This window comes from Magnolia sinica, chromosome 12, assembly GCF_029962835.1.
Source record: "Magnolia sinica isolate HGM2019 chromosome 12, MsV1, whole genome shotgun sequence".
NCBI lineage: Eukaryota > Viridiplantae > Streptophyta > Magnoliopsida > Magnoliales > Magnoliaceae > Magnolia > Magnolia sinica.
In genome coordinates this window covers 36,043,492-36,187,670 of record NC_080584.1, presented here as the reverse complement: position 1 = coordinate 36,187,670, position 144,179 = coordinate 36,043,492, and the positions used below count along the sequence as shown (strand labels likewise).

The 144,179-nt window shown below is 40.8% G+C and overlaps 1 protein-coding gene and 1 non-coding gene across 2 annotated transcripts; both read left to right on the top strand.

The window, feature by feature from the left end:
• The first annotated feature begins 33,948 nt into the window (after positions 1-33,948).
• LOC131222237 (small nucleolar RNA R71) lies at positions 33,949-34,055 on the top strand. Its single transcript, XR_009159944.1, has one exon. It is a non-coding gene; the product is annotated as a small nucleolar RNA R71 (small nucleolar RNA).
• A 22,916-nt stretch (positions 34,056-56,971) lies between these two features.
• LOC131220019 (2-alkenal reductase (NADP(+)-dependent)-like) lies at positions 56,972-120,283 on the top strand. The gene is made up of 5 exons (XM_058214994.1): positions 56,972-57,104; positions 85,204-85,541; positions 107,508-107,688; positions 108,820-108,986; positions 119,969-120,283. The coding sequence occupies exons 1-5, from the start codon at positions 56,972-56,974 to the stop codon at positions 120,053-120,055; spliced, it is 906 nt and encodes a 301-aa protein (XP_058070977.1). The 3' UTR covers positions 120,056-120,283.
• Positions 120,284-144,179: the final 23,896 nt, after the last annotated feature.

Sequence of the window (144,179 nt, the reverse complement as noted above, 5' to 3'; positions counted from 1 at the left end):
TGTATTGGGTTAGTGGGCCAAATTACACAAGTAGATGGGCCCTTGGTTGCCCACCAAATCAACTTTAATACTTAAGCCGGGTTGTAGGCCCAACTTACTTGACTAAGAACATGACATTTGCCCATGTGGTTTGAGCAATGGGCTGCCCACTAGGCTACCACAATATATGGGATTAGTGGCCTTTATGATGGGCCCTAACCTTTCCCCTATGGGCCCATAGTGGTATATATGGGTTGGGCTATGTGTGTTTCCCTTGGACCCATGTTTTGGATAGGCCTTGGGCCGCCTTTCTGAAGCCCAACATGAGTGTTTGTAGTATGATTATGGCTGCTCGTTTCTTATTTCTGATGTTGCATGGGCCTTGGGCCTTGATCCATGATTAATTATAGATGGGCTACTTCTTGGGGACCAATTGTGGTTGGATGTCCTCATTGGTGGCCCTAAGGTAGGCCCATGGGCTTCTATGGGTGGTTAAAGGCCTACCTTAGACCCTTGCTAGGCCCGTTTTATCTATTTAGGCCCATACCATTGTTCTCCTTAGTCTCATGGGCTACCCCAGGTATATGGGCCTCCACTAGAGGTTGTATTCCTTATGAGGAATTGGTTAAGTACCTAGACCCTTCATGGTTAGGTAGAGAGTTCATCTTCACCTCATTAGCTCTCCTATTCATCTTCATAGCCCACTTCCACACGCATCACATGCATGCTTGGTTGAGGTATGACTGGCCATGGTTGTGCCATTGCGTAGGACATGTTGGTATCTCCCTGAAAGATGGATGCTTGGGATTGATGCATGGGTGATTGTGTGATTCATGCATCTGACATTACATAGCTTGTGGACATCCACCCTTACTTCATCAGGGCCTTGCATCCACAGGGATATTCGTGGATGGTCGTATGTGTGGACACCGAAAATATTAGTTGAGCATACCGGGTGTATAGGATGCCCATGGGTGAAATTTTCAAAACTTTCATGGTACCAAGAATCTGCTCCAACGCTGTGACCGGGTGAAATACATGAGCGCACGAGGGCCTTATACCGTTAGGCTGCGACTCCCACTGTTGTCTAGTCGGTTGGATAGGGGTGTGGCCTTACCTGCCTAGTGTGAGGAGGCATTGCTAGGCTGAGTCTGACCAGCTCGTAAATGGATCTGCTACCTTCAGGCCTTGTTGGTGATTGGTTGTCCACAGGCGGGTAGTGAGGTCTCTTATGCTCATTTGACTGTGCGGGGTCTGTACAGCGGCAGTCATTCAGCAGTGTAATGGACCTTGATGATTTTCTTATGATTGAAAATGTACTTGACCTATGGTTTGGATATGAGCACTGACATTACTTGCACCGCATTAGCATTGGCTGTACAAGCCCCTTCATGCATTGCCTTGGTATGACACCCATTACTCATTACATCACATTCATGGTAAGCCTTAGTAAGGCTAGTGATATGCTCATTGATTATGCTTCTCTCTTTATACCTCCTACTATTCTTCTGTGCACCATTGACGCATACTTTCACCACCCTCTAAGCTTCTATAAGCTTATACACGATTGATGCGTGCAGGAGAAACTAGGTAGGCGCCGTAGTAGCAGAGTGTGGAGCAGAGTTGAGCAGTGGGGACTACAGTGTTGCTGATTTCTCTCTCTTTTCCTTTTATTCTCATGTATGTCCTTTTGGACCTTATGGATGATTGTAAAAGTTCAAATTTAAAGTGGATTTTACGATGTGTGCCTTTGTTATTCTCAGATGTACTTGTTGTGATCTTGGGTATGCTCGTATTGGAAATGATTATACTATTATGAAAATCCTCCTTGTAGGATCCCGGATCAGAACCTGCCTCAGGAGCCGAGAACGGGGTACTATGGAAGCTGTTACGGCTAGAACCGGCTATCGGGTTCCTTGTGGTTCCGGTTACCGAGTCTGGGGCATGACAGGAGTTAGTATCAGAGCCTAACAAGTAATTTTGGGATGACTCAGGAGAACATCGTAGGTCTGCCAAGAACATGGGACAAGTAGTCTCCCGAGATCCTTCCTTTCACTTTGTATTGAGCCAGTAATTATCTTGATTCCTTGCATCGTCATTATTTTGTAGACGATGCCATGTGGACGTAGCACCCGTGGTCGTGGCACCATTGGTAGTGGCACCCGTGGTTGTGGTGCCCTTGGACGAGGTGCCCGAGTTACCCCTTTTACTCGAGCACATCCTACTCCTGTTGTTGAGGATCTGATTCCTGAGGTCCTGATTTGGCATGCTCGCCCAGTTGAGCCCGTAGCTCCCGTACCTTCAGTTGCTCCAGTTCCCCTACCTATCCCCCCTCCTCAGCATGATGTTCCAATTTTAAAGGCTTCTGCTCCGCCGGCTGCACCCGTGCCTCCGCCTGAGGCGAGTGCCGCCCCGCCGAGCATTTTCAGCAGTTGAGCAGCTTGTTGCCACTGCATTGCAGACCTGTTAGCCTGCTACCGCTGAGGTTTCTGGGCAGTCTGACTTACCGCATGCTAGTGCGATAGCCTGAGAGTTCCGACAGCATGATCCCCTGAGGTTTAGTGGTGATCCTAACCCTTCTGCAGTTGAGGATTGGTGCATTGAGGTTGTGAGGATTTTTAACACTATACAGTATCCTGCGGGTCAGAGAGTATCTCTTGCGACCTATCTCCTTCAGGGTGAGGCCCTCTATTGGTGGTCATCTGTATCTAGGATGGTCAGACCTCCATTTGTTTGGACATGGGATGAGTTCGTGGTCCGTTTCGACTAGAAGTTCTTCCTTGAGCACGTTCAGATCCAGTGGGCGATCGAGTTTGAGACCCTAGTGCAGGGTGATATGACCGTATCTCAGTATGAGGCCCGTTTCTTGGCCTTGTCTAGATTTGCTCCTCATCTCACCAGCGATGAGAAGATGAGGGCTCGTCGTTTTGTGACTGGTTTGCATCCTGCCCTTCGCAGTCATGAGGTAGGGCATTGTTTAGAGATGTTTGACTAGGTCGTTCATCGGGCACTGGTTTATGAGGAAGACTAGGCTATGGCCCAGAGGTCGAGAGAGCAGAGTTCCGGTGGAGACCGGAAGAGGAGGGCACCAGCAGGCAGTTTCAAACAGCACCGTCAGCAGAGATGGAGGGGCAGATTAGGATTTCAGTAGCTTCATCATCATCGTCAGCACATCTTCCGGCCCCTTTTCTGGTGTATGCTTCAGCTATGGACAGGCCGGGCATCGGAGGCATGAGTGCCCTCTCCCCATTCAGCAGCAGAGGCCACCGTAATTGCCTCCTCCTCGTCCTCCTCAGCAGCAGCAGAGAGCTCAGCTTCCACCCACTGCTCCTAGGGCTCCTCCTCAGCAGCGACAGCAGCAACAGAGACAGCAGCAGCCGTAGCACTAGCAGAGGGGATATCCGTATGTCCGGTCCTTGGTCCAGTATGTATCGTAGCCTAGCAGGCACAGACTCAGGACCCTCAGTCTTCAGGGTTGCTTCCCCTACCAGCTCAAGGCCGCTTTTATTCTGCGCAGCAGGCGCCGGGCCAAGACCCGCAGTCGAGGGTATTCTTCTTATTTCTTCATGCATTGCTCATGTTTTATTTGATTCTGGTGCCTCCCATTCTTTTGTGGCCGAGCAGTTTTGCCGATCGACTGGTATTCCGTCGGAGGCCGTGTCCGAGGCCTTGGCCGTTTCGACTCCCATGGGAAAGTCTATTATGTTGACCCGTTGCTGTCCTTCTTGCCCGGTGTTAGTGAGCGAGATCTTCCTTCCTGCCAATCTGTTTGTGATGCTGATGTTAGGTTTTGATGTGATTCTGGGTATGGACTGGCTTGCGGAGTATGGTGTCGTCTTAACTGTGCCGCGAGGACGGTTACGTTTCACATTCTAGGCTTGCCAGTGTTCCAGTTCATTGCTGAGCCTAGAGAAGAGCCATTATCTAGTTTCTTAGCTTCAGTCGTTAAAGATTCTATGGCAGAGAGTATTGAGCAGCTACCAGTTGTTTATGAGTACCCGGATGTGTTGCAGGAGATCCCGGGTTTGCCTCCACATCGGCAGGTGGAGTTCCAGCTTGATTTGGTACCCAGTACTGCGCCCATCTCGAAGGTCCCCTGCCGGATGGCACCGTTAGAGTTGAGAGAACTGCAGGAGCAGTTTGATGAGCTTTGAGAGTTAGGTTTCATTCGTCCCAGTAGTTCACCTTAGGGAGCCCCGATATTGTTTATGATGAAGAAGGATGGTTCATTGCGACTCTGTGTAGATTATCGTGAGCTCAACAGAGTCACCATCAAGAACCGATACCTGCTTCCCCGTATTGATGACTTGTTCGATCAGTTGCAGGGTGCACAGTATTTTTCTAAGATAGACTTGCGTTCTAGTTACCATCAGATTCGGGTCCGAGAGGAGGACATTCCAAAGACGGCTTTCTGGACATGCTATGGTCACTTTGAGTTCTTGGTCATGTCATTTGGATTGACCAACGCGCCTGCTATATTCATGCAGCTGATGAACAAGGTTTTTCAGCCGTTCCTCGATCAGTTCATAGTGGTATTCATTGATGATATTCTTGTATATTCGAGGACCCGAGAGGACCATGTTGAGCACCTGTGGATTGTGCTTGAGACCCTCCGTGCCCACCAGCTGTATGCGAAGCTGGAGAAGTGTGACTTTTGGCAGGAGGAGATGAAGTTCCTCGGTCAAATGGTGACGAGGGAGGGTGCCGCTGTGGACCCCTCAAAGGTTGATGCAGTGCGTCGGTGGGGCCAGCCCATGAACGCGTCCAAGATTCACAACTTCCTTGGTCTAATGGGATATTATCGACGGTTTATCGAGGATTTCTCCCGTATTGTAGCACCGCTAACCCAGTTGACGCGGAAGGGCGTCGAGTTCGTCTGGAGTGACGCTTGCGAGAAGGTATTTACGGAGTTGAAGGACCGCCTCACGTCCGCTCCTGTTCTCACTCTTCCTGATGGGAGTGAGGGTTTTGTTGTTTTTACTGATGCCTCCAGAGTTGGCTTGGGTGCTGTACTGATGCAGCATGGGAAGCCAATGGCATATGCCTCGCGCTAGCTCAAGGTCTATGAGCTGAACTACCCCACTCATGATTTGGAGCTTGCAGCAGTCGTCTTCGCATTGAAGGTGTGGAGGCATTATCTATATGGGTCAGGTTCGAGCTCTTCTCGGATCATAAGAGCTTGAAGTATCTATTTTCACAGTCTGAGTTAAACCTGCGACAGAGGCAATGGATGGAGTTGCTAAAAGATTATGATTTCAACATTTTGTACCACCCAGGTAAGGTAAACATGGTGGTAAACGCGCTCAGCCACCAGCCACGAGGCCTGGTGACACAGATGATGGTGCATGAGTGGCAGATGCTCGAGGATGTATCAGAGTTTGACTTTGAGTTCGCTCTTCAGTCTTCCATTGTTCAGCTTTCGAGCTTGTTGATTCAACCCTCCTTAGTGGCCAGGGTGATCGAGGCTCAATAGACAGATGAGTCACTTCAGGAGTACCGAGCAGAGGCCGCATCCGTGGAGCAGTCAAACTGGCAGATTAGTTCCAATGGTGGATTATGCTTCTAAGGCCAATTGTGTGTCCCGGACGTTCCAGAGTTGCGTCGGGATTTGATGACCGAGGCACACTGATCGAGACTTACTATCCACCCAGACTCCATGAAGATGTATCGTAATATGAGGAGGCAGTACTTCTGGCAGGGGATGAAGCGCCAGATTACGAGTTTTGTGGCCGAGGGTGACACATGCCAACGTGTCAAGGCCGATCATCAAAGACCCCCTGGTCCCTTGCAGCCATTGAGCGTTCCAGAGTGGAAGTGGGAGCATGTATCGATGGACTTCATTGCAAGTTTACCGAGGACTTAGTGCGGTCATGATACCATCTAGGTTATCGTCGATCGTTTGACGGAGTCGGCTCATTTCATTCCAGTACGTGCTTCCCGGTCTATGGACCGGTTAGCGAGGATATTCATTAAGGAGATAGTGAGACTGCACGGCATCCCAATTTCAATCGTTGTAGACCGAAACTCTAGATTTATGTCTCAATTTTAGAAGAGTTTTCAACAGGCATTGGGGGTCACTTTGCATCTCAGCACCGATTATCATCCGCAGACAGATGGGCAGACCGAAAGGGTTAACCAGATCCTTGAGGATATGCTCAGGGCTTATGTGGTCAACTTTGCGGGGAGTTGAGGTGAGCATATGTGCCTCGCCGAGTTCGCGTACAACAATAGCTATCAGGCGACTATCGGCATGACTCCTTTTGAGGCACTTTATGGCAAACCATGCAGATCTCCTAATTGTTGGACCGAGGTTGGAGAGCATCGTCTCTTAGGTCCCTAACTTGTGCAGCAGATGTCAGAGGTTATTGATGTTATCAGGCAGAGGATACGCATAGCTTAGAGCCGGCAAAAGAGTTTTGCTGATCGTCGGCGTCGACCCCTCGAGTTCGCAGTCAGGGACAATGTATCTCAAGGTCTCGCCTATGAAAGGCATGGTTCTCTTTGGTGTGAAGGGCAAGCTCACCCCGAGATTCATTGGACCTTTTGAGATTACCGAACGTATAGGCGCTATGGCCTATAAGATTACCTTACCTCCTGAGTTGTCCGCGATCCATGACGTGTTCCATGTTTTTATGTTACGGGAGTGTGGGTCAGACACTATTCCCGTGATTGATTAGCAGCCACTTGAGGTCCGTGAGGATGCTTCTTATATTGAGCAGCTGATTCGTATTCTTGATTGAAAAGAGCAAGTCCTCAGGACCAAGGTCATTCCCTTAGTGAAGGTGCAATGGGGTCATCATTCGGAGGCCGAGGCATCTTGGGAACGCGAGGCCGAGATTAGAGATCATTATCCCCATTTGTTTGATGACTAATTGCTTGTATGGCCTTCTCTTGAGATTGATGATTGATATATGTATGATGATGTTATGCATTTTTCTGTTCCAGTTTTATCAATTTCGAGGATGAAATTTCTTCATTGGTGGGGAGGGTTGTGGACCTGACCCGAGTTCGCTTGTGTGCATGTGGGTGTAAGTATGCATTCCATCCATCTTGATCTTGCGGTCCTACCGGTCGAATCCTAGTGACCCGTGACCCTTGGATACTGTTTGCGGTCATCCATGAGCCCAGTCGTGAAGACCCGACTTGGATCGAGTTGAGACCTATGCCATTATGACCGCATAATCGCCACGGTTCCAACGATGCATCTTGTGCATCCATCCGATGTGTGGATCATAAGTTGTGTGCGCCTCATTTGTAGCCTTTGAGCATGATCATGTGGCCCACCTAGTGTGGAGGGTATATTTTTCAAGGTGGCCACCCTCTTTTGTGCAAATTCCAACACACACCACCCATACACTACCTAAACCACTCATATCCTATACCACCCACCACCCACACACTACCCATCCCTACTCTAGCCTAGCAACATAGTTTATATCACCATAGGCTATGATGATTTTTTTCTTATCTAGGAGCGAGAGTGATGATTACTCTCCCTCTCTCTCTCTTTTCTAGCAAATTTCCATATTCTCCCTCTCATTTCTCTCTACTCTCTTCTCTCTTTCTTTCTCTCTTACAAAAAACATCCAACCCCATATTCCCTCTTCTCCAGCCCCTTCTCCCTCAAATCCCTTCCCATCTAACCTTCAACAAGCTATCTCACCCATTGAAACATGTCGCTTGGAGCATGAAGAGTAGATTGATGTAACTTTGGAGTGGGATCCATTAAGGTGGGTGATTATAACTTCTGATCTTCTTTCCTACCATTTGATCTTATTTTTCTTCCTAGATGGATCATATGGGACCCACCAATCCATGGTGGGGACCCCAATTAACCTCATGGATGTGGCCTTTTGGCCCATCCTACATGCATATCATGAAACATGATGGGGCCATTCTCCATGGACCCCATCATGATGTATTGTATCATCCATTTTATTTCAAGGGCATCTAGACCCTAGAAGTCATGTTGGGATGGCATCCCAACACCCATTCTAGTCATAGATCATGCATGCATTAGTATAATGTTACATGTTCAAGTAACATCGTTGTATGGTAAAGATTGACTCTTGGGAGAGCCCATTAGTGGCAGGGCCCTACCCCCATGGCCGGATTACTCTCTTTTCTCTGATGTGTGGATGATAATGTGTGTGTGGCCCATTTAGTGGGCCTAAGAGGTCTCAAAATAAATAAAAATAAAAATCCAGCAAGGTGGGATGCCCTTACCACCCAACTTTATGATCATTGGACACCTTAATCAATGCATACAAGTGTCCTAGTCTTAGTATGTGATCTGGACTTATGTGGGGCCCACTGAGGAAGGCCACACACCCTTTTTATGGCTGAGATTATTGAGATATAGGCTGATGTGTCCAGCCATGTATTGCTGTCCAAAAACCTGGAATGTTGCATGGACTGTCATGTTCAATCTTTGGCATGGATTTTTGGATCATGATTTTTATTATTTTCTTTATAATTATGAGGTGTAATGAGAATGTGTGGACCCCACCTTGAGGTGTGGTAGGTCATACCTCAGATGGCCCATGAAATGGTACCCAAAAAGGAGGCCCATAGGGGTGGGCGGTCCACCTTGTTGGGCTGTCCAGCCCACATGTATGGAGGAAAACATACACTTCAGCTTGGTTTCTCTGAGGGATGGGCCACTTTTATGGACCCCACCTTACTACATTTTATGAAGAAAATACTAAACCTCCATTTTTCCCCCTCCTGGATAAAGGTTGGGCCCACCTTATTGGGTAAATAACGCGTGGACAGCAACATCTCTTCCTGGACAGATTGAAATTCCTAATTTAATTAAAATATTTATGAGTATCCAAAAATCATAAAATTTTGTCGAGAGGTGGTCCACTCATGTTAGGACCCAGTTAAAAATTTTTAGGGCCAATGGACACCTGTACACACCATGGTGGTGGCTGGACTAGCCCATTACAATATGGTGTCCAGATCAGTCCGATTTTCTGGACAGTCTATTTCATTTAAAAAAATTAAAATATTTTTACTGTCCAAAAATTTTGAAATTTTGTGGAGGAGTGACCCACCTATGGAAGTATCACTCTGTGAAATTTTAAACCCAATGGACATTTGACCTGGCCGTGGTACAGTCGGGAGTAGCCGGCTAGGCAGGGACGCCCAGGCTGGGGCGTCCAGCCTGCTTCATGGGCCCACCTTAATGTGTTGTATATCCCAGCCATCCCATCCATGGGTGGCCCATGTAGGGAGCATCCACCATATGTGTACATCCCCTATGGGACCCACTTTAGTGTATGTGGAGCTCGCCTTGATGTATGTATAGCCAGGCCGTCCAGGCCTTGGACCACCCAGGCCCATATGGGACGCCCCATGTGGGCTACCTGCTGGACTTTGGTCTAACAGTGTGGCCCACCTAATCCCTTGTGTCGTATGATGTAACCCTATGTGGTGGGGCCCTCTGACTTGATAGCTGGATCACTTGGGCTGATGTCCTAATCAAATGAAATAATTACTAGACTCTAATAGGCCCATAAACCTGTTGAGTTAAAAATCCAGCAACTTGTTATAATTATACTTGGCCTTTGGGCTGAAATTTTGAGGAGTGGGGCCCACCACATTGTGAAGATCTTAGAGGAAATAATTTATACCTTTGGTTCCTTAAATGTTGGGCTTAATAAATGCACTTTTGAGGCCCACCACAGTTGAATTTAATTGGGTCCATGAATCTAGCTAGTTGTTGAACTCTTTAGGCCCAATTGGGCTGGAACTTTCCAGATAGGCCCATTGAACTCTTGGGACATTTTTACCATACTATTGTATTGGGTTAGTGGGCTGGATTACACAAGTAGATGGGCCCTTGGTTGCCCACAAATCAACTTTAATACTTAGGCCGGGTTGTAGGCCCAACTTACTTGACTAAGAGCATGACATTTGCCCATGTGGTTTGAGCAATGGGCTGCCCACTAGGCCAGCACAATATATGGGATTAGTGGCCTTTATGTTGGGCCCTACCTTTCCCCTATGGGCCCATAGTGGTATATATGAGTTGGGCTGTGTGTGTTTCCCTTGGACCCATGTTTTGGATAGAACTTGGGCCGCCTTTTTGAAGCCCAACATGAGTGTTTGTGGTATGATTATGGCAGCCCATTTCTTATTTCTGATGTTGCGTGGGCCTTGGGCCATGATCTATGATCAATTAGAGATGGGCTACCTCTTGGGGACCAATTGTGGTTGGATGTCCACATTGGTGGCCCTAAGGTAGGCCCATGGGCTTCTATAGGTGGTTAAAGGCCCACCTTAGACCCTTGCTAGGCCCTTTTCATCTATTTAGGCCCATACCATTGTTCTCCTTAGTCTCGTTGGCTACCCCAGGTATATGGGCCCCCACTAGAGGTTGTATTCCTTATGAGAAATTGGTTAAGTACCTAGACCCTTCATGGTTAGGTAGAGAGCTCATCTTCACCTCATTGGCACCATTATTCATCTTCATGGTCCACTCCCATACGCATCATATGCATACTTGGTTGAGGTATGATTGGCCATGGTTATGCCATTGCGTAAGACATGTTGATATCTCCCCGAGAGATGGATGCTTAGGATTGATGCATGGGTGATTGTGTGATTCATGCATCTGGCAATGCATAGCTTGTGGATATCGGCCCTTACTTCATCAGGGCCTTACCTCCACAGGGATATTCGTGGATGGTCGTATGTGTAGACACCAAAAATATTAGTTGAGCATACCGGGTGCATAGGATGCCCATGGGTGAAATTCTCAAAACTTCCATGATACCAAGGATCTGCTCCAACGCCATGACCGGGTGGAATACATGAGTGCACGAGGGCCTTATACCGTTAGGCCACGACTCCCACTATCATGTAGTCAGTTGGATAGGGGTGTGGCCTTACCTGCCTGGTGTGAGGAGGCATTGCTAGGCTGAGTCTGACCAGCTCGTAAATGGGTCCGCTACCTTCAGGCCTTGTTGGTGATTGGTTGTCCACAGGCGGGTAGTGAGGTCTCTTATGCTCGTTTGACTGTGCGGGGTCTTTAGAGCGGTAGTCATTCAGCAGTGTAATGGACCCCGGTGATTTCCTTATGATTGGAAATGTACTTGACTTATGGTTTGGATATGAGCACTGACATTACTTGCACTGCATTAGCATTGGCTGTATAAGCCCCTTCATGCATTGCCTCGGTATAGCACCCATTACTCATTGCATCACGTTCATAGTAAGCCTTGGTAAGGCTAGTGATATGCTCATTGAGCATACTTCTCTCCTTATACCTCCTACTATTCTTCTGTGCACCATTGACGCACACTTTCACCACCCTCTAAGCTTCTATAAGCTTATGCACGATTGATGCGTGCAGGAGACTCTAGGTAGGCGCCGTAGTAGTAGAGCGTGGAGTAGAGTTGAGCTGTGAGGACTCTAGTGTTGCTGATTTCTCTCTTTTCCTTTTATTCCTATGTATGTCCTTTTAGACCTTATGAATGATTGTAAAAGTTTAAATTTATAGTGGATTTTACGATGTGTGCCTTCGTTATTCTCAGATGTACTTGTTGTGATCTTGGGTATGCTCGTATTAGAAATGATTATACTGTTATGAAAATCCTCCTTGTAGGATCTCAGGATCGGAACCTGCCTCAGGAGCTGAGAACGGGGTACTATAGAGGCTGTTACGGCCAGAACCGGCCATCGGGTTCCTTGTGATTCCGGTTAGCGAGTCTGGGGCGTGACAACCTATTCTCAAATTCCAAAACCTATAACCTAAACCTTAACCTAAACATATAACCTATAACCTATAACCTGAACCTATCACCTAGTCTCATTAAACAAAACCTATAACTATAACCTAAACCTTAACCAAAAACCTATAAGCTAACCTAAACCTAAACCTATAACCTAAACCTAAACCTAAACCTATAACCTTAACCTTAACATATAACCTTAGTCTAAACCTAAACCTAAACCTATAACCTATAACCTAAACCTAAACCAAAAACCGAATGTATTCTCAAATCCCCAAACCTAAACCTACACCTAATCCTAATCTTAACTCCTTAACCTAAACCAAAACCTAAACTTGAAAACCCAAACCTAAACCGGATCCCGAACCCGAACCCGATTTCCTAAACCTAAACCATAACCTATTCTCAATTCCCTAAACCTATAGCTTAAAACCTAAACTGAAACCTAAACCTAAACCTATAACCTATAACCTAAACCTAAACCTAAAACCTAATGCATTCTCAAATCCCTAAACCTAAAACCTAATGCATTCTCAAATCCCTAAACCTGAACCTACACCTAATCCTAATCTCAACACCCTAACCGAAACCTAAACCTACACTAGAAAACCCAAACCTAAACCCGATCCCGAACCCGAACCAGATTTCCTAAACCTAAACCTTAACCAATTCTCAATTCCCTAAACCTATAGCTTATAACCAAAACCAAAACCTAAACCTATACCTTAACCTAAACCTATAACCTACAACCAAAACCTAAACCTAAAACCTAAATGTATTCTCAAATCCCTAAACCTAAACCTACACCTAATCCTAATCTCACCTCCCTAAACTAAACCTAAAACTAAACTTGAAAACCCAAACCTAAACCCGATCCCGAACACGAACCCGATTTCCTAAACCTAAACATTAACCTATTCTCAGTTCCCTAAACCTATAGCATATAACCTAAACCTTAACCAAAACCTAAACCTGAACCTATAACCTATAACCTAAACCTAAACCTAAAACCTAATGTATGCTCAAATCCCTAAACCTAAACCTAAACCTAATCCTAATCTCAACTCTCTAACCTACACCTAAATTAAAACTTGAAAACCCAAACCTAAAACCGACTCTGAACCCGAACCCGATTTCCTAAACCTAAACCTTAACCTATTCTCAATTCCCTAAACCTATAGCTTATAACCTAAACCTAACCCTAAACCTAAACCTATAACCTATAACCTATAACCTAAAACTAAAACCTAAATGCATTCTCAAATCCCTAAACCTAAACCTACACCAAATCCTAATCTCAACTCCCTAACCTAAACCTAAACTGAAACTTGAAATCCCAAACCTGATCCCGATCCCGAACCCGAACCCGATTTCCTAAACCTAAACCTTAACCTATTCTCAATTCCCTAAACCTATAGCTTGTAACCTAAACCTAAACCTTAACCTAAACCTAAACCTATAACCTATAACCTAAACATAAACCTAAAACCTAATGTATTCTTAACTCCCTAAACCTAAACCTACACCTAATCCAAATCTCAACTCCCTAACCTAAACCTAAACCTAAACTTGAAAACCCAAACCTAAACCCGAACCCGAACCCGATTTCCTAAACCTAAACATTATCCTATTCTCAATTCCCTAAACCTATAGCTTATAACCTAAACCTAAACCTAAACCTAAACCTTAACCTAAACCAAAAACTAAACCTAAACCTATAACCTATAACCTAAACTTAAACCTAAACCTAAAACATAAATTTATTCTCAAAGCCGTAAACCTAAACCTACAACTAATCCTAATCTCAACTCCCTAACCTAAACCTAAACCTAAACTTCAAAACCTAAACCTAAACCCTATGCCGAACCCGAACCCGATTTCCTAAACGTAAACCTTAACCTATTCTCAATTCCCTAAACCTTAACCTATAACCTGACATACACCTAAACCTGCAACCTGCACTTATAACCTAAACCTATAACCTAAACCTAAGCCTAAAACCTAAACCTAAACCTAAAACAGAAATGAATTCTCAAATCCTTAAACCTAAACCTACACCTAATCCTAATCTCAACTCCCGAAACCAAAACCCAATCTCGAACCTGAACCCGATTTCCTAAACCTAAACCTTAACCTATTCCCAATTCCCAAAACCTATAGCTTATAACCTAAACCTAAACCTAAACCTAAACCTATAACCAATAACCTATAACCTAAACCTAAACCGAAAACCTAATGTATTCTTAAATCCCGACACCTAAACCTACGCCGAATCATAATCTCAACTCCCTAACCTAAACTTAAACTTAAACTTGAAAACCCAAACCTAAACCCGATCCCGAACCTGAACCCGATTTCTGAAACTTAAACCTTAACCTATTCTCAATTCCCTAAACCTATAGCTTATAACCTAAACCTAAACCTAAACCTAAACCTATAACTTATAACCAATAACCTAAACCTAAAACCTAAATGTATTCTTAAATCTCTAAACCTAAACCTACACCTAATCCTAATCTCAACTCCTTAACCTAAACCTAAACCTAAACTTGAAAACCCAAACCCAAACCCAATCCCGAACCCGAACCCGATTTCCTAAACCTAAACCTTAACCTATTCTCAATTCCCTAAACCCATAGCTTGTAACCTAAACGTAAATCTTAACCTAAACCTAAACCTAAACCTAAAACCTAATGAATTCTGAAATCCCTAAACCAAAACCTACACCTAATCCTAATCTCAACTTCCTAACCTAAACCTAAACCTAAACTTGAAAACCCAAATCTAAACCCGATCCCGAACCCGAACCCGATTTCCTAAACGTAAACATTAACCTATTCTCAATTCCCTAAACCTATAGCTTATAACCTAAACCTAAACCTTAACCTAAAGCTATAACCTAAACCAAAACCTAAACCTAAAACCTAAATGTATTCTCAAAGCCGTAAACATAAACCTACACCTAATCCTCATCTCAACTCTCTAACATAAACCTAAACCTAAACTTGAAAACCCAAACCTAAACCCGATCCAGAACCCGAACCCGATTTCCTAAACCTAAACCTTAACCTATTCTCAATTCCCTAAACCTTAACCTATAACCTTACCTAAACCTAAACCTCTAACCTGCACTGATAACCTAAACCTATAACCTAAACCTAAGCCTAAAACCTAAACCTAAACCTAAAACCGAAATGTATTCTCAAATCGTTAAACCGAAACCTACCCCTAATCCTAATCTCAACTCTCTAAACCTAAACCCGATGTCGAACCCAAACACGATTTCCTTAACCTAAACCTTAACCTATTCTCAATTCCCTAGACCAATAGCTTATAACCGAAACCGAAACCAATAACCTATAATCTAAACCTAAACTTAAAACCTAATGTATTCTCAAATCCCTAAACCTAAACCTACAGCTAATCCTAATCTCAACTCCCTAACCTAAACCAAAACCTAAACTTGAAAACCCAAACCTAAACCCGATCCCGAACCCGAACCCGATTTCCTAAACCTAAACCTTAACCTATTCTAGATTGCCTAAACCTATAGCTTATAACCAAAACCGAAACCTAAACTTAAAGCCTAATGCATTCCCAAATGCCAAAACCTAAACCTACACCTAATCCTAATCTCAACTCCCTAACCTAAACCTAAACCTAAACTTGAAAATCCAAACCTAAACCCGATCCCGAACTCAAACCCAATTTCCTAAACCTAAACCTTAACAAATTCTCAATTCCCTAAACCTATAGCTTATAACCTAAACCGAAACCTAAACTTATACCTTAACCTAAACCTAAACCTAAACCTATAACCTAAAACCTAAACCGATAACCTACAACCCAATTGTATTCTCAAATCCCTAAACCTAATCCTACACCTAATCCTAATCTCAACTCCCTAAACTAAATGTAAACCTAAACTTGAAAACCCAAACCTAAACCCGATCCGGAACCTAAACCCGATTTCCTACACCTAAACCTTAACCTATTCTCAATTCCCTAAACCTATAGCTTATAACCTAAACCTTAACCTAAACCTAAACCTATAACCTATAACCTATACCTATACCTAAAACCTAATGTATTTTCAAATCCCTAAACCTAAACCGACACCTAATCCTAATCTCAACTCCCTAAACTAAACCTAAACTTAAACTTGAAAACCCAAACCTAAACCCGATCCCGTACCCGAACCAGATTTCCTAAACCTAAACCTTAACCTATCTCAATTCCCTAAACCTATAGTTTATAACTTAAACCTAACCCAAAACCTAAACCTAAACCTAAACCTAAACCAATAACCTATAATCTATAACCTAAACCTAAAACCTAAATGTATTCTTAAATCCCTAAACCTAAACGTACACCTAATCCTAATCTCAACTCCCTAACCTAAACCTAAACCTAAACTTGAAAACCCAAACCTAGACCCGACCCCGAACCTGAACCCGATTTCCTAAACCTAAACCTTAACGTATTCTCAATTTCCAAAACCTATAGTTTGTAAACTAAACCTAAACCGTAACCTAAACATACAACCTATAACTTAAACATAAACCTAAAACCTAAAACCTAATTTATTCTCAAATCCCTAAACCTAAACCTACACCTAATCTTAATCACAACTCCGTAACCTAAACCTAAACCTAAACTTGAAAACCCAAACCTAAACCCGATCCCGAACCCGAACCCGATTTCCTAAAGCTAAACCTTAACCTATTCTCAATTCCCTAAACCTATAGCTTGTAATCTAAACCTAAACCTAAACCTAAACCTACAACCTATAACTTAAACCTAAACCTAAAACCTAATGTATTCTCAAATCCCTAAACCTAAACCTACACCAAATCCTAATCTCAACTCTGTAACCTAAACCTAAACCAAAACTTGAAAACCCAAACTTAACCCGATCCCGAACCCGAACCCGATTTCCTAAACCTAAACATTAACCTATTCTCAATTCCCTAAACCTATAGCTTATAACCTAAACCTAAACCTAAACCTAAACCTTAACCTAAACCTAAACCTATAACCTATAACCTAAACCTCTACCTAAACCTAAAACCTAAATGTATTCTCAAAGCCGTAAACCTAAACCTACACATAATCCTAATCTCAACTCCCTAACATAAACCTAAACCTAAACTTGAAAACCCAAACTTAAACCCGATCCCGAACCTGAACCCGATTTCCTAATCCTAAACCTTAACCTATTCTCAATTCCCTAAACCTTAACCTATAACCAAACCTAAACCCAAACCTATAACCTACACTTATAACCTAAGCCTATAACCTAAACCTAAGCCTAAAACCTAAACCTAAACCTAAAACCGAAATGTATTCTCAAATCCTTAAACCTAAACCGACACCTAATCCTACTCTCAACTCCCTAACCTAAACTTAAACCTAAACTTGAAAACGCAAACCTAAACACGATCTCGAACACGAACCTGAATTCCTAAACCTAAACCTTAACCTATTCTCAATTACCTAAACCTATCGCTTATAAACTGAACATAAACCTAAACCTATAACTATACCCTATAACCTAAACCTAGACCTAAAACCTAATGTATTCTCAAATTCCTAAACCTAATCCTACAACTAATCCTAATCTCAACTTCATAACCAAAACCAAAACCTAATCTTGAAAACCCAAACCTAAACCCGATCGCGAACCCGAACCCAATTTCCAAAACCTAAACCTAAACCTTAACCTATTCTCAATTCCCTAAACCTAAAGCTTATAACCTAAACCTAAACCTATAACCAATAACCTATAACCTAAACCTAAACCTAAAACCTAAATGTATTCTCAAATCCCTAAACCTAAACCTACACCTAATCCTAATCTCAACTCCCTAACCTAAACCTAAACCTGAACTTGAAAACCTAAACCTAAACCCGATCCCGAACCCGAATCTGATTTCCTAAACATAAACATTAACCTATTCTCAATTCCCTAAACTAATAGCTTATAACCTAAGCCTAACCCTGAACCGAAACCTAAACCTAAACCTATAACCTATAACCTATACCTAAAACCTAAATGTATTCTTAAATCCCTAAACCTAAACCTACACCTAATCCTAATCCCAACTCCCTAACTTAAACCTAAACCTAAGCCCGAACCCGAACCCGATTTCCTAAACCTAAACCTTAACCTATTCTCAATTCCCTAAACCTATAGCTTGTAACCTAAACCTAAACCTAAACCTAAAACCTAAATGTATTCTCAAATCCCGAAACCTAAACCTACACGTAATCCTAATCTTAACTCCCTAACCTAAACCAAAACCTAAACTTGAAAACACAAACTTAAACCCGATCCCGAACCCGAACCCAATTTCCTAAACCTAAACCTTAACCTATTCTCAATTTCCTAAACTTATAGGTTATAACCTAAACCTAACCCTAAGCCTAAACTTAAACCTAAACCTATAACCTAAAGCCTATAACCTAAACCTAAAACCTAAATGTATTCTTAAATCCCTAAACCTAAACCTACACCAAATCCTAATCTCAACTCCCTAACCTAAACCTAAATGTAAACTTGAAAACCCAAACCTAAACCCAATCTCGAACCCGAACCCAATTTCCTAAACCTAAACCTTAACCTATTCTCAATTCCGTAAACCTATAGCTTGTAACCTAAACCTAAACCTTAACCTAAACCAAAACTTAAACCTATAGCCTATAACTTAAACCAAAAGCTAAAACCTAATGTATTCTTAAATCCGTAAACCTAAACCTATACCTAATCCTAATCTCAACTCCTTAACCTAAACCTAAACCTAAACTTGAAAACCCAAACCTAAACCCGATCTTGAACCCAAACCCGATTTCCAAAACCGGAACCATAAATTCTCAATTCCCTAAACCTATAGCTTATAACCTAAACCTAAACCTAAACCTAAACCTTAACCTAAACCTTTAACCATTAACCTAAATCTAAATCTAAAACCTAAATTGTATTCTCAAATCCATAAACCTAAACCTACACCTATTCCTAATCTCAACTCCCTAACCTAAACCTAAAATTGAAAAACCAAACCTAAACCCGATCTCGAACCTGAACCCAATTTCCTAAACCTAAACCTTATCCTATTCACAATTCCCTAAACCTATAGCTTATAACCTAAACCTAAATTTAAACCTAAACCTATAACCTATAACCTAAACCTAAACCAAAAACCTAATGTATTCTCAAATCCGTAAACCTAAACCTGCACTTAATCCTAATCTCAACTCCCTAACCTAAACCTCAACTTAAACTTGAAAACCCGAACCAAAACCCGATCCCGAACCCAAACCCGATTTCCTAAACCTAAACCTTAACCTATTCTCAATTCCCTAAACCTATAGCTTGTAACCTAAACTTAAACCTAAACCTAAACCTAAACCTAAACCTATAACCTAAACCTAAACCTAAACCTAAAACCTAAATGTATTCTCAAATCCCTAAACCTAAACCTACACCTAATCCTAATATCAACTCCCTATCCTAAACTTAAACCTAAACTTGAAAACCCAAACCTAAACCCGATCCCGAACTCGAACCCGATTTCCTAAACCTAAACATTAACCTATTCTCAATTCCCTAAACCTATAGCTTATAAGCTAAACCTAAACCTTAACCTAAACCCAAACCTAAACCTATAACCTATAACTTAAACCTAAACTTAAAACCAAAATGTATTCTCAAATCCCTAAACCTAAACCTACACCTAATCCTACTCTCAACTCCCTAACCTAAACATAAACCTAAACTTGAAAACTCAAACCTAAACCCAATCCCGAACTTGAACCCGATTTCCTAAACCTAAACCTTAACCTATTCTCAATGCCCTAAACCTTAACCTATAACCTTACCTAAACCTAAATCTCTAACATGCACTGATAACCTAAACCTATAACCTAAACCTAAGCCTAAAACCTAAACCTAAACCTAAAACTGAAATGTATTCTCAAATCCTTAAACCGAAACCTACACCTAATCCTAATCTCAACTCCCTAAGCATAAACCTGATCTCGAACACGAACATAATTTCCTAAACCTAAACCTTAACATATTCTCAATTCCCTAGACCAATAGCTTATAAACTAAACCTAAACCTATAACCTATAATCTAAGCCTAAACCTAAAAGCTAATGTATTCTCAAAATCCTGAAACATAAACCTATAGCTAATCCTAATCTCAACTCCCTAATCTAAACCAAAACCTAAACTTGAAAACCCAAACCTAAACCCGATCCCGAACCAGAACCCGATTTCCTAAACCTAAACCTTAACCTATTCTCTATTGCATAAACCTATGGCTTATAACCTAAACCGAAACCTAAACCTAAACCTATAAACTATAACCTAAACCTAAACCTAAAACCTAATGCCTTCCCAAATCCCAATACCTAAACCTACACCTAATCCTAATCTCAACTCCCTAACCTAAACCTAAACTTGACAACCCAAACCTAAACCCGATCCCGAACCCAAACCCGATTTCCTAAACCTAAACCTTAACCAATTCTCAATTCCCTAAACCTATAGCTTATAACCTAAACCTATACCTAAACCTAAACCTAAACCTAAACCTATAACCTAAAACCTAAACCTATAACCTATAACCTAAATGTATTCTAAAATCCCTAAACCTCAACCTACACCTAATCCTAATCTCAACTCCCTAAACTAAAACTAAACCTAAACTAGAAAACCCAAACCTAAAATCGATCCCAAACCCAAACCTAATTTCCTAAACCTAAACATTAACCTATTCTCAATTCCCTAAACCTATAGCTTATAACCTAAACCTTAACCTAAACCTAAACCTAAACTACAACTTATAACCTAAACCTAGACCTAAAACCTAATGTATTTTCAATTCCCTAAACCTAAACCGACACCTAATCCTAATCTCAACTCCCTAACCTAAACCTAAACTTAAAGTTGAAAACCCAAACCTAAACCCGATCCCGTACCCGAACCCGATTTCCTAAACCGAAACTTTAAACTATTCTCAATTCCCTAAACCTATAGCTTATAACTTAAACCTAACCCAAAACCTAAACCTATAACTTATAACCTATAACCTAAACCTAAAACCTAAATGTATTCTCAAATCCCAAATCCTAAACCTACATGTAATCCTAATCTCAACTCCCTAACCTAAACCAAAACCTAAACTTGAAAACCCAAACCTAAACCTGATCCCGAACCCAAACCCGATTTCCTAAACCTAAACCGTAACCAATTCTCAATTCCCTAAACCTATATCTTATAACCTAAACATATACCTTAACCTAAACCTAAACCTAAACCTATAACCTAAAACATAAACCTATAACCTATAACCTAAATGTATTCTCAAATCACTAAACCTAAACCTACACCTAATCCTAATCTCAACTCCCTAAACTAAAACTAAACCTAAACTAGAAAACCCAAACCTAAAATCGATCCCAAACCCAAACCCAATTTCCTAAACCTAAACATTAACCTATTCTCAATTCCCTAAACCTATAGCTTATAACCTAAACCTTAACCTAAACCTAAACCTAAACCTAAACCTACAACATATAACCTAAACCTATACCTAAAACCTAATGTATTTTCAAATCCCTAAACCTAAACTGACACCTAATCCTAATCTCAACTCCCTAACCTAAACCTAAAATTAAAGTTGAAAACCCAAACCTAAACCCGATCCCGTACCTGAACCCGATTTCCTAAACCGAAACTTTAACCTATTCTCAATTCCCTAAACCTATAGCTTATAACATAAACCTAACCCAAAACCTAAACCTAAACCTAAACCTATAACCTATAATCTATAACCTAAACCTAAAACCTAAATGTATTCTCAAATCCCTAAACCTAAACCTACATGTAATCCTAATCTCAACTCCCTAACCTAAACCAAAACCTAAACATGAAAAGCCAAACTTAAACCCGATCCCGAACCCGAACCCGATTTCCTAAACCTAAACCTTAACCAATTCTCAATTCCCTAAACCTATAGCTTATAACCTAAACCTAACCCTAAGCCTAAACCTAATCCTAAACCAATAACCTAAATCCTATAACCTAAACCTAAAATCTAAATGTATTCTTAAATCCCTAAACCTAAACCTAGACCTAATCCTAATCTCAACTCCCTAACCTAGACCTAAACGTAAACTTGAAAACCTAAACCTAAACCCGATCCCGAACCCGAACCCAATTTCCTAAACCTAAACCTTAACCTATTCTCAATTCCCTAAACCTATAGCTTGTAACCTAAACCTAAACCTTAACCTAAACCTAAACCTAAACTTATAACCTATAACTTAAACCTAAAGCTAAAACCTAATGTATTCTCAAATCCGTAAACCTAAACCTACACCTAATCCTAATTTCAACTCCCTAACTTAAACCTAAACCAAAACTTGAAAACCCAAACCTAAACCCGATCCTGAACCCAAACCCGATTACCAAAACCGAAACCTTAACCTATTCTCAATTCCCTAAACCTATAGCTTATAACCTAAACCTAAACCTAAACCTAAACCTTTTACCATTAACCTAAACCTAAATCTAAAAGCTAAATTGTATTCTCAAATCCATAAACCTAAACCTACACCTATTCCTAATCTTAACTCCCTAACTTAAACCTAAAATTGAAAAACCAAACCTAAACCCGATCTCGAACCCGAACCCGATTTCCTAAACCTAAACCTTATCCTATTCACAATTCCTAAACCTATAGCTTATAACCTAAATCTAAATTTAAATCTAAACCTATAACCTATAACCTAAACCTAAACCTAAAACCGAATGTATTCTCAATCCCCTAAACCTAAACCTACACTTAATCCTAATCTCAACTCCCTAATCTAAACCTAAACCTAAACCTAAACTTGAAAACCCAAACCTAAACCCGATCACGAACCCAAACCCGATTTCATAAACCTAAACCTTAACCTATTCTCAATTCCCTAAACCTATAGCTTATAACCTAAACCTAAACCTAAACCTAAACCTAAACCTTAACCTAAACCTAAACCTAAACCTATAACCTATAATCTAAACCTAAACCAAAAACCTAATGTATTCTCAAATCCCTAAACCTAAACCTACAGTTAATCATAATCTCAACTCCCTAACCTAAACCTCAACCTAAACTTGAAAACCCGAACCTAAACCTGATCCCGAACCCAAACCCGATTTCTTAAACCTAAACCTTAACCTATTCTAAATTCCCTAAACCTATAGCTTATAACCTAAACTTAAACCTAAACCTAAACCTAAACCTTAACCTAAACCTAAACCTAAACCTATAACCTAAACCTAAACCTAAACCTAAAACCTATAACCTAAATGTATTCTCAAATCCCTAAACCTAAACCTACATCTAATCCTAATCTCAACTCCCTATCCTAAACTCAAACCTAAACTTGAAAACCCAAACCTAAACCCGATCCCGAACTCGAACCCGATTTCCTAAACCTAAACATTAACCTATTTTCAATTCCCTAAACCTATAGCTTATAAGCTAAACCTAAACCTTAACTTAAACCTAAACCTAAACCTATAACCTATAACTTAAACCTAAATTTAAAACCAAAATGTATTCTCAAATCCCTAAACCTAAACCTACACCTAATCCTACTCTCAACTCCCTAACCTAAACCTAAACCTAAACTTGAAAACACAAACCTAAACCCGATCCCGAACCTGAACCCGATTTCCTAACCTAACCCTCAACCTATTCTCAACTCCCTAAACCTTAACCTATAACCTTACATAAACCTAAACCTCTAACCTGCACTGATAACCTAAACCTATAACCTAAACCTAAGCATAAAATCTAATCCTAAACCTAAAACTGAAATGTATTCTCAAATCCTTAAACCGAAACCTACACCTAATCCTAATCTCAACTCCCTAAGCATAAACCCGATCTCGAACCCGAACATGATTTACTAAACCTAAACCTTAACATATTCTCAATTCCCTAGACCAATAGCTTATCACCTCAACCTAAACCTAAAACCTATAATCTAAACCTAAACCTAAAACCTAATGTATTTTCAAATCCTTAAACATAAACCTATAGCTAATCCTAATCTAAACCAAAACCTAAACCTGAAAACCCAAACCTAAACCCGATCCCGAACCCGAACCCGATTTCCTAAACCTAAACCTTAACCTATTCTCTATTGCCTAAACCTATAGCTTATAACCTAAACCGAAACCTAAACCTAAACCTATAACCTATAACCTAAACCTAAACCTAAAACCTAATGCATTCCCAAATCCCGATACCTAAACCTACACCTAATCCTAATCTCAACTCCCTAACCTAAACCTAAACCTAAACTTGAAAACCCAAACCTAAACCCGATCCCGAACCCAAACCCGATTTTCTAAACCTAAACCTTAACCAATTCTCAATTCCCTAAACCTTTAGCTTATAACCTAAACTATACCTTAACCTAAACCTAAACCTAAACCTATAACCTAAAACCTAAACCTATAACCTATAACCTAAATGTATTCTGAAATCCCTAAACCTAAACCTACACCTAATCCTAATCTCAACTCCCTAAACTAAAACTAAACCTAAACTAGAAAACCCAAACCTAAAATCGATCGCGAACCCAAACCCGATTTCCTAAACCTAAACATTAACCTAATCTCAATTCCCTAAACCTATAGCTTATAACCTAAACCTTAACCTAAACCTAAACCTAAACCTACAACCTATAACCTAAACCTATACCTAAAACCTAATGTATTTTCAAATCCCTAAACCTAAACCGACACCTAATCCTAATCTCAATTCCCTAACCTAAACCTAGACTTAAAGTTGAAAACTCAAACCTAAACCCGATCCCGTACCCGAACCCGATTTTCTAAACTGAAACTTTAACCTATTCTCAATTCCCTAAACCTATAGCTTATAACTTAAACCTAACCCAAAAGCTAAACCTAAACCTAAACCTATAACCTATAATCTATAACCTAAACCTAAAACCTAAATGTATTCTCAAATCCCTAAACCTAAACCTACATGTAATCCTAATCTCAACTCCTTAACCTAAACCAAAACCTAAACTTGAAAACCCAAACCTAAACCCGATCCCTAACCCAAACCTGATTTCCTAAACCTAAACCTTAACCAATTCTCAATTCCCTAAACCTATAGCTTATAACCTAAACCGAAACCTAAACCTATACCTTAACCTAAACTTAAACCTAAACCAATAACCTAAAACATAAACCCATAACCTATAACCTAAATGTATTCTCAAATCCCTAAACCTAAACCTACACCTAATCCTAATCTCAACTCCCTAAACTAAAACTAAACCTAAACTAGAAAACCCAAACCTAAAATCGATCCCAAACCCAAACCCGATTTCCTAAACCTAAACATTAACCTATTCTCAATTCCCTAAACCTATAGCTTATAACCTAAACCTTAACCTAAACCTAAACCTAAACCTACAACCTATAACCTAAACCTATACCTAAAACCTAATGTATTTTCAAATTCCTAAACCTAAACTGACACCTAATCCTAATCTCAACTCCCTAACCAAAACCTAAAATTAAAGTTGAAAACCGAAACCTAAACCCAATCCCGTACCTAAACCCGATTTCGTAAACCGAAACTTTAACCTATTCTCAATTCCCTAAACCTATAGCTTATAACTTAAACCTAACCCAAAAGCTAAACCTAAACCTAAACCTAAACCTATAACCTATAATCTATAACCTAAACCTAAAACCTAAATGTATTCTCAAATCCCTAAACCTAAACCTACATGTAATCCTAATCTCAACTCCCTAACCTAAACCAAAACCTAAACTTGAAAACCCAAACTTAAACCCGATCCCGAACCCGAACCTGATTTCTTAAACCTAAACCATAACCTATTCTCAATTCCCTACTGTTCACTCCCCAAGTATAGGGTTGTATGTAGTAATAAACTCGGTAAGACCGAGGTCGAATCCACAGGGACTGAAACTTGTACGTTTTCTGAAACTAGGTAGAAATAGAACTAGACTAAGATGTGATCTAAACCAAATAGAATTTAGGAAATAATTATGGAATAATTATCTAAAACTTTAAGGAATTCAGAGGAAGGAAACTAGGGATTCAGAGGATCCACTTGTAGAGATCAGGGAGATCTTATGCCTGCATCAAGAATTATGGAATTTAAACTGAACTCACTTGATCTGGTTTTTAAGAGATGAAAAGTATATGAATTAGAATGGATTCCATCATCTAACCATGCCCAGGAGACAAAGCAAACAACAGGATTAAACTAATTACCAACTAATCAACAATGTATGAAGATCAGGAAGGATACTGTCATCCTACCATGCCCATGGGACAATGATGAATAACAGGGCTTCCTGACTTCATAAACAAAAAAAGGGAAGGAAATACTCAAAAGCCATTGCAAACCCCATTGTAATTTCAGTCACAACAGACCATAAAAGACTAAAAAATATTCCTTGAATAATCAAACCACAATCAAATTCAGTTTATGAATTAAAGGCACAAAGTAGAATCTCTCATCTTACTACAGGCTTCACCTCTTAGCCCTAGCTAAGAGGTTTAGCCACACATAGGCATGATGCGGCTGAATAAAAAGAAATATAAAGGAAAAGAAGAAAGGAAACCAAGATTAGCTCACGTGCCACCTGCCTCCACCTTCCTTCAATCGTACCAAAAAAACGAGCCTTGTCCAGCCTCTGCTTCCATTCCAGCCCAAACCCAAGCCAGCCGTACGTCCTTCTCTGTTTCTCTTTTTCTTCCCACGCTGCCAGCAGCCACGTCCAGCCAGCTGCCAATCCCCTGTTCTTTTCCAAACTCTTCCTTGAATCCTTGTTCAAACCTAAAGACGACCTCCCCTCTTCCTCCCTGTCTCCCACTGTCCCTGGCTCTCTCTCTTCTCTCCTTTTATCAGGACTTGGAGGGGTGGAGAGAGTCCTTTCGTATCTGGCTGGAGAAGAGTCAGTTTAGCGGACTGACTCTCTGTTACGTAGCAGAGCAAAAGACCTCCGTTTGAAACGGAATTTTCTGCAACAAAACTTGATCCAAGACGTTCAGTCGTCTTGGTTTTAATCAGACCCACCATGGACAGAATTTGGACGGTCCAGATAGAGAATTCGATCCTCCTCTTGATCACGGAACGGCCCGAAAATCCCGATTGCGCGCAACAGAGCTTGGCGCTTCTTGCGCTGGGACGTTGGTGGAGGCCATGATCGAAATCGGTTGAGAAATCCCCACCGTCCATTGAAATCCTTGTGAAAAACCAGTCGGGGAGGAGTAGTTTTCGTAGGTTCTTGTGCGGCCCATTGTACTCACTCAATTCACCGTTCATCCTATGTTGTGCATCGATCTTCGTGTTTGCATCTGCATGGGGGCCAAAAGGTCACCTAGATGAGGGTTATAGCTACCCTACTAGACGAATGAACGGTGTGGATCATCTAAATCCATGCTGATGGTGGCCCACTGCTGCTTCCCGGGGTCGGCTGCGCATGAAAGAAAAACAGAGAAGGTTTCCTTCTCTGTTTGTGAAACAGTTCGAGTCCAGGACGGTCAAACCGTCCTGGAGTTTCCGTGCACGCCTGGTGCACCCATGCTGTACAAGTGCGATGCACATGTAGGTCCCATGCTGATGTATATGAGAGATCAGCTCCGTCCATCCTGGTTGCCATATGATTTAAATGGTTGACACCAAAATTGAAGTATTTCAAGATATCAGGCGGGCCCCAGATTGATAAGTTGTGGGCTGATCTGTCCGTTGGCCACTTCCACAGTGATCCAGGAGCTAAAATTTTACGTGTACGGTTCATTTATGGTCCTCAGGCCACGTATGAAGTTTCGAACTGATCAGATGGTGAAAACCGTATGATCTTGTATTCTGGACACTTTTCAGGCCACTTGAGCTTCAATTCCTCGATTTTCTTGGGTCCCTGATGTGTAATTCTGTTGATCTTGGGTCTCTGGAGTCCGTCCCATGCTTTGGTGTCATTAGAGCGTTAAGTCCATGCTTTAAGCACCCTTTTCGGTCCAGGCTCGTACATACACTCTGCATTACAAACACGATTAATCAGGCCATTAAGCGGTATCATGCGTGTAAATCTATGCAACAACTGGGTCTGATATGCAATATTTGACCCTCAACACAACCCCCAACCAGCATTTTGCTAGTCCCGAGCAAAGTATGCGAAAAATAAGTTAAGAATTACAGAACAATTTATAAACTCGAGTGATTTTTGCAGAGTAATCCAGATATGAGAATTTTTAGATTCATGACTGTTGGATATTACTTTCTCCTAGACTCCAGCGCACAGTAAACTTCATAATCAAGTTCAAAGTATTATTCCATTAATTAGAAAAATTCTAACCATTGAGATCTATGAATGTATAGTCTAATCTCGACTTGTTAATATTAAGATTCACATCGATATTTAAGGATATCATTGGTAACAACTAAGAGAATTCATGATAACTCAACTTGGCTTACACATTATCTTTTTATTCTTTTAATTTTTTGATTTTTTCCTTAGAAGTAACGCCAAGAAGAGGGATCAGATCCTCACCTATAGGGAGCAAACCTAAGGTAAAGACTGTACACCCAACTTTTTCACATATCATTCATGGGGAATCGAATCCTCACCTATAGGGAGCAAACCTATGGTAAAGATTGTTCGCTCAATCTATTTGATTTCTCAAGTTGGTTCCTTTCATATTTAGTGATTACCAAGTTAATCCTTTAATATCGAACTGAAACCTTAATATGCAAGCGAGATGTGTCCTGCGAATTCATGACTCAATCAATGTTTACAAATTCTAATAATCGATTAACAATTCAACTTAATTGTGAAATTTGATAGATAACTGAATCCAAGAGTCATAAAGTACCTACATCACGCATCTTGTAGTTCTAAATCCAAAATGGCCGTCAAAATCGCTTCGAATTCATATGAAATTCTAGAAAAATTTAAAATTTTCACAATTTCTGCTCAAGACTAAGAAAATACTGATTAGGAAACCTAATCTCCCACCCCCAACCTAAAATCTACATTGTCCTCAATGTAAAAGAAATAAGCATGCGATGCACATGGGACAAAATAAGTAAATGAGAAGTGATGGAAAGATAATACCTGGATGAAATAATCAAGAGCATTTCCAAAGATATCTACATAAGAGCGGGTCAGCACAAGAGAGAAACGAACAGAAGAAAAATGAAATCCTACCTACACCACTTTCGTAGGTGCTCTCGATTGCATTTAGCATATGCAACAAGCCTTTAAACCCCTAGGTTACCCCTAGTGGACGAGTTGTAGTCTCGTGAGGGTTTGCAGTAATGTTACCCACAAACATTGAACTAACTAATGAGAAAAGTGAAATGGAATGAAAATTTGGGTTGCGTCCTAGGCCGGACAAATAAAGCAACTACTCTAGTCCTAAGAAAACAGGAAACCTACCTATACCTCCATCAGACTAGGAGATCAATCCTGGTAAACAGGATCAGTCAGAGGCATGGACATGTCCTCTGAATCAAATTTCTCGACAAATGGTTTCAATCGATGGTCATTGACTTTAAACTCCTTGCCATTGTCGGGATCTCTTATCTCAACGGCCCCATGAGGAAAAACAGTAACAACAATGTAAGGGCCGGTCCAACGAGATCGAAGCTTACCCGGAAAGAGATGTAATCGAGAATTGTACAAAAGGACCTTCTGACCAGGCATGAATGATTTTCGCAAAATGTGTTGGTCATGAAATGCTTTCATCTTGTCCTTGTAAATTCTCGCATTATCGTACGCATCATTCCGGATTTCCTCAAGTTCATTCAATTGAAGTTTGCGTAGCGAGCCAGCGTTGTCAAGATTGAAATTAAGATTTTTGATCGCCCAGTACGCTTTATGTTCCAGCTCCACAGGTAAGTGACAAGCTTTCCCATAGACAAGTCTAAAGGGAGACATTCCAATAGGGGTTTTAAAGGCAGTACGGTATGCCCATAAGGCATCGGTCAATCGGATTGACCAATCCTTACGATCTGGGTTAACCGTTTTCTCCAAAATGTGTTTGATCTCCCTATTGGAAATCTCAGCTTGTCCACTTGTCTGTGGATGGTATGGGGTATGGGGTGCTCACCTTATGAGAGATACCGTATTTCTTCATTAAGCTCTCAAATGGTTTATTACAAAAGTGTGAGCCCCCATCACTAATGATGGCTCGAGGCGTTCCGAATCGAGAAAGGATGTTTTCTTTTAAGAATTTAATGACCGTGCGATGGTCATTAGTTCGACATGGAATCGCTTCGACCCATTTAGTGACATAATCCACGGCGAGCAAAATATACAGATTTCCAAACGATTGGGGGAATGGTCCCATGAAATCGATGCCCCAGCAATCAAATGCTTCAATGATAAGGATGGGATTCAAAGGCATCATATTTCGACGGGACAATGCTCCCAATTTCTGACAACGCTCACAAGCTTTGCAAAACTCATGAGTGTCCCTGAACATAGTGGGCCAGTAAAAGCCACACTGCAGAATCTTGGCCGTGGTCTTTTTAGCAGAGAAGTGACCACCACGAGGCCGGTGAGTGACGAAGGAGAGGACGCTCGATGCTCATGCTGCAGTACACATCTCCTTAGAATTTGGTCTGGGCAATATTTAAATAAATAAGGATCATCCCAGAAAAAGTTGCGCACCTCGGTGAAGAATTTCTTCTTATCTTGCGCAGTCCACTATGTCGGTATGGCACCTGTAGCAAGATAATTAGCAATATCAGCGAACCAAGGTGAATGGGAGACTCGGAACAGTTGTTCATCAGGGAACATGTCGTTGATGTGAGTCGCCTCAAGGGAATCAGATGTATTAAGGCGAGAAAGGTGATCGGCCACTACGTTCTCTACTCCCTTTTTATCTTTAATTTTCAAATCAAATTCTTAGAGTAGAAGGATCCATCGTATCAAACGGGGCTTAGAATTATTCTTAGAAAGAAGATACTTAAGTGCCGCATGATCTGTGTAGATAATGATCTTGGATCCAATCAAGTAGGACCTAAATTTGTCCAAGGCGAACACTACAGCTAAGAGTTCCTTTTCCGTAGTCGAGTAGTTCACCTGGGCAGAATTTAAAGTTCTACTTGCGTAATGAATGACGTAGGGCCGCTTATCTTTTCTCTGGCCTAGGACCGCTCCAAGAGCATAATCAGAAGCGTCGCACATAAACTCAAAAGGAAGGCTCCAGTCGGGTGGCTGCATGATAGGTGCAGTGGTTAACGTGCCCTTAAGCTTGGTGAAAGCTTCCTGGCATTGTACGGAGCATCCTTTTGAAGAAGATTACATAAAGGACGAGAGAGAAGACTAAAGTCCTTTATGAATCGCCTGTAAAATCCTACGTGTCCTAAGAAGGATCGCACGTCTCTGATGTTCTTGGGTGGAAGTAGGTTGGAGATAAGATCGATTTTTGCCTTATCTACCTCGATTCCCTTGGACGAGATGATATGCCCAAGGACTATTCCTTTCTGAACCATGAAATGGCACTTCTCCCAATTAAGTACCAAGTTCTTTTCTTCACATCTTTTCAGCACACATTTAAGACTTTCCAAGCATTTGCTGAAAGATGGACTGTAAACAGAGAAGTCGTCCATGAAGACCTCTAGGTATTGCCCCACCATATCAGAAAAGATACTAAGCATACATCGCTGAAAGGTGGCAGGGGCATTATATAGTCTGAATGGCATCCTTCGGTAAGCAAAGGTGCCGTAGGGACATGTAAATGTGGTCTTTTCTTGGTCTTCAGGGGCTATCTCTATCTGGTTGTAGCCCAAATACCTGTCAAGAAAACTGTAATAGGAATGACCAGCTAACCTTTCCAGGATCTGATCAATGAATGGTAAAGGAAAGTGGTCTTTCCTCGTGACGGTATTCAACTTCCTGTAGTCAATGCACATTCTCCAACCAGTAGTGACTCTAGTTGGCACGAGTTCATTATTAGCATTGGCTACGATGGTGATTCCAGACTTCTTAGGAACCACTTGAGTTGGACTCACCCATTGACTATCAGATATAGGGTATATAATACCCACATCCAATAGTTTAAGAACCTCGGCCTTAACCACTTCCTTCATATTTGGATTTAGTCTACGTTATGGTTGCCGAGCAGTTTTTGCATTATCCTCAAGATATATGCGGTGAGTACAAATCAAGGGATCGATTCCCTTGAGGTCCGCTATCGTCCATCCCAGGGCTCCTTTATGCTCAATGAGAGTAGATATAAGCATACTCTCCTGTTCTTTCTCCAGGTGGGCAGAGATCACCACCGGGTATGTCTCATCTTGACCTAAATAGGCATATTTCAAATCAGAGGGCAAAGGTTTTAGGTCAAGCTTCGGAGGCTTGAGGTTAGACGGTAGAGGCACTACATCGGTTTGTGGCAATTCTTCAAATTGTGGCCTCCACCGGTTAACTTCAAGTACCGGTGTAGTATCAAGCAAGGCACACGTCTCCCTAATCATGTCATCATCAAAATCATGGGAGTGGGCCAGGCACGTCTCCAGGTTGTCGGAGGATAAAGTCAGCGGTGTCGTATCTTCCATGAAAGAGTCAATCATGTTAATGTCGTGGAAATCGTCATCATCCTCTGAGTTGCTGCCGTTATTGAAAAAAATGTTTGACTCCAATGTCAAATTTCTAAACGACATAGTCATGATACCATTCCTGCAATTGATAATTGCATTTGACGTGGCAAGGAATGGGCGACCAAGAATGACGGGAATCTGAGTGCTCATGTTATTGATGGGTTCTGTGTCCAGGATGATAAAATCTACAGGGTAGTAAAATCTATCGACCTGGACAAACACATCCTCAATTATCCCTCTTGGTACATGAACAGAGCGATCAGCAAGTTGTAGTGTGGTTAGGGTGGGTTTTAATTCACCCAAACCTAACTGTTTGTATACCGAGTAAGGAATCAAATTGACGCTCGCTCCTAAGTCAAGAAGTGCGTGATCAATTCGATGGTTCCCGATTACACATGATATGGTTGGGCTACCGGGATCCTTGAATTTCTGTGGCACGTCTTGCTTCAGGATAACACTCACTTTCTCAGTCAAGAAGATTTTCTTTTGAATAATTTTCCGTCTTTTGGTCGTGCATAAGTCTTTCAGGAATTTGGCATATGAAGGTATCTGTTTAACGACATCAAGTAGAGGAATGTTGACTTTCACCTATTTCAACACCTCTAGGATATCGTAAGAGTTAGAGAGAGGTTTTGGTGAAACCAACCGTTGGGGGAATGGAGCAACTGGCTTCTCTAGAAGTTCCGGTTCTACTTTTTGTGGGGCATCACTAGATCCATCATTGTTGTCCTCTTTTGGTTCTTGAGGCTTTTCGGGCCTAACCGGAAGAGTTTTATCAATGATCTTCCCACTCCTAAGAGTGGTGATGGATTTAGCATGCCCCATCTGATTTGAAGAGCTGGAATCATTATTCTCGTACTGCAGTTTAGGATTGGGGAGAGGTTGTGCAGGAAGCATCCCCTTTTCTATAACCGTCATACGAGAATCTATCTTTTGCATAAAATCTGTAATTCCCCGCATTGCCTTAGCCAGCTCTTGTATAGGATTTTGAACCAGTTCCTCTTGAGGTTTCACTTGATTTGGATTTTGATTGAAGAAACCTGGAGGGGTAGCCGTCTGTCCATTCCTCCAACTAAAGTTTGAATGATTTTTCCAGCCAGGGTTGTATGTATTGGAGTTAGGTCCAGTAAAAGGTCTTTGATAATTATTTACGGCATTGTCTTGTTCATTCAACACTCCTCAAAAGGCAGGTATTGTAGGACAGTTTTCAGTTGTGTGAATGTTGCAATCACAGATGCCGCAAACAATTTCATTGACCTTATCCTTCTTTCCTTCCATGGCCTCAACTTTCCTTATGAGCGTAGTCACTTTACACTTGAGATCATCCTCTTCTTTCAAGAGATATAATCCACCTTTCTCCTTTAATTGAGTCGGCCTAGACGTGGTGTTCGCCATTGGGTAATAGTCCCATGATTGTGTCTTTTCAGCGAGACTATCGAGGTAATCCCATACCTCGTCAACATCTTTGTTGATGAACTCTCCATTACACATTGTCTCGACCATTTGGCGCATGGAAGATGTCAATCCATCATAGAAAAAATTTGTAATGCGCCACGTTTCAAATCCGTGTTGTGGGCATGAACTGACCAAATCTTTGAACCTTTCCCAACATTGGAAGAATGTTTCATCTTCCTTTTGGGCAAAGTTCATGATTGCTTTTCTGAGGGTAATCGTTTTATGATGTGGGAAGAATTTTTTTATGAATTCCCTCTGCATGTCGTTCCATGTGCTAATGGATCTAGGACGCAGTGAATGTAACCACGTCTTAGCTTTCTCTTTTAAGGAAAAAGGAAAGAGTTTCAGCCTAATTGTATCCTCAGATACATTAGGAAAACATAATGTAGCTATAATCTCATCGAACTCTTTCAAATGTAAATATGGACTCTCTGATTCAAGTCCATGGAATTTGGGAAGGAGTTGGATAACTCCTGGCTTGATGTCCATTTGTCCTGTGTTTTTAGGAAAAATCATGCATGAGGGCATACTCACTCCCGCCGGTTGTAGATAATCTCGTAAAGTACGAGGCGGGGGTGCCTGTTGCACCTCGTTCTCATCTTGGGTATCCTCCACCCTGGGTGGAAGTAGAGGAGGTTGGTCTTCAGCCATAACTTCAGTTAACTCAGGGGATTTCGAGCGGTGTCTAGTCCTGCGATGGATAGTCAACCCCTCAACCAATCCTCCTTCAGTCAAGAGACGTCGAGTGTTGTCACGGGCCCACTTGGGCATGAAATACTCGCAGCCATCAATTAAATTCAAAGCCTAATCCTAGGAAAGGAAAAAGAAAATCTAAAAAGAAAGAGAGGGAGAGTTGGAAAGGAATTACCAAATTGAAGCTCCTAAGTTAAGGACCTGCAAAATAAAACACAAATAAGTTAGATTCTAAAAAGGAGAAAAACAATCCTTTAAAAGAAAGATAATAGTAAGCTGATTTCTAAAAGAAAGTGGAAACTACTAAAATAAATTAGGAAAGTCCTAAACTAGAAAGTAAATTACTAAAAGAGAACTGAAAAATAGGAACTAGAGAAGGAGCTTACCAAATTAGAAATTTCTATTTTAAAGGCCTACAAAATAAGAAGGTTAGTTTCTAAACAAGAATTCTAAAAATAAATGAGGAAACAAATTAGATTTAAAAAGAGTTAAAAATAGAAAGTGAAAAACAAAAGAGAAAAGTTTCTAAAATTAGAGGATTTTTCTAGAAAGGGAAATAACTAACCTAGTTTCTAAAAATAAACTGCTTCCTAAAAATAGAAAAAATACTAGAATTAAAATTTTCAAAATTTAAACCCTAATTCTAAAAGGTAGAAAAAGTAAAGAGATTAGGAAGGAATTACCAATTTATGGACTTATGTCAGGATCCTACAAAATATGGAAACAAGTTAGTTTCTAAGAATAAAATATAATAAAAACTTTTAGCCTAAAGTTAGTAAAATCCTAATCCTAACCTAATTCTAAAACTAATTAATTTCAGAGAATTGTAACCGTCAGTCCCCGGCAACGGCGCCAAAAACTTGTTCACTCCCCAAGTATAGGGTTGTGATGTAGTAATAAACTCGGTAAGACCGAGGTCGAATCCACAGGGACTGAAACTTGTACGTTTCCTGAAACTAGGTAGAAATAGAACTAGACTAAGATGTGATCTAAACCAAATAGAATTTAGGAAATAATTGTGAAATAATTATCTAAAACTTTAAGGAATTCAGAGGAAGGAAACTAGAGATTCAGAGGATCCACTTGTAGAGATCAGGGAGATCTTATGCCTGCATCAAGAATTATGGAATTTAAACTGAACTCACTTGATCTGGTTTTTAAGAGATGAAAAGTATATGAATTAGAATGGATTCCATCATCTAACCATGCCCAGGAGATAAAGCAAACAACAGGATTAAACTAATTACCAACTAATCAACAATGTATGAAGATCAGGAAGGATACTGTCATCCTACCATGCCCATGGGACAATGATGAATAACAGGGCTTCCTGACTTTATAAACAAAAAAAAGGAAAGGAAATACTCAAAAGCCATTGCAAACCCCATTGTAATTTCAATCACAACAGACCATAAAAGACTAAAAAATATTCCTTGAATAATCAAACCACAATCAAATTCAGTTTATGAATTAAAGGCACAAAGTAGAATCTCCCATCTTGCTACAGGCTTCACCTCTTAGCCCTAGCTAAGAGGTTTAGCCACACATAGGCATGATGCGGCTGAATAAAAAGAAATATAAAGGAAAAGAAGAAAGGAAACCAAGATTAGCTCACATGCCACCTGCCTCCACCTTCCTTCAATCGTACCAAAAAAATGAGCCTTGTCCAGCCTCTGCTTCCATTCCAGCCCAAACCCAAGCCAGCCGTACGTCCTTCTCTGTTTCTCTTTTTCTTCCCACGCTGCCAGCAGCCACGTCCAGCCAGCTGCCAATCCCCTGTTCTTTTCCAAACTCTTCCTTGAATCCTTGTTCAAACCCAAAGACGACCTCCCCTCTTCCTCCCTGTCTCAAACTGTCCCTGGCTCTCTCTCTTCTCTCCTTTTATCAGGACTTGGAGGGGTGGAGAGAGTCCTTCCGTATCTGGCTGGAGAAGAGTCAGTTTAGCAGACTGACTCTCTGTTACGCAGTAGAGCAAAAGACCTCCGTTTGAAACGGAATTTTCTGCAACAAAACTTGATCCAAGACGTTCAGTCGTCTTGGTTTAATCAGACCCACCATGGACAGAATTTGGACGGTCCAGATAGAGAATCCGATCCTCCTCTTGATCACGGAACGGCCCGAAAATCCCGGTTGCGCGCAACAGAGCTTGGTGCTTCTTGCGCTGGGACGTTGGTGGAGGCCATGATCGAAATCGGTTGAGAAATCCCCACCGTCCATTGAAATCCTTGTGAAAAACCAGTCGGGGAGGAGTAGTTTTCATAGGTTCTTGTGCGGCCCATTGTACTCACTCAATTCACCGTTCATCCTATGTTGTGCATCGATCTTCGTGTTTGTATCTGCATGGGGCCAAAAGGTCACCTAGATGAGGGTTATAGCTACCCTACTGGACGAATGAACGGTGTGGATCATCTAAATCCATGCTGATGGTGGCCCACTGCTGCTTCCCGCGGTCGGCTGCGCATGAAAGAAAAACAGAGAAGGTTTCCTTCTCTGTTTGTGAAACAGTTCGAGTCTAGGACGGTCAAACCGTCCTGGAGTTTCCGTGCACGCCTGGTGCACCCATTCTGTACAAGTGCGATGCACATGTAGGTCCCATGCTGATGTATATGAGAGATCAGCTCCGTCCATCCTGGTTGCCATATGATTTAAATGGTTGACACCAAAATTGAAGTATTTCAAGATATCAGGCGGGCCCCAGATTGATATGTTGTGGGCTGATCTATCCGTTGGGCCACTTCCACAGTGATCCAGGAGCTGAAATTTTACGGGTACGGTTCATTTATGGTCCTCAGGCCACGTATGAAGTTTCGAACTGATCAGATGGTGGAAACCGTATGATCTTACATTCTGGACACTTTTCAGGCCACTTGAGCTTCAATTCCTCGATTTTCTTGGGTCCCTGATGTGTAATTCTGTTGATCTTGGGTCTCTGGAGTCCGTCCCATGCTTTGGTGTCATTAGAGCGCTAAGTCCATGCTTTAAGCACCCTTTTCGGTCCAGGCTCGTACATACACTCTGCATTACAAACATGATTAATCAGGCCATTAAGCGGTATCATGCGTGTAAATCTATGCAACAACTGGGTCTGATATGCAATATTTGACCCTCAACACCTACACCTATAGCTTATAACCTAAACCTAAGCCTAAGCCTAAACCTAAACCTAAACCTATAACCTAAATCCTATAACCTAAACCTAAAACCTAAATGTATTCTTAAATCCCTAAACCTAAACCTACACCTAATCCTAATCTCAACTCCCTAACCTAGACCTAAACGTAAACTTGAAAACCCAAACCTAAACCCGATCCCGAACCCGAACCCAATTTCCTAAACCTAAACCTTGACCTATTCTCAATTCCCTAAACCTATAGCTTGTAACCTAAACCTAAACCTTAACCTAAACCTAAACCTAAACCTATAACCTATAACTTAAACCTAAAGCAAAAACCTAATGTATTCTCAAATCCGTAAACCTAAACCTACACCTAATCCTAATCTCAACTCCCTAACATAAACCTAAACCTAAACTTGAAAACCCAAACCTAAACCCGATCCCGAACCCAAACCCGATTTCCAAAACCGAAACCTTAACCTATTCTCAATTCCCTAAACCTATAGCTTATAACCTAAACCTAAACCTAAACCTTTTACCATTAACCTAAACCTAAATCTAAAACCTAAATTGTATTCTCAAATCCATAAACCTAAACCTACACCTATTCCTAATCTCAACTCCCTAACCTAAACCTAAAATTGAAACACCAAACCTAAACCTGATATCGAACCCGAACCCGATTTCCTAAACCTAAACCTTATCCTATTCACAATTCCCTAAACCTATAGCTTATAACCTAAATCTAAATTTAAACCTAAACCTATAACCTATAACCTAAACCTAAACCTAAAACCTAATGTATTCTCAAATCCCTAAACCTAAACCTACACTTAATCCTAATCTCAACTCCCTAAACTAAACCTAAACCAAAACTTGAAAACCCAAACCTAAACCCGATCCCGAACCCAAACCCGATTTCATAAACCTAAACCTTAACCTATTCTCAATTCTCTAAACCTGTACCTTATAACCTAAACCTAAACTTAATCCTAAACCTAAACCTTAACCTAAACCTAAACCTAAACCTAAACCTATCACCTAAACCTAAACCTAAAACCTAAATGTACTCTCAAATCCCTAAACCTAAACCTACACCTAATCCTAATCTCAACTCCCTATCCTAAACTTAAACCTAAACTTGAAAACCCAAACCTAAACCCGATCCCGAACTCGAACCCGATTTCCTAAACCTAAACATTAACCTATTCTCAATTCCCTAAACCTATAGCTTATAAGCTAAACCTAAACCTTAACCTAAACCTATAACCTATAACTTAAACCTAAACTTAAAGCCAAAATGTATTCTCAAATCCCTAAACCTAAACCTACACCTAATCCTACTCTCAACCCCCTAACCTAAACCTAAACCTAAATTTGAAAACCCAAACCTAAACCCGATCTCGAACCTGAACCCGATTTCCTAAACCTAAACCTTAACCTATTCACAATTCCCTAAACCTTAGCCTATAACCTTACCTAAACCTAAACCTCTAACCTGCACTGATAACCTAAACCTATAACCTAAACCTAAGCATAAAACCTAAACCTAAACCTAAAACCGAAATGTAAACTCAAATCCTTAAACCGAAACCTACACCTAATTCTAATCTCAACTCCCTAAACATAAACCCGATCTCGAACCCAAACACGATTTCCTAAACCTAAACCTTAACCTATTCTCAATTCCCTAGACCAATAACTTATAACCTAAACCTAAACCTATAACCTATAATCTAAACCTAAACCTAAAACCTAATGTATTCTCAAATCCCTAAATCTAAACCTACAGCTAATCCTAATCTCAATTCCCTAATCTAAACCAAAACCTAAACTTGAAAACCCAAACCTAAACCCGATCCCGAACCCGAACCCGATTTCCTACACCTAAACCTTAACCTATTCTCTATTGCCTAAACCTATAGCTTATAACCTAAACCTAAACCTAAACCTATAACCTATAACCTAAACCTAAACCTAAAACCTAATGCATTCCCAAATCCCTATACCTAAACCTACACCTAATCGTAATCTCAACTCCCTAACCTAAACCTAAACCTAAACTTGAAAACCCAAACATAAACCCGATCCCGAACTCAAACCTGATTTCTTAAACCTAAACCTTAAACAATTCTCAATTCCATAAACCTATAGCTTATAACCTAAACCTATACCTTAACCTAAACCTAAACCTAAACCTATAACCTAAAACCTAAACCTATAACCTATAACCTAAATGTATTCTGAAATCCCAAAACCTAAACCTACACCTAATCCTAATCTCAACTCCCTAAACTAAAACTAAACCTAAACTAGAAAACCCAAACCTAAAATCGATCCTGAACCCAAACCCAATTTCCTAAAGCTAAACATTAACCTATTCTCAACTCCCTAAACCTATAGCTTATAACCTAAACCTTAACCTAAACCTAAACCTAAACCTATAACCTATAACCTAAACCTATACCTAAAACCTAATGTATTTTCAAATCCCTAAACCTAAAGCGACACCTAATCCTAATCTCAACTCCCTAACCTAAACCTAATTGTAAACTTGAAAACCCAAACATAAACCTGATCCCGTACCCGAACCCGATTTGCTAAACCGAAACCTTAACCTATTCTCAATTCCCTAAACCTATAGCTTATAACTTAAACCTATCCCAAAACCTAAACCTAAACCTAAACCTATACCTTATAATCCATAATCTAAACCTAAAACCTAAATGTATTCTTAAATCCCTAAACCTAAACCTACACCTAATCCTAATCTCAACTCCCTAACCTAAACCTAAACCTAAACTTGAAAACCGAAACCTAAACCCGATCCCGAACCCGAACTCAATTTCCTAAACCTAAACCTTAACCTATTCTCAATTGCCTAAACCTATAGCTTGTAACCTAAACCTTAACCTTAACCTAAACCTAAGCCTAAACCTACAACCTATAACTTAAACCTAAACCTAAAACCTAATTATTCTCAAATCCCTAAACCTAAACCTACACCTAATCCTAATCTCAACTCCGTTACCTAAACCTAAACCTAAACTTGAAAACCCAAACCTAAACCCGAACCCGATTTCCTAAACCTAAACCTTAACCTATTCTCAATTTCCTAAACCTATAGCTTGTAACCTAAACCTAAACCTTAACCTAAACCTAAACCTAAACCTACAACCTATAACTTAAACCTAAACCTAAAACATAATGTATTCTCAAATCCCTAAACCTAAACCTACACCTAATCCTAATCTCAACTCCGTAACCTAAACATAAACCTAAACTTGAAAACCCAAACTTAACCCGATCCCGAACCCAAACCCAATTTCCTAAACCTAAACATTAACCTATTCTCAATTCCCTAAACATATAGCTTATAACCTAAACCTAATCCTAAACCTAAACCGAAACCTAAACCTAAACCTATAACCTATAACCTAAACCTTAAACCTAAATGTATTCCCAAAGTCGTAAACCTAAACCTACACCTAATCCTACTCTTAACTCCCTAACCTAAACCTAAAACTAAACTTAAAAAATCAAACTTAAACCCGATCCTGAACCTGAACCTGATTTCCTAAACCTAAACCTTAACCTATTCTCAATTCTCTAAACCTTAACCTATAACCAAACCTAAACCTAAACCTACAACCTACACTTATAACCTAAACCTATAACCTAAACCTAAGCATAAAATCTAAACCTAAACCTAAAACTGAAATGTATTCTCAAATCCTTATACTTAGACCTACACCTAATCCTACTCTCAACTCCCTAACCTAAACTTAAACCTAAACTTGAAAATGCAAACCTAAACCCGATCTCGAACCCGAACCTAAATTCCTAAACCTAAACCTTAACCTATTCTCAATTACCTGAACCTATCGCTTATAAACTAAACCTAAACCTAAACTTATAACTATACCCTATAACCTAAACCTAGACCTAAAACCTAATGTAATCTCAAATCCCTAAACCTAAACCTACAACTAATCCTAATCTCAACTGCCTAACCAAAACTAAAACCTAAAATTGAAAGCCCATACCTAAACCCGATCCCGAACCCGAACCCAATTTCCAAAACCTAAACCTAAACCTTAACCTATTCTCAATTCCCTAAACCTAAAGCTTATAACCTAAACCTAAACCTATAACCTATAACCTATAACCTAAACCTAAACCTAAAACCGAAATGCATTCACAAATCCCTAAACCTAAACCTACACCTAATCCTAATCTCAACTCCCTAACCTAAACCTAAACCTAAACTTGTAAACCTAAACCAAAACCCGATCCCGAACCCGAATCCGATTTCCTAAACCTAAACCTGAACCTATTCTCAATTCCCTAAACCTATAGCTTATAACCTAAGCCTAACCCTAAACCTAAACCTAAACTTAAACCTATAACCTATAACCTATACATAAAAACTAAATGTATTCTTAAATCCCTAAACCTAAACCTACACCTAATCCTAATCTCAACTCCCTAACCTAAACCTAAACCTAAACCCGATCCCGAACCCCAACCCGATTTTCTAAACCTAAACCTCAACTTATTCTCAATTCCCTAAACCTATAGCTTGTAACCTAAACTGAAACCTAAACCTAAACCTAAACCTAAAACCTAAATGTATTCTCAAATCCCTAAACCTAAACCTACACGTAATCCTAATCTCAACTCCCTAACCTAAACCAAAACCTAAACTTGAAAACCCAAACTAAAACCCGATCCCGAACCCGAACCCGATTTCCTAAACCTAAACCTTAACCTATTCTCAATTCCCTAAACCTATAGCTTATAACCTAAACCTAACCCTAAGCCTAAACCTAAACCTAAACCTATAACCTATAACCTAAACCTAAAACCTAAATGTATTCTTAAATCCTTAAACCTAAACCTACACCTAATCCTAATCTCAACTCCCTAACCTAAACCTAAACGTAAACTTGAAAACCCAAACCTAAACCCGATCCCGAACCCGAACCCAATTTCCTAAACCTAAACCTTAACCTATTCTGAATTCCCTAAACCTATAGCTTGTAACCTAAACCTAAACCTTAACCTAAACCTAAACCTATAACCTATAACCTATAACCTAAACCTAAAGCTAAAACCTAATGTATTCTCAAATCCGTAAACCTAAACCTTCACCTAATCCTAATCTCAACTCTCTAACCTAAACCTAAACCTAAACTTGAAAACCCAAACCTAAACCCGATCCCGAACCCAAACCCGATTTCCAAAACTGAAACCTTAACCTATTCTCAATCCCCTAAACCTATAGCTTATAACCTAAACCTAAACCTTAACCTAAACCTTAACCTAAACCTTTAACTATTAACCTAAACCTAAATCTAAAACCTAAATTATATTCTCAAATCAATAAACCTAAACCTACACCTATTCCTAATTTCAACTCCCTAACCAAAACCTAAAATTGAGAAACCAAACCTAAACCCGATCTCGAACCCGAACTCGATTTCCTAAACCTAAACCTTATCCTATTCACAATTCCCTAAACCTATAGCTTATAACCTAAACCTATAACCTATAACCTAAACCTAAACCTACACTTAATCCTAATCTCAACTCCCTAACTTAAACCTAAACTTAAACTTGAAAACCCAAACATAAACCCGATCCCGAACCCAAACCCGATTTCCTAAACCTAAACCTTAACCTATTCTCAATTCCCTAAACCTATAGCTTATAACCTAAACCTAAACCTGAACCTAAACCTAAACCTTAACCTAAACTTAAACCTAAACCTATAACCTAAACCTAAACCTAAAACCTAAATGTATTCTCAAATCCTTAAACCTAAACCTAAACCTATAACCTAAAACTTAAACCTAAACTTAAAACCAAAATGTAATCTCAAATCCCTAAACCTAAACCTACACCTAATCCTACTCTCAACTCCCTAATCTAAACCTAAACCTAAACTTGAAAACTCAAACCTAAACCCGATCCCGAACTTGAACCCGATTTCCTAAACCTAAACCTTAACTAATTCTCAATTCCCTAAACCTTAACCTATAACCTTACCTAAACCTAAACCTCTAACCTGCACTGATAACCTAAACCTATAACTTAAACCTAAGCCTAAAACCTAACCCTAAACCTAAAACTAAAATGTATTCTCAAATCCTTAAACTGAAACCTACACCTAATCCTAATATCAACTCCCTAAACATAAACCTGATCTCGAACCCGAACACGATTTCCTAAACCTGAACCTTAACCTATTCTCAATTCCCTTGACCAATAGCTTATAACCGAAACCTAAACCTATAACCTATAATCTAAACGTAAACCTAAAACCTAATGTATTCTTAAATCCCTAAACCTAAACCTACAGCTAATCCTAATCTCAACTCCCTAATCTAAACCAAAACCTAAAGTTGAAAACTCAAACCTAAACCTGATCCCGAACCCGAACCTGATTTCCTAAACCTAAATCTTAACCTATTCTCTATTGCCTAAACATATAGCTTATAACCTAAACCGAAACCTAAACCTAAACCTAAACCTATAACCTATAACCTAAACCTAAACCTAAAACCTAATGCATTCCCAAATCCCTATACATAAACCTACACCTAATCCTAATCTCAACTCCCTAACCTAAACCTAAACATAAACTTGAAAACCCAAACCTAAACCCAATCCCGAACCCAAACCCGATTTCCTAAACCTAAACCTTAACCAATTCTCAATTCCCTAAACCTATAGCTTATAACCTAAACCTAAACCTAAACCTATACCTTAACCTAAACCTAAACCTAAACCTATAACCTAAATGTATTCTCAAATCCCTAAACCTAAACCTACACCAAATCCTAATCTCAACTCCCTAAACTAAACCTAAACCTAAACTAGAAAACCCAAACCTAAAATCGATCCCGAACCCAAACCCAATTTCCTAAACCTAAACATTAACCTATTCTCAATTCCCTAAACCTATAGCTTATAACCTAAACCTTAACCTAAATCTAAACCTAAACCTATAACCTAAACCTATACCTAAAACCTAATGTATTTTCAAATCCCTAAACCTAAACCGACACCTAATCCTAATCTCAACTCCCTAACCTTAACCTAAACTTAAACTTGAAAACCCAAACCAAAACCCTATCCCGTACCCGAACACGATTTCCTAAACCGAAACCTTAACCTATTCTCAATTCCCTAAACCTATAGCTTATAACTTAGACCTAACCCAAAACCTAAACCTAAACTTAAACCTATAACCTATAATCTATAACCTAAACCTAAAACCTAAATGTATTTTTAAATCCATAAACCTAAACCTACACCTAATCTTAATCTCAACTCCCTAACCTAAACCTAAACCTAAACTTGAAAACCCAAACCTAAACCCGAAGCCGATTTCCTAAACCTAAACCTTAACCTATTCTCAATTCCCTAAACCTATAGCTTGTAACCTAAACCTAAACCTTAACCTAAACCTAAACCTAAACCAACAACCAATAACTTAAACCTAAACCTAAAACATAATGTATTCTCAAATCCCTAAACCTAAACCTACACCTAATCCTAATCTCAATTCCGTAACCTAAACATAAACCTAAACTTGAAAACCCAAACTTAACCCGATCCCGAACCCGAACCCGATTTCCTAAACCTAAACATTAACCTATTCTCAATTCCCTAAACCTATATCTTATAACCTAAACCTAAACCTAAACCTAAACCTAAACCTATAACCTAAACATAAACCTAAATCTAAAACCTAAATGTATTCTCAAAGCCGTAAACCTAAACCTACACCTAATCCTAATCTCAACTCCCTAACCTAAACCTAAAACTAAACTTGAAAACCCAAACTTAAACCTGATCCCGAACCTGAACCTGATTTCCTAAACCTAAACCCTAACCTATTCTCAATTCTCTAAACCTTAACCTATAACCAAACCTAAACCTAAACCTACAACCTGCACTTATAACCTAAACCTATAACCTAAACCTAAGCCTAAAACCTAAACCTAAACCTAAAACCGAAACGTATTCTCAAATCCTTAAACCTAAACCTACACCTAATCCTACTCTCAACTCCCTAACCTAAACTTAAACCTAAACTTGAAAACGCAAACCTAAACCCGATCTCGAACCCGAACCCGAATTCCTAAACCTAAACCTTAACCTATTCTCAATTACCTAAACCTATCGCTTATAAACTAAACCTAAACCTAAACCTATAACTATACCCTATAACCTAAACCTAGACCTAAAACCTAATGTATTCACAAATCCCTAAACCTAAACCTACACCTAATCCTAATCTCAACTCCCTAACCAAAACCTAATCCTAAACTTGAAAACCCAAACCTAAACCCGATCCCGAACCCGAACCCAATTTCCAAAACCTCAACCTAAACCTTAACCTATCCTCAATTCCCAAAACCTAAAGCTTATAACCTAAACCTAAACCTATAACCTATAACCTATAACCTAAAACCTAAATGTATTCTCAAATTCCTAAACCTATACCTACACCTAATCTTAATCTCAACTCCCTAACCTAAACCTAAACCTAAACTTGAAAACCCAAACCTAAACCCGATCCCAAACCCGAATTCAATTTCCTAAACCTAAACCTTAACCTATTCTCAATTCCCTAAACCTATAGCTTATAACCTAAACCTAACCATAAACCTAAACCTAAACCTAAACCTATAACCTATAACCTATTCTTAAAACCTAAATGTATTCTTAAATCCCTAAACCTAAACCTACACCTAATCCTAATCTCAACTCCCTAACCTAAACCTAAACCTAAACCCGATCCCGAACCCCAACCCGGTTTCCTAAACTTAAACCTTAACCTATTCTCAATTCCCTAAACATATAGCTTGTAACCTAAAACAAAACCTGAACCTAAACCTAAACCTAAAACCTAAATGTATTCTCAAATCCATAAACCTAAACCTACACGTAATCCTAATCTCAACTCCCTAACCTAAACCAAAACCTAAACTTGAAAACACAAACTTAAACCCGATCCCGAACCCGAACCCGATTTCCTAAACCTAAACTTAACCTATTCTCAATTCCCTAAACCTATAGCTTATAACCTAAACCTACCCCTAAGCCTAAACCTAAACCTAAACCTAAAACCTAAAACCTATAACCTAAACCTAAAACCTAAATGTATTATTAAATCCCTAAACTTAAACATATACCTAATCCTAATCTCAACTCCCTAACCTAAACCTAAACGTAAACTTGAAAACCCAAACCTAAACCTGATCCCAAACCCGAACCCAATTTCCTAAACCTAAACCTTAACCTATTCTCAATTCCCTAAACCTATAGCTTGTAACCTAAACCTAAACCTAAACCTATAACCTATAACCTAAACCTAAAGGTAAAACCTAATGTATTCTCAAATCCGTAAACCTAAACCTACACATAATCCTAATTTCAACTCCCTAACCTAGACCTAAACCTAAACTTGAAAACCCAAACCTAAACTCGATCCCGAACACAAACCCGATTTCCAAAACCTAAACCTTAACCAATTCTCAATTCCCTAAACCTATAGCTTATAACCTAAACCTATAACCTTTAACCTAAACCTAAATCTAAAACCTAAATTGTATTCTCAAATCCATAAACCTAAACCTACACCTATTCCTAATCTCAACTCCCTAACCTAAACCTAAAATTGAAAAACCAAACCTAAACCCGATCTCGAACCCAAACCCGATTTCCTAAACCTAAACCTTATCCTATTCACAATTCCCTAAACCTATAGCTTATAACCTAAACATAAATTTAAACCTAAACCTATAAATTATAACCTAAACCTAAACCTAAAACTTAATGTATTCTCAAATCCCTAAACCTAAACCTACACCTAATCCTAATCTTAACTCCCTAACCTAAACTTAAACCTAAACTTGAAAACCCAAACCTAAACCCGATCCTGAACCTGAACCCGATTTTCTAAACCTAAACCTTAACCTATTCTCAATTCCCTAAACCTTAACCTATAACTTAACCTAAACCTAAACCTATAACTTACACTTATAACCTAAACCTAAATCCTAAACGTAAGCCGAAAACCTAAACCTAAAACTGAAATGTATTCTCAAATCCCTAAACCTAAACCTACACCTAATCCTAATCTCAACTCCCTAACCTAAACTTAAACCTAAACTTGAAAACCCAAACCTAAACCCGATCCCGAACTCGGACCCAATTTCCTAAACCTAAACCTTAACCTTAACCTATTCTCAATTCCCTAAAGCTATAACCTATATACTATAACCTATAAATAAAACCTAAACCTTAACCTAAACCTATAACCGAAACCTAAACCTAAACTAAAGCCTATAACCTAAACCTTAACCTATAACCTATAACCTATAACCTAAACTTATAACCTATAACCTAAAACCTAAACCTAAACCTAAACCTATAACCTATAACCTATAACCTAAACCTAAACCTAAACCTAAAACCTAAATGTATTCTCAAATCCCTAAACCTAGACCTACACCTAATCCTAATCTCAACTCCCTAACCTAAACCTAAACCTAAACTTGAAAACCCAAACCTAACCCCGATCCCGAACCCGAACCTGATTGTTGTAATAATGTAGCCCAATCACATGGCAAGAAACAAGAACTTATCACTTTTAACACATGCCCCTTTTTACAAAGCTTTAATTTTTATTGTTGTTTCTATTAACTTGAATTGTAGCCCAATCACATGGCAACAAACAAGAATGTATCCCTTTTAACATACGCCCCTTTTTACAAAGCTTTAATTTTTGTTGTTGTTTCTATTAACTTGAATTGAAACACTTTTTTGCATTATTTGCTTGCATTAGTTTTATTTTAACGATCAGTTTTATTTTTAAAAAGTGCCTATTTTTTTGGAAGAAGTTTATGCAATTCTTCATGATTCTGAATTATAATGTTTTGTTGGTTTAATATTTTTTTTTAGATGAAAGACATAAAAAGAAAATTGTTGCTGATTTTTTTCCTTTTTTTTATTTATGATGTTAAACTTATATGTATTTATGCATGGATGAATGTAATGTGGATAAGATTGTTTGTGTTTGGATGGATGTAGTTTATATTTGGATGAATGTAGTTTATGTTGGATTTACATACTTTAGGTTTAGATGGATGTGAATGTGAATATGATGAAATATATTATATAACAGGTGTATATCAGGAAGAATACGATGAAATATAGTGTAACAGGTGTATATTGACCCTCTCAAATTTGAAAGTGTGCTTTGAAGGCTCATAAGGGACGGTCCATGACAGTCTTTTTAGGGACGATCTATGGCCATCCTTTGAAGGGTTATAAGAGACGGTCCATGAGTCCTTTTTAAGGACGGTCCATGACCGTCCTTTTAAAGGACAGTCCATGGCTGTCCTTTGAAGGTTCATCAGAGACGGTCCATGACAGTCCTTTTTAAGGACGGTCCATGACCGTCCTTTTACAGGACGGTCCATGGCCGTCCTTTGAAGGCTTATTAGAGACGATCTATGACAGTCCTTTTAAAGGACGGTCGATGGCCGTCCTTTGAAGGCTCATAAGATACGGTCCATGACCGTCCTTTTTTCATCAATAAGAATGACGGTTTTCAACCGTCCTTTAAGTAATACGACACGTCAAAATTTGACGACCCATGCGACGGTCCATGACCATCCTTTTTGGTCATTTGAGACAGTTTTGGACCGTCCTTTTTTCGCTGTTTTAGCGTAGTGAGGGTGAGTCCTCACCTTACGTGTCGAGTCGCACATTAGTGTCGCTAAGAAACGCAGGTGTCATTAGAACCAAATCCTACCATACATTGTAAAATCATTTGGTCAGATGCAAATTTTATACATTATTTAGGGTTAAGGTCTTAACCTAAGGTTTAGATTACCTAGGTTTAGGGTTTTATCCATTAATCAAATCTTAGACTTTGGTTTAGGGTTTGAAACCTAACTTATATAATTCAATTTATAACAATATTAGAATGAGATAACGATAATTAATAATTTTCTATTAACAACACTAATCTTATAAGCAATATCCTACTAATGACAAAATAAGAATAGCATTAATAATGATAATTGTTAATATCAAGTATCTCTACTACCTATTATTAGTAAAATTAACCTACTAATGGTTAACCATATTTAATAATTGTAATAATTATAGTGACACTAATGATGATGATAATCCATAATAGAATTATAATTGATGATAATAGCTACCATAACACTAATTAATACATCATAATATTAATTATAATTTCTAGTCAATAGCAAAAATAACATTAGTCGTTACAACAACTAGAAAATAATAACGATATTATTAATAATAAAGTAACAAATGACGAATTTGATTGGTGAAAGGAAATGAAGATTCTCACCTAGTCGACTTGGTTCGAGTCGAGTTGGCTCGACCCAAGCACATGCTCTCCTTTTTTCTCCCTTTCTTCTTCCCTCTTTCTTCTCTCTCAGCCCTTAGGACCCTCTAACAGTGTTGTCCAGCAAGCCTCTAACTCAGATGGACCGACTCGGCAGCAAGTCAGCTCACATTCCAACTCAAACTCTTCCCCTCTCTCTATCTCCAACCTATCTTCTCCTTTTCTTCCTCTTCCTTTTCTTCCTTTCTACTTTTTCTACTCAGTTAGAGAAGTCCAGCAGCATCTGGACTTAGAAGAAACTGGCCAGGCTCGAGTTTGCAACTCGACAGTGAGTCAGGTTTGGGTCGGTTCAAGCCGGCGCAACCTTGCACCTTCTTTGGCTCTAATCCTTCTTCCTCATTACTTTCTTTTCTACTCTCTTTCTTCCCATCTATTGGAACTCCAACAACACCCGAACCAGGCCCAAACCGCACCCATTGCTGGCCTGTCTCAGACTCAGTGAGTCAAGTTCAACTGGGCCAACAAAGCTCTAACTGGCAGTGAGTCGAGCCAAACTCGGCTCGATCTGAGTGGTTGCCGCACCGTGCAACCCCTCTCTCTCTCTCTCTCTCTGCCCTTTCTCTCCATCTTTCTCCTCTTCTTCTTCTTTCTCTCCTACCTGCTGGAAACACCTAGCAACGACCGACCATCCAGGCCTGACTCAGTGTGAGACCCGATCCGAGTTCGCATGTGTGCATGTGTGTGTGTGTGAGTATGCATTCCGTCCATCTTGATCTCGCGGTCCTACCGGTCGAATCCCGACGACCCGTGACCCTTGGATAGTGTTTGCGGTCATCCGTGAGCCCAGTCATGAAGACTCGACTCGGATCGAGTTGAGACCTATACCATTGTGACCGCATCATCGTTGCGATTCCAACGACGTGTCTTGTGCATTCATCCGACTTATAGATCAAAAGTTGTGAGCATTTCATCTTGTGGCCCACTTTTTGTACAAAAGCATATGGACCACTCTCAGGCACAAGTTCCCATGCACACCACCCACACACACTATAATTCTCATGGAATAAACACTACCCATCCTAAACACTACCCACACCTAACCTACCCTAGCAAGCATTGTTTATATCACCATAGGTTATGATTTCTTTCTCTAACCAAGGAGGGAGAGTAATGATGACTCCCCTACAACCTTCCCTTCCTCTCTCTCCTCCTTCATTCTCTCATTTTCCTCTTCCATGGAAGAATTTCCAGCCCTCCCTCTCCCAATTTCCAGCAACTTCCCCTTCCTTTCTTCCTCCATCTAGCCACCACAAATTCATCTTGACCATTGAACCTTTAAGCTTGGAGCTTGGAGTACTTAGTGTTGGTGGTAGCTTGAAGATTCAAGGTGGGTGATTATAATTGTTGATCTTATTTTCTACCCTTTGATCTTTTTTCTTTCTAGATGGATCATATGGGACCCACCAATCCATGGTGGGGATCCTATTTGATCCCATGGATGTGGCCCTTTGGCCCATCCTACATGCATGTCATGATCCATGATGGGGCCATTCTCCATGGACCCCATCATGATGTATTTTATAATCCACTCCATCTTAAGGTCATCTAGACCCTAAGGATCATGTTGGGATGGCATCCCAACCATCCATAACAATTATATATCATGCATGTAGTGATTTTATGTTGCATGTAAAATCAATGTAGTTGTATGGGTATGATTCACTCTTGGGAGGGCCCACTAGTGGCGGGGCCCTACCCCCATGGCCGAATTACTCTCTTTTCTTCTTTTATTTTCCTGATGTATGGATGATAGTGTGTGTGTGGCCCATTTATAGTGGGCCTTGGATGTCCCAAAATAAATAAAAATAAAAATCCAGCAAGGTGGGATGCTCTTATCACCTAACTCCATGATCATCGGACACCTTAATCAAATGCATACAAGTGTCCTAGTTCTAGTATGTGATCTGGACTTATGTGGGGCCCACTGAGGAAGGCCACACACCCTTTTTATGGCTGGAATTATTGAGATATAAGCTGATGTGTCTAGCCATGTATTGCTGTCCAAAAACTTGGACTGTTGCATGGATTGTCATGTTCAATCTTTGGCATGGATTTTTGGATCATGATTGTCATTATTTTCTTTATAAGTATGGAGTGTAATGAGAAGGTGTGGACCCCACCATGAGGTGTGATGGGTCATACCTCAGATGGTCCATGATATGGTACCCAAAAAGGAGGCCCATAGGGGTGGGCGGTCCACCTTGTTGGGCTGTCCAACCCACATGTATGGAGGGAAAACATACACTTCAGCTTGGTTTCTCTGAAGGATGGGCCACTTTTATGGACCCCACCTTACTTTATTTTATGTAGAAAATACTAAACCTCCATTTTTCCCCTCTTGGATGAAGGTTGGGCCCACCTTATTGGGTAAACAATGCATGGACAGCAACATCCCTTCCTGGATAGATTGAAATTCCTAATTTAATTAAAATATTTATGAGTATCCAAAAATCATAAAATTTTACAGAGAGGTGGTTCACTTATGGTAGGACCCACCTACAAAATTTTGGGGCCAATGGACACCTGTACACACCATGGTGGTGGCTGGACTAGCCCATTACAATACGGTGTCCAGATCAGTCCGATTTTTAGGACAGATTGATTTCTTTAAATAAATTAAAATATTTATATATGTCTAAAAAATCTGAAATTTAGTGGAGATATGTTTCACCCATTCTAGGACCCACTTACCAAATTTCAGGGCCAATGGACCTCTGTGTACACTGTGGCAAGGGCCGGACTAGCCCACCACGTTGGGACGTCCAGGTCAGTCCGATTTTCTGGACAGTTTATTTTATTTAAATAAATTAAAATATTTCTAAGTGTCCAAAAATCTTGAAATTTTGTGGGGGTGTAGGTCACCTATGTAAGTATCACTCTGTAAAATTTCAGATCCAAAATACATTTGAGTTGCCCGTGGTATGGCTGAAAGTGGTCTGCTAGGCAGGGACGCCCAGGCTGGGGCATCTAGCCTGCTTCGTGGGCCCACCTCGATGTGTTGAATGTCCCACCACCCATCCATGTAGGGTCCTTAGGGGATTGATCATACTTGCCCCCTTTTTATTCAATTAGAACACATTAGGTGGATTTTTGGGCCATATACCCCAGGCCCATAGGACTGCCAACACATGGGACATCCCTGCCTTAGGCTACTGCTGGGCTTGCATTCTAACAGTCTGGCCCATTTCATATATGTATTGTATATCCTATCTCATCTGGTGGGGCCCACAATGATGTGTGTGAGCCATCCAGAATTAATTATACTAAGAAATACTTCTAATGCTGAACTCCAACCAACCCAGAAATTTGGGTGGGCTGGAATTTGGCATTGAGCCGAATAACTGTTGCCTATAGATGTTCTTTGGGGCAATATGGCCCACTAGATTTGAGGAGGATTTATGTCAGTATCTTATCATCTTAATTTTTATTTTTTTGGGCTTAATTAGTGTATGATTAAAGGCCCATCCCAAATAGGATTCTTCTTGGGCTAGTCTCTTAGTTAAGTAAGGGCCTTATAGCCTTGGTTGGGCTGGAACTTTTGATAGGCCCATTGAACCCTTGGGTCCTATATTTACCATGTCATTGTGATGGGCCTTATGGGCTAAATACTCAAGTAGTTGAGCCCTTGTTTGCCCACTATAATAAATCCATACTTGGGCCGAGATGTGAGGCCCAACTTACATGTGTTAAAAATTTAAGAATTTCCCATATGTTGGGATAATGGGCTGCCCATTAGGCCTACCACAATGAATGAACCTATGACCCTTATGGTTGGGCCCTAACCTTGCTTAAGGGCCCACCAGGTTGCCTTTGTTTTTAGGCTTAGTGTATGGCCCACTAGGCCATGGGTTGATTGTGCCTTGGACCTTTCTTTGCATATATAGTAGGCTACCTTTTGGGACCCAGTTGAGGTTGGATGTCCTCCTTGGTGGCCCTAAGGTAGGCCCATAGAGGCCCTTATAGGTGGTTAAAGGCCCACCTTGGGCCTGGCTAGGACTGTTCCTCCTTAGAATTTTGACTCTCTTAGTTTGTGGGTCATCCCAAAGTACTGGGCTCCCACTAGAGGACTTCTCTTCTTCTGAGAATACCTGTCGATATGCCTAGGTCTTGACCCTCCTTGGGACAGACGATTTCATATTCCTCAGGTAGCACACTTACATCGTTGCAACCCATATGCATCATCTGTATGAATTGATTGCATTGTATAGTGGTCATTCAGGGATGGAGTTTCTTCCCTTTTGCACATTGAGTGCCTGAAACTTGTGCATGATTTGTGTGTGCGACTCATGCATTGGCATCGCATTTCATGAGGATACCGCCATTGCTTCATCAGGGCCTTGCCTTCACAGGGACATTTGTGGATGGCCGCATGTGTGGACACCGGAAATATTACTTGAGCATACTGGGTGCGTAGGATGCCCATGGGTGAGATTCCCAAAACTTCCATGGTACCAAGGATCTGCTCCAACGCCGTGATCGGGTGGAATACATGAGCGCACGAGGGCCTTATACCTTAGGCCGCGACTCCCACTGTCGTGTAGTCGGTTGGATAGGGGTGTGGCCTTACCTGCCTGGTGTGAGGAGGCATTGCTAGGCTGAGTCTGACCAGCTCATAAATGGGTTCGCTACCTTCAGGCCTTGTTGGTGATTGGTTGTCCACAGGCGGGTAGTGAGGTCTCTTACGCTCGTTTGACTGTGCGGGGTCTGCAGAGCGGCAGTCATTCAGCAGTGTAATGGACCCCGGTGATTTCCTTATGATTGAAAATGTACTTGACTTATGGTTTGGATATGAGCACTGACATTACTTACATCGCATTAGCTGTACAAGCCCCCCTTTCATACATTGCCTTGGTATGGCACTCATTACTTATTGCATCGCATTCATGGTAAGCCTTGGTAAGACTAGTGATATGTTCATTGATTATGCTTCTCTCCTTATACCTCCTACTATTCTTCTGTGCACCATTGTCACACACTTACACCACCCTCTAAGCTTCTATAAGCTTATGCACGATTGATACGTGCAGGAGACTCTAGGTAGGCGCCGTAGCAGCAGAGCGTGGAGTAGAGTTGAGCAGTGAGGACTCCAGTGCTGCTGATTTCTCTCTCTTTTCCTTTTATTCTCATGTATGTCCTTTTGGACCTTTTGGATGATTGTAAAAGTTTAAATTTTTAGTGGATTTTATGATGTGTGCCTTTGTTATTCTCAGATGTATTTGCTGTGATCTTGGGTATGCTCGCATTGGACGTGATTATACTGTTATGAAAATCCTCCGTGTAGGATCCCAGGATCGGAACCTACCTCGGGAGCCGAGAATGGGGTACTACAGAGGCTGTTGCGGCCAGAATCGGCCATCGGGTTCCTTGTGAGTCCGGTTACCGAGTCTGGGGCGTGACACGTGCTCTTCATGTTGTTATTCTGGAAAGACTAAAGATGACATCGCAGGTCTGCTAAGAACATGGGACAAGTAGTGTCCCGAGATCCTTCCTTTTGCTCCGTATTGAGCCTGTAATTGTCTTGATTCCTTGAGTCGTCATTATTTTGTAGACGATGCCGCGTGGACGTGGCTCCCGTGGTCGTGGCACCCGTGGTCGTGGTGCACGTGGACGAGGTGCCCGAGTTACCCCTTCTACTCGAGCACATCCGGCTCCGTTGTTGAGGATCCGATTCCCGAGGTCCCGATCTAGCCTGTTCCTCCAGTTGAGCCATAGCGCCCATACCTCCAATTGCTCCGGTTCCCCCACCTATTCCCCTTCCTCACCCTATTGTTCCAGTTACCTCCCGCTCCGTCAGCCGCATCGATGCCTCCGCTCGAGGCGAGTGCCGCCCGCCTTTCGACGACCTATAGGAGCGAGCATTTCCAGCTTGATGCGCTTGTTGCCACGCATTGCGGACCGTCACTGCTACGCCGAGGTTTTTGGGCGATCGACTTACCGCGTGCTAGTGCGATAGCTCGAGAGTTCCGACATGATCCCCGAGGTTTAGTGGTGACCCCGACCCTTCTGCCGCTGGGTGCACCGAGGTTGCGAGGATTTTTGACACTATTCGGTGTCCTGCGCAGAGAGTATTCCTTGCGACATATCTTCTTCAGGGTGAGGCCGTCACTGGTGGTCATCCGTATCTAGGATGGTCGGGCCTCGGTTGCTTGGACATGGGAGGAGTTCGTGGTCCGTTTCGACCAGAAGTTCTTCCCCGAGGTTCAGATCCAGCGGGCGATCGAATTTGAGACCCTAGTACAGGTGATATGACCGTATCTCAGTATGAGGCCCGTTTCTTAGCCTTATCTAGATTTGCTCCTCATCTCACCGATGAGAAGATGAGGGCTCGCTGTTTTGTGACCGGCTTGCGTCCCTGCCCTTCGCAGTCGTGTGGTAAGGCATTGTTTAGAGACGTTTGACCAGGTCGTTCATCGGCACTGGTTTATGAGGAGGATCGGGCTATGACCCAGAGGTCGAGAGCAGAGTTTCGGTGGAGACCGGAAGAGGAGGGCACCGGCCAGCAGTCAGGCAGCTCCGTCGGCAGAGGAGGAGGGGCAGATCAAGATTTCGGCAGCCTGCGGTTCAGTTAGTAGCTTCTTCATCATCATCAGAACCCAGCCGCTTCATCTTCCGGCCCCTTTTCTGATGTTGTGGACCGGTCGGGCATCGGAGGCGTGAGTGCCCTCTCCCCATTCGCAGCAGAGGCCACCGCAGCTTGCCTCCTCCTCGTCCTCCTCGGCAGCAGAGCGGCGCTTCCACCCGCCGCTCCTAGGGCTCCTCCTCGGCAGCAGAGGCAGCCAGGCAGACCTCCCCAGAAGGAGACAGCAGCCGCAGCACCAGCAGAGGGGATATCCGCATGTCCGGTCCCCGGGTCCGATGTATCGCGGCCAGGCAGCGAGACTCGAGACCCTCGCCTTCCGGGTTGCTTCCCCTACCAGCTCGTGGCCGCTTCTATGCGCAGCAGGCGCCAAGCCAGGACCCGCAGTCATCGACTGGTGGAGTCGTCGAGGTATTCTTCTTGTTTCTTCGCATTGCTCATGTTTTATTTGATTCTCGGTGCCTCCCATTCTTTTATGGATGAGCGGTTTTGTCGATTGACCGGTATTCCATCGGAGTCTCCGAGGCCTTGGCCGGTTCGACTCCCATGGGGAAGTCTATTATGTTGACTCGTAGCTGTCCTTCTTGCCCGGTGTTAGTAGGCGAGATATTCCTTCCTGCCGATCTATTCGTGATGCCGATGTCAGGTTTTGATGTGATTCTGGGTATGGACTGGCTTGCAGAGTATGGTGCCGTCTTAGACTGTGCCGCGAGGAAGGTTACGTTTCACATTCCAGGCTTGCCAGTGTTCATCGCCGAGCCCAGAGAAGAGCCATTATCTAGTTTCTTGGCCTCGGTCATTGAGGATTACGTGGCGAGAGTATTGAGCGTTGCGTTGTTTGTGAGTACCGGATGTGTTTCGGAGATACGGGTTTACCGGCGTCGCAGTGGAGTTCAGTTGATTTGGTACCCGATCGCGCCCATCTCGAAGGCCCCCTACCGGATGGCACCATTGAGTTGAGGGAACCGCAGGAGCAGTTGGATGAGCTCCGGAGTTAGGTTTCATTCGTCTCAGTAGTCACCTTGGGGAGCCCGGTATTGTTTGTGAAGAAGAAGGATGGTTCGTTGCGACTCGTGTAGATTATCGTGAGCTCAATAGAGTCACCATTAAGAACCGATACCCGCTTCCCGTATTGATGACTTGTTCGATCAGTTGCACACGTATTTTTCTAAAATAGACTTGCGTTCTGGTTCATCAGATTCGGTCCGAGAGGAGGACATTCAAGACGGCTTTCCGGACACGTTATGGTCACTTCGAGTTCTGGTCATGTCATTTGGATGACCAACGCGCCCGCTATCTTCATGCTGATGAATGAGGTTTTTCGACCGTTCCTTGATCAGTTTGTGGTGGTATTCATTGATGATATTCTTGTATATTCGAGGACTCGAGAGGACCATCCGAGCACCTGCGGATTGTGCTTGAGACCCTCCGTGCCCACCATGCGAGCCGGAGAAGTGTGAGTTTTGGCAGGAGGAGATGAAATTCCTCGGTCACGTGGTGACGAGGGAGGGTGTCGCTGTGGACCCCTCGAAGGTTAATGCAGTGCGTCTGTGGGGCCAGCCCACGAACGCATCCGAGATTCACAGCTTCCTTGGTCTAACGGGATATTACCGACGGTTTATCGAGAGTTTCTCCCGTATTGCAGCACCGCTAACCCGGTTGACGCAGAAGGGCGTCGAGTTCATCTGGAGTGACGCTTGCGAGAAGGCATTTAGAGAGTTGAAGGACCGCCTCACGTCCGCTCCTGTTCTCACTATTCCGGATGGGAGTGAGGGTTTTGTTGTTTTTACTGATGCCTCCAGAGTTGGCTTCGGTGCTGTACTGATGCAGCATGGGAAGCCAGTGGCGTATGCCTCGCGCCAGCTCAAGGTCCATGAGCTGAACTACCCCACTCATGATTTGGAGCTCGCAGCAGTCGTCTTCGCACTGAAGGTGTGGAGGCATTATCTATATGGGGCTAGGTTCGAGCTCTTCTCGGATCATAAGAGCTTGAAGTATCTATTTTCTCAGTCCGAGTTGAACCTGCGACAGAGGCGATGGATGGAGTTGCTGAAAGATTATGATTTTGACCTTCAGTACCACCCGGGCAAGGCAAATGTGGTGGCGGACGCGCTCAGCCGTCAGCCACGAGGCCTGGTGGCACAGATGATGGTGCGTGAGTGGCAGATGCTCGAGGATGTATCAGAGTTTGACTTTGAGTTCGGTTTGCAGTCTTCCATTGTTCAACTTTCGAGCTTGTCGATTCAACCCTCTTTGGTGGCTAGGGTGATCGAGGCTCAGCAGACAGACGAGTCACTTCAGGAGTATCGAGCAGAAGCCGCATCCGTGGAGCAGTCAGACTGGCAGATTGGTTCCGATGGTGGATTACGCTTCAGAGGCCGGTTGTGTGTCCCAGATGTGCCAGAGTTGCGTCATGATTTGATGACCGAGGCACACCGATCGAGACTTACTATCCACCCGGGCTCCACGAAGATGTATCGTGATATGAGGAGGCAGTACTTCTGGCAGGGGATGAAGCACCAGATTGCGAGTTTTGTGGCCGAGTGTGACACATGCCAACGTGTCAAGGCCGATCATCAGAGACCCCCTGGTCCCTTGCAGTCGTTGAGCGTTCCAGAGTGGAAGTAGGAGCATGTATCGATGGACTTCATCGCAGGTTTGCCGAGGACTCAGCGCGGTCACGATACCATCTGGGTTATCGTCGATCGTCTGACGAAGTCGGCTCATTTCATTCCAGTACGTGCTTCCTGGTCTATGGACCGATTGTCAAGGATATTTATTGAGGCTGTACGGCATCCCAGTTTTGATCGTTTTAGACTGAGACTCCAGATTTACGTCTTAGTTTTGGAGGAGTTTTCAACAGGCGTTGGGGGTCACTTTACATCTCAGCACTGCTTATCATCCGCAGACGGATGGGCAGACTGAAAGGGTCAACTAGATCCTTGAGGATATGCTCAGGGCTTGTGTGATCGACTTTGTGGGCAGTTGAGATGAGCATATACGCCTCGCCGAGTTCACACACAATAACAACTATCAGGCGACTATCTGCATGAGTCCTTTTGAGGCACTTTATGGTAAACCATGCAGATCTCCTAGTTGTTAGAACGAGATTAGAGAGAGTCGTCTCTTAGGTCCCGAGCTTGTGCAGTAGACGTCGGAGGCTATTGATGTTATCAGTTAGAGGAAGTGAACAGCTCAGAGTCGGCAGAAGAGTTTTGCTGATCGTCGGCGTCGACCCCTCGAGTTCGCAGTCGGGGACATGGTGTATCTCAAGGTCTCGCCTATGAAGGGCGTGGTTCACTTTGGTGTGAAGGGCAAGCTTGCCCCGAGATTCATCGGACCTTTTGAGATTACCGAGCGCGTGGGCGCTGTGGCCTATAGGCTTGCCTTACCTCCTGAGTTGTCTGCAATCCACGACGTGTTTCATGTTTCTATGTTGCGGAGATGTGGGTCGGACACTTTTCCTGTGATTGATTGGCAGCCACTTGAGGTCCGTGAGAATGCTTCTTATATTGAGCAGCCGATTCGTATCCTTGATCGGAAGGAGCAGGTCCTCAGGACCAAGGTCATTCCCTTAGTGAAGGTGCAATGGGGTCATCATTCAGAGGCCGAGGCGTCTTGGGAACGTGAGGCCGAGATTAGAGAGCGTTATCCCCATTTATTTGATGATTGATTGATATATGATTGTTTGTATTGCCTTCGTTATATGATGATTGCTATATGATGGTGGTGTTTTGTCTTCTATTTTGTCTAAGATTGTTTAATTTCGAGGATGAAATTTCTTTGTTGGTGGGGAGGGTTGTGAGACCCGACCCGAGTTCGCATGTGTGCATGTGTGTGTGTGTGTGAGTATGCATTCCGTCCATCTTGATCCCGCGGTCCTACCGGTCGAATCCCGGCGACCCGTGACCCTTGGATAGTGTTTGCGGTCATCCGTGAGCCCAGTCATGAAGACCCGACTCGGATCGAGTTGAGACCTATACCATTGTGACCGCATCGTCGTTGCGAGTCCAACGACGCGTCTTGTGCATTCATCCGACTTATAGATCAAAAGTTGTGAGCATTTCATCTTGTGGCCCACTTTTTGTACAAAAGCATATGGACCACTCTCAGGCACAAGTTCCCATGCACACCACCCACACACACTATAATTCCCATGGAATAAACACTACCCATCCTAAACACTACCCACACCTAACCTACCCTAGCAAGCATTGTTTGTATCACCATAGGTTATGATTTTTTTCTCTAACCAAGGAGGGAGAGTAATGATGACTCCCCTACAACCTTCCCTTCCTCTCTATCCTCCTTCATTCTCTCATTTTCCTCTTCCATGGAAGAATTTCCAACCCTCTCTCTCCCAATTTCCAGTAACTTCCCCTTCCTTTCTTCCTCCATCTAGCCACCACAAATTCATCTTGACCATTGAACCTTTAAGCTTGGAGCTTGGAGTACTTAGTGTTGGTGGTAGCTTGAAGATTCAAGGTGGGTGATTATAATTATTGATCTTATTTTCTACCCTTTGATCTTTTTTTCTTTCTAGATGGATCATATGGGACCCACCAATCCATGGTGGGGATCCCATTTGATCCCATGGATGTGGCCCTTTGGCCCATCCTACATGCATGTCATGATCCATGATGGGGCAATTCTCCATGGACCCCATCATGATGTATTTTATAATCCACTCCATCTTAAGGTCATCTAGACCCTAAGGATCATGTTGGGATGGCATCCCAACCATCCATAACAATTATATATCATGCATGTAGTGATTTTATGTTGCATGTAAAATCAATGTAGTTGTATGGGTATGATTCACTCTTGGGAGGGCCCACTAGTGGCGGGGCCCTACCCCCATGGCCGGATTACTCTCTTTCCTTCTTTTATTTCTCTGATGTATGGATGATAGTGTGTGTGTGGCCCATTTATAGTGGGTCTTGGATGTCCCAAAATAAATAAAAATAAAATCCAGCAAGGTGGGATGCTCTTATCACCTAACTCCATGATCATCGGACACCTTAATCAAATGCATACAAGTGTCCTAGTTCTAGTATGTGATCTGGACTTATGTGGGGCCCACTGAGGAAGGCCACACACCCTTTTTATGGCTGGGATTATTGAGATATAAGCTGATGTGTCTAGCCATGTATTGCTGTCCAAAAACTTGGACTGTTGTATGGATTGTCATGTTCAATCTTTGGCATTGATTTTTGGATCATGATTGTCATTATTTTCTTTATAAGTATGGAGTGTAATGAGAAGGTGTGGACCCCACCATGAGGTGTGATGGGTCATAGCTCAGATGGTCCATGATATGGTACCCAAAAAGGAGGCCCATAGGGGTGGGCGGTCCACCTTGTTGGGCTGTCCAACCCACATGTATGGAGGGAAAACATACACTTCAGCTTGGTTTCTCTGAAGGATGGGCCACTTTTATTGACCCCACCTTACTTTATTTTATGAAGAAAATACTAAACCTCCATTTTTCCCCTCTTGGATGAAGGTTGGGCCCACCTTATTGGGTAAACAATGCATGGACAGCAACATCCCTTCCTGGATAGATTGAAATTCCTAATTTAATTAAAATATTTATGAGTATCCAAAAATCATAAAATTTTACAGAGAGGTGTTTCACTTATGGTAGGACCCACCTACAAAATTTTGGGGCCAATGGACACCTGTACACACCATGGTGGTGGCTGGACTGGCCCATTACAATACGGTGTCCAAATCAGTCCGATTTTTAGGACAGATTGATTTCTTTAAATAAATTAAAATATTTATATATGTCTAAAAATTCTGAAATTTTGTGGAGATATGTTCCACCCATTCTAGGACCCACTTACCAAATTTCAAGGCCAATGGACCTCTGTGTACACCGTGGCAAGGGCCGGACTAGCCCACCACGTTGGGACGTCCAGGTCAGTCCGATTTTCTGGACAGCCTATTTTATTTAAATAAATTAAAATATTTCTAAGTGTCCAAAAATCTTAAAATTTTGTGGGGGTGTAGGTCACCTATGTAAGTATCACTCTGTAAAATTTCAGATCCAAAATACATTTGAGTTGCCCGTGGTATGGCTGAAAGTGGTCTGCTAGGCAGGGACGCCCAGGCTGGGGCATCTAGCCTGCTTCGTGGGCCCACCTCGATGTGTTGAATGTCCCACCACCCATCCATGTAGGGTCCTTAGGGGATTGATCATACTTGCCCCCTTTTTATTCAATTAGAACACATTAGGTGGATTTTTGGGCCATATACCCCAGGCCCATAGGACTGCCTACACATGGGACATCCCTACCTTAGGGTACTGCTGGGCTTGCATTCTAACAGTCTGGACCATTTCATATATGTATTGTATATCCTCTCTCATCTGGTGGGGCCCACAGTGATGTGTGTGAGCCATCCAGAATTAATTATACTAAGAAATACTTCTAATGCTGAACTCCAACCAACCCAGAAATTTGGGTGGGCTGGAATTTGGCATTGAGCCGAATAACTGTTGCCTATAGATGTTCTTTGGGGCAATATGGCCCACTAGATTTGAGGAGGATTTATGTCAGTATCTTATCATCTTAATTTTTATTTTTTTGGGCTTAATTAGTGTATGATTAAAGGCCCATCCCAAATAGGATTCTTCTTGGGCTAGTCTCTTAGTTAAGTAAGGGCCTTATAGCCTTGGTTGGGCTGGAACTTTTGATAGGCCCATTGAACCCTTGGGTCCTATATTTACCATGTCATTGTGATGGGCCTTATGGGCTAAATACTCAAGTAGTTAGGCCCTTGTTTGCCCACTATAATAAATCCATACTTGGGCCGAGATGTGAGGCCCAACTTACATGTGTTAAAAATTTAAGAATTTCCCATATGTTGGGATAATGGGCTGCCCATTAGGCCTACCACAATGAATGAACCTATGACCCTTATGGTTGGGCCCTAACCTTGCTTAAGGGCCCACCAGGTTGCCTTTGTTTTTGGGCTTAGTGTATGGCCCACTAGGCCATGGGTTGATTGTGCCTTAGACCTTTCTTTGCATATATAGTAGGCTACCTTTTGGGACCCAGTTGAGGTTGGATGTCCTCCTTGGTGGCCCTAAGGTAGGCCCATAGAGGCCCTTATAGGTGGTTAAAGGCCCACCTTGGGCCCAGCTAGGACTGTTCCTCCTTAGGATTTTGACTCTCTTAGTTTGTGGGTCATCCCAAAGTACTGGGCTCCCACTAGAGGACTTCTCTTCTTCTTAGAATACCTGTCGATGTGCCTAGGTCTTGACCCTCCTTGGGACAGACGATTTCATATTCCTCAGGTAGCACACTTACATCGTTGCAACCCATATGCATCATCTGTATGAATTGATTGCATTGTATAGTGGTCATTCAGGGATGGAGTTTCTTCCCTTTTGCACATTGAGTGCATGAAACTTGTGCATGATTTGTGTGTGCGACTCATGCATTGGCATCGCATTTCATGAGGATACCGCCCTTGCTTCATCGGGGCCTTCCTCCACAGGACATTTGTGGATGGCCGCATGTGTGGACACCGGAAATATTACTTGAGCATACGGGTGCGTAGGATGCCCATGGGTGAGATTCCCAAAACTTCCATGGTACCAAGGATCTGCTCCAACGCCGTGATCGGGTGGAATACATGAGCGCACGAGGGCCTTATACCGTTAGGCCGCGACTCCCACTCGTGTAGTCGGTTGGATAGGGGTGTGGCCTTACCGCCCTGGTGTGAGGAGGCATTGCTAGGCCGAGTCCGACCGGCTCGTAAATGGGTCCGCTACCTTCGGCCTTGTTGGTGATTGGTTGTCCACAGCGGGTAGTGAGGTCTCTTACGCTCGTTTGATGTGCGGGGTCTGTAAAGCGGATTCAGCAGTGTAATGGACACCGGTGATTTCCTTATGATTGAAAATGTACTTGACTTATGGTTTGGATATGAGCACTGACATTACTTACATCGCATTAGCATTGGCTGTACAAGCCCCCCTTTCATACATTGCCTTGGTATGGCACTCATTACTTATTGCATCGCATTCATGGTAAGCCTTGGTAAGACTAGTGATATGTTCATTGATTATGCTTCTCTCCTTATACCTCCTACTATTCTTCTGTGCACCATTGTCACACACTTACACCACCCTCTAAGCTTCTATAAGCTTATGCACGATTGATACGTGCAGGAGACTCTAGGTAGGCGCCGTAGCAGCAGAGCATGGAGTAGAGTTGAGCAGTGAGGACTCCAGTGTTGCTGATTTCTCTCTCTTTTCCTTTTTATTCTCATGTATGTCCTTTTGGACCTTTTGGATGATTGTAAAAGTTCAAATTTTTAGTGGATTTTGTGATGTGTGCCTTTGTTATTCTCAGATGTACTTGCTGTGATCTTGGGTATGCTCGCATTGGAAGTGATTATATTGTTATGAAAATCCTCCTTGTAGGATCCCAGGATCGGAACCTACCTCAGGAGCCGAGAATGGGGTACTACGGAGGCTGTTGCGGCCAGAACCGGCCATCGGGTTCCTTGTGAGTCCGGTTACCGAGTCTGGGGCGTGACACTCAGGCTCGGCCCAAGTGCAACGGTTGCACAATGCACTCCCTCATTCTCTTCCCTCTCTATGCTTTTCTTTCACTTTCTTTTTCCTTCTTTTTCTTCCAATGCCATCACTAGGTGGTGAGAGTCGGAAAACGGCATCCCAAATTGAATCTAACTCAGTTGGAATGGCGGAGAAGATGGCTGCCATTAATGGGATGGTTCCCTCCTCCAATCCGACAGCATGGGATGGTTCATATGGACTGTAGGAAGCTTATGGATAGGCTTTTTCAAAGCTCTAGGATCGTTTGGGTGGTGGGTTCTAAGGGAGAAGGGAAATGGCTAGTTAACGAGCTGCGGCAAGGGTGTGGGAGAGAGACCCATTGCAACTCCATATTCTCGACTTAAATCGAGCCCTAAGCTCTCTCAGGGCCGTTAGATGAGGACTAGATGGCCCGGATTAAATACTGCCATTCGGTTTCTTCAAAACCATGGGAAGGAATGAAAACTGGTCGTGGTTTCATTTAGAAAGCCCTAAGCGAATGGGACAGCCAAGATCTTCCTAAGATGGAGGGTTGAGATGGCGTAGGAGCAGCTCACACGGATCACTGAGCTGGCTAGGAGAGCAGTTTCCTCTTTTGGAAATGGTGTGTTTGCAGGACTGGATTACGGCTAGGATCGTGTGTCCGTACGTGCATGAAAATTAGTTTTGACTGTTGGGTTTTGGTCAAGGATGAAGGACGTACACGATGGAGGGCTTGGATTATCAAGATGGGTTGTCATGGTGGGCCACGGGCATCCCAAATGGACGCCCGTTCGTTAGCTACGAAACCGAAGAGAGGGAGACGTTCTCCCTTTTTAAGCAAGGCACGGGTCAGACCCGTCTGACCATCCTGGGACTTATGGTGCATGGTGGGTGTGCCCCAGTCGTGCACACGTATGCCGTTAAGTGGGGTCCACCATGATGTTTGTGGTAAATCCACACCATCCATTCTATTTTACGGGCCCTTTCATAGCCTTTTACCAAAGGTGGGGCAGATCCAAGGCCTAGGTGGGGCCCGCCACTTGATTTGGTTTCCATATGTGGATTCTTACCGATCTGACGGTTAGATTAATCCTAATCTGACCACCAACAGTCAAAAGGTCCTAATGGGTCGTCTACATCTTTAAGACTTGTTATTATCCATGTATTTATTCTATTTCATTTTATTTTATTATGTGTATACATATATTTATTATATTTTGTATTATTATTATTATTATTATTATTATTATTATTATTACATGCACACACATATATGTATATATAATTCATATTGTGGGTCCGGCTCTATAGGTTATTAGGACTACCTTTCGCCATGATTTTATGTTATTATTATTATTATCGTTGTTACTACTTATACATATGGTCGTTTATTTATCTTTTTTTTTTTTTAATTTCATTTTATGTATTTATTTATTTTTGTGGGACCTATCTTTAAATCAGAGTCATCAATGGCTTGACTCTATTAGTCCGATTTAGGTTAATATTATCAAATCGAGTTAGATTTTATATTAATCTAGGTCTTCATGATAACACCCGAGTACTGGAAAGTATTGGGTGTTACATAGATGCAGCCCCTTCCTCGTGTAACATAGTTTGTCCCTGACCATGCCGCCCACCTTGATGTATGTATTGTATATCCATGCCGTCCATTGGTTTTTTCATATTATTTTAGAACATTATTTCAAAAATCAAGCAATTATAAATCTCAAGTGGCCCACACCATAGGAAATAGTGGATATTGAACTCTTACCATTAAAACCTTCCTAGGGCCCACCGTAATTTTTTACTTACCACCCAACTTATTGATAAGGTCATTAAGACCTTGATCCAAAACTTTTGTAGCTCACAAAATGTTTTTAATGGCCAATCACCACTGTTTCTATGGTGCGCTCCACCTTTTTTTTTTTTTTGGGGGGGGGGGTCATGTGTACACACACTCCATGTTAACCACCCCCACTAGGGATTGATACCAAGACCTCAAGTGTTGAAAGGAGGTATCTCCACTCAGTCTGCTAGTTGAGCTATGGATTTGGGTGTGCTCCACCTAAGATATGCGTATACTTCGTTTTTCGAATCATATCGTATCATGATCTAAAAATGTAGATGTAGGGCATGGATATACAAAACCTTTATCAAGGTAGGCCCCAGGGTCAGGCATGCCTAGTACTGGGTTAGGACGGGCTGCATATAACTCCCACTTTTTTGGGTACATGCACGTTTTCTTTCGGAACGGAAGAAGTTGAACAGGATGAGAGAGCCGACCTTGATTTTTTATATGGTCCACCGTGTCATGTATGTAAGATCAATTCCAACCATCAGATGTGCAATCTCATTCTAGGTCTGGAACTTAAATATAAGTGTAACCTTTGATTCGGGTGAGTCAGTTACACCAATAGAACAGTTGTGGGAGAGATGTCCACCTTTGATTTTTACAGAATCTAATAATGAGTACATAAAATCCACTTCAACCATTAGATGCCACAACAAAGGCTAAGCGTGAGACCCAAAAAGCATATCCATACGTGATTCAAGTGGGACTCATCAAACAAATTATTTTGGAGGGTGAGCTTTTTCAGCACAATGTTTCCAATTGTGCGGTCCACTTGAACCACCAATGCATTGATTTTCAGCCCCAAAGTCTAACATGGGGTGACATGACAGTGATGGCCGGGGTGGATTTCACATTAACACTACAATAACATGGGCTGACACATGTGATGGTGAGGGTGGATCTCACGTTAACACCACAATAGGTCCCACCCAGGCTAATGATCATTTAAAAAGACGGCTTTGAAAGCTATCGTGCAACGGGCGCGGATTGGAAACTGACAAGTCAGTAACCAAATTGCTACTGAAGTGACGTCACCAAGCTCTGTGGACCCCACCATGATGCATGTGTTGTATCCATACCGTCCAACCATTTTTAGAGATAGTTTTATGGCATTAAAAAGAGAATGAGATAGATCTAAAGTTCAAGTAGACCCCACCATAAGAAATAGTGGGGACAGTGACATCCACCATTCAAAAATTCTTAGAGGCCACGGTAATTTCCGATGAAGCTAATATTTTTGTTTTCACATCATCTATCTCTATTTTAACTTATGAATAGGATGGATCTCAAAAATACGTCACTGTGGGCACAATAAATGTCTCATCGGTGGGTGTGACCGGCTCCCATGGTTTTCTGTAATGGGTCCACTTGAAATTTAGATCTATCTAATTCTCTTTCTAATGGCATAAAACGATCTCTACAAATGGTTGGACGGTATGGATACAACACATGCATCATGGTGGGGTCCACAGAGCTTGGTGACGTCACTTCAGTAGCCATTTTCTACTGACCTTGTCAGTATCAAATCCGAGAAGTCCTGTATCTCTCTCAACATTAATTAGTATTAATTAAGTCGAGTTAGTTGGACAGTCCAACTAGTTGTGTGTGACCATCAAACATCCTCACCAGCACACATATGCATCTTTGCACCTGTCTCGTGGGCGCAAAATCTGAACGGTCTATATAATGCGGTACCCCATGAACCCATTCGGAACAATTTTTCACCCTAATTCAAAACTCTGGTAGCCCATAGCAAAGAGAGATGTAAATTAAAGGAGGAAATTATTTTCTTTTTCCATGGCCCACTAAAGTTTTGGATAGGATTAAAGTTGAGCCCTAGGGTTTTCATGGGATACTGCATCACGTGGACCCTTCATATTTTAGACTCTCATCCCGTGTGATGAGTTCTCATTTTTCATCAGAACGGTGCGGCGTCAAGCATCGGGTTGTATATATCATTCATAGCGAAAGTAGCTTTCAGTGACGCTGTTTAATATTACAAGCAAGCAACCGTTTTAGGCTTTGCAGGTTAAGCTGAACCCGCAGAGGAGATTGCGCAGGTTAAAGTGAACCCGCAGAGGAGATTGCCATAGAGTAATTACTGACAAATCTACTTCATCCATCTGTTTTTCAAGACCACAAGACACAGTCTAAAAATCAGGCAGATGCAAAAATTCATGTGGGCTATACTACACACGAAACAGTGTGAATTGAACCTCTGGTGGTAATAGAAGTTTTGTATCAGGATTATATTTGTTCCTGCATTTTATCTGATTGGTAATATCCCTATCAATGGTTTGGATGGCATATAATCGTCATGGTCAGCTCCAAAATGGTTTCAGCAGTGGAAGTTTTTCATTCTCATCCCAAAAGTAGTGTAAGTTTTCCTTCTCGCTCTTTCTTCTGGTGCAACTAAAATGACTTTTGCATCTGCCTTGTATTTAGATTACCGTTCTATTATAGTCTTTCACAAACAGATGAAGGGAGCCAATTTGTCATGGACATACATTTCTATGGTCCCCACACAGCATCGATGGGGTCACACGCGGTCCGTTTCCATCTGAACCAGCTGCCAAGCAGATTAGGTGCCGCCTGCCCTCACCCAATATGTCCAGCCCTTACTGTGGGCCCTACCTTGATGCATGTATTTTATATATATTCACTCTATACATCCATTTTGCCATATAATTTTATGAAATGAGCACAAAAATGAAGCAAATCCCAGTTTTGGATCAAGCTGATATTTAGGATGAGAATATCAGAAAATAGCGGCGATTGACTATTAAAAACTTATTATGAGCCAAAAAAGTTTTGGATCAAGCTGATATTTGTCATACCCTTCATCCCAGTTTATGTAACCCAATCAATATATTAGATGAAAAATAAATATTATCAAAAGGTATGGAAAACATCGATATAGAATACACATGTCAAGGTGGGCCCCACGGTATGTGGGGTATCATCTTGGGTGATGCCTTGGGGCACATGTAATCCCCTTTCAAGTTTACCAAAATCTTGATTCCACAATGTACTGGAACAAGCACAAGGATTTGGAGCTCTTAAAAAAAATAATATTAATAATAATAATAAAATTTTAGGCTTTTTTCTCATAACATCAGTTGGGACCACTCTGAGTTTTGAATGAGCAGATATTTGTGCTTCCCTTCGTCCACGTATGCCTGACTTCTTCTTTTTTTTTTTTACACCACATGGGTAATTGAACCCATGACCTAAGTGGTGAAGTGCATTGTGTCTACCCTTATCAACATGTGATTAAAAGTAAACATTACAAGCTTTGAAAAGTTTCAATGGTGGGTGTTCAATCACCAATGTCTTCTAGTGGTGTGGTCCACTAAGATTTGGATTTGCCTCTCACTTTTTAGCGCATGCCTTTTAGGGCCCACTTGGATATCAGAAAATAAGTTACTTTTCTACTTACACTAGTAGATAAGTGACTTATTTCATATAAGTAAGTTGCTGAAGAGAGGCGCTCAAAAGTATGTTGTTTAGTAAACATATTTATCTTCTAAATAGGTTAAAATTAATATGAGCTACTTGTGGAATAAGTAGCTTATCTTAAACGGTCCTTGCTCTTACTCCGTTGGTAGACTCTTAGGAGTTTCAACACCGGGGTGAGAGTTCGAGTACTTATAGGTGGTGAAATCCCACATTGGTGTGAGTGTGTGTGCCGGTGTTTTAAAAAAAAAAAAAAAAAAAAAAAAAGTGAGAAGAAGCTTATCTTAGGCAAATTATGATCCAAACGCCCCCTTAATGATTTGAAAGCCCCACCGCATACATAGTGGGTCCATCCCTTTTAATGATTAGGTGGATAGAACATATACATCGTAATGAGGCCCAGGCAACACCCACCTCTAACTAAATTGTCTCCGTAGTGCCAACCAACTCCTATCAGCCTTCATGTGGATATCACATGGTCGTGTTGACTACTGAGTTATTTATGAAAGTCCACCTATCTTTTAATTTGTCTTAGAAAAATACACCTGCTGCGGTGAGGATTACATATGGTTTACAACAATAATTTTTAAAAGACAAAAATACACCACATTTCAAACTACTTAAAGCAGAGAACAGCTTTTGCAATTGGTGTTCTAAAGCTAGGTGAGCCCCACCATGATGTTTATGAGAAATCAATCCAGTCCATATGTTTTGCCTCCTCATTTTATGGTATGACCCAAAAAATGAGGTAGATCCAAAGCTCAAGTGGGCCACACAACAGAAAATAGTGCAAATTGTATGCCCACCATTGAAACATTCATGCAACCATAAAAGATTTGGATCGGGCTAATATTTTTTTTCTTTCAGTCATCATAGTGGCAATGACCTTTACGAACAGTTGGACCTGCTTTATGAACGGTTTAGATGGCATATAAACATCAATTGGAGCACAAAAAGGCTTGAAGAATAAGCCGTCCCTTTCCATTGTTTCCAATGGTGTGACCTGATTGAATTTCATATCTACCCTTTTCTTTCTCTCATGTCTTAAAAGTATTTGCCAAAACGGATGGGCAGACTGAATTTCTAACATCATAATGTGCCTCATGTGTCTTGGAGTATACGGATCATTAAAACTCCTGTCATCTCACATCAGCCAACCTATATAGGCTGGTCGGCAATGGAGATGGAGAGGGAACGGATTAGATGAGACATCAAAATCACCCAAGATGGTGTGGCCATTACTGTAAGGCCCACGTTGATGCATGTATTTTATATCCAGTCGTCCATTAGTTTTCTCGTATCATTCCAAGGCATTATCCAAAAACTGAAGTATGCCTAATTATAAGGTAGATCGTATGAAAAAAATATATATAGTGGTGATCATCAAGTGGACCGTACCATAAAATAAGTGATGATCGACCATTAATGGGCCACAAAAGTTTTAGATCAAAGTGATATTTGTTATTTTCCTTCATCTAGGCTTATGTCACCTTATCAATAGATTTGATGGCAAATAAACACTATGGAAACATTAATTAGATTCTTCCTACTTAGTTTTTAATGGCTGAAAGTTCAATCACCACTCTTTCCTATGGTATGGGCCACCTGATAATTGGATCTGCTTAAGTTTTGGAATCTTACCCTAAAATTAGCTGCTAAAATGGATGAACGGTGTGGATGGAAGTTACATACATCACAGTGGGTTCTCCAGTTAGGGATGCATATAAACATTAGGTAGAGCCCAAAAAGGTTCGAACGTTAACCAGCCCTTTTCCACTGTTTTCCATCATGTGCCCCACTTGGCATCATATCCCCCTTTTGGGGGTTTGAACGTTAACCAGCCCCTTTCCCTGGGTCCTCACTCTTGCTCCGGTGGTAGACTCTCGGAAGTTACGACACCTGGTCAAGGGTTCGAGTACCCATGGGGTGAAATCCCACTACTGCGTAAGTGTGTGGGGTGTGTGTGCGTGTGTAAAATAAAATAAAATATCCCCCTGCTTTTTCTGTCTCATGCCTTAAAATGACCTGCCAAATTAATCGAGGGAGTGGATTTCTCGCAACGTCATAATAGGCCCCACCTACAGTTGGGTACTCTACCGTGGGCCACTCAAGTAGTTTTAAGGCCCCCCATCAATCCCGTAATATAGGCTCCCATATCTATGGAAGTTGGTGGGATCCCTGAACATGGGCCCACCTTGATGTATTTGGCTTATATCCACACCGTCCATCTGTTTTGAAAACCCGTTCTAAGGCAAAGTCTGGAAAATGAAGTAGATTCAAATCTCAGGTGGACCATTATACATCAATTATAGTGGTAATAGGCCGTTAAAAACTTTTCATGGGCCACGAAAGTTTTAGATTAAGATGCTATTTGAGTGATCTAGGTCTTTGTGACCTTATCAATAGGTTGGATGGCAAATAAACATTCCGGTGGCCCTTGTGAAGTTTTTTTTACGGTGGGGATTCAATCACGACTACAACTCATGTCATAGCTTCATGTAAAAAATCAGCCATATTTGAGTCAGATGTGGCAAAATCAAATTCATACGATGAACACTATTGAAACCTTCCTGAGAGAGAGGTGATCAGTCCCAAGAACACTTTGTATGTTAAATGTGAGCCCCAATCTGCGGACCAAAGCAAGTATAAAAAATTGGGACCAATAGTTAATATGACTACCAAGAATGATAAAATGGTCTTTGAGACACCTTAATGACGCATTTCCATATGGAATCATTAGTCTAATAAACTGCTCTTTTCATCTTATTTTAAAATGAAAAACGTGTACTTGTAGGTATTTCTAAATAAGGGATATATTTTAAAATAAATAAAATTAGCAATTAACTCTCGACCTTTTCGGTAGCTCAGTTGTCATACTTGCCAGTACTATTGTACACGCACACACAAGTCCAAAGTGACGTAACTTCTGATGGGGATTTTCTCCTCATTGCTGGGTTCGAAGAAATCGAGCCAGTTTCGATATCATCGAAAATTGTCAGGATTTTTCACCGCTCGTTGCGGACGGTTTGGTCCTGTTTCGATATCATCGAAGGACTTTAGATGATATCGAAAGTTGTCGTCGAGAGACCTTCGATGACATCGATAATTGTAGGAATTTTTCACCCCTGCTCGCTGGACAGTTTTGGTCCTGTTTCGATATCATCGAAGGCTGTCATCGAGAGACCTTCGATATCATCGAAGAGTTACGCAGATGCAATTGCGGAAACGCAGATTCTGCGGAAATTATTTTCTATTTTGATTCTACCTCTTTCTATTCTTATATAAATGGGTATATACGGGATTGGGGTGTATTCTAGGGTATTCTAAGGTTTCCTAAAGGTTTTCTAGGAGGGCTTAGGGCTATCAAATGTGTGTGTGTGTGTGTGTGTGAGAGAGAAAGAAAGAGAGAGAGGAAGCTGGTGGAAGGGAGATTCTACTTGTAGAGGTGATTTACTTTGCAGTCCACGTCTCAGCACTTCTATGTCCTCGTAATCGGTGAGATCTCTCCGTTTTTCTTTTATTCTCTTCTTGTTCATATACTCCTGCGTGAGTGAAGAAGGTTTGATCCAAGCGGTGTGTGCTTGTGATCGATTGTAACATTCTACTTTATAGTGGATTGTTGATCTGGACGAGGTCTTGTGGTTTTTACCTCTTTGAAGGTTTTCTAAGTAAAATTCTCTGGTGTCATGTGGTTTATGCTTTGATTTATTTCATTGCTTTATTATCCCCAAAATTCTATTTTGTTTTGGGAGGCTCGATCCTAAGGTTTTGTGCAAGGCCTCCAACAAAGTGGTATCAGAGCTAAGTTCATTGAACGGGTAGGATCGGTTTGAATTATGGAAGGTGACTCATCAAGGATGATCAGCCTCAATGGTTCTAACTGGATCATATGGAAGGCTAAGATAAAGGACTTACTTTATTGCAAGGACCTATATTTTTCAATTGTAGGCATATCAGCAAAATCTAAGGATATGTCTGATGATGATTGGAAGAAAATGGACCGAAAAGCGGTGGGGTTTATTATACAATAGTTGGACGATTCCGTATTCCACCATGTGTCTACGAAAACTTCAGCCGCTAGCCTATGGTTGAAATTGGAAGGGTTGTATGAGAGGAAGACAGCCAGTAATAAAAATTTTCTGATAAGGCGACTTGTTAATCTCAAGTTCAAAGATGGTGGTTCTATGGCTAAGCACATGAATGAGCTTAGTAATATAGTAAACTAGCTCTCCGCTATGAAGATGGTCTTGGATGATGAATTGCAGGCTTTGCTATTGCTTAGTTCATTACTTGACAGTTGGGAGACATTGGTGGTGTCTCTCAGTAACTCCGCGCTAGACGGAAAGATATCCATGGAACAGGTAACCAGTTGTCTCTTCAATGAGGAAATAAGGAGAAATTTTCAGGGGTCTACTCAGCAAGAGGCCCTTGTGACACAGGAACGGATGAATGGAAAGAACAGGAAGGGCGGGAAGGCCCGAGATAAATCAAGAGGCAAATCAAGTACTAGGAAGGATGTTGAATGCTTGAATTGTGGCAAGAAAGACCACTATAAGCATGAATGTTGTAAGAATAAGAACGACAAGAAAGGAAAAAGAAAGGAGAAGGAAGATGAATCAAATTCCACTGTGGTCGCTTCATATGGCGACGTTATAGTTATTCTTTCAGCAGATCATGATGTATGTCTCATGGCTACGAGTCAGGACACCGACAGGGTGATTGACTCAGGAACCTCGTTTCATACGACTCCACGCAGGGACTTCTTCACAAGCTACAAGTCAGGTGACTTTGGGACCGTGAAGATGGAAAATTCTGGCGTATCGAAGATCGTAGGAGTCGGTGATATTTGTGTGAAGACCGATGTGGGCTGCACATTGGTTCTCAGGGATGTGAGGCATATCCCAGACATTCGCCTAAACTTGATGTCGACGAGAAGGTTAGATGATGATGGCTATGAAAGCAGGTTTGTTGGTGGGCGATGGAAGCTCATCAAGGGTTCGTTGATCACAGCCAAAGGAAAGAAGTGTTGCACCCTTTACAAGGCAAGTATCAATGTGTGCAAGGGTGAGCTGATCGCAGCGGAAGATTCAGTTATTAACATGTGGCACAGGCGTCTAGGCCACATGAGTGAAAAAAGGCTTCAGCTACTAGCGAGGAAGCAGATCTTTCCAGATGTGACAGGTACACTTCTCAAAACGTATATTGATTGTTTATAAGGGAAACAGTATAGAGTTTCATTTATTAAATCTGCTTCTCATGTTAATAAAGTACACTGACAATGGTGGTGAATATATTGGTGACTTTCATGAGTATTGTAAGTCCCTGGGTATACGATATGAACAAACAGCTCCCAAGACCCCCTAGCATAATGGTGTGGCTGAGCGAATGAATCGCACCATTGTAAAGAGAATTAGATGCATGTTATCCCATGCAAAATTGCCCAAGACGTTCTGAGGAGAAGCAATGCACACGACGGTGTATTTGATAAACAGGTCTCCATCAGCCCCATTGAATGGAGAAGTACCTGAGAAGGTGTGGATTGGACAGGATCCATCGTACAATCATCTCAGGGTGTTTACATGCAGGGCATCCGTTCACGTACCAAAGGACGAGAGGTCCAAGCTCGATATGAAGATCAATCAGTGTGTGTTCTTGTGGTACGATGATGGAAAAATCGGTTACAAATTGTAGGATCCGACCGAGAGGAAGCTCGTCAGGAGCGGAGATGTGGTTTTCTTTGAAGATCAGTGTATAGAAGACATTGGTAAGCAAGAGAAGCACCAGCCTAGTTCAGGTGAGCTAGAGGACATGGATCTGGTTATTCCTCCCGTGGTGTCTGATGACGGGGGAGTACAATAAGGTGCAGAGGACGAGGGAGTTCCTACAGAAGATGGAGCGGGAGAGCAACCCCCACTTGATCCACCTGCTGAGCCACAGGTGAGGAGGTCATCTAGGGACAGACAACTGTCGAAGAGGTACTCGCCGCATGAGTACATTATGCTCACTGATGGGGGAGAGCCAGAAAATTATTCCGAGGCCCTAGCCGACGAGCATAAGGAGGAGTGGCTGAAAGCTATGCAAGAGGAGATGGAATCCTTGTATAAGAACCATACCTATGATATGGTGAAATTGCCTAAGGGTAAGAAAGCTTTGAGTAACAAGAGGGTGTTCAGAAAGAAGGTTGAGCAGAAGAATTCACAGACGAGGTACAAGGCCAGACTTGTGGTGAAAGGGTTTGGTCAGAGGAAAGGCATATACTTCGAAGAAATATTCTCACCAGTGGTGAAGATGACATCCATACGAGTGTTGCTTGGGTTGGCAGCTAGCATGGATCTGGAGATAGAGAGCAGTTAGATGTTAAAACTGCCTTTTTCCATGGTAACTTGGAAGAAGAGATCTACATGCACCAATCAGAGGGGTTCGAAGTCAAGGGCAAAGAGCATATAATGTGTAGGCTGAGGAAGAGCTTGTATAGGCTGAAACAAGCTTCAGGGCAATGGTACAAGAAGTTTGACTCGTTTATGTTGAAGCATGGGTATGACATAATGGAGTCGGACAACTGTGTGTTCACGTGCAAGTTCTCAGATAATGATTTTTTAGTTTTGTTGTTATACGTTGATAACATGCTCATCATGGGAAAAGACATCAAGAAGATCGACAGGATGAAACAAGAGTTGGGCAAGTCGTTTATGATGAAAGACTTGACTAAACAGATCATAGGAATGGAGATAACCCGTGACAGAAGTAGTAGGAAGCTTTAGCTGTTACAAGAACAATATATTGAGAAAGTCCTAAAGCGGTTCAATATGAATGCAGTGAAGCCGGTCTGTACTCCATTGGATGGTCACTTCAGATTGAGCGATAAATAGTGTCCCAAGATGAAGGTAGAGGTGGAAGAGATAAAGAAGATACCTTATGCGTCAGCAGTAGGAAGTTTGATATATGCTAGGTGTGTACACGCAAAGACATAGCATATGCGATTGGTGTTGTCAGCCGGTATCTTGCCAATCCTGGAGAAGAGCATTGGGCAGCTTTGAAATGGATACTGCGATATCTAAGAGGCTCATTGTAACGCCCTAAAATTCGGGGGTCGAGCATAACTCAGCTCCCGAGTTTCAAAACATCACTTATGCAACATATTTAATGATGGATGTATGTTGACTGTATTAGTGCATAAAACATGGAATAGATTAAGCCAAAGCACAGATATAATTCAGGGATAAGTGAAGAAAGCAAGCGGAAGACTTATAGAAATATATGTGTATAAGTGCAAATCCCTGAAGTATATACACATACCAGGTTGCAATGTAAGTGTTACTATCAAAATTACAAGTATTAGATTACATCATTTAATTTTCCAAAAGAAATCTCAGCATCCCGCGCATCAGAACGAGGCTCACTAGAACCCGTCTGAAAACTGCATAAAAGAGAAACCAGCCTCATCATCATCCATCTCCCGCTCTGCCTCAGAAGTCGCATCAACATCTGCAACATCAGAACCTAAGACAGAGTTTGGTGGGTGTTTAACACCGCCCTAGAACGTGGGAGTGAGTGATCAACTCAGTGGAACAATAAGGCAAAGGTTAACATGTTATCAGTTCAATCAAGCAGTAATGATAAAGCAGAACAATTAAACATGTCCTAAGTACTCTTGTTAATGTAAGGATGTATGCAGAATGATGCGTGCCCTCACGCGTACATCGTCAGCGTCTTCATCTTACGTTACGCATGACACCACCTCAAAGTGCGCCACGTCTACAAAGCACATGCAAATGCAGTGCATGGATATGATTACTAAGTTGTTATTAGTCCTTTTCATATAGCAGAATTGGGAAGCTAAGGTACCTTCCTCATATCACCATCCAAACAGTGATCCATTCTAAGGTCGTCAATCCTAGACATCTCATACGATCATATGGTTTCAGGTCGTTGCAAAGGGCTCGTCACCAATCAATGCACGCCTATCACACCTTTATTACCACAGTTCGGCTTGTCACCTCAATGCGGTATCCAAGTATGCTCGAGGTCACTACAAAGGGCTCGTCACCAATCAATGTAGGTCGACAGCACGAATATAATGTCTCATACCACCATAATCGGCTCACGAGTTTAGTTGCTCACTGGTCACTACGGGAAGGCTCGTCACCCCAGCGTAGGCCGACAGCTCGACCACGGTGTCCCATACCACCATGTCCGTCTCATGAGTTTTAGCGGATTAAGGTACCATGGTTAATAGGATTCCATTGGTAAGTTCGGTACCCTAGATTCATACAGTAGCGTCCATACATGGTGAACATACATCGGACAATCGGGTTACTTGATGAACTCGACTAGCACAAGCGCACGTTGGGTTGAACGACATAGAGTGCACAAACACTCCGCGTGGCTAAACCACTGCCGCCAACTCTAATACGACTCGAGTTCGTCGAATACGTCCTACGTGGCGAAAGCAACCTCAGCCACGATCTTAAGGTTGATTACCGATTCCCTGGACTAATACATAGTCCCACACACACAACACTACAACAGAGATTCGTATTGAATGTAGAACAGTAAAGGAACAACAACTCAAATCATGTGGTACTCAAGCATTTGAAGAATATCAACTTAACATAAATGTAAGCATAAGTAATGCTTGAATTTAAACGACAAGGAATGTAACTTGCAAGAAGGAAATCATACACACTAGTGGGAGAGTTGAGAATCGCTCCTCAACGCCCATACTAGGTTGATATATCACACTTTAGATCATTCAGACATTTCTACAAAAACTTAGAATATATAATACAACATACATGACGTATGTCGAAATACACACATTTGGACAATCCCTTTTACCAAGGAGTTGCCGCACATACAAGTATCATAAGTACACGACAGATAATCATGGCAATCACATGGTCATATTTTATACGCATACGGTACTTTATACATACACATAGAATACGCAAATCTCAATATAACGCATGCATATCAGGAACGCAAAGTAAACACAACATTTAGCATGTGAAATCTCATCCATAACAAGAATAAATCATTCACTGGCATTGAAAACCTTGAAAACCATAACCTATACACTTAAAGTCCACACCTTAAGCCAGAAAAGAACACCGAACTGATTTCAGACGAGATGTCTTCATCAACGGCGACAAGATAACCTAAAACAAGAATAGAAATGAGATACAACAACACCAAGACTATTCTAAGCTCTAACACAGATTAGGGTTAGATTAACTTACCCAAAGATGAACTCAGAATTGTCAGAATAACGATTCAAAGTGAAGGTTCAAGGATGAAGAAGAACCGGAAAGAATCCAAGATGATTCACCAACTTCTCTCTCACTTTCTCTATCTTTTCCACTCTGTTTCTAAGCTAGGGTTAGGAAATTCGTATGGAAAAGAGAGCTAGGGTTTCAAGATCTATAAATAGGCCTAACATTGATGAAAATATCCCCAAGGCCAAGGTATACTTAGGGTATAACTAAAACCTGTCTCTCACGATCCAACGAAGCACTTCCGGTGGGCCTATTACCACGAAAGGTCGGACTTAAGCTCACTGACCATGGATCTAGGTCAAGCTGAGTTTTAGTACCAACCAGATCTTCAGATCAGCCGTGGCGGACGACACTCAATTCAACGGTCACTGAATCTTGATCAGGTCCACAAGCACAAGGATATGCCTGGGCCACCTTCCCTGATCAAAGGGTGAAATTGGGTCAGAATCCAACGGTCAGATTGCTTAAAATCATCGCGCAAGCGACACGACTCAGATTTTATAAAAGCTTATTAAATTTCCAACCGTTCTCATACTCCTCACTCCGAACTCAATCAAATCGACCCAGAACATCACATGGACTTGATTTTCGAGGTGATGACCAAGTCCAACATGGTGACCGCAACAGCCTAAGATCATCGCTATCGGACTTTCGATGCGCGGTCCAGGTCCGATCCAGAACTTTCAAAAATTTTCAAGAACAACTGGATTTAGCAATGGATCCCAGATTTTAGAGTAACATAGCGCTAACTAATCTATAGGTTTAGAGTCATACAGATACAATTTAACGTGATTGATGCAGATTTCACAAGCAATCGAGTATAGCGCTAATTACCCCAAAAACAACTACTTAAGGAAAGATTAGCACAAAATTTCCAGGGTCATTACACTCATCCAAGTTGAGCCTATGCTATGGTGACGAAAAACCTGTGTTAGAGGGCTATACAGATGCAGATATGGCAGGTGATATAGACTCCATGAAGTTTACATCAGGGTTCATGTTTATGTTTGCAGGGGGAGCGGTTTCTTGGCAGAATAAGCTACAGAAGGTCGTAGCATTGTCGACGACAGAAGCTGAGTACATTACAGTCACAGAGGCATGTAAAGAGATGCTTTGGATGAAGAGGTTCTTACAGGAACTTAGCCTGAAGCAGGAGCAGCACGTGGTCTATTGCGATAATTAAAGTGCTATACACTTGAGCAAGAATCTAAGTCAGCACTCTAAGTCGAAGCACATAGAGATTCGGTATCACTGGATCAGGGATACTTTGGAACAGAAGGTGTTATAGCTTGACAAGGTCTACACGGACGATAATGGGTCAGACATGATGACCAAGGCTTTGCTTAAGGGCAAGTTTGAAGTTTGTAGAAACCAAACTGGCTTGAAGAAGGTGAATTCCTCCTAAGTCGAAAGGGAGAGATTTGATGGAGATTTTCTCCTCATTGATGGGTTCGATGAAATCGAGCCAGTTTCGATAGCATCAATAATTGTCGGGATTTTTCACGGCTCATCGCTGGACAGTTTGGTCCTGTTTCGATATCATCGAAGGACTTTAGATGATATCGAAGGCTGTCATCGAGAGACCTTCGATGACATCGATAATTGTAGAAAATTTTCACCCCTGGTCACTGGACAGTTTTGGTCCTATTTCAATATTATCGAAGGACCTTAGATGATATCGAAGGCTGTCATCGAGAGACCTTCGATATCATCGAAGAATTCCGCAGATGCGATTGCGGAAACGCAGATTCTGCGGAAATTGTTTTCTATTTTGATTCTACCTCTTTCTATTCTTATATAAAGGGGTGTATGCGGAATTAGGGTGTATTCCAGGGTATTCTAAGGTTTCTTAAAGGTTTTTTAAGAGGGCTTAGGGTTATCAAAGGTGTGTGTGTGTGTGTGTGTGAGAGAGTGAGAGAGAGAGAGAGAGGAAGCTTGTGGAAGAGAGATTCTGCTTATAGAGGTTATCTATTTCGTAGTTCACGTCTCAACACTTCTATGTTCTCGTGATCGGTGAGATCTCTCCGTTTTTCTTTTGTTCTCTTATTGTTCATCCACTCCTGCATGAGTGAAGAAGATTTGATCCAAGCGGTGTGTGCTTGTGATCGGTTGTAACGTTCTACTTTATAGTGAATTGTTGATCTGGACGAGGTCCCGTGGTTTTTACCTCTTTGAGGGTTTTCCACGTAAAATTCTCTGGTGTCGTGTGGTTTATGCTTTGATTTATTTCATTGCTTTATTGTCCTTATAATTCTAGTTTATTTTGGGAGGCTAGATCCTAAGGTTTTGTGCAAGGCCCCCAACAGCTTCTACATATCAATGATGATGGGTCTATCAAGAAGCATGTGCTTTACATCTGCCCAGTCTATCCATTTTGAAAGATTATTTGAAGCTATGTTTTCAAAAATAAATCGGATCCAAATCTCAGGTGGATCAAACCACGTGAAAGAGCGGTGGTTCACCATTAAAATTTTCTTACGGGGTACAAAAGTTTTATATCAAATTGATAGTTGTGTGGTCCCCTCATCCATGTCTTTGTGACCGTATCAACATGTTGGATGACAAATAAACATTCCAGTGAGCCCCACCAAGTTTTTAATCGTGGATATTCAATCTCCATGTTTTCTGCGGTGTAGTCCACTTAAGATTTGAATCTGCTTCATTTTTTGGTATCATGCCCTAAATGAGTTGTCATAATGGATGAATGGCCTGGATGTAAGGAAGTACATCACGGTGGGCCCCACAGTCAGGATCCACCAAAGCTGTGTCCCGTTAAAAGCTGTCCAATCGATTATTTGGGATGCGGATTTCCTCTAAAAGCTTTTGCATAAGTTAATGCAATAGGATGAGCCCACTGTGATGTTCGTTGTACATTCACCCTGTCCATCAGTGATGCAAGATCATTTTAAAACATGTGACAAAAAATAAAGTGGACCTAAAATTCTAGTTGGATACATGAGAGGAAACAGTGGAGATTCAATGACCATTGTTCAAACATTTTTATACCCACAAAAATTACCTGCGGGGATATATATATATATATATATATATATATATATATATATATATATATATATATATATATATTATTGTGTGTTTTCGCTTCATCATAAATGGTTTGGAAGCCCAAAAAGATTTCAACGGCAAGAAACTCTTACCCTCATTTTCCTTTATCCTACGGTGGCTTGAGTTTTGGATACACCTCATTTTCCATTTCCTAAAATGACCTTGCAAGATGGGTGGACAGTTGAATTTCTAACAAACATTACGCTGGCCCCACCTGCCGTCCGATTGTTTGAGAGTATAGAGCAATCAACCGTGGAAACGGATTGGCTACCAACCAGTCGCCACCTGCCGTCCGATTATTTGAGAGTACAAGGCAATCAACCGTGGAAACGGATTGGCTACCGACCCTGCCACTGGCTAATGGCTGGTCGGTGCTCTGTGGACCCAACCAAGATGTATGTGTTATGCCATCCACCCATTCTTCCAGATCATTTTATGGTAGGATCCCCGAAATGAAGTTGATCTAAATCTCAGGTCGATCCCACGGTGTTGATTCGACACCCACCATTAAAAACTTCTCGGCACCGCAAAAGTTTTGGATCAAGCTGATACATAGTTTTCCCTTCATTAGTGTTTACGACCTAATCAACAGGTTAAATGTCAAATAACCATTACAGTGGGCCTTGGGAGGTTTTTAATGGTGTGCATTCAATCACTACTGTTTTCCCATAATGTGGTCCACCTAAGATTTAGATCTACCTCATTTTTGGGACCAAGCACTAAAATTATCTTTCAAAATGGATGGGTGGTGTGGATTAAACACATAGATCATGGTGGGTCCACGTAGCACTGACCATGGCCACCTCGCGTGGCAGCCTGATGCGAATTTCCTGCACTCAAGTTCGCCCAAAACGCAAGGACTGAGCGTACACGGTTGAAATATTCACGGGGCTAAGGAAGTTTCGAATTAGTCTAATATTTGTATTTTCAGTTCATTCCAATAGGAACGACCTTATAAACAGAATGAATGGCATGTAAACGTTACTTTCAACCTCGGGGAGCTTTTAACAGTAGGAATTTCCCGACCCACCTTTTTCGCTATCGCGGCCCACTTGAGTCTTGATTCCTGCTTACCTTAGGTCTATACTAAAATGAATTAAAAAAACAGATGGGCGCGGTGGATTTCTAACAAACATAACAGTGGCTCCACTTCCGTGTGGCAGCGTCACTAGCCAAACGACCAAACCGCGTCCATCAACCGTTGGTCCAGTCTGGGGCTCGAGGAGCTGACGCGCGCCACCTGCTTGCAGCAGCAAGGAAATGGGATTGGTACTGAGTTACTCAGTAAGCTTTTATCCTGCTGAGTAAACTCATTTGAGCCTCCTAATGTGGAATATCCACGCCCTCAATCCGTTTTTCCAATCATTTTAGTGGTTGAGTCCAAAATATAAGTATTCCTAAAGCTCAAATGGATCACATGAAAGGAAACAGCGGGAATAATGATTTTCACAGTTGAAACCTTAATAGGACCCAAAGTGATCATTCTTTGTCATCCAACCTCTTCATAAGATTAAAAAGACATGGATGAAGGGAAAAAACATATCAACTTAATCCAAAACTTTTGTGGGCCCTAAAAAATTTTCAACGGTAGAATTTCAATTCACATTGTTTTCCATGGTGAGGTCCACTTGAGATTTGGATATATTTCATTTTTGGTTTCCAGCCGTCAAATTATCGGGAACGGGTTGGCTACTCCCCCGACACCAGCCCAATGGCTGGTGGTTAGTGCTCTGTGGGCCCCACCATGATGTATGAGTTTCATCCATGCTGTCCATCGATTTTTATGGATCATTTTACAGTATGGGACCAAAAATAAGGTATATCCCAATCTCAAGTGGACCACATTACAGGAAACAGTGTTGAATGAGCGTCAACTATTAAAAACATTTTGGGGGCTATAGAAGCTTTGGATCAAGCTGATTTTTGTTTTTTCCCTTCATCTGGGACTGTATGACCCAATCAACAGATTGGATATCAAATAAACAGTACAGTGGGCCTTATGAGGATTTTAATGGTGGATATCCAATCACTATTGTTTTCATGTGGTGTGGACCACCTGAGATTTATATACTCTAATTTTTGCATTCAAACCCTAAAATAAGATTAAAAAATGATAAACGGAGCGGATGAAAAACATTCATCATGGTAGGGCCCACAGAGCACCGACCATCAGCCACGGGGCTGGTGGCAGGGGGAGTAGCCAATCCGTTTCCCAAATTATCTGTTATAGTGGATGGGCCGGAGTAGATAAAATATGTAAATCGCGGCGGACCCCACAGAGTTTACTCAGTACGCAATCCGCTTCAGCAGCGAGGTCAGTGGAGTGTGTTACACCAGCCAATCCAGTTCCGTGTTTTAAGATTTATACGAGAGAGAGAGAGAGAGAGAGAGAGAGAGAGAGAGAGATGGGAAGCGAGGAGGAAACGGTGGAAAGTAGGGAATGGGTGTTGTCCTCATACATTCCTCAGGGCGTGCCAACTTCCGACCATCTCAAGATCCGGACGGTGAGGATAGACGTTGGTGTTGACTCCATTCCGGACAGCCATGTGGCCGTGCAGATCTTATTTATATCCGTTGATCCATATCTCCGGGCCATGATGACTGGCCAAGAAGACGGGCTTTACCTCAACCAGTTCCAGCTTAACCAGGTAATCCCATGTCTTCCACGAAATCCCTATCGTTTTAATTGTAGGTCCGAAAATTCACATTGCTTCGAGCATTTTCAATCTACCAGTTGCTTGTCTTCCATCCTCGATGGATACAATGATTTGGTCCATCTGGATGGAGGACGACCGACCGACGGTAGGAAACCACAGGGGCTGTAATGGCTATAAGGGGATATTGTCATCTTTGGGTTTCATCCACACCGTCCATCCATTTTTCCATATAATTTTTGGTTATATGCCCAAAAATGAGGCAGTTCCAATTCTCAAGTGTTCCACACCACAGGAAGCAGCGGTAACAATGACACTCACCGTTGAAACGTTCCTAAGCCTACTGTGATGGTTAATTGCCATCCAACCTGTTTTCATAAGGTCCCATGGACCTAGTTAAAGGGAAAACAAAAATATTAGATTGATCCAAAACTCATGTGGCCCTGTCCGCAATTCGTCCATATCCCGTTTCGGTTAGATTCGTGTGGGTCACACGTATATGAGGTTAACAATCAAAAGATTATAATAAGTATATGAATCGAATTCCAAGAGAATGTTATCACGTGCCTTGTCACATGCCTTGCACAGAATGAACAATCATTAAGGCGCAACCGAGTTCAAGCGACTAAACGATTAGTTAACTAGGGGTCGACTCATTACGAATTATGCTCAACGAGGATAAAAGATTTAGGAAATGCAAGATCGTGGGAGGAATCTAGAAGCAAAATGAGGGCAAAAACAGTTATGGTAACTGTCAGATCGTGAGAAGGATCCAGAATGGTTGGATCAGATCTATAAATAAAAGAAAATTTCAACAGGAAAATTTGTCTTACACCAATCCAAACAAATCAACAAATCAATTATCTTCAATTATCTTTCAATTATCCTGTCGAATTTATATTTCATAGTATAATCACAGTTTTTATCAAGCAATTCCTTTCCTTTAGAACATTTACTTATCGCATTTGTTTACTTTCTTTAGCATAATTCGTAGCCTAAATACAGTAGTTGATAGCTATAATCTAAATACCCTTTAGCAGTCGATTTCCATTTATCACTTTACATTCTACTTTTTACGTATTAAGAAAGTCCTTTCGTGCAGAAGGCAAGGAGAAATACATCATCAGATGACGAACTCAACCCTCTGATTATCGCCTGATCCATTTATGCTTTAAACGAGTGATTGAATAGGCAACCGATCTCCTCAGATCTCGGTCATACTTAGTGTCTGCCTACTTTGCCGCTCAGGGTCATTATTGTTTGGTTTGAATTGGAACTACAATCACAAGTTTAGCATGCCTACGAACTTGTCAGCCATGTTGGAAAGAGGAACGTCAAAACAACGACGAACAATTTTCTAGCACGCCTGGTGGGGACCTTATTATAGGTCACTTATTTGATCATTGCTAAAATGCAATGGAGGAGTGACAGAATTGCCGGGAACGAACCCACAACGCCGACTGCACCACCTCTGGTGGATGACTTGCAGGTCCAAGCACTTCCAAGTGAAATTACTTTGAATGTTAATTCGACCGAAAACCAAGCAGGGCCATCAACGGCTCATCCTATTCTTCCAGGCGAGGTATCAATGGTACTAAGGGATGTATATACAAGTAAAGGTGTACACAAGTTGAACCAAGTTGAGCTTGGCACAGCTCGACTTGGCTTGGCCGCTAGTTAACCCCATCTTGAACTCGAATCGGCTTGGTCCTTAAGTTTGACTGGCCAGCTCAGCTTGGTTTGGTCAGCAGATCATGCAGTTCGAGCCGAGTTCGATCCAAGATTGAGCCAAGTTCGCCTTTGCAGCATTTTCATAAACACGTGGACCGCACCTTCAAATTCTCACTGTATGTAAAACAACACGATTGGTTTTACAGGTATTTTATCAAACACCTTGTAGGCAACATCAAAATCAAGAAAAAAGGATATTTGTTTTATATACATACCTTCCTTACCACTAGTGCCACACTTCATTGAGTCATTTCATCAAACACTAGGTGAGCAACATCAATATCAAAGTAACCGAGTAACCGAACTAATTTGATCCGAGTTCGATTCGAGTTGGAGTTTGATCCGAGTCGAGTCGAGCTTGGACAAGCTCAAACTTGATTCGAAAATTTTTTCAAGCTTAAAAAATCAGTTTAACTTTGCTCGAACTCAGTTTCGAACTGAGTTTTAATGTCTGCGGTCCATCCACACCGTCCATCCATTTTCCCATCTAATTTAAGGGGTTGATTCTAATTTTTTTTAAAAAAAACTAAGATTATACCACAAGAAACAGTGGTGATACTGATTTCCACCGTTGAAACCTTTCTCAGCCCTGCAGTGATGTTTATTGGTCATCCAAACCATTAATAAGATCATACAGACGTGGTGAATGAAGGGAAAATTCAAATATAAGCTTGATCCATTCATCAAAGACTTCTTTGGCCCTTAAAAAATTTTCAACGGTAGATGTTCAATTCAACTATTTTCTACGGTGTGGCCCATTTGAACATTGTATATGCTTTATTTTTGGGCTAAAGCCCTAAAATTATCTGGTAAAATGGAAAGATGGATCGGATAAAATACATAAATCAAGGTGGACCTCACAGAGCTTAATAAATTTGTAATGGTGGCCTCACTCTCTCCACTGTTTTCTATGGTGGGGTCCACTCGAGCTCTGGATCTGACCTATTTTTTGGCTCATGCCATAAAATGATCTCTTCAAATGTATGGACAGTGTGGATACAAAAAATATATCATGGTGGGACCCACATAACTTGGTGACGTAATGTGCCCCGTCAATGACGAGGTGGGATTGCATACTGAGCATAGTACGCTCTTATCTTACTGAGTAAACTCTGTTGGGTCCACTGTGATTGTATGTGGTTTATCCATGCCGTCCATCCGTTTTTTACTGATCATTTTAGGTGTTGAGCCCAAAATTAAACCATATCCGCAACTCAAGTGGACCACATTACAGAAAACAATGTTGAATGAGCGTTAACCATTAAAAACGTTTTGGGAGCCATAAAAGCTTTGGATCCTGATATTTATTTCTTCCCTTCATCTAGGTCTTTAGGACCCAATCAACAGATGATGTCAAATAAACAGTACAGTCGGCCTTAGGAGGATTTTAATGGTGGATATCCAATCCTTATTGTTTTCCTGTGGTGTGGTCCACATACGATTTACATCCCTAAAATTTTTGTATCTATCCCTAAAATGATCCATAAAAATGGATGAACGGAATGGATGAAACAAATACATTATGGTGGGGTCCACAGAGCACCAACCACCAACATTAAAGCAACTGACATTTAATGCTTTGTGCATTTTAATGCAACTAAGCTTATTATTTGGTGTGGTCCACTTGAGTGTTGGATCTGCCTCATTTTTGTGCTCATGCCTTAAAATAATCTAAGAAAAGGGATTAACGACTTGGATGTACAGATACATCATGGTGGGCCCGCCCACAGAATTGCCCGTTCGGAGCTAGGGATGGGCGGGGGTAGTATGCAATTCGCGTCTAGACCCGGAAGATACTGACAGGTTGCGTAGCCAGATTGGTTACTGAAGTGACGCACCAAGTTCTATGGGGCCCACCATGATGTATGTGTTGTATCTACACCGTCCATACATTTGGCTATATCATTTTAAGGCATGAGACAAAGAATGAGTCAAATCCAAATCTGGAATGGACCCCACCATAGAAAACAGTGGGGAGAGGGACGCCCACTGTTGAAACCTTCCTAAGGTCCACTATGATGTTTATCTGAGATCCAACCTGTTTATAAGTTAAGACAGACATGAAAGTAAGGGAAAAAATAAATTTCAGCTTGATTGAAAACTTTTGTGGCCCTTAGAAATTTTTAATAGTGGGCGTCCCTCTCTCCACTGTTTTCTGTGGTGGGGTCCACTCGAGCTTTGGATCTGACTCATTCTTTTTCTCATGGCCTAAAATGATATCTCCAAATGGATGGACGGTGCGGATACAACATACATCATGGTGGGCCCTATAGAACTCGGTGACGTCACTTCAGGGTCCACCATGTCATTTATTTTCCTTCTGACATGTTGTAAATATAAAATCCACTGTTCATCCGGTGATCCGTACATACAAAAGCTGCCTGATTAAAAAAAGACTATGGTAGGCCACACCAATGGGAGGAATGTAAAACTGCTTCCAAATTGAGATGGAGATGATGATTACGAGCCACCACGCAACTCTATGTGAGTCTAGACCAAAAATAGTCCCCATCATTGATATGTATATTTCTCAAATTTTACTTCTTCAGTTCTTCTTTTGCTTTTCAATGAATTGGTTGTGGTTTCATACATGACTATAATATATTTATAAATATCATGCATCCAATTTAAATATAATTGCATTAGTTTAGTTAAACATCGCATAGCTTAGGACCCTATACAAAGGAAACTTATTATGTGCATATTTTTTTTTTGAGATGTTATGATTTAAAAGTGTGTATTAAGGGCTTTTTTAACAATCCCCATAGTTTCATTAAAAATTTCAGCCACTTCCTCAATGTTTCCCCATGTTTCCCAAAAAGTGCGATAAATTATGCGATACAAACGATATATCCCATGCGATAACCGATACATATCTGTATCCCAAGGGTGCGATACATAGTGCGATACCGATATTTCGAACACTGCTAGTAATGAAAAAAACTGGTAAGATAAGAGTGTGTGTAGATTTCAGAAATTTAAATCTAGTCACTCCCAAAGATGAATACCCTATGCCTATGGCTGACCAGTTAATTGATCGAGCTGTTGGGCATGGGATCGTGTCATTCTTGGACGGGCATTCAGGGAATAATCAGATATATAACCTTGGATGACATACCAAAAAAAATATTTAAGTGCCCGGGACCCTTAGGTATTAACTGTTAGGTGGTCATGCCTTTTGGTTTGAAAAATGCTGGAGCGACATATCAAAGGGCGATGAATGCCATTTTTCATGATATGATTAGCCAATCTATGAAAGTCTACATTGACAACGTGGCAGTCAAGTCTGTCGATGCGGAAGATCATTTGGCCCATTTGCATAAATCCTTCGAACGAATGCGAGCCCATAAATTAAAAATGAACCCAATGAAGTGTGCCTTTGGGGTGTCGGCAGGTAACTTTTTAGGATTCCTCGTACATCAGAGAGGAATTAAAATCGATTAGAATAAAGCTCAGGCTGTGATTGATACAAGGCGACCAAGGACCAAGGTCGAGTTACAAAAGTTTTTAGGCCATCTTAATTTCTTATGACGATTCATATCTAACTATGCCTGTAAGACTAACGTCTTTTCTCCATTATTGAAATTAAAGCAAGGGGCTGAATGTAACATCCTAGATTTTTTCTATTTTGGATTTTTTTTAAAAAAAATCCTTGAAATTTTTTGATATAACTAGCCTAGGTTGTCACTTACTGACCTTTGATGCTCGAGATGAGCTTATATGCGGGTGATACCGGTAAAGAACTGCTGATTAATCAACCATAAGAAGCCAATAAATCTGACCGATCACTTAAACATCGAGTTTAGTCTCAAGATTTATTCACATAGGGTCCAAATCTGGCTGACTTATCATTGACTAATCGAGGCAACTTTAACTAAATAAAAAACTACCTAAAGCCGAGATAACTAGGGGTCAGATCTTAATTAACAAACTAAATCAACTCAGCTACTCATTTATCCTACGAACCAGTGGTATAGAGTAATTATAACCGAATCGCCATTTTTGCTAATTGCGATAGGCCACACTATGAACTTAGCTAATCCGGACCCTAATCATTGCGCACAAGAAATCTCCCTACCCAATTCACTCCAGAAATGCCCTGATTATCCGAATAGGCTCTAGACTATTCATTAGTAGGCCATTAAACCTGAAGCTATAGAAAGATGTTCGTCTTAGTGGGCTTAACATCCGTCCTGGGTGACGAACCAAGAAAGTACCCAAAACTACTCAACTTGGGCCAGGGGCCAAGCGCTTGAAACGCGCGAATCCCCCAGGCAAAAATCTGAAACTTAAGTGAAATAGCCCCCTACTCTTTCAAGAAGTTGCAACTTTCTGATCATTAGATTACAAACAAACTCAAGGTACGAGTTAATGATATTTCCCCGCTCCCAACCGTATAGCCACGCCCCCAATCGTCCATTGCGAATGGGGTCCCCACGGTTAATCGAAGCATTCGATCTCCACCCAATTGTGACTAATCATAGATCCCATGGTGGGACAGTTACCCCTTGGTATGGATGGGGTAAAGGGCCCCCAAAAGGGCCTCGTAGGCCGAAAAAAGCCCCCCCCAAGGGACAGGTTCAATAAAAAGGGGGATCCCAGGGCCATTTGTGCACAAATCTGGGACTATAAGAAGCCCATAATTTAACTCTCTCACTCCCATACGAAAATTAAATTACAACAAGGAGAGGGAGTGAGGAGAAGAGAAGAGAAGGGTATTGGGGAGCTGATTTGGGAGAATTCCCCACCACCACTAGCCGCAACCTAGCTCATGACCACGCCGCACCATAGGAAAACAACCCGGTGACAAGAAGAGGTAACTATTGAACCCTTCTTGTGATTTGGGCCTTAGGGGCTAATTGCATGTGCCCTTGTAAGCTAACCTCGCTAGTGCATGACATCGACATGCCGATCTACGGGACCCTAATCCTAGGAGTGGGCCTAAGAATCGACGAACCACTTCAAGGTGTAGACCATTACCCTTAGGTTGCCAATTATCAAACCCATTTTATAATTAATGATTTGTGTAGTGAAAATGTGATCACATGCTTACCAGTGTGTACCCTTTCGATTGATTGCCCTCCATGAATTGTAAATTATGCGTAGTGTAGCTTGAACATATGATTTAATGCTAGAATATGTTGAATTTACTAAAATTTCTACCAATGCCCTACATTATTATAACGCCACGGTTTTCGAAACCCAAGTATATGACTTGTTTTCCAAAAACTCGAGTGTTAATCTTTAAATATAGCCAAATTCTAGGTATTTTTTTCTTTCTCAGAGTTAGCAGTTAATAGAAGAGGAACAAATCAAATATAAGGAAAATTTGCATATACATTCAAAATATACGAGCGGATGCCCAAAGGGCTTATACAAACCAATGTCCCATTACTAACAAATACAAGAAATAAATATTAATTTAACATATGAAACATAATAAAATGTAGCTAAGCTTGAGCTGCAAGATCACACAGCTTCTCCTGAGCAAATGTAGCCATCCATCCCTAATAGTTGTACCATGTTTCTCATCAGTCTAAACATGAGTATCATTTTAACGACCTGCATTACTTGTACGGTTATATATTCGATGAATGAGTGGCCCACTCAGTGTGAATTTTCCTCAAGATTACACACCATTGCATTAGTCAAGCATAATTTTAAACAATAAGACATTCAAAACAATACACGATGCAGTCTTATTAAATGCATGGATGCGTGAGTGCACATCAACTGGGGATACTTATCCAGTTGGCTTTTGGGCAAAACCCATGCATGTGGCCAGTCACTAGCGAAAGTACATCCCGTACGTGCATAGTGACCAAGCTCACAAAAGAAGCCAACCACCAACGAAAGTATATATAATATGTGTGTAGTGGCCTATGACCAGTCACCGGTGAAAGTACACCTCATATGAGCATAGCGACCAATGGCTAGTCACTAGCGAAAGTACATCTCGTACCCGTGGCCAGTCACCGGTGAAAGTACATCTCGTACATGCGTAGTGACCAAGCGCATAAAAAGAAGCCAACCACTAGCGAAAGTACATATATACGTGCATAGTGGCTTATGGCCAGTACCAGCAAAAATACATCTTGTATGTGCGTAGTGACCAGTGACCAGTCACTAGCATAAGTACATATTATACGTGCGTAGTGACCCGTATGCTATAAATGCTTGATTAGTCCAACCGTTATTATTCCAATTACAACTAGTCAATTTAAGAAAGCTTAAAGGTCACTATGAGGGGCTCGTCACCCAGTATAGATCGACAGCTCGGACATAATGTCCCATACCACTATCCCCAGATCATGAGACTTCAATATTAGGATGTTTAATGGTAACCTCCAGAACTAGTGGCCAATCATAATTTAACAAGTGGAACTTATCATTGCATGATTATATAAAAATAATCTATCAAGCCACTTATGGCAATATCAAATCGAAGCCACATGTATGGGGCCGATATCAAATCAAAACCATATAGGGAAAATATCAAATCAAAGCCGTAGAGGCCAAGTACCAAGTCAATGCGATAAAAAGGGGATCATCCCCAAAAGCCACATAGGCAAAAAAAGCCCATGGATGGTAAGTCCACCTCAATGTTCCATTTAATCCATCTGTCAAAGTGATGGGGACATCACCCACACACGCGCACTCACGCCGCCACCCTATGCACGTACGCTAGAAGGAGGGCCCCACCGTCGATCTGGATCGATGACGACGTCCAGGGAGGGCCTCCTAGTTAGAAGACGGAGTTTCTGTTCAAGAGAGTGGGCCTGATGGCCAAGAAAGCCCATCATGGGATCTCATGATCGTGGCCCACCAGTCGGATTGATTTCATATTTTAGGTTTTGCTTATTTATGTTATTTAGAACATCGTGAACGCTTTAGATTTCTTTGATTGATTTTTATTTTAGTTTACTTCATTGCCAAGTAATAGGTTGCGCGCATGGAGCAAGTTTTGGGTTATAAGGTTTTCCTATAAATAGGAACCCCTTGTAGTTCTTTTGATTCATTGAAGATTAATAAAAATTCTGCGTTTTCCTACTCTCTAAGTTGTGAAGCCTAATTGGGTGTGAAGCCCTCCCTTCATCGAAGGGTTAACTACCGTGGTGCGAAGCCACATCTATCCCGATTCGCCCCCATCCATCGCCATCTCTACTATCCATCTTCTATCATCCTTTCTTCTCATCTCACCTCATCATCTACACTTTGGATCAATCATTTATTGCAGTAATTCTCCTCCCCACAACAGAATTTCAGAATCTGGCCCTACAGGAGGGCTGAAACTTCGCCGGAGCACCATGCACAAACCGTATATCGAATCGAGCTGAGATTTGGAAGTTTTGGAGTCCATCCCTAGCTAACTAGGGCTATGGTGGCCTTTTTCTGAATAGTGGGCCCCACATACGTGCGGCCGGGAACACACGCATGTGTGTCTGGGCTATTGTTGTTATCCACGTGTGCGGTACTTCTTTGCTTTGTCTCTCTCCTCTCTTTCACTCTGCTTTCACCCAAAATCTCTAAACCTAACTCTAAATTACTCAAATTTCCAATTTTATGTCCCTTTTCTTACCCTAGGGTTCCCCAAATTGAAATTTATGAATCCCTTGGATTAGGGACTGATTACTATGCATGTGTGGATGATTATTTCTTATCTTTGAGTATCATTTGGTTCATAATTTTTAGTGATCCGGCCCTATCATGTGTAGGCCTGGACCCGTATAGATTCCTCTTAATTGAATGTTTAGACTTTCATGTGGGATATGGAATTTGTGTAATTGTTTTTTAACTAACGTGATCTTAAGCCTGAAGTCTCACATATCATATTTAATTTTTATGTCTTGCATCACAAAGTAGCCACTAGGTCGAGGGTCTATTATAATCACAATCAGTCAAGTTACATCCCAAGTCTAGATCTACATATATAAGTGGGGTTCTTCACTAATAGATGTGGCAATTCAAATTTCATAAGCAATCCATAAGTGATCCATAAGCATAAGAAGATATACAAGTACAACATATAGATGTGCATACAAGGTAAATGTTGAGCATATAATTTGCTAATCATATTCAATAACTAGCACAAGTAATCATGAATTAAAGGCATAAATTATCAGTTGATATTAAAATAGAAACTATCGCTTAAGCTAATTTGAAAGCGGATAGCTCAAGGGGAAGAAATCATCATCTCCCGAGTTAAATCACCAACTAATGCTGCTAAGAAGTGCATGCATCCTTATGATAGAATCCTCTCGTCAAGAACGGCTACGACGCGTCGACGAACAGGTCAACTCAATAGTACAATGATTCGACTTAGTGGTATATAAGAATACCCGATGCGAGGGCTAGATCCAACTTGGAATCAAACTGAGGTTGTTCCTGGTGTTTGGAGATGAACATGCGCAGCTTCGAGCCTCAAAACACTCACACAACTCAAACTCAGGTCGAGCGAGTGGGGTCGAGTGAGTCGGGTCATGCCAACTTGGCAAAGGAAAATCGAATCCTCCTCTTTCTTCTTCTTCTTATCTTTCTTTTCTTTTCTTTCTTCTCCTTCTCCCTCTTTTCATCTGCTAAAGGTCTAGCAAGGATCTGGACCGAGTCAACTCAGACTCAACTCAGCAACCAGCACATGACCCAGTCGGATCCAATGCAACCGACACTCTTCTCTCTCGTTTCCCTTTCTCCTCTCTCTCTCTCTCTCTCTCTCTCTCTCTCTCTCTCTCTCTTCTTCTACTACTCAGTTCAGCAGGGTTCATTGAACCCAACTTGATCTGACTGAGACTCAGTGAGTCGAGTCCAGTCGCATCAACAATGACTGTCTGCTTTCCCTTCTCCCTCTTCTTCCTTTTTCTACTTCTCTGCTTCTTTCTCTCTAGACTTCCATGAAGTCTGGACTCGACCAGACCCATCCGACTCAGACCAAACTCGTTGCAGTTTGAACGGGAAAGAAGCTCCAGCTTCAATGGCATTTCAGAAATAGCATGGTGTTTCTTTGAAATGATGCTAGTGGGTGGCTTAGATTGATCCCTGGAAGCTTGTGGAAGTGACCTTTTGAAGCTTCATGGAGGTTAAGGTGGTGGGTTTGATGGAAGAAGGAAACGGTTGCTTGTCGAGTTGCCGTAAAAATGTGGGAGCGAGATCCATTGCCACTCGATGCTCTGACCTTAAATCAAGCCCTGAACTCCCTCAGAGCTGTCAGATGAGACTAGAAGGCTAGAATCTAATCTCGTTATCTAGCTTTTTAGAATATAGGTAGTATAAATGAGGCCTTAGCATCGGTTTTCTTTGTGGAACCCTAATCCACGTGAATAGTGAATAGATGATTTGGATTTGTCTAAACAAAAGGGTTGTGATTGGAGGAGGGATCCTCACATGGATCACAACAGCTAGCTGGAGAAAGGGGTGGGGATCATTTCTATTTTTTTTTTAATAAACTGAATGCTTGTGTGAGGGTGACTTTTGGTTGTTTTTCAGCACCCGCATGCACACCTACATCTATGTGGATCCCACCATCCTGGACGGATTTGAGAGGCCTACAATATCAATGGTTTGGATCGGCTCAAGGTGGCCCACATTGATCATAATGGGTTGGTTTCGAAGGGGCTGGAAACACAATTCTAACGCATGTTAGCCTTCTTGTGATTGACGCCGTGTGTACTCACAGGCTTTCCAACACGTGAACACTTGGGGTTTTGATCAACTTTTCATGGACTCCATGATGGACGGTTCAAATCATCCAAGGAAATGATCACGGTGGGCCACAGACATTCCAAACAGACATTACATGATCATCCGAGTGTGGGCAGGAAAACTCGAAAGGAAGGAGGATTCCTTCCTCATTTGTCGGGTCAAACCCGATTGACCAGGGCTGTGTTCCAATGCACGTACACTACCAATGTGGGGTCCACAGTGACGCCCTGTACAATCCACACCGTCCATTCACCTTGGAGTTCCCAAGTAGGGCCTTTAACCGAAGATCAGGTAGATCCAAAGCTTAGGTGGCCGATACCAACTGAATCATGATCTTTAAGTGTCGATTACAATTGTTCCGATGGTTAGATTAATTCTAATTTGAACGTCAATGGTCAAAAGGGTCCTAGGGCCTATTTAACTGAGTTTCAACAGTATATTCAATCACCAGAAGCTGGGATGAGGATGATCAAACAGTGAGTTGTGAACTTGAGTGTTGTAGGCCTGGTGATGATGGATCTGGTGAATTGGATCCAAAATTTTAAGATGATTTAAGGTCAAGGCCATTGAGACATTAAAAATAATAATAATCATTGAAGAAAAATTAGAAGAAAGATTAAGAATGAAAGGAAAAGAATGAATATGTAATTGTATTGCGCGCACCCACGCAAAGGGCATTGGTTGCGCAGGCTTGCGCAACGCTAATTGTCACGCCCCAAACTCGAAAACCGGGCTCACAAAACTTTCGATCGCCAAATCTGGCGCCAGGAGCCTCCGTAGTACCCCATTCTCGGCTCCTGGCACCCATATAATGTATTCTGATCCTGATCCCACAAGGAAGATTTTCAACGCGAAATCTTTGTTAGAAGTATAACCATAAGTATAACCCAGACACAAACAATAACATCACCACATGTCCACTATAATAAAAAACTTAAGAATACAATTCATAAAGGGGAAATACAAGATAGATATCAAAACTCCAAAAGCTCAGCTGCATGCTCCTACCTCAGTGCTGTTGCATCCTAGCGTCACTTGCATACAACGATCGTGCATAAGCTTATAGAAAGCTTAGAGGGTGGTGTAAGTGTATGCGCAGCACATGTGTCATGCATACAATATCAGAGTAATGTGAAAAATGTTGGGAAGTTCATGAATATTATCAGTGGTACCGTGGCTATGCGATACAAGGCATGAATGTTATCGGCTATACCAAGGCTATTCGATGCAAGGCATGAATGCTGCCGGCCATACCAAGGCTATGCGATGCAAGGCATGAATGTTGTCGGCCATACTAAGGCTATGCGATATAAGGCCTACGTAGCCAAATGTTATATGTAAGATGTAGCGCAAGCACACCGGTCCTCAGCTGGATTCACATATCAGTACAATTCCTCTCTGGAATATCACCGGGGTTTAGTGCACTCCACATTGACTGCCCCTCCCCTAGGTGTGCAGTCAATTGAGTGTAAGAGACCTCACTACCCACCTGGCCAGTAGTCAGCCAAGTTTGAGTTATGTCTTTCCTGGACTTTATGAAGGGTTTTATATGTTTTTATTAAACGACAGTTATTTTAGTTAAAAGACATAAAGTACGAACTATTTTGTAATTTTCTTAAAGCTCTTAAGACTATAATTTGGGGGTGGGGGGGTGTGGGGGTGAAGCTCTCTCTATTGGTGATTTTCTCGGCAAATAAAAAAAAACCCCTTCATTCATTGTTTGAAACCCTAACCCTAAAACCCCAAATCTCCCAATTTCCCCAAATTCCTAAACCTTATATCCTCAAATCCTTCAATTAACCTAAAATCCCTAATTTTCCTACATCCAAAACCCTAATTCTCATCTCATAATTCCTAATTCCTTTAATCCCTTCATCCAATTCCCCACTTTATCCATAATTTCACCCTTTTCCCCAGACTTTCCTAACCATAGCTTCACCCACACCCAAATCTAGTAAACCCTAGGTAGTATTAGATATTCTCCTTTAAAATAGACCTTACCCTATATTATTTAGATGTTTTTGCATCCATTAGATCCTAGCTTTTCATATTTAATGATCATGTAGGATGATGCTTGACAACTTAGGCTTAAACTATGCATGCTTTCCTCTTAAAATCTTGATATTTGTAATAATGTTGGCAGGATTTGTGATTTTTATTAATTAATTTAATTTTACTGATTGATCTCACAGCTTATTTGATTTCATGCATTGGTCCTGCATCAATGAAAGATGACTCGTACTTGAAGAAACTGAGAGGAGGTCTCCTTCCGAGCTCTCTTCCTCTACATTGGCCAATATACCTGCGTTCCCTTTTCCTTTGTTTTCCAGGTCATCCTTCCATTTCTGGCAGTCTCTCTTAAAGTGCCCCTTTATGTTGTAATAGAAGCATCTGTCTTTTGCGTTTGACTTCGATATGATTTTTTTTTCCTATCATACCGAGATTGCTCAGTGGATCTCCCCCGTCCCTGGCCCTCCTCTTTCGCGACTAGCCCTTCTACCTGAGAGTCCTCATCGCTTGACTTCTTCCTCATCTCATTAAATATGAGAACCGCGTTGATCTCTTCCAGCTTCACTGTATTCTTCCCATATAGCAAAGTAGTGATGAAATGATCTTATGATGTGGGCAACTATGCTAGAAGTAGCACCACTTTGTCTTCTTCATTGATCGTCACTTCGAGGCTTAACAACTTACTACATAGCTTTGTAAACAAGTTCATGTGCTGCAGGAGATCCAATTCTTCCTTCATCTACAACTTGAAAATTTGTTTCTTCACAAAGAACTTATTTGTGATGGACTTCGTCATGTACAGGTCTTCTAGTTTCTTCCATATCTCTCGAGGGGATTCCTCATCCAGAGCTTTGTACATGACTTCATCCGAAAGACAAACGAATGATGCTCATAGCCTTCTCCCTAAGATCGTTTCAGACATCATCGGACATCTTCTCTGGTTTAGTCTCTAACAATGTCTTGTTCAACTCTTTTGAGTCTAGAATATCATTTACCTTCTGCTGCCACAAATTGAAATTGTTTTTCCCATCGAATTTTGACCCTAATATTTTTACTGAAATTCCAAACTTCTTTAGACTTGATGCTCTGATACCACTTTGTTGAGATTCAGACCCCTCAACAAACCCAAATCAACCCTAGGTATTATAAATTAATCTAATACCACCATCAGTCCGTGCACTTTACGGGAGTACGTATAACGAAGATAGAATAATCGAAGAAAGCAGAATAACCAAACAATAAAGCAATCAACCACAGAAAACAAGATATTTATGTGGAAAAACCCTTGTAGGAAAAAAACCATGATACAAAGCGACTAAGATCCACTATAATCAAAACCTTAGAGTTTTATAGATTCATTCTTCCAATTACGAATGTATCCAATCTCCTCTTATGATGCGTAACCCCTTGGAAACCCTTTAGGGCCCGTTTGGCCGGTCGGATTGGAAGGGCTTGGATGGTATTGGAAGGGATTGAAAGTCAAATCTTGGGATTGGCCTGGCGTGCCAAACAGAGTCGGTGATCTGATCCCAATCCCATGGATCTTAAGACAATACACTGACAACACCATCATTACCTTTAAATCCCATCTAATCCAACCTAATCCTTTCAAATTTGCCTCGGACGTGTTTGGTTTCAGGGATTGGAAGGGATGAGAAGGTTTAATCCCAGGATTGGCCGGGCGCGCCAAACAGATTGGATATAGCAATCCAGGGATATTGCAATCCCATGGATCTCCAGACAATCCACTGACAACATCATCATTACCTAGGAATCCATGCCATCCACCCTAATACCATTCAATCCCTCCCAATCCACCCGGCCAAACGGGCCCTTATAAGCCCTTACAAGTATCGGAAACCATGATGTTTATTTGCCATCCAACCTATTCATAAGGTCACACAGACTTGGATGAAGGGAAAACACAATATGAACTTGATCTAAAATTTTTGTGGCCCCCAAGAATCTTTCAATGGTAGGCTTTCAATTCCTACCACTTTCTGTGGTGTGGTCCACCTGAGCTTTGGATTTGCCTCATTTTTGGGCTTATGCCCTAAAATGATCCCTCCAAATGGATGGACGGTGCGGATATAACACATCATGGTGGCCCACAGAATTTGGTGACATCAACTCACCACTGAGGTCGGTGGTGTGTGGCACACCACGTAATCCGCTTCCATTTGCATCCATTAGCGTCAACTTTTTTTTTTTTTTTTTTATAAAGTGGAAGCATGTGTGTCTGAGATTCAGGCAAATGATTTTGGTGGTGAAAAGATAATGCTGGTCCACTCATCTGTACCCAAACATGTACCTTTTGTGTAGGCCACTGGTAAGCATGCAAATGGCTTGATTCAAGTAACAATGTAGTTCCTGCCATCTAGTGATCCAGATTCCAGATTCCAGATTATTCATCTGGTTGGGTCCACGTCTAATGTAACATACCTATCCCTCCGTCCGATCATTTCATGAGCTATTTTGGTGTCAACTTGGAGTTTTGTAATCTAATCAAAACGGGCCCCCACACATCAAAAGGCATCATTGGGCCAGCTTGATTTCATCATTTAGTCAGCGAGATCAAAAGGATTCAAGTTCTTATGAATAGTGCTCCAAAGCCTTAGTGACATGCACAAAACCCCCCTTTGCCAGACTACTAAGGCAAAAGTCCAGGTCCTAACTGGCGGATTTTCTGCCTCAAAAATGAGAAATTCAGGCCCCACAAGCCCATGAATATACTGGCTCTCATTTTAAAAGCATTCCCTTGGGACTCTTTTCGGACCTTCTATGAACTTCATTTGGCTTCTCCGACTTTGAAAATTAAGGAACTTCAGGCATATATGCTAACTAGGTGAGCCTCACTTGCATGAACATTTAACTCCTAGTGGAAGGACCTAACGCCATGCACAAGGCCTCCCACGCGTAGCCATAGCACCATGCACTAGGCCTCCATACGTTAAGAGTTCTGGGCCATGTTGTAGACTTATTACAGCATTTGAGTCATGGTGCAGAGCACTTCCTCGGCTCCTATCCAAGGACCATGGGACAATCTACTCGAGACCAGCCTCTCTCCTAGTTTGACTCTTCGTGCTAGGGCACAAATCTAATGTAGCATCTGTGCCTGGCGCAGGGGGCCTTGTCACTAGATGGTAGTCACTAAAGTGATGATCTCTCCTCACCCCTAGCACATGAGGCCCATGATATTGTTGGATCAACTACACTTGTTCACACCAAAACTAGCATGAGTTCTTTTCAGCCCAATCAAGGATCTAGAGACTCTGGAGTTGAAGGACCATTGATTAGGGTTGCCTTTATGCTATTTTGAAAATCGAATAGTCTTCTCTATTTGTTACCCTTTAATCAAGGGTTATTTCTAGCGATGTAACTAATGGCTGGTGCCAAACCACAACATGCATTGCAATCTGTTCACCGATATCAATGAAAGTCATTTAGCATGTTTAGACACCTCACCCAAGATAAGAGAACTACTCTCAAATGATGAAGGTCATAGGTTACATTCCAAGAAACTTGGTCCTCGGAATGTTAAGGGAATCAAGTACCTTGGCATCTTCTTTATCATCAGAAGCAAAGTCATCATAATATCGACCATCCATGAAGTATAACTCCGCATTTATGTACGGCTTAGTATCAACGACCACCCTCTTCTAAACATCATTCGCAAAATACTTGAAGCATTTGTGGAGTGTCGAAGGGACGATGTCATATGATGCATCCATGGATGGTTCAACAGATTATAAGTGGTAACCGCGTCAATGACCTAATAGGTATCTTTGATTACTAGCAGCTCACCAATCTTAAGGGAGACGATGATTGCCCCATAGCAAACTGACCATCTTGATTAAAGCCTTGTATCGTGAGATTACGTGCCTGCAAATTGGTGAGCCTATAGCCCAGCTTTATCAGTTTTTTTTAGCATCCAACATTACCCCAATGATGCAGACATGCCGAATGTAACCTATGACCACAAGGGGTTAATCGTGTTTCTTTTTCCTAAGCATCATATCTTACTCACCTAAGGTGATGGTTGCGATGCACTGGGCAGCCTTAGATGTCTCCACAAGAGCGTTCCTACTGTGGCTCTTGTCATGGCTGTCTTCCTCAGCCTTCAACTCGGTTAAGAAGGCCTCTCAGGTATCATTGTCTAAGAGGGCATGCACCAGTGCCTGATGTTAAAATCGAGAGAGATGCAAGGCATTATAGATGCTTAACCAGTAGGAATTATCTTAAGATGTGCCATGATGTCATAAACAACCAGAGGGGCTTCTAGGAGAAGCTGATTGTCCATTATAGCTGCCTTGCCCTTTGTCTTGTGGGATTTGTCAGGAACCGGGACCATGTACTAGCAAGGCAGCCACAACGAGACTAGGCAATACCAAAAGATGAATGAGCAACTACGGAGGTAGCTCTGCTCTTGGCGGTGTTTGCAATAATTAAGTGCCTGCCTCTGGGAACCACTCAGTCATAACCCTGAGGTGGCAATAATTGGCACAGCAAACATGTGGTTCACCTGAGAATGACTTAATCACCAGAGAAATTCTGGGAGTGACAATAACATTGACTGCTAAAGTGATCTGGGTTGTGAGGGTGATTGTTAGCCCTCACTGCTGCCTTGACAATGAGAGGGGTCTTAATCATAGCGATGAGCTAGAGAGAAGCCTGGTCATTTTGGTAGCCTTGGCTGAAAAAATGACCTTGATCATTGATTTTTCCTTGACCCAAATGGTTGTCTTAGTAGTGGTGCCGGCCGTTGGAGTAGCGCTGGCCTTAGCGATGCTCTTGGTCATCGAGGTGGCTCCATGATAGGATAAGAGGTAAGCAGGTGTATGGGACATGTAGACATGTATACAAAATGTTCTCCTTGGTTTTTGCTTTAAAGATGAATGGAGGAATATTCTATAGGAGTTATTTTTTCACCACTTGTAGTACCAGAAGGGCCTCTCAATAAACCAGAGATTTTGGCACTAGAAGAAGTGGCACCTAGACTGTACAGGTTATTTTTGATGAGTCCCTAGAGGAGGCGCCATTTTTATTCACAACAAAATGCCTTTTGTTTATTAAGATTTAATATTATACTTATGTTAGCTCCATTACCAGAATATGCACCTAAATATGTCATGTCAAGAGACTTTCATTAATTCAGGAATAAGAGACGTTCCAAGTTGTGGTCTAGCACAAGCTCTTAATTACATTTTTTGGAAAAAAAAAAAAAAAAAACCTCTTGATTAAAAGGTAAAATTGAAGAGAACTAGTCTGTTACATGGTTCAGAGCAGTAAGGTGCAAATTAATTATGCATAAATTTCCTAATTTATGCTCTCATTCATCTATAGAGTGTCAAAATCATCGATCAGGCTAAGGGAACTCGTGATAAACTTCAGCGTTTGGCTCTCTCATATAGCCATGTGGGCATCACGACACTAGGAAATGATGCGTATTACATATCTTGAGAAGTATTGGGTTCAAATAGCCATGTAATCTTACAGCGTACATAAGCATATGGATCATTCTAGCATTGCCATGGGTCTGACATGTTGAAGATGATGCATAAAGCTGCATGTTAGAGCTTGTTACCTGGCTGCAATGTCCTTAGCACCCAACACTAAGGGTCTATGTCTGGTGAGGGTGTCAGGTTGAAGAGAGCCTGGTCTCATGTCGTAGCTTCTATATATATATATATATATATATATATATATATATATATATTGTCCTTGAAGAGTGGTTTAGGGAGTTTCTCCACGTCTGGAACTGATGTTGCGATAGTGTCTGCACTTGGGGCATAGACCCCATCTCTTTGGGAGCTTAGTACTTGGGGGTAAGGCTTCCCTTTGGAGGCCTACGCCTGATGTGATGCCTTCTTAGTGGGAATGGGAGTTTCAGACTGGTGAGGCTCACCTAAATGGCACAGGAGCCTGAAGTCCTGAAGTAAAAGACATGAGAAAATCCTCCTTTTTGAGAGAGTGCTAGGCGATATTTCTAGCCTCATGGGCCACTGATTTCCCATTCAAAAGACGCGTTAGGGGAAGCGGATTGCGTACTGAGTAACTCAGAACGCTAAGCGTACTGAGTAAACTCTGTGGAGCCCACCGTCATTCATGCATTTTATCAACTCCGTACATCCTCTTTATCATATAATTTTAGGGCATGTAACCAAAAATTAATCATATCCAAAGTTTAACTGGACCACACCACCTGCAATAGTATGAATTTAAGTTAACCGTTGAAAAGTTCTTTGGGGCCCACAGAAGTTTTAGATCAAGATGATATTTGTGTTTTCCATTCATCCATGCCTGCGTGATCTTATGAACAGTTTGGATGACAAATAAACATCACTGGGGGCCTTAGAAATGTTTCAACGGTGGCAATCAATACTTCCACTGTTTCCTTTGGTATAGTGTACTTGAGCTTTTTATATACTTCAGGTTTGGGTTCAACCCCTGAAATGATCTGGAAAAACGTATGGACGGTGTGGATAAACCACATGAATTCACAGTGAGCCCAACAGAGTTTACTCAGCACAATAAGAGGGTACTAAGTAACTCAGTACGCAATCCGATTTCCGCATTGGAAGCCAATCGCGTACTGAGTAAACTCTGTGGAGCCCACCATCATTCAGGCATTGTATCAACTCCTTATATCCTCTTTATCATATAATTTTAGGGCTTTTAACCAAAAATTAATCATATCCAAAGTTTAAGTGGACCACACCCCCCTAAAATGATCTGGAAAAACGTATGGACGGTGTGGATAAACCACATGAATTCACAGTGGACCCAACAGAGTTTACTCAGTACGATAAGAGGGTACTGAGTAACTCAGTACGCAATCCGATTTCCGCGTTGGAAGCCGATTGCGTACTAAGTAACTCAGTACGCTAAGCGTGCTGAGTAAACTCTGTGGAGCCCACCATCATTCATGCATTGTATCAACTCCGTACATCCTCTTTATCATATAATTTTAGGGCTTTTAACCAAAAATTAATCATATCCAAAGTTTAAGTGGACCACACCACTTGCAATAGTGTGAATTTAAGTTTACCGTTGAAAAGTTCTTTGGGGCCCACAGAAGTTTTAGATCAAAATGATATTTGTGTTTTCCATTCATCCATGCCTGCGTGATCCTATGAACAGTTTGGATGACAAATAAACATCACTGGGGGCCTTAGAAATGTTTCAACAGTGGCAATCAATACTTCCACTGTTTCCTCTGGTATAGTGTACTTGAGCTTTTTATATACTTCAGTTTTGGGCTCAACCCTTAAAATGATCCGGAAAACGTATGGATGGTGTAGATAAACTACATGAATTCACAGTGGGCGCAACCGAGTTTACTCGGTACGATAAGAGGTTACTGAGTGACTCAGTACCAATCCGATTTCCGCGTTAGGTGATTATGGACATGTGGCGGCCCTTGATAGGATGCAAGTAGTGATGGTTCCGTCGAAGCAAGCATAGTAGCGCTTACTTGAGAGGGGTAAAGAACCTAGCCCTTTGGCATTAGGGCCTGTGCCTTGGCAAACTAGCAATAAGCTCTCTGCGCTTGGCGCAAAAGGCTTTGTTGGAAGAGGCTAGTGCATGAGACTAAGGCATTAGCGCCTGTGCCTTGTCAGAGTGGCGCTAGGTGCTCTACACCTGACATAAAAGTGTACAGTAGTTGAAAAGGAGAAATTTAGGCTATAACAAGTTGGAGTTGATTTAGACAAGCTCTAGGGAACTATTTGATGTGTGTAGGTCCATTTTGGAGAGTAATTGAACCACATATCAACAACCACGTGGACAAGACCCGATACAAAATCCACATTGGACTTAATCTATGGTTCCTAACTGTACCTGATTATACCTCACTGCATAACCCATTTGATGAACACACACGTGATAATAATTTAAAATGCCATCACAATCACAAAATTAAAGTAATCAATTAATAATTCATGTATGGGACCAAGTAAATACGGGAGGTAATTGATAGATTAGGAGTTGGTATGGGATCATGCAGGCCCACCAAGTGAACCAAATGGACCCAAAATTCCAATGGAGCCTGACAGATTTACTAAATAAGCCATGAATTCAAAACCAATCCTGACTCTTAATTAGTCAAGATCTGTTTAGCCTAGCATGTCCTAAAATTAAATTATTCAGCACAAATATCACTGCACAGCTCAACCCGTTTACTCTTTATAGAATGTACTTTATTCAGAACAATCCATGGATAGCACACGGGTCTGAGAGATTTGGCTCTGTACAGCGATTCATGTTGACTCCAACTCAGTACTGAACGAGTTGGTCCGAGTTGCTAAGTATGCTCTGTTGGTCTAAAGACTTGAATATTAACCTCAAGGTTCTAGCATAGAATGCTTTCAATGAGATGTGGCAATCATCTATAAATAAATAGATCAACCAAAATGAAAAAGTGAGATTCATTTTCTGTCTTAAATCTAATACAAATGTATTTCTTTTCTCTTATTTGCCTGTTTATTTATTTACTTTTTCTGTGTGACTTTGCTTTGTGTGCAGGCTTTACGTACATTTGGTGTTGGGAGAATTATTAGCTCCAAGGATGCAAATTACAAGAATGGGGACTTGGTTTCCAATCCTTTCTTCCCTGTTGCCAACTATTGTGTGATTGGATCGGTTTTTCTTCACAAAATTGATATCAAGGATGGCATTTCTTTGCTTGATTATCTAAGTGTCCTCGGTAAGATCAGCTCCACAGACTGAATTGATAGTGTTATAATCCTCCTTGCGGACACATTTTATGTCATGTTGCATTTTAAAGAGTAGAAACGGCTGTAGAGTTTTAAGAAATGAATTCAATGAACTGGTCAAAAGACAGTCCACTTGGAAACAGATAAATCCAGCTTAGTCCAATTTAAGATGAAAGTCTTGTCCATTAATCAGGCACCCATTCCATTATATCTAGCCCAAGTGCATTCATTTAGGAGTATTTATTATTTATGATTCATGGTTTTGGTTCCATGTTCCAAGTGGAAATTAAGGAAAGATTTAACCAAGTAATACAATTTGCAAATTTTTCTTACATGGTTTACAAACTGAGCTTTGCTACACCTACAAGTGTAAAAGGCAACTTATAGGCAGCTTTTGTTCACCATTCCCATGCTTATGGCATTAGAATCAAGTCAATCCACTAATCGGATAAGCCTTGCAGTTCAGGGAACAAATGTATGGCTGGAAGTTTGTTAGCCGTGTAACAGTTTCTAACATCATGGCCCACCTGATGAGTGTCTCCCCACTGGGAGCCACTTGCTAAGACAGCACTAATTTGAACCATCAATGTTCTTGAACCAGAACAACTAAGCTATCATCCAATAAAAAACTTTAAGTGACGATCTTGTCTTGTGATTTTTGGAGATGAACGTGATCCATTGAATATTTTATTTTTAAGGTTGTTAATTTATCTGCATATATATGGAAATGTCCAAGTCATTCATTTACAACTAGTTTCTTAAGGTTGTAAATCAGGCCACTGCACTCATTCGGTAATGCCTTGGGTTAACCCATCTTGGTGGACATGGAGTGGATTCGAGATTTTTGAATTATGATCCATATCATATGGCTGTTGGTCCCCAGCAGACAATGAATAGGCCTTTTTGGAAAATCACAAGTATTGGATGATTGTAATCAAGTGACATCGAGTCAATTAGATATGACTCACTCGGAGCAATCAAATGGATTTTCCATTTTTCAAACATAGTTTCTGAACAGGCGGGACTGGAGCTGAACTTGGGCCCACCATAGATCTTCACACCTAAAGTCTGAATTTGGTTTGATAGTTGACTACTCTTATGTCATTTTTTTACATGGACAGGAGTTCCTGGATTTACAGCTTGGGTGGGAATGCAAGTGGTCGGAGATCCAAAACCGGAAGAGAATGTTTTTATTTCAGCAGCAGCTGGAGCAGTTGGAATGTTTGCTAGCCAATTGGCGAAACTCAAAGGCTGCAGAGTTGTTGGAAGCACTGGAACAGATGAAAAGGTATTTAATAACAAAAGAAATAGATGGGTAACTCGCCCACCACCTGGAATGTGGTTCGAAAGGTCTCAACGAAATCTACAGACATGGCAGTTGCCCTATTTCAACCTTGCAAAAAAGGCCGTTTACTAAGTTAAATTTGAATCCAAAGTTAGAACTAACTATTCTTAGCAACTTCATTGCTTGCACCAGTTATTTATTTTGAGAATTTGATTAAGATTTTACGATCTACAAAATTTTTAGTGTTTTTCACAATTTTCTATTTTTGCAAAACTTGTCTGGTTTGGTTGAGTTAGGATTTTGGGCATGAGTTGCCTTTTCAAGATCATGATATGTGCTATGCAAGAACGTTCAATTCAATAAAAATTATCATCTAGTTCTTGTTTGGAGTTCTCTAATTGGTTGCTAAGGAATATACAATGATTTCTTCTCCTCTTTGTGCACCACTACTCTATTTTATATTAGAGTGAGGTTCTTCCTCGGATTAATGGTCTTTAATAGCAGAATGGGCGGCAGCAACCTGATGGATGGTGCTTCAGAGAAACGACCATTAAGGGTTTAATTGGAAGCCTTCCAACAAAATAAGTAGTGGGAGATGCACGAGATGAAAGCAATGATCGCGTGCTTGGCTGTAGCCTTAATAGACAATTGAACTAAGATGGATGGACTGTGACCATCATGGAGATCGTAGTTGGTCAATCCATGGTCTCACTGGTCCATTACATGTGCCAAATCATAGACCAAAACTGCAGAATGATGATTATAGTAATGAGTAGGTAGACAAGTTCATCCTTCAGCATGGAACACAAGGGGGTGCTAGGAAAGATTGGAACTTCTGGCTTAAGGTTGATCTCTCTCTCTCTCTCTCTCTCTCTCTCTCTCTCTCTCTCTTCAATGGCCAGCTTCTCACTGAAGTAGAGAGGCCCATCGAATTTTATAGAGATCACTGAGAAGAAGGTGAAGCTTGTAGCACACAAGCTTAAGGGATGAACTTCAACATGGTGGGAACAACTTCAACTCCCATGAATGTGACAATCGAAAGTGATGGTACGAACTGGCATGGTATGGGATGTAAGGTATTAAAAAATGGTTAAGTTTACCCAATACATGGGTATAACGAGGGGACGGGGGTGCATAGCACATAACAGGCAGAAAATGTTTTATAGTTTTTAATATATATATATATAAAACCAGTACGTACGTACTACGTACGAACTGTTTTGAGAACCCATCATACGTGATGTGGATCCAAAATCTGAACCGTTCATGTGGAGCAGCACCTCGTGAAACCCCCATGCCCAAGTTTTACTTTGATCTAAAATTTTGATGGGCCATGAAAAATGAAAATAGTTTCCTCCCTTGATTTGCATTTCTCTTTACTTTGGCCCACTAGAATTTTAGATCAAGGTGAAAATTTGTCACATGGGGTTTCATGGGATTCCGCATCACATGGACTGTTCAGATTAGACACCCATGACACATGCATGTGCAAAGGTGCGCACGTGCGTAGGTGCGCAGGTGAGCATGACTCTCTCTCTCTCTCTCTCTCTCTCTCTCTCTCTCTCTCTCTCTCTCTCTCTCTATATATATATATATATATATATATATCTTTTTCTTTGTTGATGGCCCACCATGACGATGTAGGTATTTATCCATGCTATCCATTTAGTGGACCACACCATTGTTCCAAAAAAAGAAGAGAAGATTCCTAGGGTGTTTTGAAGCCAAATTCGACTATTCTTGTGCTATTTTTTATGATTCAAATTTCAAATTGAGAAGGTTCAAAAATCAAGTGGGTCATTTTGGGAATTTTCAAAATAAGGAAGTTAGTACATTTTTTGTATGATTTCATTTTAGAAATGATGAAATCAAAGGAGAAAATACCAAAACAACCTAATCTTGCTGAAATTTGTTTGAAATTTCCTAATGGGTACCTACTAGATTTTTAAAAACTATATTGTTTTTATTTTTTCAATAGAAATTTTCTTTTATCATTTTCCATATTTTATGGTTCTAATTACATGTAGAATGGTTGAATCTACAAGAACATACAATAGGTCAGTTCCAACAATGCATTTTTCCTATTTTTGTTTCCATGTTTTATGGTTCTAATACATGTAGAATTGTTGAATCTGCATAACATGCAATAGATCAGTTCCAACAATGCATTTTCCTATATATATATATATATATATATGTATGTATGTATGTAATTTTGGATTTATTTTTCATGACTATTGAAAAAATAAATAAATAAATGACGAGTAGGTTTTCCTTTTCTAATCTGATACTTTATGGTTCTGATACAAGTAGAATTGTTGAATTTGCAATACCATGCAATAGATTAGTTTCAACCAAGGTGTTCGGTATCGGTATCGGTGGGTATAACAGTGCCCACCATTACCGATACAGATACGTCCCATATCAGCCGATATGTGAGCATAACGGCCCGTAACAGTGTGATTTTCTTTTCTGCCAAAAAAATATGAAAAAATATGGATTAAATCTAGAATATTCTAAATATTCCAAATATATATTCATTTGTAATTTGGAATACGTTTATGGTGGTGTAACGGTCCACTCTTTGGTGAGAAGTTGTATTGGACAGTCTGATGAATTTATGAATCAGACAACCTGGATTTAACTACAAAACTCATATATTTAATTTTCTATCTACTATCAATAATTAGAATGAATATAATATCAAAATATATTACATATGTAGGTGTTTGCAATTATTTTTCATCATTTATTATATATTAAGTTATTAATAATTTAACATACTTGAGGAGGAGTGAGGTCTCTACTCTAGAGTCTAGATCAGAGTGAGTCCAAACTTGCATAAATTATAATGTTCATTTTATTTTAAAATCTTCATTCTTGAACATGTCAGAGACTTCTCCTCTTATCTTGTTCTTGTGGCTGTGATTTCTGTCCTATCATGTGACCTGTCAGTCATCCTCAAGTCAATAATATAAAAAATAAATAAATAAAAATTAGTAGTGTTTGATATACTCCCATGTAACTTGATTAAGGATTACTTGATTGGTTGTCAATGGAGTTATTTTAAATACAAGTTTGGTAGTGTGTGTGTTTGCAATAGTACCACTGTAAATACTTACCTTAATATAAGTATATATTTACAATTGCCATAATAAAATTCACAAGTTACCACCAAAATGAAATTTGTTTTTTTGTGGTTGCTTGACCTCCACATCATCGTCATCGTCATCATCAGGTTGAGGCTGTCCAATAGGTGGAGGTGCTGCATATCCATAATATCCAGCGTCATAAGAAAATACTAGGTCAACGAAACTAGAAGATGATTGAATCTGACTGGGCAACGACTTCGATCTAGAGGAAGGATATCTACCAGTGCCCGTCGAATAGCCATACTGGTGCCCGTACTCAGGCTGTTGAGAATCTTGAGATTGAGAGTGTGTCTGTGATGAGTAACTTAGATTTGGATCTCCATATCCATAATCATATGGATATGGATCGGGAGGACTACTCCAATATGAATGTGATGAAACAAGCTCGGTATAACTATAACCATAATCCAATTGGCCATAAGAATATCCATCATAATACCCAAGACCATGGGCCTTCTGATGTTCCGAACCTTCTGGACCCAGTGCACCACTAGACCTACCCTCCTCTTACTGCAAGCTGTATCGTGACTTAGTACACTCATAAGTTTGACCTCGTGTACTACCTTATCGATGTTCATCAACCTCGTGATCTGTAGACAACTGTATGGTGTGTTGAACAACACCAGAAGTGCCAGCACCAGGGGTAGGGGCGTCATCATCACTATCATCCGACATGATCATGCTACAACTGCTCGTACTCTTCTATTGATCTTGAGCCATACTTGACATAAAAGTTGTCCCTCTTTCTAGGTCCAACATAGCTACACGACTCTCTTATTGCACTGTGCATATTAGTGGGTCATCAATTTCTAATTCTTTACTATCCTCTTCAAAAAAATTTCTCTTATTTCCAACCAAGGTAAAAGCGGGTTATCCTCATCATAAACATTGTCCAAATTTATTAGACAGTAGTTTATATCATCGACGGCTGTAATGCTCCTATGATGTTGTCGCATTCTTAGCTTCATGTTGTAGTGCATGAAAACAAGTCTATCCAACATCCTAGTCTGCAATCTATTCCTATTCTTTGAATGAATAAGTGTAAAACAACTCCAATTTCTTTCATAGATAGAAAAAGATGTTGTCTGATTCAAAACTTTTACTACAATTTTTTGGAGAGCCTTCGTACTCTTTCCGAAATTTATCCACCATTTGGCCGGTTGCAACTTAAATACTGCATGTTGTGCAAGAGCATCTCCAAAGCTAACTAGGTGATTTTCAAATGTATCTAATTCATTCAATACCTTTATTTACATATCTAAGTCAGACTCTAATATTTTTATCACATTCTTTAGCCCGACACGAACTTCATTATCCGCAATAAATTATTAAGTATATCTGTACCTATATATAATTTAGGTAGTAACCTACTGCATGAATATGGTGATGGAGTTGTCTTGTCCATCTCTTGTAAATCATCCTCCAATAAGACTCACAACTTCTACAATCACGTTGAATTGTAAACTTTAACTTATTCATGGTATTGCATAAGAAGCCTATGGTAGGTGCTTCATCAGTTTCAACAAAATAAAGTACCCTAATTAGTAGCTATATCACCTTTAAGATCGACTTGACCCTCTTCCAATATTTATTGTCTTGTATGGTGTTCGCAACTTCAACCTGTGTCCCTAATGTCTTTTGCCTATGTTTTGTGTTGAGCCAATCTCGGGAAGCGAACATCTCACTCAACTCTCTCCTATGTTGGTATAAACTCTCTAATGCTATAAAGTTTGTTGCGAATCTAGTTGCCACAAGCCTCAACAACTCTCATCCTTTCATGAAATTTCTCATTGTTGTAACTACTTGATTATGGTTGTAAATAAATGTCATTACTTCTCTTACCCTTTCGACCATTTGTTTAACATTCTTCTTCTTCTCAATATCTTCCAATATAAGATCAATACAATGGGCAGCACGTGGTGACTAAAAAATATGTGGTCTCTTTCTCATCGACTTATGCAAACTTATATGATGCTTCATTATCTGTTACAATCTGCACTACATTCTCTTCTCTAATCTCATTCACAACTTTATCTGTTCATTCATTAATATAATCAGAATTTTTTGTTGTGGCTAAGGCATCAATTGATTTGTGGTATATAGTTCCCAAGTGACAGTACACCATAAAGTTGATCATCCTGTGTCTGGTTGGGCCGGTCCAACCATTGTACATGATCGTGCATCATCTGGCCTACCATACAGGTTTAAAGGTAGCCATGTATGCTTTCACATCCACATACTTTACATTTATCAACTCCCCCCCAATATCCCTAACCGTGGAAGCTTTAATTTTTTTACCTACTTCTACTGTTGCATCGATTTCCACCTGCCAACATGAAGAATTGGCCGCGTTAGGAGGTATGTTGGTATGTATAAATAACTTTGTTGCTGCCCTATCTAGTTTCTCAATAGAAGCTCTACTCCACATTTGTTTTATCTTCTTTTGCTTAATTGATTCTTTCCTAAACAAGATTGGATCAATAAAGGGTCTCGTAGGCTCATTTACTTCTTCATCCAAATTTATAAGGGCATCACATGAAGAAGACTCTCGTTGGCTCCCAAACATACGTCGTAACCCACCAAACCTACCTCCCTACCCCCACCTGTAAAATAGTCGCACTCCCAGCTGCACTCCCACTGCCCCCCCTATATCACGTATTGACCTACTCGCACTAAACATGCGGTGACATTCTTCCTCTTCACGAGCAAAATATTAGCTCTCTCTCCTATCTATAGTTAATTCCCGATCTAAATCTTCGTAAAAATTAATAATATCTTTATCATGAATGCCCATATATTCAGGACCAAACACCTCCTGTCGGGCCGCATACAAAATTTCATCTTTCTTTTTCTTCCAGCAACACGTTTACCCTTCGACTCATCCAGACTGGCTTGTATTAAAATTATTATCTATTTTGGTACTCTGATACATCCTGCAACTTGACTCTTTCGATGTGTCAAATGTTGTTTAAGATGCGTAATTCCACAAGCTACTAGTTTATCACAATAGTTACACTTCATTTTATGCCTAGTACCATCAACCCTCTGACAATGTTCTCATCCAATATCCTCACTTATTTGTTAGGCAGACCTAGACATTTCCGTAGGTAGATTAGATATGAGTCTATGAACTATGTCAATGTGAGATTGTGAGTCTCCTCGTTATTCTAAATTTATATACAATATTTACTTTTTATACGAGAATGAACAAATTAATTAATTTAAATCTCGAAAACCTAATGTAAATAAATTAATAACAGAAAGTTCAATCTAATCAATAAAGATGATTTTATGTTCTAAACACTAAGAAGCTCAAAAACCTGTCCAAAATAAGAAAATATAAATATAAAGTCACTAATTCGAACATATTAAAAAAATATAAAAATATATAAAATCACAAAAATAATGTTAAATGGACATTAATATGTTCTACTATGATTAAAACATCATATTCTACCATTTAAACAACAAAACATTGAATAAAAATTGATTTTTCGAATTAAAAAAAAAAAGAAGCCGAAAATAGTGAGTAAATAGAAAAAATCGAAAAAAATATAAAATCATAATAATAATATGTTAAATGGATATTAATATGTTCTAATATAATTAACACATCATATTCTACCATTAAAACAACATATTGAATAAAAATTGATTTTTCAAATTTAAAAAAAATGGCTGAAAATAGAAAAAAATAGAAAAAAAATATAAAATCACAGCAATAATCTATTAAATGGACATTAATATGTTCTACTATAAATAAATTATCATATTCTATCATTAAAACAACAAATCATTGAATAAAAATTGATTTTTTGATTTTTTTTTTTAAAGGGCAAAAAATAGTTCGTAAATAGAAAAAAATATAAAATATATAAAATCACAACGATAATCTGTTAAATGGAGATTAATATGTTTTAATATAATTAACACATCATATTCAACAATTAAAACAACAAAACATTGAATAGAAATTGATTTTTTGAATTTTTTTTAAAAAAGGGCCGAAAATAGTACGTAAATAGAAAGCAAATATAAAAAAATATAAAATCACAACAATAAATTTTTAAATGGACATTAATATGTTCTAATATGATTAACACATCATATTCTACCATTAAAACAACAATGTATTGAATAAAAATTGATTTTTCGAATTTAAAAAAAAAAGGTCGAAATAGTGCACAAATAGAAAAAAAAATATAAAATCACAACAATAATATGTTAAATGGATATTAATATGTTCTACTATGATTAACATATCATATTATACCATTAAAACAATAAAACATTGAATAAAAATTGATTTTTTGAATTTTTTTTTTAAAAAAGACCGAAAATAGTAAGTACATAGAAAAGAAATATAAAAAAATATAAAATCACTACAATAATATGTTAAATGGACATTAATATGTTTTACTATGATTAACACGTTATATTCTACTATTAAAACAACAAAACATTGAATAGAAATTGATTTTTCGATTTTTTTTTTAAAAAGGTCGAAAATAGTGCGTAAATAGAAAGCAAATATAAAAAAATATAAAATTACAATAATAATCTGTTAAATGGACATTAATATGTTCTATTATAATTAACACATTATATTCTACCATTAAAGTAGCAATACATTGAATAAAAAGTATAAATACATATTTTTGAGGAATTTCTGAAAAATGGCCCACGGAACTTCGAATCAAGAAAATCTTTAATATAATTTATTTCAATTCTTAATTTCAAGTTAAGGGTCGTCTAAAATTGTAATAGAATGATTTATGTAGAATTTGGAAGTAAATTCTTTTTATTTTTTTAAAGGTGAAAAATCAAACTTTAAAAAGAAAAAAAAAACTACCCATTTTCTAACTGTTACTGGGTAGTAACGACCGTTACAGGACTGTTATGGTCATGAAATCCGAGGGGGGGGGGGGGGGGGGGGTTTATGACCTCGTAACGCGAAACGAGGTTGGCTGTTACCGTTATGTATTGGCCAATACATAACCGATACTGAACACCTTGGTTTCAACAATACATTTTTCTTTTTTCTTTTTAATCTCGAATGTATTTTTTATGATTATTGAAAATTTGAAAAAATAGGAAAAATAGTTTTTTTTTTTTTTTTCTTTCTTTTGATTTCCATATCTTATGGTCCTAACAGATGTAGAATTGTTGAATCTACAATAACATGCAATAGATCAATCCCAACAATGCATTTTCCTTTTCTTTTTCTTTTCTTTTTTTTCTCTTTTTTCTTTTTCAGATGAATTTTTCATGATTATTGAAAAATTCAAAAAAAGAAAAGAAAAGAAAAGTAGGTGTTTTTTTCCTAATTCGATGATTTATGATTTTAGTACATGTATAATGGTTGAATCTACAATAACATACAATAGGTCAATTCCAATAATGCATTTTCTTTTTCTTTTTTAATTTTGGATGTCTTTTCATAATTATTGAAAGAGTAAAAAGACAATTTGTAAAGTAGTTTTTTTTTTTTTTTTTTTTAAATTCGATTCTTCGTGATTCTAATATATGTACAATGGTTGAATCTAATAACGTGCAATAAATCATCGCCAACCATGCATTTTCCTTTTTTTTTTTTTTTTTCAAGTTTTTCAAGGTCATTGAAAAATCCTTTAAAAAAAATGAGAAGTATTATTATTATTATTATCTGATACATGTGCACTCATTGAATCTACAATAATAATTAATAGATCAGTTCCAACAATGAATTTTCCCTTTTCTATTCTTTAATTTCGGATATATTTTCCATGATCATTAAAAAATTCCAAAAAAATATTGAAAGTTGGGTTTATTTTTTCCTAATTTGATGTTCCATGGTTCTAATACATGTACAATGAGTGAATCTACAATAACAAGCAAAGTTCCAACAATTTCATTTTTCTATCCTTTAATCTCGGATATATTTTTCATGATCATTGAAAATTTCTAAAATCATGAGAAGTAGGTTTTTTTTTTTTCCTTCTTCTTCTAATTCTATGCATTATGGTTTAATACATGTACAATGGTTGAATCTACAATAACATGCAATAGATCAGTTCCAACATTGCATTTTCCTTTTTTAATTTTTTATTTTTTCTTGTATTTTTCATGATTATTGAAAAATTCCAAAAAAAAAAAGTTGGTTTTTTCTAATTCAATGCTTTATGGTTCTAATGCATGTACAATGGTTAAATCTACAATAACATGCATTAGATTGGTTCCAACAATGCATTTTTCTTTTTCCCGTTTTATTGTTTTATGTATTTTTCCTAGTTATTGAAATTCAGAAAAAAAAATTAAAAAAAAAATTGAAGACCAATAAATTAGAAAAAATTAGAAGACAGTTTTTTTTTTTTTTTTTTTTTTTCTTTTTTTTTAATAAAAAATAAAAAATTGATGCTTTATGCTTTTAATACGTGTATAATTGTTGAATCTACAATCAGTTGGAACTTCAACTAATGAAAATTTCTAATTTGTGTTTAATTTCATATATGTTTATGACTTGAACCAATGCAACTAATGCATAGCAATTCAGGGCACATTACAGCATGCCTTTAACCAAAAAGGGACGACGTGTTCCTATAGAATAAGATGTACATAAACCCATCGCATTTAATGAACTGGTGCAACAAGACATCATTTGTGCCATATATCATGAAGATCCGATAATTCCACCACCGTGCATGTGGGTAGGTAGACGATTGAGATCCACACAGGTTGATAAACCCCATAAATCTTAAGATTAATGGAGGGGATTTTCATTGTCACAAAACAATATTGTTTCAATTAAATCCTTTTCCATGGTCGTGACCAATCATCAACTCCTATATTCCCTTAGAAGATGAGGTTAGGTAAACTTGCATCGAATTGCAGAAAATGATAGAATCACAATATTCTAAACCTTCTACATATGATATCAGATACAAGCGACTTGATTTTCTCTGATAGAGTCAGGGGCATTTTGAGACAAGTTAATTTTTTAATTTATTATATTTTCAACGTTATCTCATAATATTTACGAGTTGATAATGAATTCAATTTAAAATGCAACGTGTGTCGTCTGGTTCTTCCACTTAAGATTATATAATTTGGCAAGTAGTTTTATATTCTTTCCCCTTTGTTTATCCATTATATTTATAAGTTATTACAGTAAAATCATATCTATATATTGCTATGATCCTCCATGGCCCCTCTTTTGATTGATCATCACTCCATTTATTGGATGGCAAAAGATCACCAGATCAAAGGTAGACCCCACAAGGTGGATAGTACTAATTAATGATCGGTCAAAATTAAAGTTGAATGGTTCAATTGGGCTAACATTCAAGATCAACAGTCTAATTGGGTTAATATTGAAGGTGTATATATATATATATATATATATATATATATATATATATATATATATATATATATATATATATATATATATTTGTTTTTATGTTTTCCAATTTCAATGATGAGTGGTCTGAATTAAGATGAATTGTTTGATTGAGTAAAATTGATAATCAGATCATGTTGAATATGAATGGTCTGATTAGATTGATGTCAAAGTTCAATGGTTTGATTTTGGATGATATTAATGACCAATAGTGTAATTAGGCCACAGTTAAATATAATTAATAGTCTGACTAGATCCATAGTCCGATTGGGTTGAAGGTCAATGGGTTGGAATCTCTCTTATTTTTATTACTCACATGCCAATTACAAAAAGGAGACTTATTTTTATTCTCCTATAGAGTTATGGTTGTGTGCCTAATGTTCACCAATTTATTTGATCTTCAATGAATTAAGTCATTATGGTCTGAAAATTTTGTTGAAATGCATGATTTGTAGGTAAAGCTTCTTAAGGATGAGTTTGGGTATGATGATGCTTTCAATTACAAAAAGGAGACTGATTTTGATGCTGCGTTGAAGAAGTAAGTTACCCTTCAATCATCTAACCCTATTTTACAAAAGAACCAAGGTTAAATGTTGGTTGTGGCCCCTGTAGCAGGCCAAACGTGTTACTCCCAGTAGGTTGGCCCCACTTTATTAGGGCATGTTTGATTTTGTAATTACATAGGTAATTCAAGGTAAATGGGTAATAATTATTTACCTTTGTATTTTTGGTTGGATTTCCAAGGCGATGTTCACTGCCACTTTCATTTATAGCACTCCTCATGACATCCGAGGAGAAAATGTTAAATCGTGGGGTCCGCCATGATGTTCCACACCGTCCATCCCTTTAGCTAACTCATTTTAGAGCATGATCCAAACAATGAGGTAGATACAAAGATCAAGTGGACCACACCACAGGAAACAATGGGAGTTGAACTCCTACCATTGAAAGCTTCTTGAGGACCCCAGAGGTTTTGGATCAAACTGATATTTTTGTCTCCCCTTTATCCATGACTGTGTGACCTTATGAACAGGTTGGATGACAAATAAACATCAATGTGGGCCCTAAGGCAAAAACATCTTTTAACCATTGATGTCTTAATGATCATTGTTTCCTAAGGTGTGGTCCACTTGATCTTTTGATTTTCCTCATTTTTGGGCTCATGCCTTAAAATGTATTTTTTAAAAGGATGGAGAGTGTGGATAACTCACATATATCATGGTGGGGCCCACATATTTAAATCAGTATATAACAGGGTTTGTATGGACCGATTTTCGAAACATAATTCCCGAGTTTTGAATCTGCCTAATGTTTGGTTTACAACCTAAAATCATCTGGCAAAATGGAAAAGTAGTTAATCAATCATGAGGGATATATTTTTCCCCTTGTGATCTAGATTATAGCAATGGTTCACAACCTTTTCATAAAATGTGCTTACCATTCCATTACTTATGATAATCTAGACAATATAAATCATGGACCTATTGTCAATGTAGAATATTAAGTGGACCACTTTTACTATCATGACTAGCCATCTTATTCTTATTTTGTTTTTTACCATAAAAATTGATAGCCACTACCAATGGAATGATTTAGAACATCCATTATGTGAAAACTCAATTGTAATTTCTATTTTGAACCCACACATGACCCATGTAATAACTAATAACTATGGGTAAGGTCTCGGCCCTCTATACCCAAACCCAACCCATAAGGTAAATGGGTGATCTATTTTTCACGTGGACCTGATGCAAACATGGTCTAAATTTTAATGGGTCGGATATGGGTCCAAATGCCTGATCTGAGTTATAATTGGATCAGATGAGGGACCCCTATTGACGATATTTGCTCCAATTCATTTGCATCCAATAATAATAGGATAGAGACTTTTACTTATAGGAGCTGTAGGACTCATTTCTTGTACCCGGACAGTAGTTCAAAAACTCAAGATGACTCCGAGGAAAGTCAACATGCATGACTAGATCTCCAGCCAAATTGGGTCAACCCGAAGGCTTGGAGGAAACTCGACATCATTAGCTTACTCGTTTGTAATTAATTAATTAATTGATTTTTTATTTTATTTTAGGAATAGGTATTTGAAAGAGTTTCTTATGTATAAATTATACAAAATAGCAAAGTTAAACAACCGAATAGTGCTCAGGTGCCTCAACTAAGAGCCTTCACTCTCTTTGTAGAGGTTGTGTGGGCAATAACGGTCTATGCAGTATGGTTGACTATGTGTGGAGCCAATCCTGATGTGGCTAGCATCCAAAACATTCATTATATTTTCCCTTTGATGTTAGGCCCTAGCCCCAAAAATCAGCCCAATCTAAAACTCTGGTGGGCCACACCATAAGGAATAACTTAAAATCACGCAGAAAAACCTCTAAAATTACATGGTGTGGCCCTCATGAGTTTTAGAATAGCCTAATTCTTGGGTTGTCCCTTCTTCTTGGTGAGATGCACATGACGGACATCTTCTCCTCTCTCTCTCTCTCTCTCTCTCTCTCTCTCTCGGTTGAAATGTGGCAGAATATAAAAGTTTTAAAATTTCAAATTTTAGATTTTAACCTTTGAGATTTATTAAGTTTCTAATCGAAAGTACTTGTGTCACCAACTTGATGAGTGGGTTGGCCTAATTTTTGCAGCCTGCACTAATCAATCTGCATGGTAGCAAAACATTGGTGCAATTCGATGGTGGTAAAAAAGTTGGGAAATTTACAGTTACCAATGTATTAATCACCAAATTACAGTTATAACTTAAGAGGTTTTAACTACTTTCTTTTTTCCTGAACTTGTTAAAGAGTCAACGAAATAAATCCATTTAAATGAATGAAAAGCATTTTTAATAAAATCATAATTACATTAAAATTAAGGTGATTTTGAATCTTCAACTACGGTTGACATCTTATAATTGGAATTCACTAGAATTCAAAAATTGTGTTTGGATGCCTGCATTTGAAATGAATTGGAATTATTTAATATATTTGTAGAACTGGAATTTCATTAACTAAATCAATTTTAATATTTCAAATTTTTGTACTTATATAGCATTTGACAAAATGATTTGTAACGTTGAAAGATGTACTTTGGAAAAAAATGGTAAAATTCTGAGTCTCAAGTTGGTGACAAACATAAGGATCACAAGGATCACAACGAATGATGCTTTTGTCTTTACAAAGAGAGCTTAAAAAGGGAGCATTTAACATAAATTACACTTGAATCATAATAAAAACATGAAATTTCAAAACACACTAAAATTATGCTTTTTAAATACGTTCAGTTTCACTTATCTCTTAATACATTAGCACTAAATGTTAAAAAGCAGCTGTGAGGAATCCATTTACCTCCAATACATGAGCTTTGATGGGGAGGCCAACTCATCGAGGCGTGTATTGTAACAATTTGAAGGATTGTATCCTTAAATGGATATGTGTAATAATGAATTTGTAGGAAACCCTTAATTCAGATGTATGACAATCTAGGCCACCTAATTTGTGGGGTGTAAAATTTTAAATAAAAATAAAAAAACATCACAGAGATATGATGATAATGGCTTCCTAATTTTGCAAGTTTAAGTTAGGATGTGGACCTTTCATCTTGACATTCTTGCTCATGGCAATTAGCCAGACGGTGAAGATGTTGGAAAAATAAGTTGGAAATACCAAAAAATAAAAACATAAAATAAGGTTAATTATTTTCATTTCACTAGGCTGAATCACGTAAAATATATGTTGTCCTTAAAGCATGATTCGTCCCCTTATCAATTGCTAATGGGTTATTGGCAAATTACTTCTAGGATAAGATAAGCCTATATGGATCCTGCATGCAGGAATCATGAAGGGTCCACTTAAGAACAATTCAACGCAGCAGATCTACTAGCAGACTTAAACAGACGACGTGTTGCTGTATTCTATGATGGAGCTGTTATTTACTGATGGATGAGGAGAGATGGGTTGGAGTTGATGGATTTTGGACCGGAATGGTCCTTTTTATATACGCACCAGGGAATGGATCATTTCTGGGTGACAATTAATGGTTTAGAACGTTTGAAAAATGTTTCTAACTATTAATCATTAATTTGAGCCATTTTTGGTCGTCGAATTGAAAGATCTGACCATTGGATCATCATGGCCCGTCCATTTTTGGACCGTTGTGGCTTTCAAGGCTGCTAGCCATTTTAAAAAATAGCTAACCGTATTGAATTAATAATCTGACCCTTCTTAGTCGCCTATAAAAAACCCCACTCAGTTTAGACCCATCGCACGTAGGCTCATATAAGACCACTCGCGCCGCGATCGCACCATCTCGCAACGGTTCGCATAAGGTTATGAGGGAGCGACTACTTTATGACACCATGCACACGTGCGAAGTGCAAAGTGCGCTAACTAGCGCCACTACTGCCACACTGTCCACGCCCGTGCCCATGCCTATGCCCGAGCCCGAGCCTGAGCGTGCACGTGTGTATATTCCAATGCTATATACTGGAACATGCAACCCGAGCATCTTAATCTCTAAAGCACCAAGTAAGAATACTACACACACCTCCACATATAAGCCCCAATTATTCTCCTTTCATTTCCGATGTGGGACAAAAGCATATACCACACTTTTCATTTTGAAATTTCTAAAAAGCATTTTGGCAGCAAAATGAAAATCCCAAAATTTTTGAATATTTTGAATTTTTTTTCAAAAACCACAAATTTCAACAATCCTCAACTGTTTTTTTTTTTTTTTTAAATAATAGAAAATATCTGCCAAAGATAAATGACAGTTATTATGCATAGATAAAAATATCTTATGATTTGAATATTTCTTTAGTGCAAGTATTTTAAAGTTTTGTCAAAATTTCTAGTTGCCGCAGCATTGAACCAGTTATTTCTAAATGACATAACTAAAAATACTACACACATAATAGTTTCTGCATTATGTGAGTTTCTTTATATTACTCGTTTAATACTTTTAATGGCCATGTGCTTATCTTGTTTCATGAACGATCCCAAGAGAACTCTAACTCTTATGAGAAGCGGCACCACTTCTACGTTCAAATAGGTGAAATCCTTCCAGTGTTTTCATTACTTAAAACACTAGTCTTATTTGATTGGATTCTATTAAGAGTTCTAAGACTCAACCCTCTTGTTATAACGGCTAACACTTTTCATCTTAGATGAGGTTATTTTTATATTCTAGTGGTGAAACTTTCCACATATCAATGATTTGTTATTACCCATTAAACTCAATCTTTAGAGATATTCTAAGTTTGGTTTGGGTTCTATTACTGATGGAACTTTGATTAAAGAGTTTCAACCACATCCCTGTAGATGTTGTCCTTACTACCTCTCTTATTTGAGGTTTAGTAAATGGATCAACCAAGTTATTACTTGACTTCACAAATGAGATCACAATGATTCCATCCTAAATCAAGTGCCTTATATAATCTGGTTTCAAACTTACGTGTTTGGACTTCCTATTATAGGTACCGCTGTAGGCTCTCGCTAGAGTGGCTTTATTGTTACAATGAAGTGAATCAGCCGGTATAGGCTTCACATAGAATGGGATTTCTAATAGAATATCCCTTAACCACTCAGCCTCTTTGCATGTTGCAACCAATACTCTGAATTCAAATTCCATTATTGAGTGTCTTATGCAAGTTTATTTCTTGGATCCCCAAAAAACAGCTTTACCTCATAAGGTGAATATTCATCCTGTAGTAGACTCGTTGTCCCCTACACTCGATATCCAACTTGCATTGGTATATCCTTCCAACATTGCTGAAAACTTTAGGTAAAATAGTCATAGTTCTTTGGTTTCTTTTTGATAACCTAGAACTCTACTTATAGCTTTCCAGTGTTCAACAATTGGATTACTAGTAAAGTTATATAGTTTACTTATAGTGTATGATATTTTCAGTCTTATGCATTGCCTAACATACATAAGACTACTTATAGAACTAACATACTATAGTTGTGCAACTGCTCTTCCACCGTTTTCCTTCAACTTGATACTTGGATCAAATGGGGTTTTTGCCTCTTTGATTTTTAAGTAGTTAAACTTAATACTTGATACTCTCTCTATATATTTTTTTTAATTTTGATACATAATATATTATGCACTTGTCCAAGATCCTTCATTTTTAAAATGGAGGAGAAAAACTTCTTTGTTTCAGTTACACATTCCATTTTGCTACTGATTATTAACATATCATTTACATACAAGCATATGATTACAATATTACAAACTTTTAAGTATATGTATTTATTAGTAATGTTATGTGCAAAACCGTAAGACAGAACTCTAGAATTAAATTTATCATGCTACTGTTTTGGTACTTGTTTTAATCCATACAAAGACATAACAAGTCTACAAACTTTCCTTTCATTGCCTGGTAGAACAAACCCTTCCAGTTGCTCCATGTATACCTCTTCATCAAGGTCACCATTCAGGAATGTTGTCTTCACGTCCATTTGATAGATATAAAGATAATGTATAGATGCTAGAGAGAATAAATCCTAATCGATGTTATTCTAGCCACTGGTGAATATGTGTCAAAATAATCGATTCTTTATTTCTGTCGGAAACCCTTAACAACTAATCTTACCTTAAAGGTTTGAATTGTACTATCAGTATGATTTTTTTTTTTAAATACCCACTTACGCCCTATCGGTTTAAAACCTGGAGGTAAATCCACCAGTTTCCATGTTTGGTTTAATATAATCAAATCCATTTCATCATAAATGACCTCTTTCCAAAAAGAGAAGTCTTTTGAAGTCATAGCTTCACTAAAGGTTTTAGGTTCATCTTCTATAGTTAAAATCATAGATATTTTCCTAATGATCTTCTCTCTATCACCCTCTACTAGATGAAAAGAGAGATGCTGAGAGTCTATTTGATCAGGATCAAGACTCTTCTTTACTCTTGCTCTTTTACTCCTATGAGATTCACTTGGGGTTTCAACTTCTTGTTGTGTTTCTTCTATAGTTTCATTAGGCGATTGAATCTTAGTATTCTTTTTCTCCATGAATAAAGAGTTCTCAAAGAACTCTACATCTCTAGACTTTATGATTACATTGGAGTATAAGTCTAAAAGTCTATATGCCTTACTATATTGTGCATATCCTACAAAGATGCACCTGATAGCTCTTGGTCCTAATTTAGTTCTTTTAGGTTCAGGAGTTCTGCAATATGCGAGACACCCCCACACTCTAAGGGCCTATTTGTTAACACTGAAATTTTTCACTTAATACGAAATTTGGAAAGCCTTCCATGTTTAGCGTTGTTTGTTAACGCCAAATGAGGAAAGCGGTCCATCATTTTATGTTAAAAATTTTCTGTGAATGAGGTTTAACTTAATAGAGGATCCGAAAGGCACTCCGTAAACATTTTTTCTTTTACAATCCAGTATTGCCCTGAGCGAACAAAGATTTTCTTGTTTACGTAATAAACAACCCAATTTTTAACGTGTGACACTTTTTTGGGCCCACCATTATTTTTGTGTTACTTTCACACCATCCATCAACTTTTTTATATTATTCTAAACCATTATCCCTAAAAATATGCACATCTAAAGTTTAAGTCAACCACACCATGAAAAGTAGTGGGAATGGAACAACTACCATTAAAACTTTCCTGAGGTCTGTTATTGTGGCTTTCAAGGCTGCTAACTAGTTTAAAAAACAGTTGATCGTTTCAGATTAATAATTTGCGCATGTGCGAAGTGCAAAGTGCACCAACTGGCGCCACTACAGCCACACTGCCCTCACCCTCACACTCACTCACTTACACACATGCACACACAATCCAAGTGTCTCCATCTTCAAAGCTCCAAGTGAGAATACTATACACACCTCCACATATAAACTCTAATTCTTCTCTTTCCAATTTCGATGTGGGACAAAATCACACACCAAAATTTTCATTTTGAAATTTCCAAAAGTGTTTTGGCGACAAAACGAAAACCCCAAAATTTTCGAATATTTTGATTTTTTTTCAAAATTCACAAATTTCAACAGAAGATTGTCCAATCACTTGTATTTTTGGACCATGATCCATCGGCTATGGGGCCCTCAAATTACTTCTTTTAGATTGACGTGTAAATGATATGTGCATTAGTTTAGTCTTTCAATCTTACCACAACATGAAAATTTGCCACGATTTGACTTGGCCCACCCACTCATCGCGCTGGTGACAAAAGTATTGAAATTATGGCAGATCATGATCATCCATTTCATATGTGCCATACATTTAAATCAATCACAATAGCATAAGAAGAGTAGAGTGAATCTTAATTTATTTTGTCTTGTGTTTTTTTTTTTCTAGTCATTTCTATTTTATCTTTTTATTTTTGGAACAATGTTGAAGCCAACTGTTGATGCAAATTTCCGGCAGACCGTCCCCAGTTGACCTATATGGACCTGTAGAAGAAAAAGGAATGAACAAAGGAGACCCTGGCTAGTGCAGGGGACCCTCTAATGCTTAAGTCAGGCCTCTGGGTCTTTACGGGGGATGATTTCTTAGAAAAGAGTCGCTAGTCAAGTCTTAGGATGAGTGTACGTACCTTTTAAAGGTTATGGATACCTCTATTTATAGGAATAGAAAGTAAGCGTCATAAGAAATCTTTCCTGATAATTTGGAAGGGAATCCGCTCATATCTGGGATGTATATAGAGATTTTATCTCAATCCCAAATCTCTTGGGATTTGATCTTATCTTCCAAAGATCTTGGGAGAAATTTCGAGCCATTGGAGATATTACCGGACTGCTTGATCCGTGGATAGACTGTAATGGGCAACTACTGTTGAGGGTCAAATATTGCATATTAGACCCCATTGATTGCATGGATTTACGATTATGATATTGCTTAACGGCCTGAATTAATCGTGTTTGTAATGCAGGGTGTGTTTAAGAGCCTGGACTGAAAAATGGTGGTAAATACATGGATTTGACGCTCTAGAATCACCAAGGCAAGGGACGGACTCTAGGAGACTAAGAGCGTCGGAATTATACACCAGGGGTCCGCGAAAATCGAGAAACTGAAGCTTAAGCGGCCTGAAAGTCAGCTAGAATGCAAGATCACTGGGTTTCCATCATCTGTTCGATTCAAAGCTTCATACATGGCCTGAGGGCCATAAATTAACCGTACATGTAAAATTTTATCCATTGGATCCCTCTGGAAGTGGCCCAAAGGACAGATCTACCCATAACCATTGATTTTGGGCCCACCTAATATTCGAATATTTTCAAACTCGGGCTCACGCATTAAATGAGATGAAGAAAAAAGAAATGGATGGTGTGGATTTATCAGATATATCACTGAGGGGCCCAAAAGAGTACTGCACGTGCACTGCTGCAAGAGTACTCGCAGTGCACCGAACCCATCACAAGCGGTCAAACCGCGTTGACCGCTCCCACCCGACTCTCCTATACAAAGCAAGAGAGTCTTTGTTTTTCCTCCACGCAGGTCCGTCCGCTAATCCGCCAATGGCCCACCATCATCGTCCGAATCGATAATCTGACACGTTCATCGTATCTAGGAGGGAAATTAGACCATAACCGGATCATTTCCATGCATCCATGCACAAGAACAAGAGTGAAAAGACTGAAGCGTTCTCCGCGCGTTGATCAGAGCAGTGGTCCAGTCATAGCTCGAGGCCACTTCAAATTTGGAATAATAGCCTAAATAGACCCTACAAGACCACTGAATGGACCTGATCTATTAAGAAAACATCACATGTGGGTCCCGCAGAGATCAGCGCCCCCCCTATTTTCCGCATCCGGACGAATCTGGGAATTGCGGGGAGTAGTGGGCCACGATCATTAATGTTTTGAGTGATCCAGACCGTCCAATGTGTCCACAGGGAGGCCAATATTCTAGTCAAGATCTCAGAAATGACGGATAGTTTGATATCACGTCGTAAATACAATCCAAACGTAAGATGTTTTGCGTTTTCACTGCGCATACGAACGCTGCTGCGTAAACAGCTGTCCTTCTCTCCCTACGCAACAACTTAGACTTTGGCATGAAGTCTTCAGGTCCCAGCGGACCAGGATATAAGGAAAAACAGGAAGATTGGTTTGAGGGAGGAGTTTGGCTGGACGTGAGGGAGAAGTTCTTTGGGAGGCTAGACGTGAGGCTGGTTTTTTTTCCTTTCCTTCTTGTTCTTTTCTTTCTCTTTTTATTTTTATTTTCATTTGCTTTGTTCAGCCCATTCATGTGTGGCTAAACCTCTTAGCTAGGGCTAAGAGGTGAAGCCTGTAGCGAGATGGGAGATTATATTTTGTGCCTGTAATTTAAAATTCATAAACTGAATGTGATTTTAGTTGATTATTAAAGGAATATTTTCTTAGTCTTTAATGGTCTGTTGTGACTGAAATTACAATGGGTTTGCAATGGCTTTGAGTATTTCTTTTCCCTTTTTATGTTATGAAGTCAGGAAGCCCTGTTGTTCATCATTGTTCCATGGGCATGGTAGGATGACAGTACCCTTTCTGATCTTCATACATTGTTGGTTGGTTGGTAATTAGTTTAATTCTGTTGTTTACTTTGTCTCCTGGGCTTGGTTTGGTGATGGAATCCATTCTAATTCATATACCTTTCATCTCTTTGAAAATTATATTAGAGGAAGTTCAGTTTAAGTTCCATGATTTTTGAAGCAGGCATAAAGATCTCCCTGATCTCTACAAGTGGATCCTCTGAATCCCTAGTTTCTTATTCCCTGAATTATTTACATTTTCGATAATTATCCCATAATTATTCCTTAAATTCTATTTGATTTAGATTACATCTTTTGCTAGTTCTAGATCTAGTTAGTTCCAGATCACGTACAATTTTCGGTCCCTGTGGATTCGACCTCGGTCTCACCGAGTTTATTACTACATCACAACCCTATACTTGGGGAGTGAACAACTACTTCACCGATTTATAGCCGAGCTATAGTTGAGCCATTACCGAGCTATAACTGAGCCATTACCGAGCTATAGTCGAGCTACGTTGTCAATCCAGGGTCATGTGTTGGCCGATCTATTGCCGACCTGTGGGCTTGGTCGGCAATTGGCCATATGAGTGAGTTTACAGTCTCACTCTCTTTGAGGGTCCTTACAGTTACATCGACCTCCTTGAAGGTCGGTCTGTTCTGGGACGTAAAAGCCCCTATTGGCTTGGATTTCGAGTGCCCGTGCTATTTTGCAGAGTTGGTCCATTCCATAAGTCGACCTATCCAACTTAACTATTTTTACACCCAATAGTAAGCCCCCCTTATTCTTCAAGCCAATCTCGAAGGGGTTTGAGGAGTAAGTCAGATCCAGTTTAGGTCGGACTTAGGTCGGATCATAAAGTCATTAATGCCAGGAGTGGCGGTCAACATAGTTCGCGAGGCATGTTAGTAATGGACATTGCATGTCGTTTCGAGGTTCGAGGTCTTATGGGGCGTCAAGCAGCCATTTCGGTGACAGTCGAATGAGAATGCGACATGTGGCTCTATACTCGATAGTGGGGCTGAGCAGTGTGTGGGGTCACGCTATATGTCCGTAGGGGGGAAGTCGAAGGGACGTCGTACGACCTTTATTGATGGGTGCACTCAAACGACGCCACGTGGTCTCCCTATATAAGGGAAGAGTGGATCCAGTAGCCTTCTGGTCATGTCAAATCCACCATTGTTGTTCAGGATGGTGGAGAATGTCAATTTCATGGCATCCAAGGCCATTAAACCGTCTCTAGCAGAAAGGCCACTAGATGCAAGCCTAATTCCGCTATTGGGGATGACCTAGAGGGGTTTGATGAGGACGGGATTGGGGGTCCGGTGCCTTCCACTCTCACTACTGAGGATTTAGATTGGATAAGGCTCGGGTACCACATCCCTAAATCGGTGATTATGCAACTTCCCTTACCAGACGAACTCTTAAACCAACCTCCATAGGGATCGGTCGCCATTTTTTAGGTTGCCCTTCAGTGAGGCCTGCAGCTCCCTCTACAAGGAGTGGTGACGAGACTGCTTGCTTGGCTGAACTTAGACCCGGGACAAATGATCCCTAATGGCTGGAGGGCATGATCGGTTGTGCTATCCTATGGGTCGAGCTAAAACAGCCTGAGCTAACAGTGGAGGAATTCCTCCACTTGTATCAAGTCAAACCGAACCATAGTCAGCCCGGATGACATTACTTTTCTGCCTGGCGAGAAACTAGGGGGAGCCTTATTACCGACCCACCGATGTCCAACAAGAACTAGAGGGATAGATGGCTTTGGGCATTCGAGTGTTGGGAGGTAGATGATCTAGCTCTACCTTCTGATCAAAACTAGGTCCCTACAGTATTTTTTGACCCAGGTAAACATTTTTTCAACAGCCATTCTTAATCTGCTTCGAGTTGTTCAATTTCTGATCGTACTGCAGTCGATGTGTTTGTTTCTTTGTGCAATCGTTCCCAAACAAGTCCCTCTGGTTGACAGCGGAGTGTTGGTTCGGATCAAGGAGGCGAGAGTGCTTCCTTAAGAAAAAAGGTCTTGGAGGGTTCTCCTTTAACTCGAGCTGCTCTTGCAATCAGGCTTAGACTTCGCCCTCATCGGTAAGCCCATGGGTAAGACCTACATCTGACATATCGTACTTGGTTATTTTTTGTGGATTCCGTTGATGTTTTTTCTTCACGTGTTGAATGCTCATGCCGAATGTAGAGATGCCTAAAGCGCGTCCTATGCTCCAGCCTCCTAAACTTCGCGCTCCTCCAACCAGGGATGAGACGCCGGTGCCGAGGAAGAAGAAGATCAAGGCCTCCTCTAAGAGCAAGGGGAAGGTCGGCCCCTCCTGTCCTATTGTGATAGAGGTAGAGGGGGAAGGTATGGAGGTGGAGACCTCCTCTAGCGTGGCTAGAGCGGTAGGGGCAATCGTTCCAGAAGAGGCTGTTCCTATCGAAGTGTAGGGGGTTGCCGCGGTTCCCACTGAAGCTCGGTCTTCGAGCGCTAAGGGGGTAGCTTGGCCATGGGGTGTCCTCTAAACAGTCGATAAGATCCTCCCCTTGGCTAATCGTCATATGCCACAAGTGGAGTTTGGTAGCTTGTTTAACTTCCCTGTGGACTCAGCTCTGGCCCACGTGACAACAGGCCAGGTTAGATACTCTTCAGAGTTAGTGTCATGGTCTTCTTCTTTTTATGATTGTGACTAACTTATTCTTTCTTTTTTGTTGTAGTTCGCCCTGTGTGTGTTGAAGGCGCATGCTGAGTTTGCTCAGATGCGCAAACTGGTGGGCGGTGCCGACCAAAAGGTGGCCCAGTGGAAGGCTCATGCCGGGGCTGTAGAGGCCGAGCTAAGGGCTGTGAGGATGGCCCTTGATATGGCTGCTACAGTGAAAGTCGAGATGGTGGCGAAGCTGGAAGAGGCCTAGGCCTGGTACATGGATTGTCAGGCTAGCTCAAGGAACTCAAGGTCGGGACAAAGGCTGCTCTCACCCTGGCTCGAAAGGATGCGGTGAAGCAGTTCAAGGCCTCTCAGTCATATTCGGATGGCAGGGATTACTTCTTTCACCAGGGTTACACTGAGCGCATTAAGGCCATGAAGGAGTCTTTCCCTGAGCTAGATCTGTCCGGCTTTGACGAGACCGAGTCAGGCTCCGATGGGTCGGGCGATGAGGCGACACTCGAGCAGCCTCCCGAGGCCGAGGCTTGAGGGTCAATTTTTGCAGAGTAGAATTTCATTCATCCTGCAATACCTTTCCCTTTTTCGGCTTCAAGCACTTCAGGCGCTATCCGCCTTTCCCTTTTCAGCTTCAAGCACTTCGAGGGCTGCTCGCTCACGTCTTTTTCAGCTCCAAGTATTCTAAGCATTTGTAGATTGATATACATGTATTTTCTAGGTTATAATCGATGTAATCATTCCCTTTATGCCTTATCAATGAAAATACTTCTTTTTTGAATTCTGAATTTCTAAGTTGAGTAGATCATTTTTTTTAATTTACATGAGTGGGTCGAACTAAACCCAAGTTGTAACTTGGGTATCAATCAGATGTTGATTGGCATTTTATAGAAACCTGTCCAAGCCAAATAGCTCAGACATAGCTCATGCATTGATCATATCAGGGTTATTCATTAGTTAGATCTTGGTTAGACCTTGGTCGAGTAATGTGTCAGAGCTTTATTAATATAATTCAAAGTTGAGTGATACTTGGCGAATGTCCTACTGACCAACTTAGGGGTAATAGATCTTTAGATACTTGGCATTCCATGGGTGCGGGAGCAGCTGGCTAGTCAGGTCCTTTAGTTGATATGAACAAGGTTGGCTCGTGCTTGATATCACATAGGGTCCTTCCCAATTTGGACCCAAGGTCCCTGATCTTATCTCATTGGTATTCTAGAATGTCTTTCGAAGAACTAAGTCTCTGACTCGAAACCTTCTGACCTTGACCCGGGTATTATAGAAACGTGATACCTGCTGTTGGCGAATAATAGTTCGAGCCCAAGCTTGTTCTCTTCGTTCTTCGAGAAGGTTGAGACTAACGGCCATAAGCTCGGTATTGGCTTGTTCATCGAATGAGTCCGTCCGAGCTATATGTAGTCTGATCTCTACGGGAGTGACCACCTCTACTCCGCATACTAAAGAGAAAGGGGTCTCCTCGGTAGCTGTTCGGATGGTAGTTTAATATGCCCAGAGGACTTTAGGGAGTTCTTTAGATCACACTCCTTTAGCACTCTCGAGCTTGGTCAGGAGATGATGCTTGATGATCTTGTTAACTGCCTCAACCTGTCCATTCGCTTGTGGGTGTCATGGCGATGAGTAGACGTTGCAAATTTCGAGGTTCTGGCACATCTCCCGATACTGTTTGTTATTAAATTGTTTTCGGTTATCAAAGACGATGGTCCAAGAAATCTCGAACCTACATATAATATTCTTGCAAACAAAGTCTGTAATCCTTTACTCAGTTATCTTTGCTAATGGTTCTGCTTCTACCTACTTAGTGAAGTAATTAACAGCCACTACATCAAACTTGGTCTGACCTTTACCAATAGAGAGTAGACCGATAATGTCGATCCTGCACTAAGCAAACAGCCATAGTCCAGCCATAGGGGTGAGCTCTTCAAGTGGTTGTTGAGGTACATTCGTGAACCTCTGGCACTTGTCACATTTCTAAATGAGCTTCCGTGCATCGTGTTGGATAGTCAGCCAGTAATAACCTTGTTGAATTACCTTGTGTGCTAATGCTCGTCCTCCAGAGTGGTTCCCGTAGATTCCTTCGTGGATCTCTCTCAGGACATATTCTGCCTCTTTTGGTTGGACGCATCTCAAGTAAGGAAGGTAGAATCCTTTCTTGTAAAGTACGCCATTGAGTATGGTATATCAGGCAGTTTTAATCTTTATTCATCATGCTTCCGTTCGATTTTCAGGTAACTCGCCATTCTCGAGATACTTGATAATTGGATCCATCCAGGTTGGTTCCGAGCTAATCAAAAGAACAGCCATGAGGTCGGCTTCATTGATGCTTGGTTTGGCCAGGAACGCGATCGGAATAGATCTCGGGATTTCATCTTCATCCATTGTAGCGAGCTTTACCAACATGTCAGCTTTTGAATTCTCAGCCCCTGGAATCAGGGCAACGCTGCATTTCTGAAAAGTTCCGATCAATTCTTTGGCCTTTCGAATATATGCTTTCATACGCTCTTTCTTGGCCTCGTATACATCAACTATTTAGTTGATGACAAATTGTGAGTCTCTGAAGACTTCAAGATGTTGAGCCCCCATGTTTGCTATTAGTTTGAGTCCGATGAGCAAGGCCACGTATTCCGTCATATTGTTAGAGGCTTGAAATCCAAATCTCAAGGCATATTGCATGCACGCATGGTCAGGAGTCTCTAGGACTATCCCGACCCCACTTGCCTTAGAATTGGATGAGCCATTAACGTAGAGCATCCACTTCGGTGGATCGAGAAGAGCATGGGAGTCAGACGATTTGGCAATTTGTTGGCCAGACGTAACATTTGGAGTGAGTTCTAACCTGGGTAGGTTGGCAATAGATCGACTCTTGGTCTGATCTTGTTTAGATGTTAATTTGACAATGAAGTCGACCACTACCTTGCCTTTGATGGTGGTCCGAGGTTGATACTTGATATCAAATTCGCTTAGCTCAATTGCCCACTTGGTCAGTCTTCCTAAAGCTTTAGGTTTTTGGAGTATCTGATGAAGCGGTTGATCGGTCAGGACTACTATGGTGTGAGCTTAGAAATATGGCCACAGGCGTCAGGAGGGGATGACCAAAGCCAGAGCTAATTTCTCTAAGGTAGGGTACCTCATTTCTACCGGGACTAAAGCTTTGCTGATGTAGTAGACTGGGAACTGTTTTCCCTTATGTTCTCTAATCAAGGCCGAGTTAACCGTTGCATCGGAGATGATCAAGTTTAGCAACAGAGACTCGCCTAGCTCAGGTTTGGAGAGCAAGGGTGGCGATCCTAGGTACTACTTGAGCTGTTGGAAGGCTGCCTCGCATTCTTCTATCTAATCTACCACTTGTTTCCCCTTCAACTATTTGAAGAGGGGGAGACATTCATCTGTAGCGCGGGACACGAAACGATTGAGGGTCACTATTCTTCCAGTGAGACTCTGTATATCTTTGATCGTCTTTGGTGATTACATGTTAAGGAGGGCTTTAATTTTCTCAGGATTTGCCTCAATCCCTTGTTACTGACCAAAAATCCGATGAATTTCCCCAAGCTAATACCAAAGGCACATTTACTCAGGTTTAAATTTCATTTGGTATTTATGAAGGATGAGAAACATCTCCTCTAGGTCAGCGACATGGTTTGTAGCTTTGACGCTCTTAACGAGCATGTCGTCGATATAAACCTCCAGTGTTCGCCTTATTTTTCGAGCAAACATTTTATTGACCAATTGTTGATAAGTAGCGCCAGTATTTTTCAATCTAGATGGCATAACTCGGTAGCAGTAAAGACCTTTATTGGTGATAAAGGTAGTTTTTGTTTTATCATGAGGATGCATTACAATTTGATTATATCCTAAGTACGCATCCATAAAATTGAGCAATTCATATCCTGCCGTGCTATCGACTAGTTGGTTGATCGAGGGAGAGGAAAAACTGTCCTTGGGGCATGCCTTGTTCAGGTTTGTATAGTCAACACAGACTTTCCATTTTTTGTTGGCTTTTTTCTTCAAAACTATGTTGGCTATCCAATTTGGATAGTACACTTCCTCAATAAATCCGACCTTGGGGAGCTTGTCGACCTCTTCCCCGATAATAGCGTATCTCTATGGACCAAGCACGTGTCGCTTCTGTTGAATCGCCGATGAGCAGGGTCGGCGTTCAGTCGGTGCACTATGACTTTGGAGTCAATGCTTGACATGTCTTTGCGAGACCATACAAAAATGCCCTCATATCATCGAAGGAGCGCCATTATGTTATCTCGCAAAGACGCAGTTAAGGAGGACCTAATTTGAATAATTCTGGATGGGTTAGACTTGTCTAATGGGATCGGAAGGAGGTCTTCTATAAGTTGACCTCTTTCCTCAGACTCCTCGCGCGGATCTAGGGAAACAATGGTCATTGCCTCATGCGGGGTTTTTAGTGTCATCGGGTACCAGTGTCGAGCATCGTGTTGATCACCTTTAATAGTCCCGATGCCTTATTCGGTTGGAAATTTCATGGCCAAGTGGTAGGTTGATACCACTACTTGTAGAAGGTTCAGAGATGGTCGTCCAAGGATAGCATTGTAGATAGAAGGTTGGTCAACCATAAGAAAGTCGACCATCACAGTGGTCTAGTTCTGCCCGTCCTCTACTGAAAGGGGGAGCTAGACAGCTCCTTCGAGCATGACCTATCTGCCTGAAAGGCTAAGCAATGGAGTTTCGATAGGTTGTAGTAGGGACTGACCAATTCCCATCTTTTCAAAGGCTTAGGCAAAGAGCATATCTGCTGATGATCCAGTGTCGACAAGGATTCAAAATACCTTTTAATTGGTTATGGTTAGAGAGATTACCAGGGGATCGTCATGAGGGTGGTGGATACCTCTAGTATCTTCTTTGGTGAAAGTTACACTGTATTTTTCCACCTTTTTCTCTTTTGAAGGTCTCCCAAGAAGTAGGACTTCTTCCTCAGGACAACTAATGCTCCTTGCATGGACTTTTCAAGCATTGTTCGAGTTGCCTCCACCTCTGCGGCTTCCAAAGATGGTGCGGATCTCTCCAGTAGGTTGATTATTGATCGATTATTCATCTACGGTTATGATCTGATCTCCTCTATTGCTGACGTATTCTCCAAAGTGGCTAATAAGTGCTTCGATTTCCTTCTTGAGGTTAAAGTAGTCGCTCATCTTATGGTAGTGATCCCGGTGAAAGAAGTAATATTTGTTCTTGCTCCTCTTATCAAGGTTAGACTTTATTTTGTTCAGCAAGTGGAGAAGGCATTTGTCCTTAATTTCCATCAGGACTTATTTTGGTGTCTTGTTGAGAGGAGTGTAAGTTTTGAACTTACTGTGGGGCCGTTTGTTCAACATGCGGTCGTCTCAAGATCGGTCGTCATTTCTCTTCTTATTTACATTGGTTGAGCTGGGCTCTGCCTTCACCTGTTCCTTAGCTGGAGGGTTTTTGTTTTGGATGGCGTCCCGTAAGATCTGAGATTCTTCAACATTGGCATATTTTTATGATCGATTCAAAAATTCGGCCATCGTGGCAGGAGGATTCTTATCCAGAGAAAAGAGGAATGGTTTATCCCTCAGCCCGCTCATAATAGCGTTCAAGGCGACCTTGTCCGAGTGCTTCCGAACCTGTAACGCTTCCAGATTGAAGCGTTCGATATAGTCCTTCAGAAGCTTGCCCTCTCTCTAGATTACATGAAGAAGATAGGCAGGTTCCTTGAGCCTCTTCTTTCCTCTGATGAAGTTCATGACGAAGGCTTGACTGAACTGGGAGAATGAACTGATGGACTTCAATTTTAGCTGTTTGAACCATAATCGGGCAGCATCGGACAAGGTTAAGGAGAAAGCTCGACACATGATGACATTTGAAGCATCATGGAGTTCCATGTAGATTCGGAAGGATATCATGTGCTCTGATGGGTCGGTGTTCCCTGAGAAGGGGTTGATATGAGGCAACCGTAACCTATCTGGTAATTGTGCTTACATGATGTCAGCAGTAAATAGGGATTCAGTTTCCTCCACTACGGCTATTGTTGTGTTAGCTCGGTAGGTTTGTTGCATATCCCTGATCTGATCTTGTAAGCTCTTTAGCTCGGCCTTCCATGGTTCCCCACTTTCGGTGATAGCTTCGATCGGGACCTTACCGCGCCTCTTTCGATCCAACTCGTGGCGTAGGTCGAAGGCAAGCAAAGGCATGTTCTGGAAACATGAGATGGGACAGGTCCAGCTGTGGTACGTTATTATCTTGGTTGGGGGGCAGCACGCATGCAGGAAGGCCAGGAAAGATTATAGCTCGGTCGTCTGTCTCCTCCATCAGTCCTTGGTGCATGTTGGGACTATTGTTGCTCTAGCAGTTGTTTTACATAGTCTATGTCCGATCTTATGTCCCCGACTTCTCTTTTGAGGTTGTTTAATCTTCCATTCTTTGCATGAGTTCGCTGACCACATTTGCCAGAGCCAGAAGTGGTTGATATGACCCTTCTAGACCTGCACAAGAAAAAGGAATGAACAAAGAGACCCTAGCTAGTATAAGGGACCCTCCGATGCTTAAGTCAGGTCTCTGGGTCTTTAAGGGGGTGATCTCTAGGAAAAGAGTCACCAGTTAAGTCTTAAGATGAGTGTACGTACCTTTCAAAGGTTATGGATACCTCTATTTATAGGAATAGAAAGTAAGCGTCGTGAGAAATCTTTCCTGATAATTTGGAAGGGAATCCGCTCATATCCTGGATGTATACAAAGATTTTATCTCAATCCCAAATCTTTTGGGATTTGATCTTATCTTCTGAATATCTTGAAAGAGATCTTTGGGCCATTGGAGATATTACCGAATTGCTTGATCCGTGGATAGACTGTAATGGGCAACTGCTTCACCGATTTATAGCCGAGCTATTACCGAGCTATAGCTAAGCTACGTTGCCGATCCAAGGTTGTATTTTGGCTGATCTATTACCGACCTATGGGCTTGGTGGCAATTGGCCATATAAGTGAGTCTGCAGTTGCACACTCTTTGAGGGTCCTTACAGTTACGTCGACCTCCTTGAAGGTCGGTTTGTTCTGGGACGTAGAAGCCCCTATTGGCTCGGATTTCGAAGGCTCGTGCTGTTTTGTAGAGTTAATCCATTCCATAAGTTAACCTATCCGACTTAACGAATTTTACACCCACCACCAACTATTGTATTATCTCATCAGTTTATAATAAAAGGTACCATATAAATCATCAAGGCTGCAGCTACAATTTTTTTGTAACTTTAGTAGTTGTTCCACCTAACAACCAACTGATCCCACAAGGGCATCCTTGCTCTCTCCACGCCACCGTATGTGTCACACCCCAAACTCAGAAACTGGGCTCACAAAATTCCCGATCGCCGACTCCAGCGCCGACAGCCTCCGTAGAACCCCATTCTCGGCTCCCAGCACCCATTTGCCAAGTTCCGATCCTGGGATGCTACGAGGAGGATTTTTAACATTAGTTTGATTCGTAATAAGCATAACCAAAGGCATAACCTACAAACAACAATCAAAAACTCCATCACATTTCCACTATGATCAAAAACTTTAAAAGTACAATGAGCATAAAGGGAAATATAATGATAATAAACAAAAAGCTCCAAGATGATCTGCAAAGTGCTCCTGCCTCAGTGCTGCTGTGCTCTAACGTCACCTGCATGCAACGATCATGTATAAGCTTATGAAAAGCTTAGAGGGTGGTGTAAGTGTGTGTGCAAGGTAGTAGTATAATTATGCAGTATCAGAGTAATGCGGAACATGCTAATGAATCCATAAATGCTATTAGTCGTACCAAGGCCATGCGGTGCAAGATATGAATGATGTTGGCCATACCAAGGCAATATGGTGTGAAATGTAACTCAAGCATGCGAATCCTCATCTCAGTCCACATATCAATACAGTTCAACTCTGAAATTTCACCGGGGTCTAGTACACTCTAACCAGATTGCCACCCCATCGCGCGTAATAAGGTGAGTGGAAGAGACCTCACTATCCGCCTGCCAATATCAGGCTCGGCTTGTCGATAACAGACCCATTCCTCGAGCTGGTCAGACTCAGCCTAGCTTTGCCCTCTCCTCTCGGGAGGGTAAGGCCGCACCCCCTTCCAACCGACCATGACATAGTGGAAAGCGCAACAGTCTAGTAATCGGCACTCGACGCTCATGCACCCACTCGGTCTAGACGTTGGAGCAACCTCTTGGTACCATAAGGGTTTAGGGACTTTCACCTAAGGATATCTATAGCACCCCATGTAGAACAAGATTTCTGGTATCCAATCCTGCCAACTACGATACGCCTGTGGAGGCTACGGCCTTGATGTCGCTAGGGTGTACGGTAACCATGTCACATAATGCGAATACATGAATCACACTATCCAGTCATGCAGAAATCCTACACGTGTCGTGCGCTGATGTAGGGCAACACCGCCTATCTAGGAGCCCTTAAACAATCTGCCCGAAGGCATATGCTATGATCAGTCACTTCTCATATCAAGCATACATATGATGCGTATGATCATGAGTTATGGAGCTATACTACACATGTTATAAAGTAATGCACTATCCTTATAATACAGATGGCCTAGACGGCCTACACACAACAAGTACGGGCCAAACAATGGGCCATAGGGAGAGTTGTAATGTGGACGTTTAACCAACATTATACTTACAATGTGGACGTCAAACCATCATTGCTCCCAAGGCATAGTCCATCGTAAACATCATCACATAAACTATGTTGGGATCACACATTGCAATGGACCTTAGGTACATCCTATTGGGCCTTAAATACATCAAATGGGTCATATCATATGGGCCTTATATTCATCAAGTGGGCCACATCAATGGGCTACACCAATGGGCCTTATGTACATTGCAATGGGCCATAACCCATGGGCCTTATATATATATATATATATATATCAAAGTGGGCCTCAACCACGGCCCACAAATACATTAAGATGGCCTCAACTAATGGCCTTATATAAATCTCCAAAATGGTTGAACGGTTTGGATGAAACTCATGCATCATGGTAGGTCCCATAAGGATGGAAGGCATAGATTAATCACATACTCCATGGTGGAGGTCCATACTGATGAAAGGTGTGGACACAATACATACATAAGTGGGTCTTAAGTAGGACCCACCAAAATGTTTTTTTTCCACCCGACCTAGGCCTAACATAATGTTTATTTTCCATCCAAACTGTTCATAGTGTCACATGGGCCTAGGGCCCACTGTAATATTTATTTACAATCCAATCTATTCATAAGGTCACGTGGACCTTGGGGGCCCACTGTAATATTTATTTGCCACCCAACCTATTTTTAAGGTCACACGGCTAGGGTGGGGGACCCACTGTAATATTTATTTACCATTCAACCTGTTTATAAGGTCACGTGGACCTGGAGGTGGGCCTGAGGCCCACTGTAATGTTTATTTCCCATCCAAACTGTTCACGAGGTCACGTGGACCTGAGTGAAAGGAAAAACACAAATTTCATCTTGATCCAAACTTCTGTGCCCCAAAAAAAAGGGGTTTCAATGGCAGAGGTTCAATCCCACTGTTTCCTGCAGTGTGGGCCACCTGATCTGTGGATGGAGCTGAAATTTGGAGGGGGCCCACTGGTGGGAGTGGCCCACCTCGTGAACGGTGTGGATGCAAAATATACATCATGGTGGGGCCCATGGCTGGGCCCGTGGGCTGCTGCCCGTCCGCCCGTCTGGCAGCAGCCGTTGCTGCCCGTCCGCCCGTCTGGCAGCAGCAGCGGCTGCTACTTGTTTCCTATTTTTTAAAAAGAAAACTAATGTTTTTGCAGTTTTTCATGTGTAGGGCCCGCATCGGATCAATCCACCCTCGCCATTGTTTCCCATATCTCAAGATAAGCCAAACAAGCCCAATATTTAATATGTTTTGGGGTATAGAAATGACATGAAATATTTCAACGGTAAACCCACTATTTGTTATGCTATGGCCCGCCCGTAAGTCTGATTGGTCCCATCTTTCGGTTCAATGCCTAAAATGAGCTTTGGAAAAGAATGGACGGCGTGGATTGAATACATACATCAAGGTGGGGCCTATAAGAGTGGGCCACCCCATAAGCTTGGAAACAAGCTAATATTTGTGTTTTCCCTTTTTGTCCAGCGTCCAAGGACGCTGGACGGTTTGGCAGTCCACATGCATTGGGGTGGGCCCTGCTTAGGTGGGCCACCAAATGATGGATGGTGTGGGTACTACACATATAAGGTGGGCCCCACTTCAAGATGTTTGGATAAAAATACATACCTCGTGGTACGGTCCATCTAGGTGGGCCACACAACCATATCATGATCTCATAAAAGAAAAATTAGGAAAAGAGGGAGAGAGAAAGAAAAAGAGAGTGGGACACACGTGATGGAGGGCTCCGCTACTATAAGCCCTCCCTTGCACTAAATCATACATCAAGTGGGTCCCATTACACATGGGCCCATTAAATCAAAATTCAACGGTGGAGATCCCTTCTCCACTAAAATAGACGGTCTAGATGACCCTAGGTATACAAGAAAAATAAACATCATAATGGGGTCCATGGAGAATGGCCCCATCATGAAATGATCATGATGATCAAAGTGGGCCATTGCCACATCTTAGGGTCCCAAGTGAGATCCAAACCATTGGTCGGTTGGCCTCACTTGGTCCATCTTAAAAATATTAAAACTACTTTATCAAAGCACCCACCACTTGATCTTCTTGCTCCCTTGGCTTCCTTAGCTCATTAGCTTTGATTCCAACGGAAGAGATGGAGTTTGGATGGTTGAGATGGGAGATGAGAGGGTGGAAAAGGTAGGCCACACTTGTTGCTTGGAAGAGTTGGAGAGGCTTGGGACGTATGGATTTTCTCTTGCTTGGGAGAGTGGTTTGAGAATGAATGAGAGAGAGAGTTGTAAAGGGAGAAAGAGAGTGATTGGTGATGGAGTGATGGATGTGTAAGAGATTTTTAACTTTTAGGGGTTTTGGTGTAAGAAAGGTATGGGCTTGTAAGAACTTTTTGACTTTTGTAGTTGCTTGGGAATGGGTGAAAGGTGATGTGTACTTGACATGTACTTGACATGATGGGATTGATGGGTTGATTGATTGATGTGACATCTCGTAGAGATTCTCTCGAAATTCGCACGTGCGGTATTTTCCTCACACCAAACGCTGGCCCACATCTCCTAACCAAGGTATCGCCTTGGCGCACGAGTCGCGGCATCGAAACCGCGGCGACGGTGCGATCGCTTTGGTACAAGTCCTGGGTTGAATCGACTCGGGTTGACGACGTTTGAATCAGGGTCGCGCGCAAATACTAGTTAAGGGTTGAAGGTTGCTGGAATTCGACCGGAAAGACCGCGGAAGTCTATGGAATGGTACGGTCTAGGATACGGGGCTTATAATATGTGTGTTGATGGTGTAGGATCCAAGTTGTCCTTCAAGTGGGCCCCATGATGAAAATTCTATGGCCTGAAAACCAACTGATGTCATGTTTCACATCATGACATGCATGTGATGGAGTTTAGGGAGGCC

Coding starts and splice junctions, on each gene's coding strand:
- LOC131220019 (XM_058214994.1), top strand. CDS start 56,972: ATGTATCGCGGCCAGGCAGCGAGACTCGAGACCCTCGCCTTCCGGGTT. Junction 85,542..107,507: donor ACCAGTTCCAGCTTAACCAG/GTAATCCCATGT, acceptor CTTTGTGTGCAG/GCTTTACGTACATTTGGTGT. Junction 108,987..119,968: donor GCACTGGAACAGATGAAAAG/GTATTTAATAAC, acceptor CATGATTTGTAG/GTAAAGCTTCTTAAGGATGA.